The sequence below is a fragment of the Bufo bufo genome, chromosome 6 (assembly GCF_905171765.1).
Source record: "Bufo bufo chromosome 6, aBufBuf1.1, whole genome shotgun sequence".
In the NCBI taxonomy this organism is placed as follows: domain Eukaryota; kingdom Metazoa; phylum Chordata; class Amphibia; order Anura; family Bufonidae; genus Bufo; species Bufo bufo.
This window is the reverse complement of record NC_053394.1, coordinates 297,682,899-297,800,248: the sequence shown is the minus strand read 5'-3', so window position 1 is coordinate 297,800,248 and position 117,350 is coordinate 297,682,899. Positions and strand designations below refer to the sequence as shown.

Genomic DNA, 117,350 nt, shown 5'->3' with positions numbered 1-117,350 from the left:
TATGGCCTAAATGTGACAGTCCCTTATGCACGTTTAATCACAGATGTGCAATATATTAGAGGCTTTTTTCACCCTAGTGACCAAAAATCCGTATTTCTGGCCTAAATGTGACAGTCACTTATGCACGTGTAATTCCAGATGTGCAGTATATCAGAGGCTTTTTTACCCCAGTATGCCAAAGCCGTATTTGTGGCCTAAATGTGACAGTCACTTATGCATGTGTAATCCCAGATGTGCAATATATTAGAGGCTTTTTTCACCACAGTATGCCAAAGCAGTATTTCTGGCCTAAATGTGACAGTCACTTATGCTTGTCTAATCCCAGATGTGCAATATATTAGAGGGTTTTTTCACCCCAGTAACCAAAAAGCCGTATTTCTGGCCTAAATGTGACAGTCACTTATGCACATATAATCCCAGATGTGCAATATATTAGAGACTTTTTTCACCACAGTATGCCAAAGTCGTATTTCTGGCCTAAATGTGACAGTCACTTGTGCTTGTCTAATCACAGATGTGCAGTATATTAGAGGGTTTTTTCACCCCAGTAACCAAAAAGCCGTATTTCTGTCCTAAATGTGACAGTCACTTATGCTTGTCTAATCCTAGATGTGCAGTATATTAGAGGCTTTTTTCACCCCATTAACCAAAAAGCCGTATTTCTGGCCTAAATGTGACAGTCATTTATGCATGTGTAATCCCAGATGTGCAGTATATCAGAGGCTTTTTTCACCCCAGTAACCAAAAAAGCCGTATTTCTGGCCTAAATGTGACAGTCACTTATGCACCTGTAATCCCAGATGTGCAGTATATCAGAGGCTTTTTTCACCCTAGTAACTAAAAAGCCGTATTTCTGGCCTAAATGTGACAGTCACTTATGCACGTGTAATCCCAGATGTGCAGTATATCAGAGGCTTTTTTAACCCAGTATGCCAAAGTCGTATTTCTGGCCTAAATGTGACAGTCACTTGTGCTTGTCTAATCACAGATGTGCAGTATATTAGAGGGTTTTTTCACCCCAGTAACCAAAAAGCCGTATTTCTGTCCTAAATGTGACAGTCATTTATGCATGTGTAATCCCAGATGTGCAGTATATCAGAGGCTTTTTTCACCCCAGTAACCAAAAAAGCCGTATTTCTGGCCTAAATGTGACAGTCACTTATGCACTTGTAATCCCAGATGTGCAGTATATCAGAGGCTTTTTTCACCCCAGTAACCAAAAAGCCATATTTCTGGCCTAAATGTGACAGTCACTTATGCACGTGTAATCCCAGATGTGCAATATGTTAGAGGCTATTTTTCACCCCAGTAACCAAAAAGCCGTATTTCTGTCCTAAATGTGACAGTCACTTATGCTTGTCTAATCCCAGATGTGCAGTATATTAGAGGGTTTTTTCACTCCAGTAACCAAAAAGCTGTATTTCTGTCCTAAATGTGACAGTCACTTATGCACATGTAATTCCAGATGTGCAATATATTAGAGGCTTTTTTCACCACAGTATGCCAAAGTCGTATTTCTGGCCTAAATGTGACAGTCACATGTGCTTGTCTAATCACAGATGTGCAGTATATTAGAGGCTTTTTTCACCCTAGTAACCAAAAAGCCGTATTTCTGGCCTAAATGTGACAGTCACTTATGCACATGTAATCCCAGATGTGCAATATATTAGAGGCTTTTTTCACCACAGTATGCCAAAGTCGTATTTCTGGCCTAAATGTGACAGTCACTTGTGCTTGTCTAATCACAGATGTGCAGTATATTAGAGGGTTTTTTCACCCCAGTAACCAAAAAGCTGTATTTCGGTCCTAAATATGACAGTCACTTATGCTTGTCTAATCCTAGATGTGCAGTATATTAGAGGCTTTTTTCACCCCAGTAACCAAAAAGCCGTATTTCTGCCCTAAATGTGACAGTAATTTATGCACGTGAAATCCCAGATGTGCAGTATATTAGAGGGTTTTTTCACCCCAGTAACCAAAAAGCTGTATTTCTGTCCTAAATGTGACAGTCACTTATGCACATGTAATCCCAGATGTGCAATATATTAGAGGCTTTTTTCACCACAGTATGGCAAAGTCGTATTTCTGGCCTAAATGTGACAGTCACTTGTGCTTGTCTAATCACAGATGTGCAGTATATTAGAGGCTTTTTTCACCCCAGTAACCAAAAAGCCGTATTTCTGGCCTAAATGTGACAGTCACTTATGCACATGTAATCCCAGATGTGCAATATATTAGAGGCTTTTTTACCCCAGTATGCCAAATCCGTATTTATGGCCTAAATGTGACAGTCACTTATGCTTGTCTAATCCCAGATGTGCACTATATTAGAGGGTTTTTTCACCACAGTAACCAAAAAGCCGTATTTCTGTCCTAAATGTGACAGTCACTTATGCTTGTCTAATCCCAGATGTGCAGTATATTAGAGTGTTTTTTCACCCCAGTAACCAAAAAGCCGTATTTCTGGCCTAAATGGGACAGTCACTTATGCACATGTAATCCCAGATGTGCAATATATTAGAGGCTTTTTTCACCACAGTAACCAAAAAGCCGTATTTCTGGCCTAAATGTGACAGTCACTTATGCACCTGTAATCCCAGATGTGCAGTATATCAGAGGCTTTTTTCACCCCAGTAACCAAAAAGCCGTATTTCTGGCCTAAATGTGACAGTCACTTATGCACGTGTAATCCCAGATGTGCAGTATATCAGAGGCTTTTTTAACCCAGTATGCCAAAGTCGTATTTCTGGCCTAAATGTGACAGTCACTTATGCTTGTCTAATCACAGATGTGCAGTATATTAGAGGGTTTTTTCACCCCAGTAACCAAAAAGCCGTATTTCTGGCCTAAATGTGACAGTCATTTATGCATGTGTAATCCCAGATGTACAGTATATCAGAGGCTTTTTTCACCCCAGTAACCAAAAAAGCCGTATTTCTGGCCTAAATGTGACAGTCACTTATGCACCTGTAATCCCAGATGTGCAGTATATCAGAGGCTTTTTTCACTCCAGTAACCAAAAAGCCATATTTCTGGCCTAAATGTGACAGTCACTTATGCACGTGTAATCCCAGATGTGCAATATGTTAGGGGCTTTTTTCACCCCAGGAACCAAAAAGCCGTATTTCTGTCCTAAATGTGAAAGTCACTTATGCTTGTCTAATCCCAGATGTGCAGTATATTAGAGGGTTTTTTCACCCCAGTAACCAAAAAGCTATATTTCTGTCCTAAATGTGACAGTCACTTATGCACATGTAATCCCAGATGTGCAATATATTAGAGGCTTTTTTCACCACAGTATGCCAAAGTCGTATTTCTGGCCTAAATGTGACAGTCACTTGTGCTTGTCTAATCACAGATGTGCAGTATATTAGAGGCTTTTTTCACCCCAGTAACCAAAAAGCCGTATTTCTGGCCTAAATGTGACAGTCACTTATGCACATGTAATCCCAGATGTGCAATATATTAGAGGGTTTTTTCACCACAGTATGCCAAAGTCGTATTTCTGGCCTAAATGTGACAGTCACTTATGCACGTGTAATCCCAGATGTGCAATATATTAGAGGCTTTTTTCACCCCAGTAACCAAAAAGCTGTATTTCTGTCCTAAATGTGACAGTCATTTATGCATGTGTAATCCCAGATGTGCAGTATATCAGAGGCTTTTTTCACCCCAGTAACCAAAAAAGCCGTATTTCTGGCCTAAATGTGACAGTCACTTATGCACCTGTAATCCCAGATGTGCAGTATATCAGAGGCTTTTTTCACCCCAGTAACCAAAAAGCCATATTTCTGGCCTAAATGTGACAGTCACTTATGCACGTGTAATCCCAGATGTGCAATATGTTAGAGGCTTTTTTCACCCCAGTAACCAAAAAGCCGTATTTCTGTCCTAAATGTGACAGTCACTTATGCTTGTCTAATCCCAGATGTGCAGTATATTAGAGGGTTTTTTCACCCCAGTAACCAAAAAGCTGTATTTCTGTCCTAAATGTGACAGTCACTTATGCACATGTAATCCCAGATGTGCAATATATTAGAGGCTTTTTTCACCACAGTATGCCAAAGTCGTATTTCTGGCCTAAATGTGACAGTCACTTGTGCTTGTCTAATCACAGATGTGCAGTATATTAGAGGCTTTTTTCACCCCAGTAACCAAAAAGCCGTATTTCTGGCCTAAATGTGACAGTCACTTATGCACATGTAATCCCAGATGTGCAATATATTAGAGGCTTTTTTCACCACAGTATGCCAAAGTCGTATTTCTGGCCTAAATGTGACAGTCACTTGTGCTTGTCTAATCACAGATGTGCAGTATATTAGAGGGTTTTTTCACCCCAGTAACCAAAAAGCCGTATTTCTGTCCTAAATATGACAGTCACTTATGCTTGTCTAATCCTAGATGTGCAGTATATTAGAGGCTTTTTTCACCCCAGTAACCAAAAAGCCGTATTTCTGCCCTAAATGTGACAGTCATTTATGCACGTGTAATTCCAGATGTGCAGTATATCAGAGGCTTTTTTCACCCCAGTAACCAAAAAGCCGTATTTCTGGCCTAAATGTGACAGTCACTTATGCACGTGTAATCCCAGATGTGCAGTATATCAGAGGCTTTTTTAACCCAGTATGCCAAAGTCGTATTTCTGGCCTAAATGTGACAGTCACTTGTGCTTGTCTAATCACAGATGTGCAGTATATTAGAGGGTTTTTTCACCCCAGTAACCAAAAAGCTGTATTTCTGTCCTAAATGTGACAGTTATTTATGCATGTGTAATCCCAGATGTGCAATATATTAGAGGCTTTTTTCACCACAGTAACCAAAAAAGCCGTATTTCTGGCCTAAATGTGACAGTCACTTATGCACCTGTAATCCCAGATGTGCAGTATATCAGAGGCTTTTTTCACCCCAGTAACCAAAAAGCCGTATTTCTGGCCTAAATGTGACAGTCACTTATGCACGTGTAATCCCAGATGTGCAGTATATCAGAGGCTTTTTTAACCCAGTATGCCAAAGTCGTATTTCTGACCTAAATGTGACAGTCACTTGTGCTTGTCTAATCACAGATGTGCAGTATATTAGAGGGTTTTTTCACCCCAGTAACCAAAAAGCTGTATTTCTGTCCTAAATGTGACAGTTATTTATGCATGTGTAATCCCAGATGTGCAGTATATCAGAGGCTTTTTTCACCCCAGTAACCAAAAAAGCCGTATTTCTGGCCTAAATGTGACAGTCACTTATGCACCTGTAATCCCAAATGTGCAGTATATCAGAGGCTTTTTTCACCCCAGTAACCAAAAAGCCATATTTCTGGCCTAAATGTGACAGTCACTTATGCACGTGTAATCCCAGATGTGCAATATGTTAGGGGCTTTTTTCACCCCAGTAACCAAAAAGCCGTATTTCTGTCCTAAATGTGACAGTCACTTATGCTTGTCTAATCCCAGATGTGCAGTATATTAGAGGGTTTTTTCACCCCAGTAACCAAAAAGCTGTATTTCTGTCCTAAATGTGACAGTCACTTATGCACATGTAATCCCAGATGTGCAATATATTAGAGGCTTTTTTCACCACAGTATGCCAAAGTCGTATTTCTGGCCTAAATGTGACAGTCACTTGTGCTTGTCTAATCACAGATGTGCAGTATATTAGAGGCTTTTTTCACCCCAGTAACCAAAAAGCCGTATTTTTGGCCTAAATGTGACAGTCACTTATGCACATGTAATCCCAGATGTGCAATATATTAGAGGCTTTTTTACCCCAGTATGCCAAAGCCGTATTTATGGCCTAAATGTGACAGTCACTTATGCTTGTCTAATCCCAGATGTGCACTATATTAGAGGGTTTTTTCACCACAGTAACCAAAAAGACGTATTTCTGTCCTAAATGTGACAGTCACTTATGCTTGTCTAATCCCAGATGTGCAGTATATTAGAGGGTTTTTTCACCCCAGTAACAAAAAAGCCGTATTTCTGGCCTAAATGTGACAGTCACTTATGCACATGTAATCCCAGATGTGCAATATATTAGAGGCTTTTTTCACCACAGTAACCAAAAAAGCCGTATTTCTGGCCTAAATGTGACAGTCACTTATGCACCTGTAATCCCAGATGTGCAGTATATCAGAGGCTTTTTTCACCCCAGTAACCAAAAAGCCGTATTTCTGGCCTAAATGTGACAGTCACTTATGCACGTGTAATCCCAGATGTGCAGTATATCAGAGGCTTTTTTAACCCAGTATGCCAAAGTCGTATTTCTGGCCTAAATGTGACAGTCACTTGTGCTTGTCTAATCACAGATGTGCAGTATATTAGAGGGTTTTTTCACCCCAGTAACCAAAAAGCTGTATTTCTGTCCTAAATGTGACAGTTATTTATGCATGTGTAATCCCAGATGTGCAGTATATCAGAGGCTTTTTTCACCCCAGTAACCAAATAAGCCGTATTTCTGGCCTAAATGTGACAGTCACTTATGCACCTGTAATCCCAAATGTGCAGTATATCAGAGGATTTTTTCACCCCAGTAACCAAAAAGCCATATTTCTGGCCTAAATGTGACAGTCACTTATGCACGTGTAATCCCAGATGTGCAATATGTTAGGGGCTTTTTTCACCCCAGTAACCAAAAAGCCGTATTTCTGTCCTAAATGTGACAGTCACTTATGCTTGTCTAATCACAGATGTGCAGTATATTAGAGGCTTTTTTCACCCCAGTAACCAAAAAGCCGTATTTCTGGCCTAAATGTGACAGTCACTTATGCACATGTAATCCCAGATGTGCAATATATTAGAGCCTTTTTTCACCACAGTATGCCAAAGTCGTATTTCTGGCCTAAATGTGACAGTCACTTGTGCTTGTCTAATCACAGATGTGCAGTATATTAGAGGGTTTTTTCACCCCAGTAACCAAAAAGCCGTATTTCTGTCCTAAATATGACAGTCACTTATGCTTGTCTAATCCTAGATGTGCAGTATATTAGAGGCTTTTTTCACCCCAGTAACCAAAAAGCCGTATTTCTGCCCTAAATGTGACAGTCATTTATGCACGTGTAATTCCAGATGTGCAGTATATCAGAGGCTTTTTTCACCCCAGTAACCAAAAAGCCGTATTTCTGGCCTAAATGTGACAGTCACTTATGCACGTGTAATCCCAGATGTGCAGTATATCAGAGGCTTTTTTAACCCAGTATGCCAAAGTCGTATTTCTGGCCTAAATGTGACAGTCACTTGTGCTTGTCTAATCACAGATGTGCAGTATATTAGAGGGTTTTTTCACCCCAGTAACCAAAAAGCTGTATTTCTGTCCTAAATGTGACAGTTATTTATGCATGTGTAATCCCAGATGTGCAATATATTAGAGGCTTTTTTCACCACAGTAACCAAAAAAGCCGTATTTCTGGCCTAAATGTGACAGTCACTTATGCACCTGTAATCCCAGATGTGCAGTATATCAGAGGCTTTTTTCACCCCAGTAACCAAAAAGCCGTATTTCTGGCCTAAATGTGACAGTCACTTATGCACGTGTAATCCCAGATGTGCAGTATATCAGAGGCTTTTTTAACCCAGTATGCCAAAGTCGTATTTCTGGCCTAAATGTGACAGTCACTTGTGCTTGTCTAATCACAGATGTGCAGTATATTAGAGGGTTTTTTCACCCCAGTAACCAAAAAGCTGTATTTCTGTCCTAAATGTGACAGTTATTTATGCATGTGTAATCCCAGATGTGCAGTATATCAGAGGCTTTTTTCACCCCAGTAACCAAAAAAGCCGTATTTCTGGCCTAAATGTGACAGTCACTTATGCACCTGTAATCCCAAATGTGCAGTATATCAGAGGCTTTTTTCACCCCAGTAACCAAAAAGCCATATTTCTGGCCTAAATGTGACAGTCACTTATGCACGTGTAATCCCAGATGTGCAATATGTTAGGGGCTTTTTTCACCCCAGTAACCAAAAAGCCGTATTTCTGTCCTAAATGTGACAGTCACTTATGCTTGTCTAATCCCAGATGTGCAGTATATTAGAGGGTTTTTTCACCCCAGTAACCAAAAAGCTGTATTTCTGTCCTAAATGTGACAGTCACTTATGCACATGTAATCCCAGATGTGCAATATATTAGAGGCTTTTTTCACCACAGTATGCCAAAGTCGTATTTCTGGCCTAAATGTGACAGTCACTTGTGCTTGTCTAATCACAGATGTGTGGTATATTAGAGGCTTTTTTCACCCCAGTAACCAAAAAGCCGTATTTCTGGCCTAAATGTGACAGTCACTTATGCACATGTAATCCCAGATGTGCAATATATTAGAGGCTTTTTTACCCCAGTATGCCAAAGCCGTATTTATGGCCTAAATGTGACAGTCACTTATGCTTGTCTAATCCCAGATGTGCACTATATTAGAGGGTTTTTTCACCACAGTAACCAAAAAGACGTATTTCTGTCCTAAATGTGACAGTCACTTATGCTTGTCTAATCCCAGATGTGCAGTATATTAGAGGGTTTTTTCACCCCAGTAACAAAAAAGCCGTATTTCTGGCCTAAATGTGACAGTCACTTATGCACATGTAATCCCAGATGTGCAATATATTAGAGGCTTTTTTCACCACAGTAACCAAAAAAGCCGTATTTCTGGCCTAAATGTGACAGTCACTTATGCACCTGTAATCCCAGATGTGCAGTATATCAGAGGCTTTTTTCACCCCAGTAACCAAAAAGCCGTATTTCTGGCCTAAATGTGACAGTCACTTATGCACGTGTAATCCCAGATGTGCAGTATATCAGAGGCTTTTTTAACCCAGTATGCCAAAGTCGTATTTCTGGCCTAAATGTGACAGTCACTTGTGCTTGTCTAATCACAGATGTGCAGTATATTAGAGGGTTTTTTCACCCCAGTAACCAAAAAGCTGTAATTCTGTCCTAAATGTGACAGTTATTTATGCATGTGTAATCCCAGATGTGCAGTATATCAGAGGCTTTTTTCACCCCAGTAACCAAATAAGCCGTATTTCTGGCCTAAATGTGACAGTCACTTATGCACCTGTAATCCCAAATGTGCAGTATATCAGAGGCTTTTTTCACCCCAGTAACCAAAAAGCCATATTTCTGGCCTAAATGTGACAGTCACTTATGCACGTGTAATCCCAGATGTGCAATATGTTAGGGGCTTTTTTCACCCCAGTAACCAAAAAGCCGTATTTCTGTCCTAAATGTGACAGTCACTTATGCTTGTCTAATCCCAGATGTGCAGTATATTAGAGGTTTTTTTCACCCCAGTAACCAAAAAGCTGTATTTCTGTCCTAAATGTGACAGTCACTTATGCACATGTAATCCCAGATGTGCAATATATTAGAGGCTTTTTTCACCACAGTATGCCAAAGTCGTATTTCTGGCCTAAATGTGACAGTCACTTGTGCTTGTCTAATCACAGATGTGCAGTATATTAGAGGGTTTTTTCACCCCAGTAACCAAAAAGCCGTATTTCTGTCCTAAATATGACAGTCACTTATGCTTGTCTAATCCTAGATGTGCAGTATATTAGAGGCTTTTTTCACCCCAGTAACCAAAAAGCCGTATTTCTGCCCTAAATGTGACAGTCACTTATGCACGTGTAATCCCAGATGTGCAGTATATCAGAGGCTTTTTTCACCCCAGTATGCCAAAGCCGTATTTATGGCCTAAATGTGACAGTCACTTATGCTTGTCTAATTCTAGATGTGCAGTATATTAGAGGGTTTTTTCACCCCAGTAACCAAAATGCCGTATTTCTGGCCTAAATGTGACAGTCACTTATGCTTGTCTAATCCCAGATGTGCAGTATATCAGAGACTTTTTTCACCCCAGTAACCAAAATGCCGTATTTCTGGCCTAAATGTGACAGTCACTTATGCACGTGTAATCCCAGATGTGCAGTATATCAGAGGCTTTTTTCACCCCAGTAACTAAAAAGCCGTATTTCTGGCCTAAATGTGACAGTCACTTATGCACGTGTAATCCCAGATGTGCAGTATATCAGAGGCTTTTTTCACCCCAGTTACCAAAAAGCCGTATTGTTGGCCTAAATGTGACAGTCACTTATGCACGTGTAATCCCAGATGTGCAGTATATCAGAGGCTTTTTTACCCCAGTATGCCAAAGCCGTATTTATGGCTTAAATGTGACAGTCACTTATGCACGTGTAATCCCAGATGTGCAATTTATTAGAGGCTTTTTTCACCCCAGTATCCAAAAAGCTGTATTTCTGGCCTAAATGTGACAGTCACTTATGCTTGTCTAATCCTAGATGTGCAGTATATTAGAGGCTTTTTTCACCCCAGTAACCAAAAAGCCGTATTTCTGGCCTAAATGTGACAGTCATTTATGCACGTGTAATCCCAGATGTGCAGTATATCAGAGGCTTTTTTCACCCCAGTAACCAAAAAGCCATATTTCTGGCCTAAATGTGACAGTCACTTATGCACGTGTAATCCCAGATGTGCAGTATATCAGAGGCTTTTTTAACCCAGTATGCCAAAGTCGTATTTCTGGCCTAAATGTGACAGTCACTTATGCACGTGTAATCCCAGATGTGCAATGTGTTAGAGGCTTTTTTCACCCCAGTAACCAAAAAGCCGTATTTCTGTCCTAAATGTGACAGTCACTTATGCTTGTCTAATCCCAGATGTGCAGTATATTAGAGGGTTTTTTCACCCCAGTAACCAAAAAGCCGTATTTCTGTCCTAAATGTGACAGTCACTTATGCACGTGTAATCCCAGATGTGCAGTATATCAGAGGCTTTTTTCACCCCAGTATGCCAAAGCCGTATTTATAGCCTAAATGTGACAGTCACTTATGCTTGTCTAATTCTAGATGTGCAGTATATTAGAGGGTTTTTTCACCCCAGTAACCAAAATGCCGTATTTCTGGCCTAAATGTGACAGTCACTTATGCTTGTCTAATTTCAGATGTGCAGTATATTAGAGGGTTTTTTCACCCCAGTAACCAAAATGCCGTATTTCTGGCCTAAATGTGACAGTCACTTATGCACGTGTAATCCCAGATGTGCAATATATTAGAGGCTTTTTTCACCACAGTATGCCAAAGCAGTATTTCTGGCCTAAATGTGACAGTCACTTATGCACGTGTAATCCCAGATGTGCAGTATATCAGAGGCTTTTTTCACCCCAGTAACTAAAAAGCCGTATTTCTGGCCTAAATGTGACAGTCACTTATGCACGTGTAATCCCAGATGTGCAGTATATCAGAGGCTTTTTTCACCCCAGTAACCAAAAAGCCGTATTGTTGGCCTAAATGTGACAGTCACTTATGCACGTGTAATCCCAGATGTGCAGTATATCAGAGGCTTTTTTACCCCAGTATGCCAAAGCCGTATTTCTGGCCTAAATGTGACAGTCACTTATGCATGTGTAATCCCAGATGTGCAATATATTAGAGGCTTTTTTCACCCCAGTAACCAAAAAGCCGTATTTCTGGCCTAAATGTGACAGTCACTTATGCACGTGTAATTCCAGATGTGCAGTATATCAGAGGCTTTTTTACCCCAGTATGCCAAAGCCGTATTTATGGCCTAAATGTGACAGTCACTTATGCATGTGTAATCCCAGATGTGCAATATATTAGAGGCTTTTTTCACCACAGTATGCCAAAGCAGTATTTCTGGCCTAAATGTGACAGTCACTTATGCTTGTCTAATCACAGATGTGCAGTATATTAGAGGCTATTTTCACCCCAGTAACCAAAAAGCCGTATTTCTGGCCTAAATGTGACAGTCACTTATGCACGTGTAATCCCAGATGTGCAGTATATCAGAGGCTTTTTTAACCCAGTATGCCAAAGCCGTATTTATGGCCTAAATGTGACAGTCACTTATGCACGTGTAATCCCAGATGTGCAATATATTAGAGGCTTTTTTCACCCCTGTAACCAAAAAGCCGTATTTCTGGCCTAAATGTGACAGTCACTTATGCTTGTCTAATCCCAGATGTGCAGTATATTAGAGGGTTTTTTCACCCCAGTATGCCAAAGCCGTATTTATGGCCTAAATGTGACAGTCACTTATGCAAGTGTAATCCCAGATGTGCAGTATATCAGAGGCTTTTTTCACTCCAGTAACCAAAAAGCCGTATTTCTGGCCTAAATGTGACAGTCACTTATGCACGTGTAATCCCAGATGTGCAGTATATCAGAAGCTTTTTTTACCCCAGTATGCCAAAGCCGTATTTATGGCCTAAATGTGACAGTCACTTATGCTTGTTTAATCCCAGATGTCTAGTATATTAGAGTGTTTTTTCACCCCAGTAACTAAAAAGCCGTATTTCTGGCCTAAATGTGACAGTCATTTATGCACGTGTAATCCCAGATGTGCAATATATTAGAGGCTTTTTTCACCACAGTAACCAAAAAAGCCGTATTTCTGGCCTAAATGTGACAGTCACTTATGCACCTGTAATCCCAGATGTGCAGTATATCAGAGGCTTTTTTCACCCCAGTAACCAAAAAGCCGTATTTCTGGCCTAAATGTGACAGTCACTTATGCACGTGTAATCCCAGATGTGCAGTATATCAGAGGCTTTTTTCACCCCAGTAACTAAAAAGCCGTATTTCTGGCCTAAATGTGACAGTCACTTATGCACGTGTAATCCCAGATGTGCAGTATATCAGAGGCTTTTTTCACCCCAGTTACCAAAAAGCCGTATTGTTGGCCTAAATGTGACAGTCACTTATGCACGTGTAATCCCAGATGTGCAGTATATCAGAGGCTTTTTTACCCCAGTATGCCAAAGCCGTATTTATGGCTTAAATGTGACAGTCACTTATGCACGTGTAATCCCAGATGTGCAATTTATTAGAGGCTTTTTTCACCCCAGTATCCAAAAAGCTGTATTTCTGGCCTAAATGTGACAGTCACTTATGCTTGTCTAATCCTAGATGTGCAGTATATTAGAGGCTTTTTTCACCCCAGTAACCAAAAAGCCGTATTTCTGGCCTAAATGTGACAGTCATTTATGCACGTGTAATCCCAGATGTGCAGTATATCAGAGGCTTTTTTCACCCCAGTAACCAAAAAGCCATATTTCTGGCCTAAATGTGACAGTCACTTATGCACGTGTAATCCCAGATGTGCAGTATATCAGAGGCTTTTTTAACCCAGTATGCCAAAGTCGTATTTCTGGCCTAAATGTGACAGTCACTTATGCACGTGTAATCCCAGATGTGCAATGTGTTAGAGGCTTTTTTCACCCCAGTAACCAAAAAGCCGTATTTCTGTCCTAAATGTGACAGTCACTTATGCTTGTCTAATCCCAGATGTGCAGTATATTAGAGGGTTTTTTCACCCCAGTAACCAAAAAGCCGTATTTCTGTCCTAAATGTGACAGTCACTTATGCACGTGTAATCCCAGATGTGCAGTATATCAGAGGCTTTTTTCACCCCAGTATGCCAAAGCCGTATTTATAGCCTAAATGTGACAGTCACTTATGCTTGTCTAATTCTAGATGTGCAGTATATTAGAGGGTTTTTTCACCCCAGTAACCAAAATGCCGTATTTCTGGCCTAAATGTGACAGTCACTTATGCTTGTCTAATTTCAGATGTGCAGTATATTAGAGGGTTTTTTCACCCCAGTAACCAAAATGCCGTATTTCTGGCCTAAATGTGACAGTCACTTATGCACGTGTAATCCCAGATGTGCAATATATTAGAGGCTTTTTTCACCACAGTATGCCAAAGCAGTATTTCTGGCCTAAATGTGACAGTCACTTATGCACGTGTAATCCCAGATGTGCAGTATATCAGAGGCTTTTTTCACCCCAGTAACTAAAAAGCCGTATTTCTGGCCTAAATGTGACAGTCACTTATGCACGTGTAATCCCAGATGTGCAGTATATCAGAGGCTTTTTTCACCCCAGTAACCAAAAAGCCGTATTGTTGGCCTAAATGTGACAGTCACTTATGCACGTGTAATCCCAGATGTGCAGTATATCAGAGGCTTTTTTACCCCAGTATGCCAAAGCCGTATTTCTGGCCTAAATGTGACAGTCACTTATGCATGTGTAATCCCAGATGTGCAATATATTAGAGGCTTTTTTCACCCCAGTAACCAAAAAGCCGTATTTCTGGCCTAAATGTGACAGTCACTTATGCACGTGTAATTCCAGATGTGCAGTATATCAGAGGCTTTTTTACCCCAGTATGCCAAAGCCGTATTTATGGCCTAAATGTGACAGTCACTTATGCATGTGTAATCCCAGATGTGCAATATATTAGAGGCTTTTTTCACCACAGTATGCCAAAGCAGTATTTCTGGCCTAAATGTGACAGTCACTTATGCTTGTCTAATCACAGATGTGCAGTATATTAGAGGCTATTTTCACCCCAGTAACCAAAAAGCCGTATTTCTGGCCTAAATGTGACAGTCACTTATGCACGTGTAATCCCAGATGTGCAGTATATCAGAGGCTTTTTTAACCCAGTATGCCAAAGCCGTATTTATGGCCTAAATGTGACAGTCACTTATGCACGTGTAATCCCAGATGTGCAATATATTAGAGGCTTTTTTCACCCCTGTAACCAAAAAGCCGTATTTCTGGCCTAAATGTGACAGTCACTTATGCTTGTCTAATCCCAGATGTGCAGTATATTAGAGGGTTTTTTCACCCCAGTATGCCAAAGCCGTATTTATGGCCTAAATGTGACAGTCACTTATGCAAGTGTAATCCCAGATGTGCAGTATATCAGAGGCTTTTTTCACTCCAGTAACCAAAAAGCCGTATTTCTGGCCTAAATGTGACAGTCACTTATGCACGTGTAATCCCAGATGTGCAGTATATCAGAAGCTTTTTTTACCCCAGTATGCCAAAGCCGTATTTATGGCCTAAATGTGACAGTCACTTATGCTTGTTTAATCCCAGATGTCTAGTATATTAGAGTGTTTTTTCACCCCAGTAACTAAAAAGCCGTATTTCTGGCCTAAATGTGACAGTCATTTATGCACGTGTAATCCCAGATGTGCAATATATTAGAGGCTTTTTTCACCACAGTAACCAAAAAAGCCGTATTTCTGGCCTAAATGTGACAGTCACTTATGCACCTGTAATCCCAGATGTGCAGTATATCAGAGGCTTTTTTCACCCCAGTAACCAAAAAGCCGTATTTCTGGCCTAAATGTGACAGTCACTTATGCACGTGTAATCCCAGATGTGCAGTATATCAGAGGCTTTTTTAACCCAGTATGCCAAAGTCGTATTTCTGGCCTAAATGTGACAGTCACTTGTGCTTGTCTAATCACAGATGTGCAGTATATTAGAGGGTTTTTTCACCCCAGTAACCAAAAAGCTGTATTTCTGTCCTAAATGTGACAGTTATTTATGCATGTGTAATCCCAGATGTGCAGTATATCAGAGGCTTTTTTCACCCCAGTAACCAAAAAAGCCGTATTTCTGGCCTAAATGTGACAGTCACTTATGCACCTGTAATCCCAAATGTGCAGTATATCAGAGGCTTTTTTCACCCCAGTAACCAAAAAGCCATATTTCTGGCCTAAATGTGACAGTCACTTATGCACGTGTAATCCCAGATGTGCAATATGTTAGGGGCTTTTTTCACCCCAGTAACCAAAAAGCCGTATTTCTGTCCTAAATGTGACAGTCACTTATGCTTGTCTAATCCCAGATGTGCAGTATATTAGAGGGTTTTTTCACCCCAGTAACCAAAAAGCTGTATTTCTGTCCTAAATGTGACAGTCACTTATGCACATGTAATCCCAGATGTGCAATATATTAGAGGCTTTTTTTACCACAGTATGCCAAAGTCGTATTTCTGGCCTAAATGTGACAGTCACTTGTACTTGTCTAATCACAGATGTGCAGTATATTAGAGGCTTTTTTCACCCCAGTAACCAAAAAGCCGTATTTCTGGCCTAAATGTGACAGTCACTTATGCACATGTAATCCCAGATGTGCAATATATTAGAGGCTTTTTTACCCCAGTATGCCAAAGCCGTATTTCTGGCCTAAATGTGACAGTCACTTATGCATGTGTAATCCCAGATGTGCAATATATTAGAGGCTTTTTTCACCCCAGTAACCAAAAAGCCGTATTTCTGGCCTAAATGTGACAGTCACTTATGCACGTGTAATTCCAGATGTGCAGTATATCAGAGGCTTTTTTACCCCAGTATGCCAAAGCCGTATTTATGGCCTAAATGTGACAGTCACTTATGCATGTGTAATCCCAGATGTGCAATATATTAGAGGCTTTTTTCACCACAGTATGCCAAAGCAGTATTTCTGGCCTAAATGTGACAGTCACTTATGCTTGTCTAATCACAGATGTGCAGTATATTAGAGGCTATTTTCACCCCAGTAACCAAAAAGCCGTATTTCTGGCCTAAATGTGACAGTCACTTATGCACGTGTAATCCCAGATGTGCAGTATATCAGAGGCTTTTTTAACCCAGTATGCCAAAGCCGTATTTATGGCCTAAATGTGACAGTCACTTATGCACGTGTAATCCCAGATGTGCAATATATTAGAGGCTTTTTTCACCCCTGTAACCAAAAAGCCGTATTTCTGGCCTAAATGTGACAGTCACTTATGCTTGTCTAATCCCAGATGTGCAGTATATTAGAGGGTTTTTTCACCCCAGTATGCCAAAGCCGTATTTATGGCCTAAATGTGACAGTCACTTATGCTTGTTTAATCCCAGATGTCTAGTATATTAGAGTGTTTTTTCACCCCAGTAACTAAAAAGCCGTATTTCTGGCCTAAATGTGACAGTCATTTATGCACGTGTAATCCCAGATGTGCAATATATTAGAGGCTTTTTTCACCACAGTAACCAAAAAAGCCGTATTTATGGCCTAAATGTGACAGTCACTTATGCACCTGTAATCCCAGATGTGCAGTATATCAGAGGCTTTTTTCACCCCAGTAACCAAAAAGCCGTATTTCTGGCCTAAATGTGACAGTCACTTATGCACGTGTAATCCCAGATGTGCAGTATATCAGAGGCTTTTTTAACCCAGTATGCCAAAGTCGTATTTCTGGCCTAAATGTGACAGTCACTTGTGCTTGTCTAATCACAGATGTGCAGTATATTAGAGGGTTTTTTCACCCCAGTAACCAAAAAGCTGTATTTCTGTCCTAAATGTGACAGTTATTTATGCATGTGTAATCCCAGATGTGCAGTATATCAGAGGCTTTTTTCACCCCAGTAACCAAAAAAGCCGTATTTCTGGCCTAAATGTGACAGTCACTTATGCACCTGTAATCCCAAATGTGCAGTATATCAGAGGCTTTTTTCACCCCAGTAACCAAAAAGCCATATTTCTGGCCTAAATGTGACAGTCACTTATGCACGTGTAATCCCAGATGTGCAATATGTTAGGGGCTTTTTTCACCCCAGTAACCAAAAAGCCGTATTTCTGTCCTAAATGTGACAGTCACTTATGCTTGTCTAATCCCAGATGTGCAGTATATTAGAGGGTTTTTTCACCCCAGTAACCAAAAAGCTGTATTTCTGTCCTAAATGTGACAGTCACTTATGCACATGTAATCCCAGATGTGCAATATATTAGAGGCTTTTTTCACCACAGTATGCCAAAGTCGTATTTCTGGCCTAAATGTGACAGTCACTTGTACTTGTCTAATCACAGATGTGCAGTATATTAGAGGCTTTTTTCACCCCAGTAACCAAAAAGCCGTATTTCTGGCCTAAATGTGACAGTCACTTATGCACATGTAATCCCAGATGTGCAATATATTAGAGGCTTTTTTACCCCAGTATGCCAAAGCCGTATTTATGGCCTAAATGTGACAGTCACTTATGCTTGTCTAATCCCAGATGTGCACTATATTAGAGGGTTTTTTCACCACAGTAACCAAAAAGCCGTATTTCTGTCCTAAATGTGACAGTCACTTATGCTTGTCTAATCCCAGATGTGCAGTATATTAGAGGGTTTTTTCACCCCAGTAACAAAAAAGCCGTATTTCTGGCCTAAATGTGACAGTCACTTATGCACATGTAATCCCAGATGTGCAATATATTAGAGGCTTTTTTCACCACAGTAACCAAAAAAGCCGTATTTCTGGCCTAAATGTGACAGTCACTTATGCACCTGTAATCCCAGATGTGCAGTATATCAGAGGCTTTTTTCACCCCAGTAACCAAAAAGCCGTATTTCTGGCCTAAATGTGACAGTCACTTATGCACGTGTAATCCCAGATGTGCAGTATATCAGAGGCTTTTTTAACCCAGTATGCCAAAGTCGTATTTCTGGCCTAAATGTGACAGTCACTTGTGCTTGTCTAATCACAGATGTGCAGTATATTAGAGGGTTTTTTCACCCCAGTAACCAAAAAGCTGTATTTCTGTCCTAAATGTGACAGTTATTTATGCATGTGTAATCCCAGATGTGCAGTATATCAAAGGCTTTTTTCACCCCAGTAACCAAAAAAGCCGTATTTCTGGCCTAAATGTGACAGTCACTTATGCACCTGTAATCCCAAATGTGCAGTATATCAGAGGCTTTTTTTACCCCAGTAACCAAAAAGCCATATTTCTGGCCTAAATGTGACAGTCACTTATGCACGTGTAATCCCAGATGTGCAATATGTTAGGGGCTTTTTTCACCCCAGTAACCAAAAAGCCGTATTTCTGTCCTAAATGTGACAGTCACTTATGCTTGTCTAATCCCAGATGTGCAGTATATTAGAGGTTTTTTTCACCCCAGTAACCAAAAAGCTGTATTTCTGTCCTAAATGTGACAGTCACTTATGCACATGTAATCCCAGATGTGCAATATATTAGAGGCTTTTTTCACCACAGTATGCCAAAGTCGTATTTCTGGCCTAAATGTGACAGTCACTTGTGCTTGTCTAATCACAGATGTGCAGTATATTAGAGGGTTTTTTCACCCCAGTAACCAAAAAGCCGTATTTCTGTCCTAAATATGACAGTCACTAATGCTTGTCTAATCCTAGATGTGCAGTATATTAGAGGCTTTTTTCACCCCAGTAACCAAAAAGCTGTATTTCTGCCCTAAATGTGACAGTCACTTATGCACGTGTAATCCCAGATGTGCAGTATATCAGAGGCTTTTTTCACCCCAGTATGCCAAAGCCGTATTTATGGCCTAAATGTGACAGTCACTTATGCTTGTCTAATTCTAGATGTGCAGTATATTAGAGGGTTTTTTCACCCCAGTAACCAAAATGCCGTATTTCTGGCCTAAATGTGACAGTCACTTATGCTTGTCTAATCCCAGATGTGCAGTATATCAGAGACTTTTTTCACCCCAGTAACCAAAATGCCGTATTTCTGGCCTAAATGTGACAGTCACTTATGCACGTGTAATCCCAGATGTGCAGTATATCAGAGGCTTTTTTCACCCCAGTAACTAAAAAGCCGTATTTCTGGCCTAAATGTGACAGTCACTTATGCACGTGTAATCCCAGATGTGCAGTATATCAGAGGCTTTTTTCACCCCAGTTACCAAAAAGCCGTATTGTTGGCCTAAATGTGACAGTCACTTATGCACGTGTAATCCCAGATGTGCAGTATATCAGAGGCTTTTTTACCCCAGTATGCCAAAGCCGTATTTATGGCTTAAATGTGACAGTCACTTATGCACGTGTAATCCCAGATGTGCAATTTATTAGAGGCTTTTTTCACCCCAGTATCCAAAAAGCTGTATTTCTGGCCTAAATGTGACAGTCACTTATGCTTGTCTAATCCTAGATGTGCAGTATATTAGAGGCTTTTTTCACCCCAGTAACCAAAAAGCCGTATTTCTGGCCTGAATGTGACAGTCATTTATGCACGTGTAATCCCAGATGTGCAGTATATCAGAGGCTTTTTTCACCCCAGTAACCAAAAAGCCATATTTCTGGCCTAAATGTGACAGTCACTTATGCACGTGTAATCCCAGATGTGCAGTATATCAGAGGCTTTTTTAACCCAGTATGCCAAAGTCGTATTTCTGGCCTAAATGTGACAGTCACTTGTGCTTGTCTAATCACAGATGTGCAGTATATTAGAGGGTTTTTTCACCCCAGTAACCAAAAAGCCGTATTTCTGTCCTAAATGTGACAGTCATTTATGCATGTGTAATCCCAGATGTGCAGTATATCAGAGGCTTTTTTCACCCCAGTAACCAAAAAAGCCGTATTTCTGGCCTAAATGTGACAGTCACTTATGCACCTGTAATCCCAGATGTGCAGTATATCAGAGGCTTTTTTCACCCCAGTAACCAAAAAGCCATATTTCTGGCCTAAATGTGACAGTCACTTATGCACGTGTAATCCCAGATGTGCAATGTGTTAGAGGCTTTTTTCACCCCAGTAACCAAAAAGCCGTATTTCTGTCCTAAATGTGACAGTCACTTATGCACGTGTAATCCCAGATGTGCAGTATATCAGAGGCTTTTTTCACCCCAGTATGCCAAAGCCGTATTTATAGCCTAAATGTGACAGTCACTTATGCTTGTCTAATTCTAGATGTGCAGTATATTAGAGGGTTTTTTCACCCCAGTAACCAAAATGCCGTATTTCTGGCCTAAATGTGACAGTCACTTATGCTTGTCTAATTTCAGATGTGCAGTATATCAGAGGCTTTTTTCACCCCAGTAACCAAAATGCCGTATTTCTGGCCTAAATGTGACAGTCACTTATGCACGTGTAATCCCAGATGTGCAATATATTAGAGGCTTTTTTCACCACAGTATGCCAAAGCAGTATTTATGGCCTAAATGTGACAGTCACTTATGCACGTGTAATCCCAGATGTGCAGTATATCAGAGGCTTTTTTCACCCCAGTAACTAAAAAGCCGTATTTCTGGCCTAAATGTGACAGTCACTTATGCACGTGTAATCCCAGATGTGCAGTATATCAGAGGCTTTTTTCACCCCAGTAACCAAAAAGCCGTATTGTTGGCCTAAATGTGACAGTCACTTATGCACGTGTATTCCCAGATGTGCAGTATATCAGAGGCTTTTTTACCCCAGTATGCCAAAGCCGTATTTCTGGCCTAAATGTGACAGTCACTTATGCATGTGTAATCCCAGATGTGCAATATATTAGAGGCTTTTTTCACCCCAGTAACCAAAAAGCCGTATTTCTGGCCTAAATGTGACAGTCACTTATGCACGTGTAATTCCAGATGTGCAGTATATCAGAGGCTTTTTTACCCCAGTATGCCAAAGCCGTATTTATGGCCTAAATGTGACAGTCACTTATGCATGTGTAATCCCAGATGTGCAATATATTAGAGGCTTTTTTCACCACAGTATGCCAAAGCAGTATTTCTGGCCTAAATGTGACAGTCACTTATGCTTGTCTAATCACAGATGTGCAGTATATTAGAGGCTATTTTCACCCCAGTAACCAAAAAGCCGTATTTCTGGCCTTAATGTGACAGTCACTTATGCACGTGTAATCCCAGATGTGCAGTATATCAGAGGCTTTTTTAACCCAGTATGCCAAAGCCGTATTTATGGCCTAAATGTGACAGTCACTTATGCACGTGTAATCCCAGATGTGCAATATATTAGAGGCTTTTTTCACCCCTGTAACCAAAAAGCCGTATTTCTGGCCTAAATGTGACAGTCACTTATGCTTGTCTAATCCCAGATGTGCAGTATATTAGAGGGTTTTTTCACCCCAGTATGCCAAAGCCGTATTTATGGCCTAAATGTGACAGTCACTTATGCAAGTGTAATCCCAGATGTGCAGTATATCAGAGGCTTTTTTCACTCCAGTAACCAAAAAGCCGTATTTTTGGCCTAAATGTGACAGTCACTTATGCACGTGTAATCCCAGATGTGCAGTATATCAGAAGCTTTTTTTACCCCAGTATGCCAAAGCCGTATTTATGGCCTAAATGTGACAGTCACTTATGCTTGTTTAATCCCAGATGTCTAGTATATTAGAGTGTTTTTTCACCCCAGTAACTAAAAAGCCGTATTTCTGGCCTAAATGTGACAGTCATTTATGCACGTGTAATCCCAGATGTGCAGTATATCAGAGGCTTTTTTCACCCCAGTAACCAAAATGCCGTATTTCTGGCCTAAATGTGACAGTTTCTTATCCTTGTCTAATCCCAGATGTGCTGTATATAAGAGGGTTTTTTTACCCCAGGAACCAAAAAGCTGTATTTCTGTCCTAAATGTGACAATCACTTATGCACGTGTAATCCCAGATGTGCACTATATTTAACAGATGTATTTTTTTAACCCCAGTAAGCAAAAAGCTGTATTTCTGGACTTGCAGACATGCAGATAGATAGTGCTAGTGCACTATCATTGCATAAAATGGCTGGCGATTTATATATTGATATTGACTAACTGAAGAAAAACAAATTTTTTTTTAGCAGTAGTTGGCTCAGGGCAGGCTTAAAAAAAATTGTGCACTGCACCCACAAAACACATTTGCTGTAGATCGCTGAGTACAAAATACAGTTCTTGATAGGATTTCTCCCTGATCTCTCCCTCACAGCAGCTGCAGCCTCTCCCTACACTAATCCGAGCAGAGTGACGGGCGGCGCTATGTGACTCCAGCTTAAATAGATCCAAGGAAGATACAGGCGGCACTCCGCTGTCAGCGATGCGGTGCACGTGTCCAGGGAAGATCCACAGATACTGGTATAGAGAGGACCGGCACTCGCTTTAGTTATAACTAAAGCGAGTGCCGGTCCTCTCTATTCCAGCTTAAATAGAGGCTGGGTCCAATGCTGCAGTTGGCCAATCACAGCCATGCCAATAGTAGGCATGGCTGTGATGGCCTTTTGCGGCAAGTAGTATGACGCTTGTTGATTGGCTGCTGTGCAGTCTTTCAAAAAGCGCCAAGAAAGCGCCAGACACCGAACCCGAATTTTTACGTAAATGTTCGGGTCCGGGTGCCGAAAAACCTAAAGTTCGGTACGAAACCGAACTCTACAATTCGGGTTCGCTCAACTCTAATCCTAACCTATTCTATTTTGCCTACCATGCTCCTTGTTGTATTGCCTCCTTATATTGTTCCGGTGGTGTCCCTTAATATTGCACGACCTATGTCAATATGCATTGTGCCTGCTGCCTTGTACTGTATCCCCAATTACAGTGCCTGCCTTGCCTTAATATATTGTGTCTGCTGTGCAATAAATGAGTCAAGAGACCGTGGGCAGCCAATACTAGGTCCCCCTTACCACAGGACTCTTCGTGCGTGGCCTACTCCTAACCATGAGGAACTGTACCTCACCTGACCTCTCACAACCTGTCACAACCTTATCTATGACAAATGGCCATGCATTGGACAAAGGGGTTTTCCCACTAATAGAACTTGTTCCTAAACTTCTGGTGAAATTCTGTAATACTAGCTGACATGGTTTCATTTGTTGGAATTCCAGATTTTTTGTTATTCTGCTCTCCTGTTCTGTTACATAGGTGGCATGGGTGCCCAAATAATGTTATTCTGTCAAAGCATACTGTACCCACAGTTCCCCTGCTTACTGTGCTGAATTTTTTAAAGTTTTTATCAGGTTTGATCAGATCCTTTGTACAAGCCAACTGTACACATTATCTCTTATCTGCTGTAAAGGCACTGGAAAGCTTTGTGTGACCAACAGGACCAGTTCTGTCAGATGACTGACAATGTGGGGCAGGGCCAAAGATGCAGAGTCAGCATTCCTGTGCTGGAGCACAAGCACCAATGGGCCATGAATGCAGCAGGGGACAAGACACAAGAAATCCTTTCTGCCCATGCATGATCACATAAAACCTATACCCGTTGGTAATTGGCCTTGGCAATAATCACAAAATACAAACTGGCACATGGGCAAAGTGTACTGTGATAACTCGTGACAGAAGCGATGCAGAAAATGATAGTGCACTGCAGATTTACAGATTTGTGCAGCCTGTACTTGAATTCAAAAGGAAGAGCCACCTGCATTTATATTTAGCTAATGGACATAAGGGAGGGTAAGTGGTGAAGGCTTCAGTGCATGTTTCAATGTGCCGCAAACCCTGGAGGAACGGAGCAGAGGATGGGAGTGTTAGTGGCTCTGCCTACAACAATTATATACAGCAGCAATCCGCACACTGATGGTCCCCATGGTCAGGCAGAGACAGGAAGGTGCACCCTGATGTTGGGGCTTCAGGCTTGATGGTAGTTGGGGTGTCCTTGTTGGTATTATGAGTATTGTATAAGTGCAAGGCAGCAGATGTAGGTGCTGTGGCTGTTGCTGGAGTTAGTAACCAGGCCAGTTGTAGAAAATAAGTACGTTACTCTTTACTTAAGTGTAGAGTGCGAGTTGTAGTACATCCAATGGTATTACAGTTCCAAACAATTCACAGTGCAAATCTTCCCAGATAGCAATACATGGATATAAGCACGGATTGGAGTTGTGCTACTCCTTCTCTCTCTTCAAAGTCTCTGTGTGTGTGTGCAGAATCTAGGCTGAAAATATTATTCTTGCAATGGTGGCTGTAATTCCAAGCTGAGGGATACAGGATTAAGATACAGGTGGCAAGGGCCATGTCAAAGTATTTCCTAAGTCAACTTTTTTAAGGACCAGTTCAGTTCTGAAGTCACTTTGTGGGGCTTACATAATAGAAATGACACCCCTCAAACTATTCAAAACTGGTTTTATAATGTTGTTAAGCCTTTAGGCATTCCACGGGAATTAAAGCAAAATAGAGGTGAAATTTCAAAATGTCACTTTTTTTTGCAGATTTTTCATTTTAATCATTATTTTCCTGGAACACATCAAGGGTTAACAACAAAGCAAATCTCAATATTTATTACCTTGATTCTGCAGTTTGCAGAAACACCCCATATGTGGTCTTATACCGCTGTTTGGGCACACGACAGGGCACAGAAGGGAAGGAGCGCCGTATGGTTTTTGGAGGGCAGATTTTGCTGGAATGGTCTTTGGGCACCATGTTGCATTTGAAGAGGCCCTGAGGTAACCCCACAGTGAAAACCCCCAAAAAGTGACCACATTTTTTAAACTACACTACCCAAGGAATTTTTAAGGGGTGTAGCGAGCACTTCACTCAACAGCTGTTTCATAGAATTTTTAATACTTGGGTGTGAAAATGAAAAATATAATTTTTTTTCACAAGAAAATTGTGCTTTTGGCCCAAACTCTTTTTCACAAAGAATAACAGGAGAATATCCCCCCACAATTTACTACCCACTTTCTCCTGAATAAAGTAACACCCCAATTGTGGTCGTAAATTGTTATTTGGGGATACGCCAGGATTCCGAAGGAAGGAGCGATATCTGGATTATCTAAAATGGAATTTACTGTCATGGTTTTTAAGAGCATTAAGGGCTATTTCACACGAGCGGATGCAGTGTGGGTAATCCGCTGCGTGAAAGAGTACCAGGCCACGCTCTGGACAGCAGAGTCACGGAGCATTAACATGATTGATAATGCTCTGCGCCTGTCTGTGATCTTTCTACTACAAAATCACGGTGACAACTTCATCTCACTGTGATTTTGTAGTAAAAAGGTCACAGAGAGGCACGGAGCATTATCAATCATGTTAATGCTCCGTGTCTCTGCTGCCCAGAGCGCGGCTTGGCTCTCTTTCACGCAGCGGATTACCCGCACGGCATCCGCTCGTGTGAAAGAACCCTAACTTTTTTTGTTTTTTGTTGTTGAATGAGCTGTATGAGGGCTTATTTTGTGCAAGACAAGCTGTAGTTTTTATTGGCAAGATTTTGGGGTACATTTGGCTTTCTGGTTGTTTTTTTATCTCATTTTTGTGAGGTGAAGTCATTTTTCTATTTTTTTTTTACACTGTTCACTTGATGGAGTAGACCATGTGATATTTTTATAGATCCGGTCATTACAGACGCAACGATACCAAATATGTCTATTTTTTTTTATTTTTATGTTTTACACAATAAAAACATTTTTCGAAAAAAAAATCATGTTTTTGTGTTGCCATTTTCTTAGAGACACATATTTTTTTCATTTTTATGGCTATAGTCTTGTTTTTGCGGGGCGAGGTGACGTTTTTATTGCTACCATTTTGGGGTACATACAACTTTTTGATTGATTGATATTATATTTTTTGTGAGGTGAGGTGACAAAAAAAACCTGCTTTGGCATAATTTTTATTTATTAAATCTTTTTTACACCGTTCACTCGATCATGTGATATTTTTGTAGAGCCAATTGTTACGGATGCGGCAATACAAAATATGTCTATTTTAAAAAAAATTGTGTTGCAGTTTTTATAGAGCCATATTTTTTTATTTTTCTGGCTATGGTCTTGTGTGGGGGCTCATTTTTGTGGGATGAGGTGACGTTTTTTATTGCTACCATTTTGGGGTACATACGACTTTTTGATTGATTAACATTATGTTTTTTGGGAGGTAAGCTCACCAAAAAAATCAGTTTTGGCGCAAATGTTTAGTTGTTTTTTTTTACGGCGTTCACGTTGCGGATGCCAAATATGTCTATTTTATTTTTTTCTTAAATTTTTTAAATAATGGATTTGGGGGGCAGTTTTTATAAAACGTGAAACTTTTTTTATTTTTAAAAACACTTTATTGTTTTTTATTTTTACATTTTTTATTTTACACTTTGTGTCCCCCATAAGGTCAAACAAGACCTCTAGGGGACATTTTTTTTTTTTTTTACAATTGATTTCTCCTGTAACTGGGGTTGACATAGTAGCCCCAGGTACAGGGGAAATACACCCCACAGAGAGACTGTACAGCATAATACAGCCTCAGTGCAGGACTGATCATGGTCTATGGAAGACCCGACAGGTCCTGCACTCACCTGGCCCCGGCGATCACATTATCACCAGGCCGGGACAGGAAGCGGCACATCGCTTCTTCAGCTGTATACACAGCGTTCGTTGAGTGCTGTGTATACAGCAATCTAGAAGGCAGGGACACCCAGGAACGGTCTGTGCCTTCTCTCTGAGGTGCTCTGCTGTCACTGACAGCGGGGCCCCCTGCTCGGCAGCTGCATAATTAGCGTGCAGCTGCCATCTCTGAAAGGACGTTCCAGAACGTCCATTCAGAGATAAACCCGACCTCCCAGGACGTTTATAGTCAATGGGCGGTCGGGAAGTGGTTAATCATCCATTAACGTTCATTTATTTCTCCACACGGTTGAATTTTTTTTTTGGGGGGGGACTTCTTCAACACAATACACAGGCCAGCACACAAAAGTATTTGTGAGGGATAGCAAATGTAGGCCTAAATCCGTTTCCCTTTATTTCTCTGTTCACAAACACGTTTCCAATCAATATTTTTTGGGGGGTTGTTGATTATATTCAAAATAGCTTTAGAGCGAACTAATTAGTGTTTGAGATTTCTCCCTGGGGTGATAGCGAGCACTCTTGCATACTCGAAACATATTACCCTCAGAGGACACAGGGCATATGTATCCAGCAGTAATAGTAGCGCTGTCTATGCGCTTGATAGGAGCTGACTGTGAGTTCATTTAGCTAGACTAGATTTGTGTGATTTGGAACCAGTGTAGTTGTCTTGATAAAGGTGGGATAAACCACTGTTATTTATTCCCAATAGATGTACACCACTGGGGGCCATTACAGTGCTAGTTTGACACTGTATATGTGCCATTATGAGGCACACGGAATCAAACTGCACTTGATATGACGACACATAAGGGTCCTAAAGATATTCTATTATCCAGTATCGGGTCTGATTTGGACGCTTAACTACTGCCTCCATAGATTCTGACCTGGTATATTTTTGCTCCCCCTGTCTATGTGTGGGGTGTGTTTTGTTGCTCATTTATATATGAGATATCTTATTAGGATCCCTACTACACCCTCTCACAAGAGTGACCTCCTTATGTCTAGAAAGATCACAATGTACAGGTGTTCATGAATGGGAGGATTATTTATTTCTTAAAGGGAACCTGTCACCGGGATTTTGTGTATAGAGCTGAGGACATGGGTTGCTAGATGGCCGCTAGCACATCCGCAATACCCAGTCCCCATAGCTCTGTGTGCTTTTATTGTGTAAAAAAACCGATTTGATAGATATGCAAATTAACCTGATATGAGTCCTGTCCCTGAATAAGCATGAGATATGTGCCAGCGCAGTGTGTTTTTAAATACGCTTTATGTTAACACCGTCAAATGTGTATTTACCTATGGCTATGGATGTCAAAGTCACTCGGACATCATTTACTATTTCTGTCATTGCGTTCCAGGGCTTGGGGAGGGAGGATGGAAAAAATTAATTAAAGATAAACGAAAAGAGACAGGTTTTCCTTAAGTCCTAGGAGGCTAGAGGGTATTATATACCAACTTTTAAGGCAATTGTAGCAACTTTGGTTCTGCTCAAACCGATTCAAGTCCGAACCGAACTTGTTCAAAAATTTGACGAACCGGACCCGAAATGAATCTAAAGTGGTTTGCTTATCTCTACAGCCATACCAACTGCTCTCTACTGAATATATACTATCCTAGCTCTGTACCTCTGTTTTTGTACCTTAGCTGTTTTTGTAGCTTTACCGTCTGTGTACTGATCATCGCTAGTTTCTGGAATGTCTTGTCTGCTGAATTGGCTTCTTCTGCTTCCTGTGGTATTCTGATCGTGGCTAGTTTCTGGATTAACCCTTCATCTGCTGTTTGGGCTCTATCTGTCTCTTCAACTTCTGACCCTACTACTCTTTGCATCCCAGTCATTCTGGTAGGTCTGCTTCTGGCAAACTCACACCAGTTTTCTACCGCTTTAGGCTACACAAGTAATCTGGGTCCCTAGCAGACAAGGCCATTTGGCCTTGTGGCAGGCTCTGTGAAGAACCTAGGGTTGGCTTTAGCTTCCTACAAACTGTAGTGGTGATTGGTAGCATTTTCTGGGTTTGCAGGTTGTGCTTCCAAAACTGTCAAATATATGAAGCTTCTCAATTTTTTTTTGCATTTGTGCTAGAACATAGGTGTCCTTTCATGATGTTCTCATCAAGATTTGCATTGTATACTTGTCTATTATTTTCTTCCATGTTCATTGTGACCTTGCTAGCCCAAATAGCCATTCAAGATTATAGTAAAATAAACTTACAAAATTGTAAAAAATGTCCATGTTGGGTCACACACAAAGTCAGTTGCTTCAGGAATTTATTTAAGTTTAGGCATAAAGAAACATGTAGACATGTTAAAAACAAAAGGAAAAAAAGCTGAGAACCCATATCAGCGATAGAGGAGGATAACTGTATGACTGCGGCTTCCCATATTCTGCTCTTTGTGTCACATCTCATTTAACTGGCTCTTCAATTTCTTCAGTTTTTGAGTCCACAATGTTGCCATCAATGTAGGTTTCAGTTTTCACTATTGTCCTCCTAGTTTTTGCTATGGAGTGCAATGGAGAGGAATTAGAAATCTGATGACTACTACCTACCACTACTACAATTACGAACACTGCATGTATCACCAGTACTCCTATTACCCTGAGCCAACCTTAGTGGTATGCAACCTATATGTATAAGCTTACCCCCAATCCTATGCTTACTACCCAAATATATGAAGAAACTGCACAGGATGCAGCTACATTCCCTTGTTTACTGATTGGGTGGTCCTATTTAAGCTCTGTATGGCAATATTATTTGAGCACTATATGGTGTTTCCCTCCTTACCTTTCCTTGGCTCAAGATATACTGACGTGAGTGGTGTGAGATTGCAAGCTTTGAAAAAAAAAGTTTGCTTTTACTTTATTGGGATTTGTGAGCAATGCAAAAGTTACATTTACAAAGCTGGTTATTTCACATCTCTCAACTAAGGAGAGGTAAGGATGTTCACTTTTGTATGGTTATTTGTTCTCCCTAGCATTGTTTTATTTAAAGAGGACCTTTCACCGATTCTTACCCTATGAACTAACTATACAGATAGGTAGAGCGGCACCCGGGGATCTCCCTGCACTTACTATTATCCCCGGGCGCCGCTCCGTTCTACTGCTATGCCCTCCGGTATCTCCGCTCACTAAGTTATAGTAGGCGGAGATACCAGTCCCTAAGTTATGGTAGGCGGAGTCTGCCCTAGCGCTGGCCAATCGCAGCGCAGAGCTCACAGCCTGGGAGGTTATTTTCTCCCAGGCTGTGAGCTCTGCAGTGCGATTGGCCAGCGCTAGGGCAGACTCCGCCTACCATAACTTAGGGAACGGAGATACCGGAGGGCATAGCAGGAGAACGGAGCGGCGCCCGGGGATAATAGTAAGTGCAGGGAGATCCCCGGGTGCCGCTCTACCTATCTGTATAGTTAGTTCATAGGGTAAGAATCGGTGAAAGGTCCTCTTTAAACATCATGTGGTACGCCCGAAGGGGGAAACATGTGAATAGAAGGTACTATGCAAGGAACCAACCAAAGATCTCCCTGCTACTTTCACAACAAATGCTGCCGTTATTACTGCTAGTACTACCACTACAACTACTACCATGAATGCTACTACAAATACTGCTACTTCCACTGCTACTACTACTAATATTACAGCTAAACAAAATGGGGCAATGAATTTACAGTAATACACCATTAATGATCACCACCAGTATATGTGCCAAAGTTTTCTTTCTGTACGTATGTAACTCTAATACTTGGATCAGACCACAGTTACTGGGACTGCAAGCTAATGGTTTTAGTGTTGATGATACTGTGAAATCAATCAAAAGCACCCAGTGTTATGCTGGGTTTACACGGAAGATTATAGGGGACGAATGTTCCTGCGAACCCTCATTCTTAACAATCTGCCCGTCTAAAAGTGCTGATCACCCGATGAATGAGCAAAACTCTTGTTCATTAGATGAAACTGTCGTTCCTGTAGGCCAGTAAATTATAATTTCTGGGCAGCATATTATGCTGTCTAAGCAGCACTCTGCTGCTTAGAAAGAATGAAGCTGGATGAGGATCAGCGATCGCTCCTTCCCATACTGTGGAGATGATCGCTGCATGTAAATGCAGAGCTTAACCTCCACGTAACGAGCATTCAGTTGTCAGGAAGGAACACTTCCTTCCAGATAATTGGCTGCTCCTTGTCCTGTCTAAACCCACTATTACTCTCAAGTACACGATTAGAGTTCAAAATAAGGTAAAAAGACATTAACAGCATTATGTCTTAATATAGATCCTATTTACCATCTGAGCTTTGATTTCCAGATCCAACAGAGGATGATGAACCTCCCGATCTTGCACCTGCAGTACCAGAAGTGGCTGATGCACTAGAGCTTTGACCACCAGAACCTGCACTTCCAGAGCCAGACTGACCTTTAGTTGCAGAAGATGTTGTAATACTAGAGGTCTGAATAGAGGAACGTAAGCCACTAGAAAGTCTACTTCCAGAAGTAGCTGAAGCACCAAGGCCTCCACTTCCAGAAACTACACTTCCTGCTCCTGAAGTTTGAGAAGTTGAAGTTGCAGACCTTGAACTTTGAGTTGTAGAAGCTCTGGAAGACTGGACTGATGTGCCTCCAGCTCGGGAAGCTTGACTAGTAGTTGTAGTCCTGCTCCCTTGTTGTGTTGTAACTTGTCCAACCTCAGAATCTCTGTAAGACAAGCAACCAGTATAGCAATGCACTACGAATACATTTCTTCTGAAAATTATGAAATTAGTGTCAGCAGTCAATTTTTTTTTTACCCTTCATCCAAAAGTTTCTGATAGGTGGCAATCTCCTGTTCCAGACGGACTTTGATGTCCAAAAGTGTTTCATACTCAGACTTCTGGCATGCAGTATCATTTTTTATTTGTTCCAACTGATCTTCCACACTGCTGATTATCATTTGGATTTGTGATATTTGCAAGCAGTAGCTACCTTCTTGTTCTGCCAATGATTCCTCCAAGGATTGTTTCTGTTTTAAAATAAGAAGGTTTAATAACGGTTAATATCCACACTAAGTTTGACTGTAACCATGGAACCCCATATAGCTATTCTACTTTCCATACGGCTCTAAACAGTGAGGCCACGGCTACTCAATGTGCCATGATATGGTGTCTCCATATTGCACTATATTACATAAGTACTCTCTCCTGGAAGCAATGCTGCAATTTGGGAATACACTCATTTATGCAGCATTCGATGGAACTTTTTTCAGTTGGAAATTTCTTACATATGCCTCCATAGGAAATTGGAATCAGAGGTGCTTAAAGGGTTTCTATCACTTGGTATCACATATTTAGGTGTCAGACACTAGCGATCCGCTAGTGTCTGCTCTAACAAACCATCCTAATATGATAGGTTTTGGGGCAGCCGTTTTGCTAAAATAACAACTTATATCTATATGCTAATGAGCCTCTAGGTGCTATGGGGGCGTCATTAGCACCTAGAGGCTCCTTCTACCTTCCTAAACTGCCGCCGCCCAGTGCGTCCCTCCAGCCCGCCCATCTCCTGCTGAATGCGATCCTCTCCGTGCGCGTCTCTGTTTTGCGCATGCGCAGTGAATGTCTGACCGCTTCCCTGCTCAGACATCTCCACTGCGCCTGTTCCTCGGAGCACTATGATGTCATCGGCGCAGGCGCAGTGGAGATGTCTTAGCAGGGAAGCGGTCAGACATTCACTGCGCATGCGCAGAACAGAGACGCGCACGGAGAGGATCGCATTCAGCAGGAGATGGGCGGGCTGGAGGGGCGCGCTGGGCGGCGGCAGTTTAGGAAGGTAGACGGAGCCTCTAGGTGCTAATGACGCCCCCATAGCACCTAGAGGCTCATTAGCATATAGATATAAGTTGTTATTTTAGCAAAACGGTTGCCCCAAAACCTATCATATTAGGATGGTTTGTTAGAGCAGACACTAGCGGATCGCTAGTCTGACACCTAAATATGTGATACCAAGTGATAGAAACCCTTTAAAGGTAGAGTATGGCCCAAAGACGTCTATGGACAGTGTTTTACTTACAATGGAGGCAGACCACTCCACTGCTGTGGAGATCCTGGTAAGGGAGTGCCCCTTCTTTTAATTCCCAACATAAAACCATGGGATTTTCATGTAACTGTCACTAGGGGGAGTACAGAGCATATATATTTTACAACTTCCATTGAGATCAATGTTAATGGTATGAATTCCAATAAGCTCCCCCTAGTGTTGGTTGCAGGCTTACAGTTTTATGATATACTATATGAGGGAAAACAGGAGGGTTACAGCTGTATGGGGGAGATTTATCAATATATTTTTTTTCAGTTGGTTAGTGTAAATATATTGATAAATGTAATGTCCAGAATGTGCAGATTACATAAAAGCACTTGTTCCCCTTTTTACAACATAGAACTTGGTTAAAGTAAGAGGGTAGAGGGTTAACTTTTTTAAATTAAAATATATCTCCAGGTAAAAAAATAAAATAAATTGGGCAGAAATCTGATAGAGATGAAGGTCCATACTATGTTTTGATAATGGGGCCCTATCTATTTCTGCGCCTGTCTATATGTGTAGGTGTGGTATTTGTCCAGCACATACCTAGCATTTATGCAGGAAATTGGCCAAATCCCTGGCGGGTCCCATTATAGTCAATAGGGATCAAGTAATGCCAGTGGGCTATCATCAGCCTGCTATAAATATTCACTTTTCACCCTCTGAATCCAGAGGAAAAAAATCTGTCTGGTTTGAGAGCTGCACTTATACAAGCAGACAAACAACACGAGTTTGTGAGCGTTCGCGTGTTTGATTTCAAGTGTGTGTTTGTATTAAGTATGTAACTTTAGATTATGTAAGGGAGTATTTGTGAGAGCTAAATATTTGTGTGCATTGCTCAGTGGCTGTTCCTGACTTTATTGTACTCTATACCAAGTCAGAGCAGTGTAGTCTAGTTTATACACTGTGATTCGCTTTTGCTGCCAGGTTTATTTCATAGCAGCTGAGAGTATACTGTGATTACATTTTTACATTTTTTTTCTCTTCCTTCTCCAGGGTGTTGCACAGGTGAGTAATTAGGGTGTGGCTATCTAATTAGGAGAAGTTAAATAGCCAGTCTTAAGGGCAGCTCAATCCTTTGAATCCAGAGGGGAAAAAAGCTGTCTGGTTTGAGAGCTGCACTTGTACAAGCAGGCAAACAATGCGAGTTTGTGAGAGTTTGTGTGTTTGAGTTCAAGTGTATGTTTGTATTAAGTGTGTGACTTTAGATTACGTTACTTCAGATTCAGGGATGTTAGGAGGGGACTACAGCAAGTTAGATTCTTATCATTGCACTATATTGTATTTTTTCTCTTTTCTTGCTTAATCCCCATTTAGCATGTGTTCCATTATTGGCAGCGCAGTCCAGTGCACATCTTGTCTAATGTATGCAGTCCAGGAACAGCCGTTTGAGGGTGCATATCTTTGTTCAAAATGTGAGCAAATTGCCCGTTTGGAATCCCACATTGTGTATCTAACCGGGAGAGTTTCATCACTAGCAAGCAAGCACTCTATGGGGTAAATGTGGGGGAGGGTGGTAGCGAGTAGGCATAGGAAAGTGAGGTAGCTAGCTGGATAACAGTTAGAAAGTGGAGTAGAGGGAAGAGTGCCTGGGAGGCTAGCTCTGATCTGACACAGCCCAACAAGTTTGCAAGGTTGGCAGATGAGGGGGATGTCAGTTCAGGGAGAGCACTGCTGCAGCCGGACCCTTCCTCTGCCAGTCAGGGCAATTTCAGCTCCAGTAAGCAGGGGACCAGGAGAGCAGGGCAGGACAGACAGGTGCTGGTAGTGGGAGACTCAATTATTAGGAGTACAGATAGGGCGATCTGTCACAAAGACCGGGATCATCGAACGGTGTGTTGTCTTCCTAGCACTCGAGTTTGACACATCGTGGATCGGGTTGACAGTACTGGGAGGGGCTGGAGAAGATCCAGGAGTCATGGTCAATATCGGAACCAATGACAAAGTTTGAGGTAGGTGGAGCGTCCTTAAAAATGAATTTAGGGATTTAGGTCACAAGCTTAGGGCAAGGACCTCAAAGGTAGTGTTTTCCAAAATACTACCTGTACCATGAGCCACACAAGAAAGGCAGCGGGAGATTAGGGAGGTTAAAAAGTGGCTCAAGAACTGGTGTAGGAAGGAGGGGTTTGGGTTCCTGGAGAACTGGGCCGACTTCTCTGTCGACTACAGGCTTCATCGTAGGGATGGGATGCACCTCAATGGGGAAGGGGCAACTGTGTTGGGGAGAAGATGGCTAGAAGGTTGGAGGAGTGTTTAAACTAGGGACTGGGGGAGGGTAATTACGTTATAGGATGGGGGGCAAGGTAATGGGACTGAGGGAGGAATGTAAGGAGGTACTAGAACAGTTCAGAAGGAATAGTTGTAGGGTAAAAAATATACATAAACCTCTTAATTAATGTATACTAATGCCAGAAGCCTGACTAATAAAACTGGCGAACTAGAATTAGTGATGTGTGAGGAGGACTATGACATAGTGGGAATAACTGAGATATGGCTGGATGATAGCTATGACTGGGCAGTTAATGTATAGGGTTACAGTCTTTTTAGAAAGGATCGCCAAAACCGGAGAGGGGGAGGAGTCTGCCTTTATGCAAAGTCCTGTCTAAAGCCGAGAAGATATAAGTTAGGGACATGAACATGTGGTGTCACTGTGGGTAGAAATACATGGAGGCATGGAGTTTTTTATAAACCACATATATACCAGAGTCCACAGAAAATCTGCTACTAAACGAGATAGATGAGGCAGCAGATCAGTCGTTATTATGGGGGACTTTAACTACCCAGATATAGACTGGGAAACTGCAACCTGTATATCTCATAAAGGAAACAGGTTATTTTCAATAACCAAAGACAATTACCTTTCTCAACTGGTTCAGGACTAGAGGGACAGCCATACTGGACTTAGGATTAACTAATAGACCTGACAAAACAACAGATGTGCAGGTTGGGGGACACCTGGGAAATAGTGAACATAAAGTAATAACCTTCCAATTGTCATTGAAAAGAGTGTTTCTTCGGGGAGGAACAAAAATACCAAACTTCAAAAAAGCTAAATTTAGCCAACTAAGAGAGGCCATAGGCCTAACTAACTGGGACAAAGTTCTCAAAAATAAAAATACAGCCACAAAATGGGATATTTTTAAAAGCATCCTATAATCTAATTGTGAGAGGTACATACCTTATTGGAATAAAAGGTTAAGGAACAAGAAAAAAGAAATGTGGATAAATGAAACGGTAAAGAAAGCAATAAATTACAAAAAGAAAGCATTTAAATCACTAAAACAGGAGGGTAGCGAGGAAGCACTCAAAAACTATAAGGAAAAAAATTGAATATGTAAAAAACTAATAAAAGCAGTCAAACTAGAGACCAAGAGATTAATTGCCAAAGAGAGCAAAACTAACCCTAAAATGTTCTTCAATTATATAAATGGTGAAAAGTATAACTCTGAAGGTGTCGGGCCCCTACAGAGTAATGAGGGGGGAGTTACAGAGAGCGATGAGGAGAAATCAAAGCTATAAAATATTTTTTTCCTTCACTGTATTCACTGAGGAAAATAAACTGTCAGATGAAATGCAGAATGTAAAAGTAAATTCCCCAATAAAAGTGCCCTGTCTGACCCAAGAAAAAGTACAGCAGAGTCTTCAAAAGATTAATATAGACAAATCACCAGGACCAGATGGCATACATCCACGTATCCTAAGAGAATTAAGTAATGTCATAGTCAGACCCTTATTTTTGATATTTAAGGACTCTATACTGACAGGGAGTGTTCCACAGGATTGCCGCATAGCAAATGTGGTGCCAATATTCAAAAAGGGTCCAAAAACAGAGCCCAGAAACTATAGGCCGGTAAGTTTAACATCTGTCGTGGCTAAACTGTTTGAAGGTTTTCTAAGAGATAAATGTAAATAAGCAAATAACGCCATGTCGGCATGGTTTCATGAGGGATTGGTCATGTCAAACTAATTTAATTAGTTTCTATGAGGAGGTAAGTTCTACATTCGACAGCGGCGAATCAATGGATGTCGTATATCTGGACTTCTCCAAAGCATTTTACACTGTACCACATGAAAGGTTAGTATATAAAATGAGAATGCTTGAACTGGGAGAAAATATCTGTATGTGGGTAAGTAACTGGCTCAGTGATAGAAAACAGAGGGTGGTTATTAATGGTACACACTAAGAATGGGTCACTGTCACTGACATGGAAAAGGACCTAGGAATTTTAGTGAACAGCAAACTAAGCTGTAAAAAACAGTGTCAGGCAGCTACTGCCAAGGCCAATAAGATAATAGGTTGCATCAAAAGGGGCATAGATGCCCGTGATGAGAACATAGTCCTACTACTTTACAAATCACTGGTCAGACCACACATGTAGTACAGTGTAAAGTTCTGGGCTCCTGTGAACAAGACAGATATAGCAGAGCTGGAGAGGGTTCAGAGGAGGGCAACTAATGTAATAACTGGAATGGGGGGACTACAGTACCCTGAAAGATTATCAAAATTAGGGCTATTCACTATAGAAAAAAGACGACTGAGGGGAGATCTAATAACTATGTATAAATATATCAGGGGTCAGTACAGAGATCTCTCCCATCATCTATTTATCCCCAGGACTGTGACTGTGACGAGGGGACACCCTCTGCGTCTGGAGGAAAGAAGGTTTCTACACAAACATAGAAGAGGATTCTTTATGGTAAGAGCAGTGAGACTATGGAACTCTCTGCCTGAGGAGGTGGTGACGGTGAGTTCACTAAAAGAGTTCAAGAGGGTCCTGGATGTATTTCTGGAGTGTAATAATATTACAACCATTGAAAATTCAAGGCAGCAAGGCCCTTAACTGAAAAAACACCTCTCTAGTCTGTCTAGTCTGCTGCCTCTTGCCTGCACACTGTTCTGCCACAGTGCCATTGTGACTGTCTGCACCACTCCTAACTGCCACACACCACAGTGCCATTGTGACTGTCTGCACCACTTCTGCCACACACCACAGTGCCACTGTGACTGTCTGCACCACTCCTAACTGCCACACACCGCAGTGCCACTGTGACTGTCTGCACCACTCCTGCCACACACCACAGTGCCACTGTGACTGTCTGCACCACTCCTGCCACACACCACAGTGCCACTGTGACTGTCTGCAACACTCCTAACTGCCACACACCGCAGTGCCACTGTGACTGTCTGCAACACTCCTAACTGCCACACACCGCAGTGCCACTGTGACTGTCTGCACAACTCCTAACTGCCACACACCACAATGCTTTTTGCAGGCTCAGCTCGCCGGCAGTGTATCTGCAGACACACACTGTGACACACACAACACTGGTGAGGTGGTCACTTCACTAGAAGGCACAGGCCGCACAGCACAGCCATTTTTTTGATCAGGAGCACTGGAGCAAGCGGCTACAAGGAAGATAGGAGGTTTTCCCATCTGGAAGCTGAGCAGCGGCTGGCGGAGAGCATATAAGTGAGATAGGCGTGAGCGCACTCCCTGGCTTTTCAGAGCGCGCACCAGGGGCGGATTAAGTATATCATAGGTCGGGGGCTGTTTACCCATCTTGAGCCTCCTCTGTCCATTTGCCCCAACCATCCTCTCTTTCGCATTGTGCCCCATGTTTATTTTTTTCTAGCAAATATAAAAAAAAAACTATGCCACGTATATAGTGTCGTTGCCTATTACCCCTGAGGATGCAGGGATCTGGCAAACATTTTGGGGGCAATGTATGAAGCGATTTTAGAGGACGGCTATTGTCAGTGCTGACCCTAAACCATATAATCAATGCGATTAATCAATGAAAAGGAAGCAGTAGAGGGATGAGTGGTGACAGAACCACATCCCTGGTGCAGGAGTGAACACAGATACGATAGCTCGCCAGTGTTTAGTGGTCGGAGGACTTATAGAGTGGAATTATTATTACAGATTATAGGATGCATGTAAATTGGGGGTTAGGGGGGCCAGTTTTTATTTAGGGGAACCTAATACCCTTCACTTATCTAGATCAGATTTATTGAATTGACATCTATTCACCCCCAGCTCTCATAGTGTATACTTGGGTTGTTTCGATACCAAAATTTTGATCTGGTTTCGATAACATAAAAAAGTATTGCGATACTCGATACCATTTGATACCACGCAAAAAAATAAAACGGCAACAAAAGCTGCGTGCATTCCGCATTTTTTGGAACATCCAGCAGTCCTATCCTATTTTTTTGGGAGACAAGGTGACTTAAAAAAAATGGCGAATCGCGCAGTTTTTCTTTTATGCCGTTCACCACATAGGAGATATTTTTTAATATTTTAATAGTTTGGACTTTTCGGACGTGGTGATATTTAATATTTTATTTATTTACTGTTTATATATTTTTTTACAGTTTATTTTAATAACTATTTAGGGGGTAGAACCTGGGATCTTTTCATCCCTTGTCCTATTCACCCTGATAGAGCTCTATTAGGGTGAATAGGATCTCACACTGTTCCTGCTGCCCTGTGCTTTGTGTTCACGGCAGCAGGGAGCTTACCATGGCAGCCAGGACTTCAGTAGCGTCCTAGCTGCCATGATAACTGATCAGAGCCCCAGTATTATAATGCTGGGGCTCCGATCAGAAGCTGCCACTGCCACCAATGAGGAGGAGAGGAGAGGGGACCCTGTTGCCACTGCCACCAATGATTTTAATACTGGGGCGGGGGGGGGGGTGCACTGAGCCACCAATGTTTTTATTCTGGGGAGGAAGGGGCAGGGCGCCACAATGATAATTAACGTTTAATATACAAATACAGCCGGCGGCAGAAACACATTGCCGGCACCCAGCATTTGTAATGTATTAAATGTTAGTTATCATTGGTGGCACAGTGGTCACAGCCCCTCCCCTCTCTCCTCTCATTGGTGGCAGCTGCAGCAGCACAGGAGGGAGAGACTGCTTCCTGTGCTGCTGAGTGAACATGGCGCACAGCCTACTATCGATAAAAGACAAATCCCGGTATTGTTTCGATACCGGGTTAAAAGTATCAATTGGGTATCGAAAGTTTGATGCCCGAAACAGCCCTAGTGTATAGCGTACAACACTCCGCAGTATACAGTGTAATACCCCACAGTATACAGTATATAACACCGCCAAGTATACAGTACCCGATAGTATGCAATACACAGTATACAGCACCCCACACTATGCAGTATAGCACCCTACAGTATACAGCACCCCACAGTATGCAATATATAGTATAGCACCCCACACTATACAGTACCCCACAGTATGCAATGTATAGTATAGCACCCCACAGTATATAGTGCCCCACAGTATGCAGTATAGCACCCTATAGTATACAGCACCCCACAGTATGCAATATATAGTATATCACCCCACAGTATGCAGTATAGCACCCTATAGTATACAGTACCCCACAGTATGCAGTATAGCACCCTATAGTATACAGTACCCCACAGTATGCAGTATAGCACCCTATAGTATACAGCACCCCACAGTATGCAATATATAGTATAGCACCCCACAGTATGCAGTATAGCACCCTATAGTATACAGTACCCCACAGTATGCAGTAAAGCACCCTATAGTATACAGTACCCACAGTATGCAATATATAGTATAGCATCCCACAGTATGCAGTATAGCACCCTATAGATTACAGTACCCCACAGTATGCAATAAAGCACCCTATAGTATACAGCACCCCACAGTATGCAATATATAGTATAGTACCCCACACTATACAGCACCCCACAGTATACAATGCCCCACAGTATATAGTACCCCACAGTATGCAATACATACTATAACACCCCACAGTATGCAATATATAGTATAGCACCCCACAGTATACAGCACCCCACAGTATATAGTACCCCAAAGTATGTAATACATAGTATAACACCCCACAGTATGAAGTATAGCAGTATGGCACCCCACAGTTTACAGCACCCTACAGTATACAGTACCCTACAGTATACAGTATACAGTACCTCACAGTTTACAGCACCCTACAGTATACAGTACCATATAGTATACAGTACCTCACAGTATATAGCACCCCACAGTATACAGCACCCAACAGTATACAATATACAGCACCTCAAAGTATACAGTACCCCACAGTATACAGCAGAGCAGTACAGCACCCCACACTATACAGCACCCCACAGTATACAGTACTCCACAGTATACAGCACCCAGCACACCACAGTATACAGTAGAGCAGTATAGCACTCCACAATATACAGCACCCCACAGTATACCATAGAGCAGTACAGCACCCACACTATACAGCACCCCACAGTATACAGTAGCTTACAGTATAATAGCATACCAGCCCCCATCACCTTTTCCTGCAGTAATCCTAACAATAAAGCTCTACATTTATGGCAAACTTCTCCTGAAGCAACACTCCTGATAGAGATAAAGGACCTTTGATTACCTCATTACTGGTCACATGGTGATGATGTCATCAAAGGTCCTTTCTCCTAAGAGAATCACAGCTCTCCTTCCTTGCAGAGACATTGGGCCCCCCTGTATAGCTGACAGTCTGACACCCGGGGGTGGATCCCCCCCCCCTTAGGCACGCCACTGTTACAGGCTATAGCTACTAGAGATGGGTCGTTGATCCAGGGAGTTATTCTGATTGTCTGATTGGAGTCGGGAAGGAAGTCTTTCATCTAAAATCACCATTATAAAACACTAACATCAGGATCTCCATTAGATTCCCCATATTAGAATCTTACCTTCCATAATCAGAAGAACCTAGGGCGGGCTAGAGGTTTTTTTTTTTTGCCTTCCTCTGGATCAACTTGCAGGATAACAGGCCGAACTGGATGGACAGATGTCTTTTTTCAGCCTTATGTACTATGTTACTATGACATGTGAACTCAAACGTAATCGTATTTAACTGTCCAAAAGCTGTGTTTATGAGAAACTCTCAGCTTTATTTAACTGTTCACCTGATACTTGGACACCACCAATTAGTTTAGCATTCTTAAATTCATGAATGATGACATCTTACCATGGCATACTGGGCTTGTAGCTCCATTTCCAGCGATTGAAGAGTACGCCTCAGTTCAGTAATCTCAGTTTTGTTTGACTGCTGTTGTTGGACTCCTACATTGATTTGTTGTGTTATTTGACTACTCTGGAAAGTAAAAGTGAACAGTTAGATTTCTTAAAAGTCCCTCCAGTATGGGCACAGTATGGATATTTACCTGTTGATTAAACAAGTCCTCGGCATCCTTGCGGTTCTTCTCTGCAAGAGCTTCATATTGGCTTCTCATGTCATTGAGTATCTTTGTCAGATCTTTTCCTGGGGCTGCATCCATTTCGACATTGACTTGGCCAACAGTGGTTCCCTGGTTAGACTGTACTTCCTATAGAAGAAGGAGAAACTCAGTTTTTTATATGCAATACAATACGTGTAGAGCTATATTAGTGTGACCACACAAATAAAATATTCTGTAGTAGACATTTTAGCTTGATTTATATGCCCTATTATATCGGTATACTTTGTTTTAGGGCTCGTGAACATGAACATATTTTCTTTCCGCCTCCGTTCCGTTTTTGTGCAGACCATATGCGGAAGCATTCACTTCAATGGGTCCGCAAAAACAACCAAAGCTACTCCGTGTGCATTCCGTTTCCATATTTCCGTTCCGCAAAAAAGTAGTGCATATCCTATTATTGTCCGCAAATCACGGTCCGAGGCCCCATTCAAGTCAAAGGGTCCGCAAAAAATACGGAACGCACATAGAACACATCTGTATGTCATCAGTATTTTGCGGATCAATGCTGTAGAAATGCTATGCCCAGCCCATATTGCTCATGTGTTTGGTGATTAATAAGTTACTGTTTCCGTTTCCGATCTGCAAAAACTGATCGCATACGGAAACCATACAGATATGTTTTGTGGAAGAACGGATCTGTGAAAAACGGACCGCAAAACAACAGTCGTGTGCATGAGCCCTTACTCTTGCATGTGTTTCATCAGTTAGGCCTCTTGCACACGAACATTTTATTTTTTCAGTTTCTGTTCCATTTTTGCGGATTCCGTTTGTGGTCCGTATGCGGAACCATTTATTTCAATGGTTCCGCAAAAAAAACTGAATGTACTCCGTATGCATTCTGCTTCCATATTTCCATTCCGCTGAAAGATAGAACTTGTCCTATTATTGCCCGCAAATAACGATCCGTGGCTTTATTCAAGTCAATGAATCCGCAAAAAAATGGAATGCATCCGTATGTCTTCCATATCCATTCTGTTTTTGTGGAACCATCTATTCAAAATTTTATGCCCAGCCCAATTTTATGCCCTGGCAAAACAAAACAGAAGTGGAACGGAAACGGAAACACTACTGAAACAAAAAGACGGAAAAACGGATCTATTTAAAACGGACCGCAAAACCATACAGTCCTATGCAAGAGGCCTTAGGTATGGTATTGCGGTCCATTTTAAACGTATCCGTTTTTTTGTTTCAGTAGTGTTCCCGTTCCGATTCTGATCTGTTTTGCAAGTCCGTTTTTTCTGTTTGGTTTCCGTTTGTGATCCGCTTTTTGCGGAAGCATACAATAATGTTTAATCAGTAAGTACATAAAAAAATTGGGCTGGGCATAACATTTTCAATAGATGGTTCAGCAAAAACAGAACGGATATGGAAGACAAGCGGATGCATTCCATTTTTTTTGAGGAACCATTGACTTGAATGGAGCCACGGATCGTTATTTGCAGGCAATATTAGAAGATCTTCTATCTTCATTCAGCAGGACCTGCGCTGACGTCACTGCGATCACCACGTGGTAAGCGCGATTACGTCTTTAAAGGTCCATTTGCAGGTCCTGAAAGAAGAAGAAAGAAGACGACGCCGGCTGCGCGAACAAGTGGATGAGGTGAGTACATTTTTTTTTTTTTAACCCCTCAAGGCACATTTTACTAAACATTCTGTATTTAGAATGCTATTATTTTCCCTTATAACCATGTTATAAGGGAAAATAATACAGTGATTAGACTTTAATGTGGTTGCTCATCCCTATCATCTCCTAGCAACCATGCGTGAAAATCGCACCGCATCCGCACTTGCTTGCGATTTTCACGCAGACCTATTCATTTCTATGGGGCCTGCGTTGCGTGAAAAACGCAGAATATAGAACATGCTGCGATTTTCACGCAACGCACAAGTGAAAATCACCCCTCATCTGCACAGCCCCATTGAAGTGAATGGGTCCGGATTCAGTGCGGGTGCAATGCGTTCACCTCACGCATTGCACCCGCATGGAAAACTCGCCCGTGTGAAAGGGGCCTTAGATGTATAAACCCTCATGAAACTTTTATCAGGCAAGCACATTTTTATTGTAGTTGCTACACAATTTGGATTCTAGGAAAAGTTTGTAAAATATTAATTGAAATCAGAAGTGTAACTTGATGTTCAGGGGCCATGATGCGCCACGACCCCTAACCATCATATTCCATTTATAGCATTGATACTCTCATTTGTAGTATTCTGCCATTCAGACACTAGGGCCAGACACTGCAACTTAGTATGAAAGCCATAATTTGGTCTAAAGAAGACTAAATATCCCACTAGCAGTAAGTGGCAAAGGACATGTACAGTATGCAGAAATGTTAATATGGTACTGATAGTTTTATGTTTGTGTTGATAATCTATGTTTTTTTCCTGAAAAATATTGCCATTCATTTACAAAGTTTCACACTAGCGTTATTCTTTTCCGGCACTGAGTTCCGTCACAGGGGCTCTATACCGGAAAAGAACTGATCAGTTTTATCCTAATGCATTCTGAATGGAGAGCAATCCGTTCAGTATGCATCAGGATGTCTTCAGTTCAGTTTTTTTGACTGTTCAGGACAGAGATAATACCGCAGCATGCTGCGGTTTTATCTCTGGCCAAAAAAACTGAACACTTGCCGAAATGACGGATCCAGTATTTTTTTTTACATAGGAATGTATTAGTGCCGGATTCGGCATTCAAAATACCACAATGCGCAGACCGAAAAAAAATGTGAAAAAAGTTAATGCCGGATCCGTTTTTCCGGATGACACCGGAAAGATGGATCCGGCATTTCAATGCATTTGTAAGATGGATCAGGATCCTGATCAGTCTTACTAATGCCATCAGTTGGCATACGTTTTGACGGATCCGGCAGGCAGTTCCGGCGATGGAACTGCCTGCCGGAATCCTCTGCCGCAAGTGTGAAAGGACCCTTAAAGGATAACTGTCACATTTAGACCATAATTTCAATTTTCACATATGCAGTTACTAATAACATGATATTCCAGAATCAGTTACTATTAGACTGACTTACCCCATATTTAATAAGATTCAGCCCTTAGCAACCAGTCTGCATAAAACTGCAATTTCACTATTCAGTTAAGATGGCCGCCACTGCCCTCACCTTGAGGCTAATCCCGCCTGCCCTCACTAGCCAGTAACAATAGCCCCCCAAACGTGTCAGTAACCAGAGCCCTCCCCCCTAAAGGGTTAATCTCCTGCAGCACAAAGGGGTCCTCTTACAGCATGTTGCTTTCATTTATACACTGAGCAGATGGCAGATCTCCTTTTCCCTGTTGTGCGCTGCTCCAACTCTGCCTTCTCCAGCTCTGCTGAGTGAGGGAGCGTCTGCCAAGCGCAGGGACAGGGAGAAGTGCACACAGCCCAGGCACTGTTATCAGGTGCTGGGGAGGACCTGGCTTTAATCATTTACTTACAGTCCCTGGCTGTCAGTAATGTGAGCCTGCACGCAGCGTGCTTCTGCGTCCTCCGTCCTTCAACAGATAGACGGACCATGCCTAGCAACCCTATTTTAAGCACAGGTAAAAGTGGGCAGTACAGGGAACAAAAATGTGGAATTAAGGGGTAATTGAATACACAGTGAAAAGTTGTTATAGGGCCACCAAGGTGATATTAATCACCACAATCCAATACTCCCCCAAAAAAAAATATATACGACAGTTATCCTTTAATGAAAACTTGAGAAGAAAGTATTAAAATGTGTATGCTTACATCTTCATGATTCTTGTTGAGAAAGGAAATCTCCTCTGTGAGGCTTTCAGCTTGCATCTCAAAGTCAGACTGGCTAAGGGTTAGATCATCCAAGACCTTTCGAAGGCCATTTATATCTGCCTCAACACTCTGGCGCAGATGAAATTCACTCTCATACCTGGTAGTAAAGAATATCAGTAGGTTACTAAAAACCTAATCAAGATTTTCTAGATCTTTGTATCTATTAATATTGCATTTACAAATGTTCTGTGTTGGTTTCATTAAGTGGTGGGAATATGAGACAACTATCAAAAAGAATTCATATATGCTGTATAAAAAACTAAAAGCAATCTTAATGACTAAAATGCCTAATTTTATAAAATAAAATGCTCTTAAACTTCAAGACCAAGTTCATACTTCAGTTATTTGGCCAGTTATTTCTGTCAGTTATTGTGAGCCAAAACCAGGTGTGGGTCAAAGACACAGAACAGGTAGAAATCTTCCCATTACACCTTATACCTGAGTAAGCTTCACTACTGGTTTTGGCTCACAATAACTGATGGAAATAACTGATCAAATAACTTAAGGCCTCCTGCACACGACCGTTGTGTGCATCCGTGGCCGTTGTGCCGTTTTCAGTTTTTTTTTCGCGGACCCATTGACTTTCAATGGGTCCGTGGAAAAATCGGAAAATGCACCGTTTTGCAGCCGAGACCGTGATCCGTGTATCCTGTCCGTCAAAAAAATAGGACCCTGTCCTATTTTTTTGACGGACAACGGTTCACACCAGATTGGCATCCGTGTCCGTGATCCGTGGCCGTAGGTTACTTTTATACAGACGGATCCGAAGATCCGTCTGCATAAAAGCTTTTTCAGAGCTGAGTTTTCACTTCGTGAATACTCAGAACCGACAGTATATTCTAACACAGAGGCGTTCCCATGGTGATGGGGACGCTTCAGGTTAGAATATACTAAAAGAACTGTGTACATGACTGCCCCCTGCTGCCTGGCAGGTGCTGCCAGGCAGCAGGGGGCAGTCCCTTCCCCCCTGTAGTTAACACATTGGTGGCCAGTGTGGCCGCCCCCCCCTCCCTCCCCTGTGGTTAACTCATTGGTGGCCAGTGCGGCCGGCCCCCCTCCCTCCCCTGTAGTTAACTCATTGGTGGCCAGTGGGCCTTCTCCCCTCCCTCCCCCTCCTAATTAAATTCTCCCCCCTATCATTGATGGCAGCTGAGTGTACCGACCGGAGTCCCAGTTTAATCGCTGGGGCTCCGATCGGTAACCATGGCAACCAGGACGCTACTGCAGTCACGGTTGCCATGGTTACTTAGCAATTTGTAGAACCATTATACTTACCTGCGAGCTGCGATGTCTGCGTCCGGTCGGGAGCTCCTCCTACTGGTAAGTGACAGGTCCGGCCGGGAGCTCCTCCTACTGGTAAGTGACATGACCTGTCACTTACCAGTAGGAGGAGCTCCCGACCGGACGCAGACATCGCAGCTCGCAGGTAAGTATAATGGTTCTACAAATTGCTAAGTAACCATGGCAACCGGGACTGCAGTGTAGCGTCCTGGTTGCCATGGTTACCGATCGGAGCCCCAGCGATTAAACTGGGACTCCGATCGGTACTCTCCGCTGCCACCAATGATAGGGGGGAGATTTTAATTAGGAGGGGGAGGGAGGGGAGAAGGCCCACTGGCCACCAACGAGTTAACTACAGGGGAGGGAGGGGGGGCCACTGGCCACCATCGAGTTAACTACAGGGGAGGGGGGGGGGCCCACTGGCCACCAACGAGTTAACTACAGGGGAGGGAGGGGGGCCGGCCGCACTGGCCACCAATGAGTTAACTACAGGGGAGGGGGGGCCCACTGACCACCAATGAGTTAACTACAGGGGAGGGGGGGCCGGCCGCACTGGCCACCAATGAGTTAACTACAGGGGAGGGAGGGGGGGTCCGGCCACACTGGCCACCAATGAGTTAACTACAGGGGAGGGGGGGCCCACTGGCCACCAATGAGTTAACTACAGGGGAGGGGAGGGGCCGGCCGCACTGGCCACCAATGAGTTAACTACAGGGGAGGGAGGGGGGGGCCGGCCACACTGGCCACCAATGTGTTAACTACAGGGGTGGGGGCTGCCCCCTGCTGCCTGGCAGCACCTGCCAGGCAGCAGGGGGCAGTCATGTACACAGTTCTTTTAGTATATTCTAACCTGAAGCGTCCCCATCACCATGGGAACGCCTCTGTGTTAGAATATACTGTCGGATTTGAGTTTCACGATGTAACTCAAATCCGACGGTATATTCTAACATAGAGGCGTTCCCATGGTGATGGGGACGCTTCAAGTTAAAATATACCATCGGATTGGAGAAAACTCCGATCCGATGGTCTATTAACCCCTGACTTTACATTGAAAGTCAATGGGGGACGGATCCGTTTGAAATTGCACCATATTGTGTCAATGTCAAACGGATCCGTCCCCATTGACGTGCATTGTAATTCAGGACGGATCCGTTTGGCTCCGCACGGCCAGGCGGACACCAAAACGACTTTTTTTTCATGTCCGTGGATCCTCCAAAAATCAAGGAAGACCACGGACGAAAAAACGGTCACGGATCACGGAAAAACGGAACCCCGTTTTGCGGACCGCAAAAAAATACGGTCATGTGCATGAGGCCTAAGTGTGAACTTTGCCTAAGCTGCACTCTAAGTGACCAAAGCTATGGGACTTATTTATTCACAGGCCCTTCATGCTAAATTACAATATCTGTATATGAAATCACATAGATATCACACAGGCCATAAAAGACACAATAAACACAAAAAATTAGAAAAGGTGTGGACAAACAAAATAATAATGACAATAATAATAATGGAAAATGTCAGTTCAGTTCAATAAATATACAATACATAAATACAATATAATCAACACATATTAAAGAAATATAAGATTATATCTATATCATGCAAAACTAATAATCATTTATGTCCAATCCCAATATTCTTTCTTTAAAAAATGTACTGAAAAATGAAGCAGCATGAGAACAGAAACAGTTGTGACTACGAGTATAAAAAAGTTAGGCATAATTTATGATAATTTTTATAGATGAACAAATTTCTAAAAAATTTGATTCGGTCAGTTCTCAGAATTTTCCGAAAAGATTCAATTCGATCCGAATTTATTTGTGGCGAATCGAGATAAAAAAAATCTGCTATTTCCTGGCTTCAGAGAGCCTGTATAGTGGTGTAGAACACTGTGCCTTGCAGTAACATGCATAGGGAGTCTGCTGTGGTAGTAAAACAATACTGTGAGTCAGTATGACAGGCAGATGACAGGCGTCGCTCTTAGAATCACTGCACACTTCACTTATTTGGGCAAAACTGACCAAATAACTCAAGTGTGAACTCAGCCTTACAGGTCAATGTTAGCGTCAAGAAGAAGCACAGCTGATTCCACATAGATGTCTACAGAACCTGTTCTATTAAACAGGCCTTACAGCTGCTACATAGACAGGATCCATTGTGCGTCTCATTTTTCCTTCCTTCTGACAGATCAGAAGAAGGGTCAAATAAATGATGATGTCAAAAAGGCAAAATAGTGGCCCAGTAATGGAGTAAGGAGGGTAGTAACAGCATGAGAAGTCCACAGAGTGGCCCAATGACGGAGCGTTGAGGTGGCAACAGCATGAGGAGAACACAGAGTGGCCTAGTGACAGAGTGGGGAGGTGGCAGAAGCATGAGGAGACCACAGAGTGGCCCAGTGACATAGTGGTGAGGTGGCAGCAGCATGAGGAGACCACAGAGTGGTGAGATGGCAGCGGCATGAGAAGACCACAGAGTGGCCCAGTGACATAGTGGTGAGGCGGCAGCAGCATGAGGAGACCACAGAGTGCTGATATGGCAGCAGCAAGAGGAGACCAAAGAGTGGTGAGGTGGCAGCAGCATGAGTAGACCAGAGTGGCACAGTGACATAGTGGTGAGGTGACAGCAGCATGAGGAGACCACAGAGTGGCCCAGTGACATAGTAAGGAGGTGGCAGCAGCATGGGGAGACCACAGAGTGGCCCAGTGACATAGTGGTGAGGTGGTGGCAGCAGCATGAGGAGAACAGAGTGGCCCAGTGACAAAGTGGTGAGGTGGCAGTAGCATGAGGAGACCACAGAGTGGCCCAGTGATATAGTGGTGAGGTGGCAGAAGCATGAGGAGACCACAGAGTGGTGAGGTGGCAGCAGCATGAGGAGGCCACAGAGTGGTAAAGTGGAAGCAGCATGAGGAGACCATAGAGTGGTGAAGTGGCAGCAGCATGAGTAGACCACAGAGGGGTTAAATGGCTGCAGCAGGCAGGTGGCAGCATCAGAATAGTAGCTGAAGCAAGTAGCCAGAAGAAACAGGTCTTTTTTGTCAAAGTGTTGGTGTGGCACCATGGATGATCTAGTCTGATGCATCAGGCATTGGGGTTTGAAAATCCTGGCTGATCCACGCCTGATTAATTTTCACAAAAGGTCAGTTTCTCTACATTTTGGGTGGACAGGCGAGTTCTCCTTGGGGTAACTATGTCCCCCGCCGCACTAAACGCCCGCTCTTATGCCACACTGCTGGCCGGGCAGGAAAGCTTGCCCAGGGCAAACTCGGCTAGTTGCGGCTACAAATCTAGTTTGGCTGACCAGTAGTCCAGGGGATCTTCAATGTGGGGTGGCAGGGTGCACTCCAAGTATGCCACAACCTGCTGGTTCAGGTTCTGCTCTATGTCTATGTAAGAGATGTCAAAAATAGGCACCCCATAAGAATAAACTAATATCTATATAATTTCTATCTTCAACAATCCACAAGTATGACTGTATTATATTAAATTCATGACATTGCTATTAACCACCAGTAGATGGCAGCAGAGCGAAAGCTTGAATAGCACAGGTACAAACAGCAAAGGGGAATGAATAACGCAGATCTTGGTTTATGGGAGGACAGGATTTACTGCTACATTTCCTGTATCCCCATACTGAAGGTCATGTGTTTGTTCATTCCAGGTAAGGGAACACAAATTCAGAGCCATAAATAGGCTAAAATGATGTAAAACACATATAATCAGCTAAGGATGCTGGTGATGCAGTGTGAGTATATCAAATATGCACAAGTGCTAGTGAAGTACAATGAGGTTTCACATGGTACTAATATGTAGTGACTATGATTACTATAGAAGCTGATGTCACTCTATGATATTATGCTGCACTATTGGTTTACTATGATGCAGATTAAAGAATCCGAGAGCAACTCTCATGTTAATGGTTTAAAGAGGACCTTTCATCAGAATCAAGTATGTAAACTGAATATACATACATGGAGAGCGGCGCCCAGGGACCCCCCTGCACTTACTATTATCCCCGGGCGCCGCTCCGTTCTCCGGTGATAGCCTCCGGTAAAGTCATAGTTAGGCTCCACCCATTTGAGCCTGCCGGCGTCTCTTTCTCCTATGCTGTAGCGCTGGCCAATCGCAGCACTCAGCTCATAGCATGGCTAAGAGCTGAGCGCTGCGATTGGCCAGCGCTACAGCATAGGAGAAGGAGACGCCGGCAGGCTCAAATGGGTGGAGCCTAACTATGACTTTACCGGAGGCTATCACCGGAGAACGGAGCGGCGCCCGGGGATAATAGTAAGTGCAGGGGGGTCCCTGGGCGCCGCTCTCCATGTATGTATATTCAGTTTACATACTTGATTCTGATGCAAGGTCCTCTTTAATATCTCTTATAGGAAAGTTATACCTGTTATTGAGAATGTATTATTGAATATAGAGATGTGTATTAATATAGGAGGACAGGATTTACTGCTACATTTCCTGTATCCCCATACTGAAGGTCATGTGTTTGTTCATTCCAGAACATGTTCAATAAAATCACTTCTGTCTTCACCCAGCCCGCTCCCTTCGCACATTGGAATTATTGACCATACTTTCAGCATATGTGCAACAAAATTGGTGGCCCGTACGGGGAGCGGGTGAAGAAGATGCGGTCCCAGAAGTGAAAAAAAAACGGTTACACGAAGCATAGAGGAGAAATTAACCCTTGCCGCATCATCAGCGAACACAAATGGATCTAGAAAGCCTGCAGGATGAAATCAGTGGTCACCTAATCCACTTGCCAGTGGGTGATCTCATTGAGATTTGCCAATTCATCAAAGCCCCTGAAGCCAGCATGGCGAAAGGAAAAACCCGGCGCCATTTTATGCGGATCATTAATGAGGTAATAGATGAACTGGTCGAGGCTGAAAGTGAGGAGGCGGTGACACAATTTCTGCAAGCCACAAATGGATTCATTAGCGAACTAGAGAAGAAGAGGGACAATGCGGACGTCCCAAGCTTCAGGGAGAAAGACCTTCAATCAGAACAACAATTGGCTGACTTAAAGCGACAGTATCACACTATGCAGGAGAGGTTCCAGGAAACGTCCAGAATAATGGAGGAACAGATTAGAGAGCTGAGTACCAGAAGTAAAGACTCAAGTAACAGTCAGCCAAAACCAGTGCCAGTCCCGATTACTCAGAGACTACACCATGTTAGCTTGCCAGAGGTGACAATCAGAAAAGACTTCAAGATCACAGGCCAGATTGGAGAATAAGAGCAGAAGGATAAGCTGTCCTATACCAACTTAATGCACCAAATCGACCTGGGACTACAGAAAGGATATCCTGAGATTATTGAAGCAGTGGTCAAAGCTATTAGCCCTGGCATAAGCCTTAGAGGTATGCTCGAGATGAAAAATGGACTGACTCTAGTGCAACTTAGACGAATCTTGAAAAGTCACTACAAGGAGGAGAATGCTTCAGAACTGTACCAACAACTCCTTAATATTTCCCAGAAAAGCGACGAGACTCCACAGAATTTCCTGTTCAGAGCTATTGAATTGAAAGATCGGCTGCTATTCGTCTCCCAAGGTGAAGGCTCGAAAGAACATTTTGGGACTGAGCTGATTAGGAAGAAATTTCTAAGATCAGTGGGTACTGGACTAAGAAATGACCACATCAAATTCCAATTAAAGCAGTATTTAGATGACCCTTCCATTCCAGATGAGGTGCTCGTAGAGAAAACAAATGAAGCCGCTAATATGGAGATTGAAAGGGAACAGAAGCAAAACAAAGCTCAACATAGCAGTTCAACCAAAGGCAAAGAATGTCAGTCTAACACCTTACAGTGTCCTCAGGAACCAAGTGTCCTGACAACAACTGCCAACACCACACCTTGGTCTCCACCACAGGCAAGTAGCCCAACGATTCAACAGCTATCGAAGAGCAACTCTGACCTGGAAAAGCTGATTCTGCAGATGCAAAAAGAGATGATAGAGATGAAGACACACCTCCAAGATTTAAGGACCCAACGAGACCATGAATTCCGAGGGCCTCAGGCAACAGTGGGTACGAGTAATGGATGTTGTCAATCCTGTAAAAGGACTGGTTGGACAAGTACCTGCGACCATTGCTTCAACTGTGGATGATCTGGACATAGAGCAAGATATTGCCAAACACCCAGACCAAACCATTGAAATGGGAGAGGGTTGCTGTCAAGGGACCGACAGTAACCTGCACTAGAACCAACCCTGTGTCCCAAAGTGCATCCCCTGTAGGTAGCAAGCCAGCAATCTTCAAAACAACAGCTGGTAGGGGAAATCCAGACTCCGTTTAAAGAGTGCCCAACTGCTATAACCAAAGATGCCTTCAGATGGCTGAGCAAGTACCAACTCACGTGGATGGCGTGACCAGGAGACAGAACCAAAAGCTACTGAGTCTCATTGGGAAAAGGTACCTTGTGAACTGTGAAATAGACAATACTCCTGTCCAAGCCCTATGGGACACTGGCTCCCAGATGAGCATCATCAATGAGAACTGGAGACAGCGGGTTCTGCCACATACAGTGCTCCGATCTTTGGAAGAATTGCTGGGGCCAGAAGTCCTCTGTGGGAAGGCTGCCAATGAGACTGAAATTCCTTTCTCCGGCTGGATTGAGGTAGTTTTTCAACTAACAGCGGGATGCAATAACACCAAGCAGCTAGTAGTGCCACTTGTGGTATTATCAGACGAGAAAGTCGCAGAGATGCCAATCATCGGATATAATGTCATAGAAGAACTCTACAGCTGCCAAAGGAAGGAGAACCATTACAGGGTTCGTGGACCTACTAGGAGCCGCCTTGGAGTTGCCGACCCCCAAAGCAGAAGTCCTGGTGAGTCAACTACAAGCCAGCCTGAGAGAAACTGGTGGTACCATACTAAAGACTGGTACAAAGAACCAAAGGATTCCGGCAAACACTGTGACGTGTGTCAGATGTAGGGCTCACGCCAAATCAGCCTTGCAAGAGCAGACGGTCTTGTTTATACCTGATGAGATTCAGGATGTGTCAGAAGGAATGTATATCGGGGAAACATTAGTGTCACTTAATAAGGAACAGTTTTCCAAACTATCCATCCCGGTTTGGAACACCACCCAGCGAGACATTATCCTGCCAAGTCAGACCAGGATTGGGCGCCTCAAACCCATCAAGACAACATACCCAGCTCAGGTGAAACTAAAAGAATCAGTGCGTGTTGCCACTCACCCGGTGACTCATAGTCTACAGTCATCCAGATCAGAGCCAGAAGGTCGAATTGACAATTTAAACACAAGTCAGTCACTGGTAAGTTATGCTCATCAAGAACACTGGGATCCACCAGTACCTATAGGACACCTTTCCGAGGAAGATCAACAGATAGTCAAGGCAATGCTAAGGGAAGAATGCCACGCCTTTGCTAAAGATGATTATGACATTGGATGCATCCCTTCCCTACAATTACAACTGCGCCTTAAAGACAATACACCAGTTAGAAGAACTTACATGTCAGTGCCAAGGCCACTACACCAGGAGGTGAAAGAATATCTGCAGGATCTTCTGAACCGTGGATGGATCGCAGAGTCAAAATCATCATACTCTTCACCCATTGTGTGCATGAGAAAGAAGGATGGTAGTTTAAGACTGTGTTGCGATTACAGGAAATTGAACCAGAAGTCCATCCCTGACCGCCATCCAATCCCTAGGATCCAAGACATGCTGGACAGCCTAGGAGGAAGTTCATGGTTTTCTGTGCTAGATCAAGGAAAAGCCTACCATCAAGGATTTGTGGCAGAATCTAGTCGACCACTGACTGCCTTCATCACACCTTGGGGTCTGTATGAGCGGATCAGAATACCCTTTGGCCTTAGTTCTGCGCCAGCAGAATTCCAACGCAGCATGGAAACTTGTCTAATGGGACTGAGAGATGAGGTCTGTCTGCCATACCTAGATGACAACCTGGTTCACAGCAGATCATTGAAAGAACATGTAGAACATGTCCGGTTGGTACTGCAACGGTATCGGAAACATGGAGTAAAGTTAAAAGCGAGGAAATGTGAACTTTTCAGAAACAAAGTGAGATTCTTAGGTAAAATCGTGTCCAAAGATGGCCATTCCATGGATCCAGCAGACATTGCACCTGTGCTGGCCTTGAGGAACAACCAGCCAAAGACTGTTGGAGAACTCAGGAAGTTATTAGGATTCATTTCCTACTATCGTCCTTACATCCAAAACTTTTCCAGGATTGCAAAGCCCCTGTATGACTTACTATCAGCGGATAAAACACCCACCATAATGTCAGTGCCAGCTCAACAATCTAAGAAGAGGAAGAAGCCATCACCAAAACTATCACATGCATTCAGGAAATCTAGAATTCCTTGCGATGAAATGGGCCATATGTGAAAGGTTCCGAGGATACCTATACTACTGTCCATCCTTTGTAGTGTATACTGACAACAATCCACTAACCTATGTCCTAACTACTGCCAAACTTAATGCAACAGGCCATCGATGGTTTGCAGAACTCGCTGACTTCAATTTCACTATGAAGTATCGTCCAGGAAAGAGAAATGCAGATGCAGATGTACTCTCTCGTATGCCACTAAGTCCCGAACAATACATGCAGCAGTGTTCACAAGAAGTCGACCCCAAAGTCATCAATTGCATAACCCAAGCACTTCAAGTGCAACAGAAAGAAGAAACGCCTTGGCTGTGTGTCAATAACCATCGCGGGTACAACGTCAACAATAGATGGTACCCAGAAGGTAGCTCAAATACTTAAAGAGACCATAAGGAAGACCCAGTGATCGGTCCAGTGTGGAAGTACAAAAACCAAAACAGGTTCCCATCAAAACAAGAACGACAAGGTGAGCAGCTTGATCTCTTTATACTAATGAAACAGTGGACCAAATTGTACCTCGACGCGGATGGAATCTTGAGACGGAAAACACCCTCAGGTTCTCAACTAGTGTTACCCAAGCTGTATCATTCACTGGTGCTGAAAGAATTGCATGAAGAAATGGGTCATTTAGGAGTGGAAAGAACTGTAAACTTGATCAGAGAAAGGTTCTTTTGGCCAAATATGCAGAGAGACGCTGAACAATACATTAACCATCAGTGCACCTGCCTGAAAGATAGACGCCCTAATAAGCCTACCAGAGCCCCATTGAACAATATTGTCACCACTTATCCCTTTGAGATGGTCTCCATCGATTTCCTCCATCTGGAAACATGCAAAGGAGGTTATGAGTACATACTAGTAGTAATAGACCACTTCACCAGGCTTGCTCAGGCCTATGCAACCAAAAATAAGTCAGCAAAGACTGTTGCCGATAAGATATTCAATGATTTTGTCTTGAAATTCGGATTTCCTACCAGAATTCACCATGACATGGAAAAAGAATTAGAAAATCTGTTATTCTTGGCATTAGGGAAACATTGCCACATTCAGAACTCTCATACAACTCTGTATCATCCGGAAGAAAACGGCCAATGCGAAAGATTCAACCGAACTCTGTTGTCTATGCTTCGGACCCTGTCACCAGATTCCAAGAAAGACTGGAAGAACTCACTTGCCCAGGTAATACATGCATACAACTGCACCAAAAGTGAAGCGACGGGGTACTCTCCATTTTTCCTACTGTTCGAGAGATCTCCAAGACTACCAATAGACAGTATGTTTGACAGCCCAGGAACAGAAAAATATAAGAATCACTCTGGGTATGTAAAAACATGGACAGAGAGGATGACTGAAGCCAATCAGGTTCCTTCAAAGGTAGCAACCCAAGCTGCACAAAGAGGGAAAGAGCACTATGACAGAAAAAGTAATGGAGTAGAACTTTCACTTGGCAGTAGAGTCCTTGTAAGAAACCTTTCTGAAAGAGGAGGACCAGGAAAACTGAGATCGTTCTGGGAAGACACTGTACATGTTGTCCTGAGGAAAAAGTCTGAACGTAGCCCAGTGTATGAAGTCAAGCCAGAAACTGGAAAGGGCCGAACAAGAATCCTGCACCGTAATTTGTTATTGCCTTGTGATTACTTATCCGTTGACCAAGGTCAGAAGATACCTAACAGACCAAGCACTAAAAGACGAGACCAAGTTTCAAAGACTTATCAACTAGCGACACAGATATCTGAAGAAATATCAGAAGAGGAATCAGATCTTGAACAAGAGCAATGGAGATCATTCATCCCTGTAACTCAGAGAAATCACACAAGGGAAGATATAGAACTGAATCCTGAAGCAGCAGAGTTCCATCCTTGCCAGTTGGAAACAAATGAGGGAAGTACAGAGGAAGCTACAATGGAAACTGCAGAGAATGAGCCTGTGATGCCGCCTGAACACATTACATGTCCAGTAGGAGACACAGAAGAAGAAAATGCTTCACCAGAAAATCCAACAGAGACAGTTCATAGCGATGAAGGTGAGTTCGAGGATGCTTCAGATGCCTTACCACTACGCCGGATACAATCCTTGCACTATTACTGCAGACACTCCAAGTAGAATAAACTTCAAACAATGAAAATAGGTAAAGAGAAAATAAAAATAAATAAAAGAAAGGACAAAAGTAATAAGGTGTCCCCTAGTTTTATATAAATTCTTATCTTCACAATAACATGCACAAATCTGTACTAGTTTGTACTAGTGAGCTAAAGGCAACAATATTCCCCCAGGCTTCATAGCGCTGTGGGCCGGGTGGGAAACTGTGACATAACCGGGAGTAGATGTCGCAAGGAGGACAGTTCCTAAAGTAAATCTGTTACTATTTAACCTTGGCTCCCCATGATTGTAGAAGATGAGCAAGAGAATTATGATTCTCATACTAAAGTCTGCGTATATCGAGGACGACATAAAATTTTGTGGGGGAGAGTGTAAGCGATGTCAAAAATAGGCACCCCATAAGAATAAACTAATATCTATATAATTTCTAGCTTCAACTATCCGCAAGTATGACTGTATTACATTAAATTCATGACATTGCTATTAACCACCAGTAGATGGCAGCAGAGCGAAAGCTTGAATAGCAGAGCTACAAACAACAAAGGGGAACTGAATAATGCAGATCTTGGTTTATGGGAGGACAGGATTTACTGCTACATTTCCTGTATCCCCATACTGAAGGTCATGTGTTTGTTCATTCCAGGTAAGGGAACACAAATTCAGAGCCATAAATAGGCTAAAATGATGTAAAACACATTCCTATAATCAGCTAGTGCTAGTGAAGTACAATGAGGTTTCACATGGTACTAATATGTAGTGACTATGATTACTATAGAAGCTGATGTCACTCTATGATATTATACTGCACTATTGGTTTACTATGATGCAGATTAAAGAATCCGAGAGCAACTCTCATGTTAATGGTTTAATATCTCTTATAGGAAAGTTATACCTGTTATTGAGAATGTATTATTGAATATAGAGATGTGTATTAATATGGGAGGACAGGATTTACTGCTACATTTCCTGTATCCCCATTCTGAAGGTCATGTGTTTGTTCATTCCAGAACATGTTCAATAAAATCACTTCTGTCTTCACCCAGCCCGCTCCCTTCACACATTGGAATTATTGACCATACTTTCAGCATATGTGCAACATCTATCTGCTGCTGGTGGTGAGTAGTTTCTTCAGTAGGTGGGTTAAGAAAACTGCTCATCAGCGACTCTAGACTTAAGTTGCTGCTGATGGTGCTGGTACTGCTCCTGCATCCCCCACCCCCCCAGCAGCCATGTCAGTGGAACGTGAGCGCAGAGGGCCCCCCGGTCAGACCTGTGTAAGGCTGGGAAATGGCGCACATAGTCAGCGGCCAACTGACTACCTACAGGTGAAACTCTAAAAATTTGAATATCGTGCAAAGTTCATTTATTTCAGTAATGCAACTTAAAAGGTGAAACTAATACATGAGATAGACTCATTACATGCAAAGCGAGATATTGCAAGCCTTTCTTTGTTATAATTTAGATAATTATGGCTTACAGTTTATAAAAATCCCAAAGTCACAATCTCAGGTACCCTTTTCTCAGGGGGTATAGATTAATTAGCTGACACTATGAGCCTAGAATATTGAACCTTTTCACAATATTCTAATTTTAAGTTGCATTAATGCAACTCCTTTTAAGTTGCATTACTGAAATAAATGAACTTTTGCACGATATTCTAATTTTTCGAGTTTCACCTGTGGCGAATGGTGACAATTCGGCTGTCGCAAGCAAGTGAGCATGCATTAGACCATTTGCGCAAGTGACTCGGAGGGACCCCCTTCCTTCATCTCTACTGCATACTGCCACGGTGTGTCTGGGTCCTCTGCCTCGTCTTCCTCATCGCCCTGTAGCTCCTCTGCCTGCTCCAGCTCCTCCTGCTCCTCCTCTCCTGTCACCTGTGTAGAAAAACCACCCATTTGTCTACACATTGCTTGTGTTCGGATGTCCTCCTCCTCCCACTCCTCTAATTCAGCCCCCACAGGGCTCATGTGGCCATGAGATGTATTCACCACGTCTCCTGTCCCCTGGCCAGCAAGATTTAGCAGCATCTGTTCCAGGACATGAATCAGTGGAATGACGTTGTTCATCCTGTAGTCCTGGTGACTGACAAATAAAGTGGCCTTCTCAAAGGGCCAGAGCAAACAGCAGGTGTCACGCATGAGCTGCCACTGACTAACATCGAAGTTACACAGGGGAGTAACTGTCCACCTGTATGATCAAGAAATAATTTATGGCCTTTCTCTGTTCATATAGTCGGTCCAACATATGGAGGGTGGAATTCCAACGGGTGGAAACGTTGCAAATCAGCCTATGTTGGGGGATGGTGTTCTGCGTCTGCAGCTCAAGGAGGGTGTGCTTTGCGGTGTACGAGTGGCTGAAGTGCATGCAAAGTTTTCCAGTCATTTTCAGGATGTCTTGCAGATGGGGTGAAGACTTCAGAAACCGCTTTACAACCAGATTGAATGCGTGCGCCATGCAGGGAGCATGGCTCAGCCCTCCTCGATGCCACGCCGACACCATCTTCTTTCGTCGGTCACCATGGTTCCAATTTTGAGTTGTCGAGGAGAAAGCCAGGATTCGATTTCTTGATGAAGGACGCGGAGCAGTTCCTCCCCTGTGTGACTCCGTTTGCCCAGGCAAACTAGATGCAGAACAGCGTGACACCGCCGTGCCCTGCACATGTGGTATGCTGGTGGGGCACTGTGAATTGTCCCTGCAGTGGAGGCTGAGTACACAGTGGAGGATGAGAAGGCAGAGGCGGACATTGTCGTAGGACCAACGGCGTGAGAACGTGGAGGCTTTAAATTTAGAGATGGCCTTGCGGTTCACCCGGCGGTCGATTCGCGGTGAACTTTGCTCATTTGCAATTCGCTGAACTTGATTTTCGCACGAGCCATATTTTTTTGCATAGCGTCGAACTTTGACCCATGACACATCCACCAGGTGGGAGAGGACAACCAATTGAGACGTTTCAGCACATGGACACACCCCCAACCCTATAACAGAACCCGATCTGGCAGCCATTTTCCATTATGTGTTTTGCCAGTGTAGGGAGAGGTTGCATTTTGTAGCAGGGACCGTTAGGGACGCAAGCTAATAGGGCCACAAAAGTCCTTTTAAGGACTAGAATAGATGTGCTATCGATAGGTGTGATATAGAGGGGTGTGATATACTTATAAAATACTTTTTAACATAGAAATTATATTATAGTGTATTTGTATTGGGCAGCAGTTGTGTGCGGTTCTGCTGCGATACCGCAGCTACTGTAGATAGAGGGACATAAAAAACTGCTTGAGGGCCGCGATATACCTTCTTCCACAAAATCCTGATTGAGGGGTGCTATATACCTGTTTCTGCCAAATACTGATTAAAGGGTGCTATATACTTTCTTCCACAAAATACTGATTGAGGGGTGCTATTGCTATATACCTTCTTCCACCAAATACTGATTTAGGGCTGCGATACACCTGCTTCCACAAAATATTGATTGAGGGGTGCCATATAGCTGTTTCCGCCAAATACTGATTGAGGGGTGCCATATACCTACTTCAACAAAATACTGATTGAAGGGTGCTATTGCTGTATACCTTTATCCACCAAATACTGATTGAGGGCTGCAATACACCTGCTTCCACAAAATACTGATTGAGGGCTGCGATATACCTGCTTCCACAAAATAATGATTGAGGTGTGTCATATACCTGTTTCCTCTAAATACTGATTTAGGGGTGCTATATACCTGTTTCTGCCAAATACTGATAAGGGGTGCCATATACCTTCTTCCACCAAACACTGAATGAGGGCTGCGATACACCTGCTTCCACAAAAAACTGATTGAGGGGTGCAATATACTTGTTTCCGCCAAATACTGATTAAAGGGTGCTATATACCTGTTTCTGCCAAAAGCTGATTGAGGGGTGCCATATACCTTCTTCCACAAGATACTAATTGAGGGGTGCAATTGCTATATACCTTCTTCCACCAAATACTGATTGAGGGCTGCGATACACCTGCTTCCACAAAAAACTGATTGAGGAGTGCCATATACCTGTTTTCTCCAAATACTGATTGAGGGGTGCTATATACCTTCTTCCACAAAATCCTGATTGAGGGGTGCTAGATACCTGTTTTCGCCAGATACTGATTGAGGGGTGCTATATACCTGTTTCCGCCAAATACTGATTGAGGGGTGCTATTGCTATATACCTTTTTCCACCAAATACTGATTGAGGGCTGCGATATACCTTCCTCCACAAATACTGCTCCTCTCTACGGACTTAGGCACAGGGTCATTTAGAAAATGACAGGCAGAGGAAGAGGCAGACCGTTTCGCAGGGATGGTAGGGGTCTGGATCCTAAGTGGGAAGTTGGAGAAGGCGCGTGCGATAACTTCAAAGGGCGCACCAGAGTTGGTTGAGTGGCTCACTCAGCCTTCCGCTTCTGCACCCTCCTCATCCTCTGTATCTGCACCCTCCTCACTCTCTGCTGTGTGCACCCCCAAAGACACCACCACCACCATCATAGCCCCTCCACTCGAGTCAGAGAATTTTTTTTTCCATCCATTCCCAGACATTAACTATGCGCAGCCATTCATGGCATCGGATGAGAAACAGGAGGTAGCAACCCAGCGGTCTGACGACAGTACCAAGATCCACCCAAGGAGGGTGGTCCCCGCTGTTGCTGCCTACTCCGAGATCTCTAATGTCAGTGGTGGTGAAGGTGACGATGATGACGTGTCGATGGACGTCACGTGGGTGCCCACAAGAGAGGAAGAGGAGGGTAGTTCAGAGGGAGAGACGGAGCAGCAGATAGGGAGGAGAATGAGGAGAAGCTGGCAGAATTTGCAGTGCACAGGAGGCAAAAGCAGACTGCAAATGTATCTGGAGCGAGCCATCCACCATGCACTGTCACATCTTGCACTCCCAGGACGCCGGCACATGGCTCCGCAGTGTGGGCTTTTTTTTATTGTGTCAGCTGCTGATAATAGTATTGCCATCTGCAGCTTGTGCTGTCAACGCATAAGTCGTGGTAAGCCCAACACTCACCTAGGGACGACCGCCTTAAGAAGGCACCTGGCCTCCCATCACCGAGCCCAGTGGGAGCAACGCCGTCAGAACCCACAAAGCCACACTCCCGGCGCTCCACGTCCTGCCTCTTCTCCTTCTCCTCTCTCCTCCCATTTGTCCTCCACTCCACCTTCCACCGTGCCGTCGTCGCGTTCATCTGGCAAAAGGCAGGCTTCCGTGGCCCAAATGTTTGAACGTAAAAAAATTATGACGCTGGACTTTTTTTTGCCACTAATACACGCCAAAAAGGGCTGTAATTTTCTCACTTCACCACACAACGGCTAATAAGCCCTCCCCCCGCACACCTAAAACACGACAAAAAAAGGCTTTAGAACGCTCAGTCAGTCATGCTCCTCCCACTTCATTAATAAAGCTGGCGGATCAGGAGCATGACTGACTGAGTGACGTGACGCTGCCGGCCTGCCTGCTAGCTTGATAGTGAGTACTACTACAGTTGATTACAGTACTTTAACAAAGCAGAGCCACTTGTTGAGGGTTATATGACTAATCTTTACATATGAAGACAGCTGTGAGCGGGGCCCTTGTAATGGGGGTCACAGGGACATGAGAAGACACAGAGGGGACCAGCATAAGATGCTATATACCCTCTGTGTCATACACATATCCCCCATAAGTGTCATACACAGATCCCCCATAACAGTATCATCCACAGATTTCCCCATAGCAGTATCATCCACAGATCCCCATAGCAGAATTATCCACAGATCCCCATAGCAGTCACCCACAGTTCCCCCATAACAGTGTCATCCACAGATGCCCCCATAACAGTGCGTCATCCACAGATGCCCCCATAACAGTGCCTCATCCACAGATCCCCTCCATAACAGTGTCATCCACAGTTCCCCCATACTGTAATAGTGTCATCCACAGGCCACCATTAGTTTAAAACCCACCAAAAGCACACCTTTTGGTTCAAAAATTATTTTTTCTTATTTTCCTCCTCAAAAACCAAGGTGCGTCTTATCATCAAGTGCGTCTTATAATGGGAAAAATACGGTATTTTTTCCCCCTATTAAAACACTCCCCCAAAAAAGTAAAACAATGTAAAATCAACGCAGAGTGGCTAATAGGACATATGTATCTATCCTATTAATACACCCCGTAAATGGTTGTAGCACAATGTAACTTCACCTCTGAAAGGCAACTATGAAATTTTTTTTTCTTTTTTTTTCTATTAATACACCCCCCCAAAAAAAGTTAAACAATGGAAAAAATCAACGCAGGACGGCTAATAGGACGTATGTATCTTTCCTATTAATACACCCCGTAAATGGTTGTAGTCCAATGTAACGTCACCGCTGAACGGCAATTATCACATATATTTTTTTCCTTTCTTTTTTTCTATTAATACACTCCCTCAAAAAAAGTTAAACAATGTAAAATCAACGCAGGATGGCTAATAGGATGTACGTATCATTCCTATTAGTAAATGGCTGTAGTGCTATTTAACTTCACCGCTAAACAGCAATTGTGACATATATTTTTCTCTTTTTTCCCCCCTAATAATAACCCCCCCCCCCCCAAAAAAAGTAAAACAATGTAAAATCAACGCAGAAAGGCTAATAGGATGTACATTTCTTTCCTATTAATACACCCCGTAAATGGCTGTATCACAGAACTTGCACCCCAATCACAAGCAAGGTTTGCTGGAATTAGTGATCTATCATATAGTGCAAACATCCTAAAAGCAATTTAGATCCCCAATAAGTGCAGCAAGGTGTAATAGAATCGTTGCTATTGCACCCTGTTCTCCTTTTATAGCAGGCATCCTTAAACTGCGGCCCTCCAGCTGTTGTAAAACTACAACTCCCACAATGCCCTGCTGTAGGCTGATACCTGTAGGCTGTTCGGGTATGCTGGGAGTTGTAGTTTTGCAACAGCTGGAGGGCCGCAGTTTGAGGATGCCTGTTTTATAGTGTGGATGGTGCCTCACTATCCTTTCCCTACACCTTGACTAATCTTTCCCTGAACTTTTAAATCGTTTTTTCAGCACAATGAAGTCTATGCTAGCACTGTCCCTAGCGTCTGCTGACATCTCCCCATGCACTAAGTACACTGGAAAAAGGCAGAATCCAATCAATATTTTCCTGAAATTCGTATCGAATTCCACTTCGTGAACTTCGATTCGCTCATCTCTAATCATTTTCAAGGGTTAGGTTTAGACATTCAAACAGAAACTTCTTTACTTACTTCATCCTGAAATCATCTACTGCCAGTCGAGAATTGTCAATTGCCAAAATGATGCTTGCATTGTCGTTAACTGTATTTTGTATCTGCACATAGAATAAGAAGAGTTAATCCAAACATATTGAGTTTTAGAATGATACCTTAAGTATTTTTTGCACATTTAATACATAAATATCTGCTGGGAATGGGTTCCACCATTGGAACTTTCAGCTATTGGGAGAATGGGAGGAGAATGGGGGATTTGCTGCTGCACTCTCCATTTACTTCAATAGAGAGGTGACTGTACCTGAACACAAAACCTTTCAGTGAAGTATATCAGTGTAAGGCCTCGTGCACACGGCCATTGTTTTGGTCCGCATCTGAGCCGCAGTTTTGGCCGCAATGGGGGCGCAAAAGATCCGTTGCTCCATTCCGAGGTCCACAAAAAAAAATATAACCTGTCCTATTCTTGTCCGCGCTTTGCGGACAAGAATAGGCAGTTATATTAACCTCTTGGGGAAACAGGGCATACAGGTACTAAGGACAGAGGGTGTACCTGTACGTCCTGTGTATTTCCGATCACCGCTGCGTGGCGAGCGGTGATCGGAACAGAGTGCCTGCTGAAATCATTCAGCAGGCACTCTGTGACAATGCCGAGGGGGGTCCTGTGACCCCCCCGTATTGGTGATCGCTGCAAACTGCAGGTCAATTCAGACCTGCGGTTTGCAGCGCTTTATGGCAGTTTCTGATCCCCGTGGAAATGACAGATCTTTTCATTTTTAACTCCCCCCCTGCAGCCCTCATTGTTATGTGCTAGCGGGCTGTGCGGGGAGGGGGGCAGGCGGTGTGCGCGGTGCGGGCGGGTGGGCGCGCGATCATCCGCCCGCCCCCTCTCTCAGAATGGCCAAGTGGTTAGCAGAGTATCAGCACATTGCTGACACTCTGCTTGAAACGGCTGACATCTGTGCTGGCACAGATGTCAGCCGTTCAAACCCTTCTATGCCGCGGTCTTTAGGGACCGCTGTATGGAAGGGGTTAACAGGGAGGGAGCTCCCTCCCTCTCCCATCGGGGGCTGCTGTGCCGTTTCAGCCCCTTATTATTTACGTGATCACAGAGGGAGGGGGCCCCCCTCCCTCCCCATCACCCGCTGCTCTGTTGTGGCAGCGGGTGATGGTTAACATGGTAACTGGACGCCTTCACAGGCTTCCTGCTTGCCATGGTAAGGCTAAGTCTGATCAGACTTCTGCTAAAGGCAGAAGTCTGATCAGACTAGGTGTAAAGTGAAAATACAGTACAGTACACGATATAGCGTACTGTATTGTATTATACAGACATCATACCCACTGGATCTTCAAGAACCAAGTGGGTCTGGGTAAAAAAAAATATATAAAATAAAACAAAAAACATTTATCACTGATTAAAAAAATAAATAAAAATGCATTACACATGTTTGATATCACCGCATCCGTAATGACCTGATCTATGAAACGTTCATGTTACTTTCCCTGCAAGGTGAACGCCATAAAAAAATAATAATAAAAATGATGATGAAATTTACATTTTGCCCACCTTACTTCCCAAAAAGTATAATAAAAGTGATCAAAAAAGTCGTATGTACGTGTCACGGAAGGTGTACAGCAAACAAGAAGACACAAAAGGAAGATCCGACTGACTGGATCCAAAACTAAGGAACAAAAGGGGGAGCCCTGCAACAGACCTGACTCTCTCCCTAACTGCTCAGCCTATGCAAAATTCTCAATGGTAGAAGATCGCATATCCTCGTACCTCGACTGTATAACACCTGAACACCCTATAATAGTGAGGGGACATGACCACCGGCTCCCTACACTTGATACGGAGGGAGTCAGGGTCACCTGAGATCCAGCAAACAGGAAAATACAAATGAATGAACAAAACTTATCTGTAGAAGCATCCAGCATGCATACACTCCAGGAAGTTGTATAAACCGCAAAGTGAAGCAGTATGGGAAGGGATTTAAAGGGATGCAATCAGTGCAACTACATGACAGCTGAGAGAGGCTAACGAGATGAGAAAATGAAAGCAAAACAAAAGGAACCTCAAGGAGGAGGTTCTGAAGGACGTCTGTCAGAGCTTCTCAGATGTCTGGTGGTGACAGTACCCCTCCTTCTACGAGTGGACTCCGGACACTCAGAGCCCACCTTCTCAGGATGGGACCTATGGAAAGCCCTGATGAGACGAGTGGCCTTAATGTCCGTCACTGGGACCCACATCCTCTCCTCAGGACCATAACCCTCCCAATGAATGAGGTACTGGAGAGAACCGCAGACAACACGAGAATCCACAATCCTAGAGACCTGAAATTCAAGATTACCATCAACCACAATTGGAGGAGGAGGCAAAGACGAGGGTACAATGGGTTGGACATAAGGTTTTAATAAGGACTTATGAAAAACATTATGGATCTTCCAAGTCTGAGGAAGATCAAGACGGTAGGCAACAGGATTGATGACGGACAAGATCTTGTAAGGCCCAATAAACTTAGGACCCAACTTCCAGGAGGGAACCTTCAATTTGATATTCTTAGTAGACAACCACACCAGATCACCAACATTCAGGTCCGGACCAGGCACACGTCTCTTATCCGCCACACGCTTATATCTCTCACTCATGCTCTTTAGATTATCCTGAATCTTTTGCCAAATCGATGACAAAGATGAGGAGAATCTGTCCTCATCAGACAAACCAGAAGACCCCTCTCCAGAGAATGTCCCAAACTGCGGATGAAACCCATATGCACCAAAAAATGGTGACTTATCAGAGGACTCCTGACGACGGTTATTTAAAGCAAACTCTGCAAGGGACAAAAAAGAACACCAATCCTCCTGATTCTCCGCCACAAAACAGCGCAGATATGTCTCCAGATTCTGATTGACGCGCTCTGACCATTTGACTGCGGGTGGAAAGCAGAAGAGAATGACAACCGAACCACCAAGTGAGAACAGAAAGCCTGCCAGAATCTGGAAACAAACTGTGTGCCCCTATCAGAGACTATGTCTGAAGCAATACCATGCAATTTGACAATGTGATCAATAAATGCCTGCGCCAGCATCTTAGCATTGGGCAAGCCAGGAAAAGGAATGAAATGCACCATTTTGCTAAAACGGTCCACCACCACCAGAATCACAGTCTTCCCCGAGGAACGAGGCAGGTCCGTAATGAAGTTCATGGACAGATGTGTCCAAGGACGGGAAGGAATGGGTAACGGAAGGAGAGGACCTGATGGCCGTGAATGAGGGACTTTGGCACGAGCGCAGGTCTCGCAGGCTGCCACAAAGCCCTCAACCGACTTACGAAGCGCCGGCCACCAGAATCTCCGAGCGATGAGATCCACTGTGGCTCTTGCCCCCGGGTGCCCAGCAAGGACAGTATCGTGGTACTCCTTAAAAATCTTGTGTCTTAAAGCGAGAGGCACAAACAACCTCCCAGGAGGACAAAGATCAGGAGCCTCTGACTGGGCTACCTGAACCTCTGCCTCCAATTCAGGATAAAGAGCAGAGACCACCACACCTTCAGCCAAAATGGGACCCGGGTATTCAAAATTCCCACCTCCCGGAAAACAACGTGACAGGGCATCCGCCTTCACATTCTTAACCCCAGGGTGGAAGGTGACCACAAAATTAAACCTTGAAAAGAACAAAGACCATCTGGCCTGTCTCGGGTTCAGACGCTTGGCTGACTCCAAGTAGGCCAGATTCTTATGGTCAGTAAACACGGTAATAGGGTGTCTGGCTCCCTCTAGCCAATGGCGCCATTCCTCAAAAGCTAACTTGATGGCCAACAACTCCCTATCTCCCACATCGTAATTTCTCTCTGCGGAGGAGAGTTTCTTCGAGAAAAAGGCACACGGTCGCCATTTGGCAGGAGAGGGACCCTGAGACAAGACCGCACCCACACCCACCTCAGAAGCATCAACCTCAACTATGAAGGGTAGAGAAATATCAGGTTGTACCAAGATGGGAGCGCAAGCAAAACTCTCCTTGATATTAGAAAAGGCCTTACGCGCCTCTACCGACCAGGAGGAAAAATCTACCCCCTTTCTACTCATATCAGTGAGTGGTTTAACAACAGAGGAATAATTCAAAATAAACTTCCTGTAATAATTGGCAAAACCCAGAAAACGCATCAGCGCCTTCTGATTCTCAGGAAGCTCCCACTCAAGCACAGCGCGGACCTTCTCGGGGTCCATGCGAAAACCAGAAGCGGAGAGAAGAAACCCCAGAAATTGAATTTCTGGAACCGCAAACACACATTTTTCCAGTTTAGCGTACAATTTATTCTCCCGCAGGATGAGCAAGACCTGACGTAAATGTTCCTTATGAGTTTTGAAATCAGGAGAAAAAATCTAAATGTCATCCAGATACACTAATACAAATTTCCCCATTAAATGATAAAAAATGCTGTTCACAAAATGCTGAAAGACGGCTGGAGCATTCATCAAACCAAAAGGCATAACCAAATTCTCAAAATGGCCCTCAGGGGTATTGAAGGCCGTCTTCCATTCGTCTCCTTCTCTGACCCTGACCAGGTTGTATGCCCCTTTTAGATCCAATTTGGAAAAAACTTTAGCCCCAACAATCTGGTTAAACAGGTCCGGGATCAGAGGAAGCGGATAAGGGTCACGAATTGTGATACTGTTCAGCTCCCTGAAATCCAGACATGGTCTTAGAGAACCATCTTTTTTCTTAACAAAGAAAAAAACAGCTGCAACAGGTGACTTCGAGGGTCGTATGTGTCCCTTTCTCAGACTCTCAGAGATACAGTTGCAAGAAAAAGTATGTGAACCCTTTGGAATGATATGGATTTCTGCACAAATTGGTCATAAAATGTGATCTGATCTTCATCTAAGTCAGAACAATAGACAATCACAGTCTGCTTAAACTAATAACACACAAATAATTAAATGTTACCATATTTTTATTAAACACACCATGTAAACATTCACAGTGCAGGTGGAAAAAGTATGTGAATCCCTAGACTAATGACATCTCCAAAAGCTAATTGGAGTGAGGTGTCAGCCATCTGGAGTCCAATCAATGAGATGAGATTGGAGGTGTTGGTTAGAGCTGCGCTGCCCTATAAAAAACACACACCAGTTCTGGGTTTGCTTTTCACAAGAAGCATTGCCTGATGTGAATGATGCCTCGCACAAAAGAGCTCTCAGAAGACCTACGATTAAGAATTGTTGACTTGCATAAAGCTGGAAAGGGTTATAAAAGTATCTCCAAAAGCCTTGCTGTTCATCAGTCCACGGTAAGACAAATTGTCTATAAATGGAGAAAGTTCAGCACTGCTGCTACTCTCCCTAGGAGTGGCCGTCCTGTAAAGATGACTGCAAGAGCACAGCGCAGACTGCTCAATGAGGTGAAGAAGAATCCTAGAGTGTCAGCTAAAGACTTACAAAAGTCTCTGGCATATGCTAACATCCCTGTTAGCGAATCTACGATACGTAAAACACTAAACAATAATGGATTTCATGGGAAGGTACCACAGAGGAAGCCACTGCTGTCCAAAAAAAACATTGCTGCACGTTTACAGTTTGCACAAGAGCACCTGGATGTTCCACAGCAGTACTGGCAAAATATTCTGTGGACAGATGAAACCAAAGTTGAGTTGTTTGGAAAAAACACACAACATTATGTGTGGAGAAAAAGAGGCACAGCACACCAACATCAAAACCTCATCCCAACTGTGAAGTATGGTGGTGGGGGCATCATGGTTTGGGGCTGCTTTGCTGTGTCAGGGCCTGGACGGATTGCTCTCATCGAAGGAAAAATGAATTCCCAGTTTATCAAGACATTTTGCAGGAGAACTTAAGGCCATCTGTCCACCAACTGAAGCTCAACAGAAGATGAGTGTTGCAACAGGACAACGACCCAAAGCATAGAAGTAAATCAACAACAGAATTGCCTAAAAAGAAGAAAATACGCCTTCTTGAGTGGGCCAGTCAGAGTCCTGACCTCAACCCGATTGAGATGCTGTGGCATGACCTCAAGAAAGCAATTCACATCAGACATCCCAAGAATATTGCTGAACTGAAACAGTTCTGTAAAGAGGAATGGTCAAGAATTACTCCTGACCGTTGTGCACGTCTGATCTGCAACTACAAGAAACGTTTGGTTGAAGTTATTGCTGCCAAAGGAGGTTCAACCAGTTATTAAATCCAAGGGTTCACATACTTTTTCCACCTGCACTGTGAATGTTTACATGGTGTGTTCAAAAAAAACATGGTAACATTTAATTCTTTGTGTGTTATTAGTTTAAGCAGACTGTGATTGTCTATTGTTGTCACTTAGATGAAGATCAGATCACATTTTATGACCAATTTGTGCAGAAATCCATATCATTCCAAAGGGTTCACATACTTTTTCTTGCAACTGTATAAGCACGCATAGCGACCCTTTCAGGTTGGGAGTGATTGTATAAACGAGATTTAGGCAGCTTGGCGCCTGGGGTGAGATGAATAGGGCAATCGTACTCCCTGTGAGGGGGCAATTCCTGAACACCACTCTCAGAAAACACATCCGAAAATTCAGAGAGAAAAGATGGTACAGTCTTAGTAGAAACCTCTGAAACAGATGTCGTGAGGCAATTCTCTCTGCAAAAGTCACTCCAACCATTTATTTGCCTCGCTTGCCAATCAATTGTGGGGTTATGTTTAGTGAGCCAGGGTAGCCCCAACACTAGAGGAGTAGGCAACCCGTTTAGGATGAAACATGACACATCCTCAACATGAGTATCACTCACAATCAAACGGATATTGTGAACTATGCCCTTTAACGATTTCTGAGAAAGTGGAACGGAATCAATAGAAAAAACAGGTATATCCTTTCCCAAAGTGCATACCTGGAAACCATGAGTTATAGCAAATTGATTATCAATAAGATTGACAGCTGCTCCACTATCTACAATAATCTCACAAAAAAATATTCTTGCTCTCTAGCGCCACCCTGGCAGGTAGGACAAAACGGGAACTACAAGCAAACGGAAAACCTTCAATTTCAGCATCAACCTTGCCAATAGTAACAGATGGAACGTTTTTAGAGGACTTTTTTCTTTTTGTTTCTTTATTACTCTCAAAAAACTGCCTGAATCTCCTAGAGGGACAAACATTTGCCAAATGATTTATACCTCCACAACAGAAACAAACCTTCCCATGAGAGCTGAATCCTCTATTGTCAGAGGCAAGCAAACCCAGCTGCATGGGCCCCTGCTCAGAAGGGATTGAGAGCGACTGAGACCCCTGTGCACAGAATGAGACCGCCGCACTGTCCTTGGACTGAGTATGACAGGAAGGAGTGATCTCTCCTCTCTCTCTAAGACGCCTGTCAATACGAACGGCCCGAGACATGGCAGAGTCCAAGGAGGTAGGTCTCTCATGAAAGGTAAATGCATCTTTCAATCCCTCTGAAAGACCATGGCAAAATTGACTTTGGAGTGCAGCATCGTTCCAACCAGTATCAGCTGCCCATCTCCGAATTGTTTACTCTGGCATAAAAGACGTAGTCTAGACTCAGCCAGAGCAATATGATCCGGATCATCATATATCTGACCCAGGGCTAAAAAAAATTCATACACTGAACGGAGGGGCCGTGCCCCCACCGGCAGCGAAAAAGCCCAAGACTGAGCGTTATCCCTGAGCAGCGAGATGATGATCCCCACCCTCCGCTCCTCATCACCAGAGGAATGGGGAAGTAAGCGAAAATGGAGTTTGCAAGCCTCTCTAAAACAAACAAAATTCTCACTACCCCCGGAGAACGTATCCGGAAGCGAGATCTTAGGCTCAGAACAAACTCCATGAACGCAAGCAGAAACGGTCACCTCAAACTGAGAGACAGTTTTCCGGAGATCTTCTACCTCCAGTGAAAGACCCTGCATGCGGTCAATCAAGGTTGAAACCGGATTCATGCTTAAGACGGTTTTGGCGGTTTATAATGTCACGGAAGGTGTACAGCAAACAAGAAGACACAAAAGGAAGATCCGACTGACTGGATCCAAAACTAAGGAACAAAAGGGGGAGCCCTGCAACAGACCTGACTCTCTCCCTAACTGCTCAGCCTATGCAAAATTCTCAATGGTAGAAGATCGCATATCCTCGTACCTCGACTGTATAACACCTGAACACCCTATAATAGTGAGGGGACACGACCACCGGCTCCCTACACTTGATACGGAGGGAGTCAGGGTCACCTGAGATCCAGCAAACAGGAAAATACAAATGAATGAACAAAACTTATCTGTAGAAGCATCCAGCATGCATACACTCCAGGAAGTTGTATAAACCGCAAAGTGAAGCAGTATGGGAAGGGATTTAAAGGGATGCAATCAGTGCAACTACATGACAGCTGAGAGAGGCTAACGAGATGAGAAAATGAAAGCAAAACAAAAGGAACCTCAAGGAGGAGGTTCTGAAGGACGTCTGTCAGAGCTTCTCAGATGTCTGGTGGTGACAGTACGCCGAAATGGTACCTATCAAATCCGCACCTCATCCCGCAAAAAAATTAGCCCCTACACGAGACAATTGCCCAAAAAGTTAAAAAAAATATGGCTCTCATACTATGGAGACACTAAAACATGATTTTTTTTTTCTAAAATGCTGTTATTGTGTTAAAGTACAAAAAAAAAAAAATATATACATATTAGGTATCGTCGCGTCCGTAAGAACCTGCTCTATAAAAATATCACATGACCTAACCCCTCAGGTAAATACCGTAAAAAAATTAAAATAAAAACATTGTCAAAAAAGCCATTTTTGTCGCCTCACATCACAAAAAGTGTAATAGCAAGCAATCAAAAAGTTTTATGCCCCTAAAATTGTACCAATCAAACCATCATCTCATCCCGCAAAAAATGAGCCCCTACATAGGACAATCGCCCCAAAAAATAAAAAATATGGCTCTCAGACTATGGAGACATTAAAACATGATTTCTTTTTTGTTTAAAAAATTATATTATTGTGTAAACTTAAATAAATAAAAAAAGTATACATATTAAGTATCGCCGCGTCCGTAAAAACCTGCTCTATAAATATCACACATGACCTAACCCCTTCAGGTGATCACAGCAAAAATTTTATATAAATACAGTGTCAAAAGCCATTTTTGTCACCTTACATCACAAAAAGTGTAATAGCAAGCGACCAAATGTCATATGCACCCCAAGATAGTGCTGATAAAACCGACATTTCATCCCACAAAAAATGAACCGCTACATAAGACAGTCGCCCCAACAAAAAAATATATATGGCTTTCAGAATGTGGAGACACTAAAAAATATATTTTTTCAAAAATGATTTATTATGTAAAACTGAAACAAAACCCCGCAAAAAGTAGTCAGATTTGGTATTGTCACGTCCGAACAACCTGCTCTATAGAAATAGCACACGATCTAACCTTTCAGATCAATTATGTAAATAACAAAAAATAAAAACGGTCCCAAAACAGCTATTTTTTGTGTGCAAATTTTAAGCCATTTTTTGAGTAACAAAGCAAGGGTTAACAGCCAAACAAAACTTAATATTTATTGCCCTGATTCTGTAGTTTACAGAAACACCCCATATGTGGTCGTAAACTGCTGTATGGCCAAACGGCAGGACACAGAAGGAAGTGAATGCCATATGGTTTTTGGAAGGCAGATTTTGCTGGACTGTTTTTTTGACACCATGTCCCATTTGAAGCCCCCCTGATGTACCCCTAGAGTAGAAACTCCAAAAAAGTGACTCCATCTAAGAAACTACACCCCTCAAGGTATTCAAAACTGATTTTACAAACTTTGTTAACCCTTTAGGTCATTTGGGTGGTTTATATTATGTAAGCCTCACAAAGTGACTTCAGACCTGAACTTGTCCTTAAAATGTGAGTTTTGGAAAATTTCAGAAAAATTTCAAGATTTGCTTCTAAACTTCTAAGCCTTGTAATGTCCCCCAAAAATAAAATGGCATTCCCAAAATAATTCAAACAAGAAGTAGACATATGGGGAATGTAAATTAATCACTTTTGGGATGTATTACTATGTATTAAAGAAGTAGAGAAATTGAAACTTGGAAATTTGCAAATTTTTCAAAATTTTTGGTACATTTGGTATTTTTTATAAATAAAAATGATTTTTTTTTTACTCCATTTTACCAGTGTCATGAAGTACAATATGTGAGGAAAAACTATCTCAGAAAGGCCTGGATAAGTAAAAGCGTTTTAAAGTTATTCACACATAAAGTGACACTGGCCAGATTTGCAAAAAATTGCCCTAGTCCTTAAAGTGAAAATGAGCCCGGTCCTTAAGGGGTTAAAGGCTGTCCGTGCCGTTCTGCAAATTACGGAACGCACACGGACGCCATCCGTGTTTTGCGGACCGCAAAACGCACAATGGTTGTGTGCATGTATCCTTACAGAAACAGTTCAACAAGTAGCTGTGCTGAGACCCTATAAATGCATAATACCTCTTTAAGTCCCTAAATATTACAATAACATGGCAGTACCTTGGGTGCATGTGCCATAGAGGTTACCCATGCAAATGCTATTGGGTCCCTGGTGTTAGAGGCCTATTCAAAGTTGGGTCCAACCTTGTTTTAATGGTTGGTGGGAAAAAGCAAAGGTCTGTGGTTTCCACAAGTGCTACAATGTTAGAAAACGAAGAAAGTGAAAACATAGTAGAGTAATGATAACAGGAAAGGGGCACCAGACTCTCCAGTCCTAGGTGGCTAGGGGACTGTTGGCATCTAACAGCTACTGAAAGGGGCCTGTTTTATCTCTGTAATCAGGCCCCTGGTCCTCTGTGACTATGACAGATCAGAATGCAAGGAACCAAAACACGTCACCTTCTAATTTTTGGGAGAAAATGACAAAATATATTAATTTCTGAAATTATAGAACTGATTTCCATCTATGCAAAATAATGTTACTGTCAAGATTATTCTTTCTCACCTGAGTTTGGAGGTCTTCAATTGTTTGTAAATATTGGCTGTAGTCTTTTCCTCCTGTTGTGGTAGAACTACTGCTATTCTGGTCATACCAGTTCTTGATTTTAGCCTCAAGGTCTGCATTTGCCTCTTCTAAAGCATGGACTTTATCTAAATATGTGGCCAGGCGGTCATTTAGGTTTTGCATTGTTTGCTTTTCATTTCCAGAGAGTAATCCGTCATTTCCACCAAATCCACCAGTGCCAACACCTCCCCCAAAGCTGCCACCACCATAGCCAAAAACTCCAACTGAGCCACTACTAAAGGCACCTCCTGAGCCACCACCAAAGCCAAATCCAGAGCCACTGCCAAATGCACCTCCTGAGTTACCACCAAATACGACACCTGTGCCCCCACCAAAACTACCTCCTGACACAGCACCACCAAAGTTTCCTCCTGAGCCACTACCATACCCATCAGGATGACATGTTATACACTGGACACCACCAAAGCCTAAACCACCACCTCCACCACTACCACATTGTCTAAAAGATGAACTGCTGGCATTAAAACTATAATTAGAAGAACTAGACCCGTAACTAACTCCTCCATTCCTTTTATATTGATTTGCCATGGTTTTCAGAAGCACAGTTATAACCTACACAGTCTACAGAAGTGATGGAACTGGATGGAACATAATATTGTGGAGGGTTGTCATTTTATATAGCAGTGATGTGGGTGTGCCATATTGATATATTGGGTTCTAACAGCAAAATACTGTCCAAGCCTATTTTCTTCCTGCATCTGATAAAATGACTACTTATTATTAGGGTGGGAGAGATCAACAATGACTGAACCCTTTAATTAAAATGTTTAGTCATCTAAAATATACTATGAAGCAACCTCTTCATTCTCCGTCAGTTCTCATTGGTGATTTATAGGTTGAGTAGTATCAGTGAATTGCAATCTGGGACAGTCAGACTGGTATTTTTCTGCAAACACTAGTAGGACTCAATATATGAAATATACTCATATTTACATGTATTGTAGTAAGAATTTCACAAGAACATTGGTGAGCTCTGTGTCTTTCTGAATTTTTTTTAAAACTTTTTTTTCTTTTTAACCAGCATGTGTATTAGATGTGTTTAGAGATAGTATAACTTTGGCCTGGATGCTAATGGTAGCAATGGTGCCATGACCTCAGTAACAGCCAGGCAACAGCCATGTTGTATAGTCTATGGTTAGTTAGAGTAAAAAAAAAAAAAATATGATATTTGTCATCATAGGATATGCCAGGAATTCCAAAAAGTGGGGTCCCACCTATAGGAACTGTACATTTTTGGTTAATGGGTCTTATGACCTCAGTAAACAACAGCCAGCACCATCACAAAGGACAACAGACCAAAAAATGTAATTTCTCAACTATTCCCTTGAAAGAGTTCTCAACCTATCTGTGGTATCCTATAAAAGTCTAGAATGTATAAAATTCTGGAATGTCCTCCTAATTCTAGAGACCTTCTTGGCCCTATGGCGATTACTAGATCCATATGGAGAGTCTATAGCAGTAAATTCCCCTGAGCTTCCAAACAGTCTTCCATGACATCCTTTCTCTACCATCCATTGCTACAGCATACTCTCACCACTTTAACCACCACGTTTTGGTTCCAAAGAGGTATATTCCACCTGGTGGATGTGGTTGATCTGTTCTCAAGGGAGTTGCTGTCTTTCCCGGCGCTTCAAATCAAACATAATCTCGCCATCTCTGCTAACTATTTTTATACTCAAATCAGGCATTTTGCCCAGTCTACTCTGTCCGGGCTGACAGTTTCTCTGCCAACTGCATTTGAACACTTGCAGATGATTAGACATTCATACATGGTCCTCTGGGTGAATTCTTGGGCGTACATTGCCTGACAGTGTCTAGCATCTCATATGGAGGAGAGCGGTGAAGTCTTGATCTGTCTTGTTTAAAGAGAATCAATATCAGATACTCATGTATTTGTATCATACTCCCGGTCTCCTCCATAGAATAATTCAGCGGTTCCAGGAGTGTGTTGGAAATGTGGGACTTCTCCAGGTACCCTCCCTCATATCTTCTGGGATTGTCCACTCATTCATCCATTTTGAGGGAGTGTGATAACTCTTCTATGTGACCTTTTAGCCTGCAATATCTTCCTCGACCCCCTAACATATTTGTTGAACATAACGTCTGCTTCACTTAGGAAGAATTCTCTTAAACTGTTATTGCAGGTACTGACGGCAGCCCGCTGCCCTATAGCCCAGTTCTGGAAATGTACTGACTCACCGGTGATTTCAGATTTCTACACCAGGGTGGTAGAGGTCCGAACTATGGAACATATGACTGCATTATCACAATAAGACAGACCACTTCCACTCTATATGGCATGTGTGGGTCTCTTATTGGACTTCCTGGCAGGTGTGACCTCAATATTTGGAGAATTGATCCCCCACTACAGTTCCTTCCCCTCCCCTAATGTGTCAGTCGTGTCTGTAATTTTGCTAACTCATTTTGTTTGTTTCTTCTTTTTTTTGCCTCAATAGGAAGCCTCTGATTGTGGACTTCTTATTTATTTATTATTATTTATTATTAAAGTATTACCTTCTTTAGTGGTGCTCAAAAGTTACTACATTTATAAGTAGAGATGAGTGAACTTCTTGAAAATTCGATTCGGCTGATTCGACAAATTTCACAAAAAAATTTGCTTCGTGACGAATTACTTCACCACGAAGCACATTTTTTGTAAGTAGCGGGTGCAAAGACAGGGAGCTGCGATAGTGCCACCCCCATCATTGTACCCCTCAGATGCCGCGTTCATACATGATTGAGGCATCTGAGTGTACAAACAGTGTTAAATTAACATAATTTTTTTTTTTAAATCAAACTTAATGCGTCCATTTGCGCATGACGGGCCGGCCGCAGTCATCTTGCTTGAAGATCTCGGCTGAAATCTCGCGCCGCGCAAGATTTCAGTCGAGATCTTCAAGCAAGATGGAGGCTGGCAGCCCTTCACGCACAAATGGAGGCGGTAAGTTTGAATTTCAGGATTAATCGATTCGCTAACACGAAGCATGAGGAAATTCTGCTTCTAGGCGAATCAAATAATTCCTGAAATTTTTATCGAATTTCATTTCGTATACTGACAGTAAGAAGCGGTTAGACAAATTGGTTTCATTTTGTTTTTATTAGCATTTCACTGATAGTGTTCACTTATGGACATTGATGCTTCTTATGTGCTACTGTTCTCAAGATGCCTGATCTGTACACTTTTGAACATGACTGTCTGTATTTTAAATTATGAAAAAAAAATCTGGAATGTGGGGTTTTTACCTCTCTGTTTCTGACCTCTTCGGGGAACAGGGGTTGCATAACCATTGAAGCCAGACAGTTGCCCTCATAAAGGAATAATGAAGCAGAGAAGAGTGTCCACAGTTATCTCCGGTATAGTCTATGGGAGTTACAGTTAGTAGTTTATGGAAGTTACAGTTAGTGTTAGTTCCTCATCCATTTGCTAGCGTAGAGGCTGTCCCGGCCACCTTGATTGCAGAAATGACACGAAATGTGACGCGGGTGTCGTATGCAGTCCCCACGCTGGCATGCTGATGTCATCATTGATGGTGTGCTTGGCCAGCATGATGATGTTATTATGTCAGCACGTCACCGCACAAGATTTTGTGCAGTGTCTTCAATCAAGATTGTGAGTATTTTTTTATATTTTTTTACCCTTATTAACCCCTTAAAGACCTAAATTGTAGCCTCAGATGCCGCGATCAGCAATAAACGCGGCATCTGAGGGGTTCAATGACAGGGGGGGGGGGCAATCACAGTTTCCCATAATTTTTCCTGCTACATACAAAGAAATGCGCTTTGTGACTAAGTAATTCGTCATGAATCAAATTTATTTGTGAAATTCGGCAAAGCAGACAAATCAAATTTTTCATAACTTTGCTAATCTCTAGTAATCAAATAGGTTAATATCCAAAGAATTCCTTTAACCTGTAGGATACCAGCGCTGTACAAGTACGGCACTGGACCGAAATCCCAGCGCCGTACATGTAGCGAAATCGCTCGGTGACTGGGGTACAATGGCTGCTCTGCACAGCAGGCAGCCATCTTTCCTATGGGCACAAGGAGGTTTTTCCGCCCCCCTGCAGCCCCGATCGCTGCGATTGGCCGGTTTCTGCAGACCAGCCTATCGCACCTCTGGATCATTCTTGGAGCTGCAGGGGGATGGTACAGGGCTCGTGCAGGGGTGACTGGTGCCGAACTAGCCAGCACCAGTCCACCCCGAGGTCAGGCAGGGGACACCAGTGTTTGGCATCCCCTGCCAGCGCTGCGATTGGCTGAAACAACGCTCCAGCCAATGGCAGCGCTACAGCAGCACAGGAAGGGGCTGAACCTATCTGCAGGCAGCCATTCTAGCTGGTGACTGTGTGCAGAGAGGTTCTGTCCTTTTCGGTGCTGCTGTTGGCTTGCTGGGACTTGTGGTGCACCACCACTGCTATTTAACCATTTCCTGCTGAAAGAAGAAGAAAAGAAGAACATCTGGAATTGCTGCTGACTTTTTTTCATTTGCAGCAGTTCCAGATCCCTAAACCACCCTCTGTACCTGTCCCTTTTTTCCCACAAATGTGTGCTTTGAAATCCTTTAACAAGTGTTTCTGCCTTCTGTGAGACACCTGTATGCTGAAAAGTACCCTTTCTACCACCTAAAATGTTCGTACGGGGCTCTTTCCAAAATGGGGTCACTTCTTGGGGTTGTTAATTTCTGGGGACCTCAGGAATTTTTAAATTTGCGACATGGCACCTAAAATCAATGTCTGTTTTAGTGATGAGTGGCAGGGGCTATATTAGAATTTGCGATGTTTCACAAATATTTTGTAGAATATTCATCGTATATTCGTGAATTCGAAAATTCCGGATTATTTTATTGAATGCGAAAAATCGGCAATGGAAAAATCGCGTAATGTGAATTCATAGCGCGAAATACAGGTGTGGGTCACTTTGGCTACATTTTTCAAGCTGCTAGAAGTTTCATGAGTTTCTCCTGAGACTGGAGAAAATGGTTGGCACGGCAGAACATTAGAATAGCTTTATATGCAGATAGAGTCAAGTGCTCCAATATATTTGCGTTTGCGCTAATCGGCAGTGATTAGAATATTTTTCCGCACTACGTGCAACTTCACATTTTAGCAGGTCTGACTACAGACAGGGCCGGATTAAGAGCATCATGGGCCTGGTGCTGAGGATTTTGCTGGGCCTTTTTATGGAACTGCACTCAGTGTCTTAATTACATATATATTTTATCGATACCATTAAAGTATTTTGTTCCTGCAACTACCCCTTCATTTGGCGTCTATCTTGGCAACATGGAGGGGGACCACGGGAGGGGGACCCTGAGGTTGGGGGCACCCTCAGGGCACTATAGTGTCATGAAAACCTCTTTGTTTTCCTGACACTATAGTGATCATTTAACATTACTATGAAGATTACTGTTTTCTAGCTGCTGTGGACTGTGGACAACAGCAGCTAGAAACAGTAATTTTCATAGAGCTGTGTTATGATTTATGGACACAGCACTCAGCATGCTTAGCCAGTCAGATAGAAGTCTGGCTAAGCATGCTGAGAGCTGTGTCTAAATAACATAACACATTAAAGGGATTCTGTCACCAGGTTTCACCCCTGTCAGCTAAAAATATGCTGATGTTCAGGGCGTCTTCACGATTCCTAATGTGGGCTTCTAAATGTCATCTGTGGGCTTATTTAGCTAAAAAACAGCTATTACTAACCTGTCAGTCAAACAAATAAGGTGCCCAAGGGGATGTTAATGGATGCAAGGTGCCGGCCGCACCCGCCGCCGTTCGTGCCCAGCGCCGCCTTTCCAGACTTCTGCGCCGCCTCCTAATCCTCTGTGGCCTCTCGCTCTCCCTCCCTCCCCCCTCCTCCTGCTGTAAGATCTCGCGCATACAGGGGTTGAGCGAAGTGGCGGCGCATGCGCACTTCGCTGTAAGAAGCCAAATGGAGAAGTCTGCACGGGCGCATCAGGCAGAGCCCTGTGCGCAAGCGCGAGATCTTACAGCAGAAGGAGGGGGGAGGGAGAGCGAGAGGCGGCACAGAGGATTAGGAGGCGGCGCAGAAGTCCGGAAAGGCGGCGCTGGGCACGAACGGCGGCGGGTGCGGCCGGCACCTTGCATCCATTAACATCCCCTTGGGCACCTTATTTGTTTGACTGACAGGTTAGTAATAGCTGTTTTTTAGCTAAATAAGCCCACAGATGACATTTAGAAGCCCACATTAGGAATCGTGAAGACGCCCTGAACATCAGCATATTTTTAGCTGACAGGGGTGAAACCTGGTGACAGAATCCCTTTAAAGAAATTACTGTTTCTAGCTGCTGTGGACTAACAGCTAGAAACAGTAATTTCTTTAATGTGTTATGTTATTTAGACTGAGCTCTCAGCATGTTTAGCCAGTCAGTAATTTTCATAGTGCTGTTATGATTTATGGACACAGCTCTCAGCATGCTTAGCCAGCCTTCTATCTGGCTGTGCTTCTTGAGAGTCACAGTCCACAGGCTCAGAAACAGCCTGTGGACTGTGACTCTCAAGATGCAAAGCCAGATAGAAGGCTGGCTAAGCATGCTGAGAGCTGTGTCCATAAATCATAACAGCACTATGATTGCCCTCCCTTCCAACTGGATGAGTTTATCTGATACCTGCCCTGCTCCAGAAGCTCCTGCTGTCTCGCGGGCTGGTGTGGCTGAGCACTGTGGGCCGTGTGCTGGTCAAAACTGCTGAGCAGGTTGTACACAGCGCAGCGTGCAGGAGGGATAACCGCGGGCGCACTGAGGTCATATCCGGCGGGCCGGCATTACAGGAACCGCACCAGCTGCTCTGACGTCCTGCCGCCGGATATCCTGTGACGTATATCCGGCGGCAGGACGTCAGAGCGGCTGGTGCTGTTCCTGTAATGCCGGCCCGCCGGATATGACCTCAGTAGTGATGGGAAGTTCGGATCTTTCAGGTGAATCGGTTCATTTGAATCAGCTCATTTAAATGAACCGATTCATTAATCGGATCTTCCGCTCACTTGCTGAGTCACTGACTGCTGATCTGACTCGCAAGTGAACCGAAGACTCTAGGTGCCGGTGCGCATGCGCAGATGCTATCCATCCGATTCACTTGCTGCTGATGACTCAGTCGGCTCTTCAGCTCTCTAATGAGTGAGTCAGGATCAGGAAGAGTGATTGATTATAGTGATAGTGAAGGGAAGCTGAGGCTGACGCCGGACAGGAGGACTCAGGACAGGAGTCAGGAGCTGTCACTGTGGTGTGCATTGTTGTCTGTTGTGCATTGTTACCCACAGTGACAACAGTCTGACACTGACAGTAGTACAAGGAACCAAGTGAAGTGAAATGTGAATGCACGCACAGGGAAAACTATGTGCTGAATTACAGTCACTGGCTGATAATAAAATAGTCCCCACAGTCCCCACTTAACGGAATCCATAAAGGAGATGCGAACCCACCCTTAGTTATATAGCTACTGAACGAGATGCCTTTAACATATATATCTCCTGAGAAGCCAATTTGATCCCAAAGGGTTAATTCAACCTGTGATCTAAACTCTGTGTCATCTGTCACTTCTCTCATATCTCTGCTCCTGTCCCTTAATCTTATCACTGCTGACAGCCTCAGTGTAACCTGTTCTAGACTCTGACTCACGGCTCTTTTAACTCAAAGAATCGAATGAGTCTCTAACTAATCGGATCTTTAGATTCTTTTAACCTGAGACTCATTCGATTCATTTCTATTCTTAGACTCCCTGCACTACTCAGACGACTCAGAGCTGCTAGTGCTTGCCTTGCCTCAGCTCTGATTGGTTGGTGGGCGGGGAGGGGAGGGGCTGGCAGAAGCAGCTTCCACTCTAGGATCATATTACGCTCCTCCCCAGTCCCTCCCTCAGGCTCCCTGCTGCCAGCGTGAGGTGAGCGTCTCTGCATTGTCTGTGCTCTATGTGACGCTGCGCTGTGTACAACAGAGGACTTTTAGAGCGGGCCGCTCCCGACGGCCTTTTGGCTGGCGGATGGGCCTATTTTATGGTAGGGGCCTGGAGCTGCAGCTCCATCAGCCCCTACGTTAATCCGGCTCTGACTACAGATTACTGATTGGTGCACTAAGTATTGTTGTGAACTTGACATTGCTTCCTTCTCATAGGCCCACAAGCAAGAAGCAGAGAGGAATCATATGTTCAGATGGAAAAAAAATGACGAAATATTCGATATAACGAATACATAGCACTATATTCTAAATATTTGCGAATTCTCGAAGTGGCGATATTCGCGATAAAAATTCACTATTCGAATATTCACGCTCAGCACTAGTCTGTTTATTCGAGCCTGCAAAAAAACATATTTTGCACTTTGCCTTTGGAGCCCTGCTGTGCGCCCATACAGCAGGCTACAAGCACAAATGGGGTGTTTCCTGAATGGGGAGAAAATGGGGAATACATACTGGGGTGCATTTTCTCCTTTAACCCCTTGTGGAAAAAATTAGGGTCTGCTAGTAATTTTTTTGGTCACAAATGTATGCTTTGAAATCAAGTGCTTCTGCCTTCTTTGAAACATCTGTTTGCTGAAAAGTACCCTTTCTACCACTTAAAATGTTCGGTGGTGCTCTTTCCAAATTGGGGTCACTTATTGGGGTTTTTAATTTCTGGGGACCTCAGGAATTTTTTTTATTCGACATGGCACCTAAAATCCATGTCTGTTTATTTGAGCCTGCAAAAACCATATTTTGCACTTTACCTCTAGAACCCTGCTGTGCGCCCATACAGCAGGCTACAAGCACATATGGGATGTTGCCGTATTCGGGGGAAATGGGGAACAAAATGTGTAGTACATTTCTCAGGAAAAAATTGTAATTTTTCATTTTCACAGCCAATTGTTTCCTAATTCTGTGAAACGCCTGATCGGTCAAAGTGCTCACTACACACCTTGAAATACTCCTTGAGGGGTCTAGTTTCCAGTATGGGGTCACTTTTTGGGGGTTTCCATTGTAGGGCCCCCTCAGGGTGTCTTCATATGCGACATAGCTCCCAAAAGCCAATCCTGCAAAATCTGTCCACCAAAAGCCCTATGGTTCTCCTTCCTTTTTTAACCCTGCCATGCGCTCTTGCATCCGTTTTTGAGCACATGTGGGGTGTTGCCATATTTAGGGGGAATGGGTAACAAAATGTGGGGTGTATTTTGTTCTGTTACCCCTTGCGAAAGTAAAAAATGTGGGTGTAAAGCAACTTTTTCTGGAAAAAATTTAAATTTTTCATTTTCACAGCCAAGTGTTTCCAAATTTTGTGAAATGCCTGATGGGTTAAACTGCTCTCTACACACCTTAAAAACTCCTTGAGGTGTCTAGTTTCCACTGGAACTGGGGTACCCTCTTGATGGACCCAGATCTGGCCGACGCGGTCAGCCTCCACCCGTCAGTGACCTTTAGGAGAGGGACCAATTTACGAGACCGATTTGTTCACAGCCACTATAATCCCCCTAAGCAAAGTATGTGGCTGCATAGTCCAGTCCGTGGATGCTTCAAGTGTGGCCGCTGCACTTTTTGTAAATTCATCACACAGTGCAAGTCCCTACCAGCGGATCCCATGGGCTTTACCCATCATATCCGCGATTTCATCAACTGTCGCACCACTGGGGTTATTTACCTTTTAACCTGTGAGTGCGGCATGAGATATGTGGGTAAGACCCGTAGGGAATTACGGGTACGCATAGGCGAACACATGGGGGACATCCGTAACAACAGGGATACCCCAGTGGCAAGACATGTCCACTCTGTCCACGACGGACGTCCGTCGTAACATTCATAGGCCTAGAGAGCATCAGGAAGCCACCACGAGGGGGAGACTGGGACAAAAAGATCCTCCAGAGAGAGTGCTGGTGGATTTTTAAATTAAAGACCACCCAACCCCTCGGCCTGAATGACCAATTACAATATGGCTGCTTCTTGTGACCTCCCCTATAGGTCAGCTCATTAAATACATTTTCAGTGTACAGCTCCTTTAAGAGCAGTTATCTCCTGTGTGGACCATGTATATTATATCATATTATATTATATTGTTTGTATCTCTCTCTTCCCTCCTATTGTGACTTATCTGTGGGCCACTCTGCGTCACATCACTAGATCTGCAGGTGTACAACACACCTAGGCTATGCCCCCTGTTTGATTATTTAACTTTTACCTGTAGCGGCTATTTGCCGACAGTTCCCTACCTTTGTGTACAGTGGAACGTTTGTGTAGCTTACATTGCTATTTTTCCTATCTATACCCGCGACCGGACTGTCAAATAAGTCCCCCGTTTTGGTCCCATGCTGGAGAGGATGGTTACTTTCTTCCCCCCAGCATCGGTACGTGTGTTGTTGTAGGGGCTGGACTATCACACATAGCAGCCCCTCCCATACCTACCGCTGGACAGCTTCTGCAGCGATCCGCCACGGTCACGCCCCATCACATGACTGGTATGAGTCGGTGTGACGTGGTGAGTCTGCGCTGCGATGCGGCTTCCAGTTCTATCACCTGCGCATGCGCATTCAAGGACGCGCTCGTCCGCGTCACGTGATACCTACTTTGGCACGTGTGCGGCGGCTGCGCCCACCGCGCATGCGCATAGCATCTCTCCACCTTACATTTAAATCCCTCAGAGCGCCTTTATGCGCTGTCAGACGCCGGCAGATGGTCGGCACCTGTATCTGTAGTGCCGCATCTCATGAGGAGAAGTCACATGACCCTCACGTCAAACAGTGAGTAACTTCATCTAACATGCCATTGTATTGAGTGCCATTCTATGCAATTGTATTTAGTTAGTGTGCGCCCCAGACTGACCGTACTACTTTGTATGTTTTTTTACTTTGTAGGAGTCTGGGTCATCTAGGACTACCTAGTCCCGCTAAGTCTGCGCCACCTTGGTACCTTTGTTTCCCCCCCCCTATTTCTGTTCTGACCACACAGATAGGTTGCGAGTGGTGAGGCATTCTGTACCCTCTACCCCTGTCCCCTGACGAGTTATGGGGTCTGCCATAGGCAATCACCTATAGTTCCTTTATTATAGGATACATATAGCATCATTATACTCTCTAACGAAACGCGTAGGGACATAGAGTATCCATCTATACTAGTGTATGGGATATTTTACATCCATTCACACTAGCGTCTAATCCCCCTCCCTCTTTTTCATTGGCTGACCTAGGCCATTGGAGCCCCACAGGGCCCTCTCCCCTGTCCTCACAGGGTCATCTAGGGTCATTGTTTTTAGGGCTAGGTTCCTGACGGGGCCACCCCTAGCGGGGATCGGACCCCGTATTAGTAGGCACTTTAGGGCAGTTCTAGGCCAAGTAGGGCAACACCAGGGACAGTTTCTTCCCTGTGGCCCTCCTGCACAAAGTGACCACCACTGGGGGACGCATCCACACGCGAGAACACCTCCCTTAGGGCATTGGACTGGTTGGTCCTCTTGCCCACCACCGGTAAGACCTACCCTTATTTTCGCCTCCCTGGCATGTTTATAGACCACGGCACATGCCACGGTCTTCATTATTATTGTTATTTTGTTTACGCCTACTGGTCATATAGCTCGCGTCCCGTTCCACCCTGGGACGTGTACGTCAATTTGACCATCGGGTGACCTGCTATACCAGGTCCCCTGTTTTTCTGTGTCTGTGTTTTGTTTGTCAGGTAGTGGTCCATTTCCCAGTTGGGATTTATAACTATCCTATTAAAAGTTAGGTTTTAATACGTCACTACCCCTTTTTTCGCATCTGGTGTCTAGTTTCCAGAAAGGTGTCACTTTTTGGGGGTTTCCACTGTAGGGCCACCTAAGGGTGTCTTCATATGCGACATAGCTCCCAAAAGCCAATTCTGCAAAATCTGTCCTCTGAAAGCCCTATGGTGCTCCTTCCCTTTTGAACCCTGCCATGCTCTCATGCATCCATTTTTGAGCACATGTGGGGTGTTGCCGTATTTAGGGGGAAATAGGTAGAAAAATGTGGGGTGCATTTTGTCCTGTTACCCCTTGTGAAAGTAAAAAATGTGGGTATAAAGCAACTTTTTCTGGAAAAAATTGTAATTTTTCATTTTCACAGCCAAGGGAAAGGGTGAATCCCTAGACCGAGCCCTGACTATATTCATACGCCGGAACCTAGATCCCTATATGACCCTAAAGGACCCTGGAAATAGTTTCAGGACAAAAGATGACCTGTTCCTTCCCAGCTGAAGGAACAGGAGACTTCCTCAGGCCTAATACCAAAAATTAGGGGAATACAACAAACTAGAAAATAGGAAAAGACACTTAACTCCGAAGTATATGCACAAGCAGGAACTCAGTGGAGAACCAAACACCAGCACTTCCATAACCAGAAAAGAGCTATCAACCGCACAGCATGATGGGTGAGACCAGACTAAAAAGAGGCGTTGGAATGATCACTTAAGCTACACCTGAGACAAGAGGTGTGGTCATAACCAGTAACAACATAGAAACAAGTGAAACCAAAGAGGCTGTCAGATCACATCACGTGCAGCCAGTCTCTTAGATCTTCTGACCCCTGTCATGAGAGAGACCGTGACAGCCATGCGCTCATACAACCGTTTTTTAGCATATTTTTGGGGGGTTTGTAAACTGAAGAATCAGGGTAATAAATAATGAGGTTTAATTTTCTTTTAACCCTTGCTATGTTACAGCAAAAATTGAAGAAAATGGAAAATCTGAAAAAAAATAAAAAAATTTAAATTTTACCTTAATTTCCCCGTTAATTCTTGTGGAACACCTCAAGGGTTAACAAAGTTTGTAACATCCGTTTTGAATAATTTGAGGGGTGTAGTTTCTAAAATCGGGTCATTTATGGGTGGTTTCTATTATGTAAGCCCCTCAAAATCACTGTGTAATTGAATTGGTGCTTAAAAAAATGATTTTAGAAATTTTGTTGAAAATTTTTAAAATAGCTTCTAAACTTCTAAGCCTTCTAACATCCTAAAAAAATAAAATGACATTTACAAAATGTTGCCAAAATAAAGCAGACATTTGGGAAATTTTGATTGATAACCATTTTATGAGGTATTACTATCTGTCTTAAAAGTAGAGAAATTTAAATTGTGAATTTTTCCAACTTTTTGGTCAATTTTGGATTATTTTATAAATTACGGTGAAATATATTGACTCAAATTTACCACTCTCATGAAGTACAATGTGTCACGAGAAAACAATCTCAGAACGGCTTGGATAAGTAAATGCGCTGCAAAGTTATTACCACATAAAGTGACACATGTCAGATTGGTTTCCGTTTGTGATTCGTTTTTTGCAGATCGCAAACAGAAACGGAAGGATACAATAATGTTTAAACAGTAAGTACATAATAATAGGACATGTTCTATGTTTGAACAGAGCGAAAATACGGAAACGGAAGGCATACGGAGTACCTCAGTTTTTTTTTGCGGATCCATTGAAATGAATGGTTCCGTATACGATCCGCATGCGTAATGCAAAAAACGGAACGGAAACGGAAAAAAAAAAACTAGACCCGAACTTCTTCAATGAAGTTTGGGATTGGGTTTGGTGTTGTGTAGATTTTATTATTTTCCCTTATAACATTGTTATAAGGGAAAATAATAGCATTCTTAAAGAGGACTTTTCATCTGGCAAAACATTGTGAACTAAGTGTTATGATCTGTACAGCGGCGCTCAGGGATCTCACTGCACTTACTATTATCCCTGGGCGCCGCTCTGTTCTCCTGCTATGCCCTCCGGTATGTTCGGGGACTAGGTTATAGTAGGAGGAGACTGCCATTGTTCTCCTGGGGGTCTCATTCTCCTAGGCTGTAGCACTGGCCAATCGCAGCGCAGAGCTCACAGCCTGGGAGGTTTTGTTTTCTCCCAGGCTGTGAGCTCTGCGCTGCGATTGGCCAGCGCTACAGCCTGGGAGAAGGAGACGCCCAGGAGAACAATGGCAGTCTCCTCCTACTATAACCAAGTGACCGAACATACCGGAGGGCATAGCAGGAGAACAGAGCGGCGCCCAGGGATAATAGTAAGTGCAGTGAGATCCCTGGGCGGCGCTGTACAAATCATGACACTTATTTCACAATGTTTTGCCAGATTAAAGGTCCTCTTTAATACAGAATGCTTAGTAAAATGTGCCTTGAGGGGTTAAAAAGTAAAAAAAAAATTAGCTCACCTCATCCACTTGATCGCGCAGCCGGCAAAATCTTCTTTCTTCTTCTTTCAGGACCTGCAAAAGGACCTTTGATGATGTAATCACGCTCACAGTGAATAGACTTTAACGGGGGAAGGGGTCCGGGGTTGCTCATCCCTATCATCTCCTAGCAACCATGTGTGAAAATCACACCGCATCCGCACTTGCTTGCAGATTCTTGCGATTTTCACGCAGCCCCATTCATTTCTTTGGGGCCTGCGTTGCGTGACACATGTCAGATTGGTTTCCGTTTGCGCAGAATATAGAACATGCTGCGATTTTCACGCAACGCACAAGTGGTGCGTGAAAATCACCCCTCATCTGCACAGCCCCATTGAAGTGAATGGGTCTGGATTCAGTGCGGGTGCAATGCGTTCACCTCACGCATTGCACCCGCGCGGAATTCTCACCCATGTGAAAGGGGCCATAAGGTGAAAAGTGGTTCGGTACTGAAGGGGTTAAAAAAGTATTCCAACTAGAAACAATTTTTGTATTTGTAGAGGATATAAAAATGAAGTCCTGTAGGCGCGATCCCACTTTTGGAAAGCTGTCTACTAGCAAAAGCTTTTCAGTGACCACCACATAAGGAGTTCTCCCCTTCCCCCAATGTGAATCAGGTAAGTGGCCATGTAACTAAACACATTTCCAGTAATACATCTGTTCCCTTCTTACGACCACCTAACTTATGGATCAGATTGTAAGCGTACAATTGAGGTGGAGTAAGACCTATAATTACTTTGCATCATGTGTGGCCAGTTACATAACTGCATTAAAGCTAAATTACATGAAATTATACATCAGTGTAAAATAATTAACTGTTTCAGTAATATTTCGCTTAATTATTGTCTATTAGTGGAACTGTATGTTGCCAAGTAGGAGTTTATTGCGGTGTAGCTGACTACTCGTTCTGCAATTATTATCCATAAAGATTTTATTACTTGTGTGTACATCTTAATCTAGAATGCATCACTATCAGGAGAAATTTGCTATTAAAGGGAACCTGTCATCACCTTTATGCTGCACACACTAACGGCAGAATACAGTAGAGAGGTGAGTTGATTTCAGCGGTCTGTCATTTAGAAGTTAAAAGTAAGTGGTTGCCGAGAACCAACATCACAATCCTTGCAGACTGGGCCTGGAAAAGTCATGGCCACCTGAGAAGAGTCACGGTTATTCATGAATTCCTGCTCTCCCTGCCCACCTGCTGATGGCTGACAGTCTTCTACCTAGTTTTCTCCCTTTCTCTCTAGGAGACAACTACCAGTCATCAGCAGATGATGGGCGAGGAGAGCAGGAGATTATGGATAACCAGGACTCTTCTCAGGTAGATGTGACTCTTTTCAAGGCCTGGGCTGCAATGATTATGATGCTGGTTCTCGGCAACCACCGCTGAAATCAGCATTTCTGTCACTATTTTATGCTGCCCAGAGTGCGGTCAGCATAAAGTTGATGACAGGTTCCCTTTAAGTCATTCTGCCACTTTATACGCATATGGGTTGCTTCTAAGGGTACTTTCACACTAGCGTTGTTAGAATCCGGAAGTAGTTCTGTTGCCGGAACTGCCTGCCAGATCTGTAAATCTGTATGCAAACGGATATCTTTTTTTTCTGGATCTGGATCCGTTAGACTTATTCATTGAAATACCAGATCCGTCTTTCCGGTATCATCCGGAATAACGGATCCGGTATTTAATTTGTTCAAAGCTAGAAAGAACTGCGCATGCGCAGACCGGAAAACCGGATCCGGCGATGCTGCAATTTCCGGAACACTTGGCATTAATACATTTCAATGGTAATTAATGTCGAATCCGTCAAGTGCGGTAGTGTTCCCGGATTTTGGCATGCTGCGGTATTTTGTCCGGTCAAAAACCGTACAAGGGACGGAACGGAAGACATTCTGATGCATACTGAACGGATTGCTTTCCATTCAGAATGCATTAGGACAAAACTGTTTTTTTTTTTTTGGTATTGAGACCCTTTAACGGATTTCAATACCGGAAAAGAATAACGCTAGTGTGAAAGTACCCTTGGTATATCCTATTAAACCTCCTGCAGAGTACAGACACAATGCAGAACTTAGTATGTACCATAGGTTGTAAAGTATATCTCCACTAAATGCTGGTAAATGTTTCTCTTCACAAAGTAGCAGTTTGTACTCCAGAGTGGCAGTTCCTACTGTCACTAGACAGAAGTTGAAATCATGATGAGCCATTGAGAACGCATTGGAGATCTATCTTTTGTCATCTAGTCACAGAATCAATATACAAGCATTTAAAGCAAATATGTCACCTTTTTTACCATTTTTTTTACCAATTAAAACCAGATAATGACTTTTTTCTAATCAGTTTATTTCTTTATTTCCTGACTGTAATTTTTTAAATTCTTCTTTCTATGCAAGATAATGGGGACAGCCATCTTGCCTGAGCTGCCAATTATAGCATTTAGCGATATGCTTTAGAACAGCCACATGAGCTATCGCCACTATAGACTGGAGAGGACCTCATTGACTTCTATCTGAGAGTTTTCTAGACATGCTATTGTGCAGGGAGGGGGAATAGATAAGCTGTGACCTCCCGATTGTGAAGGGTGGACCCTGTGTTATCTATATGATGGTAATGGGATGACTGCTGAAAAGTGATCTCCACTGAACAGGAATTGTCAGACTATCAATAGGTTTAGTGGCCAGTGCAAAAACTGTAATACACATAATCAGGGACGGATTGGCCATAGACCTTACAGGGAAATTTTCAGGTGGGCCGATGCCCTAGGGGACGCCTGGGCCCTCCTCACGGCCGGCCAATGGAAGTTTGTGGGGGATGTATTTTGTGCTGCTGGCAATATTTTATGATGGAATCTGGTATTTGGCTCTGTTGGGGTGGTATAATGTGCCACAATATGGTACTGCTGGCCCTGACTTACATCATCCTGGACCCAACTACAAAACGGGGCCACTTTTAGTATTTTCTCCAGAGCCACTTTAAGTTCCCAGTCCGCCCCTGCACATAATAATGGTGACATGGAAAATTAAAAATAAATTCACCAAAAATTCTTAAAGATATTTAAAACTTGACTTAAACAATAGGTCAACACCTGATGACACATTCCCTTTAAACACATCCTTTTTTTTAATTTTTATTTAACATCTTTATTACTATACAAAACAAGTACACAAGAAAAAAAATTCAACCTTATTATAAGTTATCACAATTTTCCCCCGTAACCCAATTCCCCCCCAACCCTGCGATGCGTACACCCCCTCCTCCCCCCCAGCCCCCTCTTCGAAAAGAAATAGGGAGAAGGGAAGAGAGAAGAGAAAAAGGAGGAGAGAGAGAAGAATTTTTTTTTATTAGAACTTCCAGCCGTCCCATATATTAATCCATTTCTCTAATCCACCTCTCTGCTTATAAAGAATCCGTTCATAATTTTTAACCCTATTAACCAGGTTTATCCAATTGTTTACCTCTGGGGCATGGCGTGCGAACCAGCTCCGACTGATCAGAAGTCTGGCCAATGGTAGTATTCTACCTAATAAGATCCTTTGAAATTTATGGCTACTCAATATCGAAAGATCGTTCAGTAGAAACAATTGTGGCTCAAGAGGGATCCGTATTTTTAATTCGTGGGTGAGGAGATTATTAATACCATTCCAGTATGCTCCAAGTTCTGGGCATGCCCAGATCATATGCAGATAATCCGCACCGACGGTATCACATCGAGGACACTTGGAGGTATCTCTTATTCCACACTTGTTTAACCAGATGAGGGTGACATATAATCTGTGATAAATATTAAACTGTATTAGAACGTGATTAAAATTATGAGAAAGTACATCTGGGTTAGTAAGAATACTCCCCCACCCTACCATTTGTATATTTGGGCAATCCATCTCCCAGGCCCTTTGTCCTAGTGATCGTGTCTCAGAAAATCATGACTCATTAGTAATTTATATATATTTGAAATCTTTATTCTTATTAATATCTTCCCAAAACTCTCATTTAGCGGAGAAGAATTATCTATTTCTAACAGTGATTTATCATCCAAACTAAAAAGTGCCGACCGAAGCGGAAAGTACCTGAACCAAGATAAATTCTCTACGCTGTGTGATAATTCCAAGAGCGACTTAATTTCTCTATTCTTTTGCCAGAATTGATCCATTGCTATACCATCTAAAGTCTGTAAGTGAATATTGTGCCAAAGAGGCGTGAATATAAGTGATCCCTTTACCCCCAACCATCCTCTAGTAATAGCCCACATTTTCGATAGTAATTTTGTAGTCCCTTTATAACCCCGATCCCTGTTAGTCAATAGCCCAGATTCCAGAAGCGTAAATATATTATTATGCGTAGAGCTTCTTACTAGGCTACTTAGAAGTGTACTATTTGGCCATTCATTACACATCCATAGCTGAGCAGCGATAAAGTAGCCTTTAAAGCATGGGAGATTTAAACCCCATGCTCCAAGGGTTTATATAGATATTCCAGTTTAAGTCTCACTCGTTTTCTTCCCCAAACTAAGTCATTATTCTTTCCATAAGTTTGAAATATTTATCCTCTATCCAAATAGGTATATTCCTAAGAACATAGAGGAATTGGGGTAGAATTACCATCTTAACCAGTGAAACTCGGTCAGCTCTAGATAAAGGAAGTCTCAGCCAAATCCCTATTTTTGCCCTAGTTTTGGTTATCAATGGGATCAGGTTAAGATGTACAGAATTTTCAACCTTGGGAGATATCGTCATACCCAAGTATTGAAAAGTATCAACAACATCTAGCTGGGTTATCAGGGACTCCTTTTGGGACACCGGGTCTATTGGCATCAAAATTGTCTTTGACCAGTTTATATCTAGGCCTGATACCTCACCAAATAGTTTAACCATACGGATAATTCTTGGGACAGTTATTTCTGTATTATCTGCAAAAAAAAGGACATCGTCCGCGTATAGAGAAATGCGATCTTCCACTGCTAATATTCCAAATCCTTTAATTTGAGCATCCTGCCTAATAGCCAAAGCCAGGGGCTCAATATAAATATCAAATAGGAGTGGGGATAGTGGACAGCCCTGGCGAGTACCTCTATTTAGATGAAAGCTGGCAGTAAGGCTCCCGTTAAGACTCAGCTTAACTGTAGTGGATCTATACAGTGTTTTAATCATATTTATAAATCTCTCCCCAAAGCCCATCCTTGCCAAAACCCTCCATAGGAATCGCCACTCCACTCTGTCAAAGGCCTTGGAGGCATCTAAAGACAGGATGGATGAGCAGACCCCCCAGGAGCCTATATGTTGGCAAAGAGCCGATGAAGATTATGATGAGTACCTTTGTTTGGAATGAAGCCGTTCTGATCCGGATGGACAATGGAGGAGATGACCCCAGAAAGTCTTGTGGCCAAGATCCTTGCCAGAAGCTTCACATCCGCGTTCAGCAGTGAGATCGGTCTATAGGATCCCAAATCTATGGGGTCCTTACCTTTTTTTGGAATTAGTATTATTACAGCTTCCATCATTGAACCCGGCAGGTTCCCCTCCTCCACCGATTCAGCAAGGACCTCCAGCAGTCTAGAAAAAACAACCTCCTTATATTTACCATAAAATTCATATGGGAGTCCGTCTGAACCGGGGGTGTAGTTGCCCGAGCATAGTTTAATTGCCCCCTCAAGCTCCTGAATAGAGAGATCGGCCTCAAGTACCTTCTTTTGAGGCGGAGTAATAGTAGGAAAGACAATACCATCAAGATAAGAGTCCATCATTTCATCCGTGATCCTGCAATCGGCTCTATAAAGATCTGAGAAGTAATCAAGGACGACCTTCTCTACGGAGTTTTGTCCCCTAGCCATCCTCCCATTAGCCAATCGTATATTATCTATATATTTTTTAGATTCCTGGCTGGAGATCACTCTAGATAGGAGTTTCCCCGGTTGCCCCGATTCAGTAAAATATTTTTGACCCTTCAAAAATAAACTCTGTTGTGCCTTCTCCAGCAAAAAGTTGGAGTATGCCTGTGTAGTCTTCTGCATAGTTTCCCTATTTTTCTCTGTCCTATTTATATAGAAAAATTGTGTGGCTGAGGAGGCTTGTTCTTTTAAGTTTTTCTCATTTTTCCCATACTCCTTTCTCAGGTTTGCAATGTGGCTGACCATTATTCCCCTCATATAGGCCTTAAAACTATCCCATACTATTTGGATTTTAGTTGACCTATAATTATTATCCCAGAATTGGTTAATTTCCTTTTGTATTATTTCATGGTTCTTTATTAGTGATAGCCAATAAGGATTTAATCTAAAAAGAGGCCTCCCTATTTGTTTATCCTGGGTCAGGCAAAGTTCAAGGAGTAACGGTAGATGGTCCGAGAATGACCTAGTCTCGTACTTCATTCGTTTTACATATCGCACATATTTTTTATTGATCAGAGCATGGTCTATTCTGGACATGGATCTACCTAATTTACTAATACATGACTTCTCCCCTGACCCAGACTTCCCCAAACATCCTCAAACCCAGCCTTAGAGCAAAAACGTGCCAGGGGGGACCCCTGAACAGAGGCGTCTCCCTCGACACCCATAGAGACCCTATCTACTGCCGGGTTAATAACACAATTAAAGTCACCAATAATCAATGTGGGGCATTCCGGCCATTTGTCCATAAATGTTAACAGAGAGTTAAATACTGAGAAAGAAAATGGAGGTGGGATATAAACAAAGGCCAGAATGCACATCTTCCCCGCCAGCTTACAATATAGGAAGACGAATCTCCCCTGGTGGTCGACAGAGGATGCCTCGCACAAAAATTTGATAGTTCTATGAATGAAAAGAGTCACTCCCCTAGAATGGCTAGAGAAGGTCGAGTGGTACGTGTGCGCAGCCCATCCCCTGGTGACCATCCTGGAGGTCTCCCCGGTAAGGTGTGTTGCTATCAAACATACAATTGCTGGGAGGTGTATACGCATCAAATCAAAAACCGCTTGTCTCTTTCTTCTATCCCCCAGACCTCTAACATTCCAGGTAAGAATTCTGACAGACATTATGAACCGCAATTAGAGAGAAAAAATAAAATTAAAAAATAAAATAAATACCATCTCCTCCCCACGCTGGACACATCGCAGCCCACTCCCACCCCCCAATCCAAATAATCCACCGCATAGTGCAGCAGATCTCTCACCTATGACCCTCCCTCCCCCACACTCCCCCACTCGACTTCCCCGCTAAGTTTATAAAGAAAGAGAAAAGTATGGATCATCATCTGCCAACTGTTATTCCCACTGATCTAACTGCATTAAACAGTTAGATCACATATCATTTTGTTCCAGCCAGTCCGCGGCCTTATCCGGCGTATCAAAAAAATGAGTTGTATCCTTGTAAATAATCCGTAATTTGGCCGGAAAAACAAGTGAGTATTTAATATCCCTTTCTCTTAAAGGGTTTCTACCACTTCGTTTTCACATAATTAGCTTTCAGACACTAGCGATCCGCTAGTGTCTGCTCTCCCAAACAATCCTAATATAACTGTTTATTGTCCTGCCGTTTCGCAAAAAATCGAACTTATATAGATATGCTAATGAGCCTCTAGGTGCTAATGACGCCCCCATAGCACCTAGAGGCTCATTAGCATATCTATATAAGTTCGATATTTAGCGAAACGGCAGGACAATAAACAGTTATATTAGGATTGTTTGGGAGAGCAGACACTAGCGGATCGCTAGTGTCTGAAAGCTAATTATGTGAAAATGAAGGGGTAGAAACCCTTTAACCTATTTTTTACAGTAATGAACGAGTGTCTCTTTTCTTGGACAACTTTTGAAAAGTCTGGGAGAAAGGCCAGTCTATTTTCATCAGATAAAACGGAGGAACATTCCCTCGCCCTTCTTAGTACTGTATCTCTGTCCCTTGAAACCAGCATTTTAGCGATGGGTGTCCGTGGTTGTCTCCCAGGAATTGATTTACCGCCCGGGACCCAGTGGGCTCTTTCTACTAGAAACAAGGGTGAGAAGTATTCCCTCCCAAAGTTTTCAAGGATCATCGTCTGTATAAATTGGGCAGGTCCTTATCTTCCGTGCCCTCTGGGATCCCCAGTATCCTTACATTGTATCTTCGAGATCTATCTTCCAGATCCACCACCTTTCTTTTAAGAAGATTAAGATCTGTCTTCAAAGTGACCATCTCTATAGTTACTTTTTTAGAATCATTCTGTATAATAGCCATAGAGCTCTCAACTTTATCAACTCTTTCTCGGATTTTGGACAGATCATCCCTAATCAAACCCACATCAGCTTGAATTGCCCCGAGCTGGGTTGTAATACCATGTATTAGGTCCCTGTTTTGTTTTACCGCCAGTAATATTTCTTTTAGGGGGGAGGGATTGGTACCGGTCCCATCTTCTCCCTCTGTTCCCTCTTCCCCTTGGGGGTAGACAGAATCTTTTAGTGGTTCAGGTTCCATCACTTCATAGTTATCAGTTCTTTTATTACTAGTATCCTTCTGCCCGCCTCTCGTATTGACCCTTGGGGTCCTCAAAAATGTATCTATTTTTGCTCCTTCAAAGAATTTAGTGGCGGATTTCTGACCAGAAAGGTCCACAGACCGTCTACTAGTCTTTGGAGCGATTCCTTTTTATTTTTCCTTAATTTTCGCCTTTTTCTTTTCATTTTTCGTTCCGTTTTTGTCTCCTTTCCTTTTTTTTTTTTTTCATCTTCTCCTTTTTCCCCTTTTTCTTTATCTCTCCTCCTCTCCCCCTTTTTCTTTTCTTCTTTCCCTCCTTTTTTTTATTTTTTATAATGTACTGTGTCCCATATAAAATATAGGCCGATAATACACTGGTGTTGTTTAGTTGGTTAATTTGATAGTTAAATAGTTATTCAGTTAGTCAACAAAAAAACAATAATAGAACAATCTCACCAATGCTTGTTTTCAGCCCGTCAACCAGTCCATCCGGGAGGCACAAGAAGCGCAATCAGGAAAACCAGCAGGCCACAGGGAGCCACAGGGAACCGGAGGACCGGACAGGAGGCCGCAAGGGGAACACCAGGAGAGACGATCACCCAGGGCCGGACGCCACCACGGAACACACAGGACACGGCACCAGGAACCCTCCAGAGGGGAGAGAACAGCACCCCAAGCCACCTATACAGGCACCGACAGCCCCAGGGAAACCCAGGAGGCGCCGGGAGGCAGGTCCCAAAAGGACGAAGGGACAGAGGACCCAGCCAGAGCCCCCAACCCAGAGACCCAGACCCCCAGCAACCAAGGATATGAAATCAGGAAGCCAGGGATGTCGGCCAGCCAGCAAGCGGTTCCGGTCCGGACGAGGAGGCAGAAGGGGGGAACGAAGCCGCCAAGCGGCCAAGCCAGGTAAACGGGCCCAGTGATCCCAGATGAAGACAGTCTGCAGTCCAGCCAGAGAAGCAAGGCGGAGGAAACGAGGGAAGAGGGAGGTGCAGTCTTGGTCCGCACCAGGAAGGCAGGTTGGAGGAGAAGGAGACGGGAGCGTCAGGCGGTCGAACCAAACGAATCAATCCGCAATCCAAGCGAGGAAGCCAGAGAGGAGAACAGAGACGCCACGATCAAAAGTCGGCGGTCAGCGAGGGAGCCGTACAGCGGGAGGAGGGGAGAGCACGACATCCTACGTCATCACGTCATCACCGCATGGTCTTTTGTTATTGACTTTTTATTTTTAATTGTGACATGGAAAATTAAAAATAAATTCACCAAAAATTCTTAAAGATATTTAAAACTTGACTTAAACAATAGGTCAACACCTGATGACACATTCCCTTTAAACACATCCTTAACCACCAACTCTCCATGTGTAACTTAAAGAATGTTCCTACAATAGAAAGTGATGGAATATATCAGAACCCTCAACATTCTCAGAAGGAAGAGGCTTGTAAGGGGGTCAGACCTTACATAGTTTCATAGTTTGTACAGTTCAAAAAAGACATAAATCCATCACGTTCAACCGCGGATGGGCGGGGATGGGACTTAAGGGAATGGAAGTGAGAACCAGACTTCTACACATTTATTTAAGTAAAATTTAGGCTGCGTCCCAGTAGCGTCCCGTTCCTCCTACCTAGGAGGAACGGGACGCTACTGGGACGCAGCCTAAATTTTTCTGGGTAAAGTACTGGCCCTTATCTTGTTGGGCCCTTTAGCCTCCTGATTGCCTAGGACACGAAGTGGGACATATCAATTGGTCCCTTGGCCCTATGCACATTACCGTCTGCGTCTCTGATCCTGTTTCCTCCACTATATCATAAGTATATCTTATATATCTGTATTGGATGACGGTTGTACCCTTGACCGTGAATGCCCCCTGATGAACCTAGTAATAGGGGAAACGCGTAGGGGTTACATGAACCAGCCTGGGAATGCATAGCTTTGATGCCTCAGTGCGGGGTTATATGAACTAGCCTGGGTATACACAGCTTTTGATGCCCTAGTGTCTGGTTCCTCATTTCTATAGGCAATACATATAATTGTTCACCTATTTATAAATACCATTTGGTCTTGTTCTATCCATGGTGTCCATGTTGGTAATTGTTTACCTAGGACACAGAGTATCACCCGTCAGCTTCTGGGGAGCTGTGTTAAATATTTTTTATTATCTATATTTTTTGAGAGGAGGGTAAACGCAGGGCAGTCAGCCCAGGCACGAGGACAGGGAGTCTCCACCATCAGGGGACGTCCCTGGGCTGAGGAAATAGACAGGGTGAGCGAAAGGGACAGGTCAGATTCACCTACTGCTCCCCTTAGCTGCCCTGTGTTCACTCACCACTTGATATATCTAAGGAAGGCTCCCAGAAGCATCTATTATTGGTTGTTATTGTCGTTTGTCTCACTAATCTTCACTGGTGAACCACTACGGTGGTATTATTTTATATAAGATGAATAAGTAAAAGTTATGTTTTAAAGGGATCAATACTGCTGGACACTTTTTGACTTTATGATCCTTCTGTACCATATTGATATTGATTTAGCTGGACATATATTTCTTTGCTCACAAGAGCTTACAATCTGTGAGGAAGTAGGGGTGACACAAAAGTAAAAAATTGCTTGTCTACTAAAATACAGTAGTTCAGATAAAGCTGCATAAGGCCGCATGCACACGGCTGTTGTGCGGCCGTTCCGTGCATTGATGACCGCAATTGCGGTCCCCAATGCACGGGCAACATCCGTGCAGCGGGCCGGACCCATTCAACTTGAATGGGTCTGTGGTCTGTCCGCACCGCAAAAAAAATGACATGTCATATTTATTTGCGGTGCGGAACAACTGAAAGAAACACCACGGAAGCACTCCGTAGTGCTTCCGGTGTTCCGTTCCGTGATTCCGTTCCGCATCTCCGGAATTGCGGACCCATTCAAGTGCAATATGGCCACGCCCACCCAACGGCCGTGTGCATGAGGCCTAAGTCAGTGCATTGAGTGTGGGGATTACTGTTGGATAACATATATGGCACATGGTTCTGAAGAACGAGGTGTGTGTGTGTGTGTGTGTGTGTGTCGAGGAGCAAGGTAAAAAGAAAATTGTCAGATTCGGGAATATGATAAGCCTTCCAAAAAAGCTACATTTAAACTAAGAAAGCTGGGAATTAACTTTGGAGTATTATGCATTTCAGAGAGCTGGTGCAGCTCATTAAAGGTCTTGAATAGTGTTAGGCGAGCATGCTCGGCCAAACACTAATGTTACGCGAGCATCGCGATGCTCTGCACATCACGGTGTTCGGCCGAACACCGCGTGTGCTCGAGCGCTATGCTCGAGTCTCCTCCCCGCACGTTTGTTGGCTGCTACGCAGCCAATAAACGTGCAGGTAAGTACTGCCATTCACTGTAATGCCTTAGGCATGTTGGCTACTGGCGTTACAGTGATTGGCTGGCGTCATCGGGTGCTATATATTTGCTATATGTTCGGCTCAGTCTTAGTCACGGAGAGCTGTGCTGAAGAAGGGAGATAGTGTAGGGAGTGAAATACTAATATTTTTATTGAAAAAAACTTGTTAGAGGCCCAAAAGTTCTTTTAATGACTATTGTTGTATCTGGTAGCAATATAATTATAAGCGCAACCTGCGCTAAATTGCGTGGAATTGTTAGAGACCCAAAAATCCTTTTAAGGACTATAGTTGTATCTGGCAGCAATATATATTTTTAGCGCAACCTGCGCTAAATAGCTTGCAATTGTTTGCCCGCTCCAGACTGCGACATTATCTGCGCTACATCTTCTGTCTAACGTGTGCAGACTTAAAATATCTGTGACATCTAGTGTACTTTTTCCGTAGACTGTGTCCGCTGCGGACAGTTACATTACTTGCGCTACATCTCCTGTATAACATTTGGGTATCCGAAATATCAGTGACATTAATTCAGTCAAATTTTTTTGCTGCTGGTGGCAGCGACATTACCTGTGCTACATCTCCTGTATAACGTTTTCCAATCCTAAATATCAGTGACATTAATTCAGTGTAATTTTTTTATTAGCCGCTGGTGACAGCGACATTACTTGCGCTATAGCTCCTGTATAAGGTTTGTGTGTCCTAAATATCAGTGACATTAATTCAGTGTAATTTTTTATTTGGCGGTGGTGACAGCGATATTACTTGCACTATACCTCCTGTATAACGTTTGTGCAACCTAAATATCAATGACATTCATTCAGTGTCATTTTTTTATTAGGCGGTGGTGACAGCGACATTGCTTGTGCTATACTGTATAATGTTTGTGCAACCTAAATTTTTTTTAATAACCATATTCTGACTCCTATAACTTTTTTGTAGTTATGTGTACGGGGCTGTGTGAGGGCTCATTTTTTGCGGGGCGATCTGTTCTTTTCAGTGATACCAATTTGAAGTGTGTGACTTTTTGATCACTTTTTAGAAAAAAATTATTGGGTAGTTGAAGTGAAAAAAATGGGCAAATTGACTGTTATTTTTTTGAATTTTTTTTATATTTGCAAAAACTTTTTTTTAACTTTTTTTTTAAGTCACCTTGGGTGACAATAACTGCCAATCATTAGATTGCCTATTGTGTTCATTGATGTCTATATAGACACCATTGAACACTTCATTTGCACTATACCAATACAATGCTGCCACCTAGTGGCCTGTATTGGTATAGTCATTTAATAGGCGCCGAAGCCTGCTTGAGGCTTCAGCCTATTAGATCAATGTAACAGGTTCCCTGATCTCAGCCGGGGAACGCTGTTACCGGAGCGGAAGTGGTAGTCACATTTGATCGCATATATGTGCCACGGGTCTCTGCTATTTAAAATAGTTTGGGGACCAGACTTCGTACATGTAGGTCCTTAAGGGTTAAGGATTAAAGGGGTTAAGTTATATATGCAAAGCCTATTCAGTTATAATATTAATGCATTATATTGGAGATATTCCAATGGACATGTCCAGACCTGTTCGGACGCACTCAGGCTGATGTCAGCAGTAAGTATATAAGGCAAGCTGGACAGATTTTGATAAAGTGATCTGTTATAGTGCTATCAATTTTGAAACTTAAGATGGATAAGCGCAAATGTGTTAACGATCCAGACAATTTCTGCTACATATGTGGCAAATACACTACTTATGATCAGCGCAAGAATCTGACAAAGTGAGTGCGTCTTGCAGCTTGGGATGCATTTGTGCTAGTAGTGCAGAACTTCCTTGGGAACAGACGAGCTGCAAACTATGCTGAATTAGTAGACAACATGCTTACAGCATATGAACAACTTGGCTGCCGAATGTCATTGAAAGTGCATTTCTTAAATTCCCATCTTGACTTTTTCCCACCCAATTTGGGACACATAAGTGACAAATATGGAGAGCGGTTCCATAAGATATTTCTACAATGGAGAACAGGTATCAAGGCCGCTGGAATCCGAACATGATGGGGGACTACTGCTGGTTTTTGCAATGGGAAAATATGTCTGTTCACAAACGCAAAAGCAGATACCTGAAGCACTTATAACAGTACTGGGCCTTGCTCAAGTAAGAATTTTAAATTGAAAAACGAGACTTTTTGAAATTTTGTAATTTCATTACATTTTCATACACTGTTTACTACGCAAACTTTGATATAGGCAAATCAGGTCAGGTAATTGTTGGAGTAAAACTCGTTCTGTTCAAAATTATTGAATGCTTTCCAAGTGCTTAATTCATTTAGGCATACTTATGCATAGCAAAATTTAATGATGTGTTACAACAATTCTGACTTCGGATTTGTAATCCGCACACTCGATTTAGTATAGGACAAATGGTTTTTGCCCAATAGAAACATAGAAACATAGAATGTGTCGGCAGATAAGAACCATTTGGCCCATCTAGTCTGCCCAATATACTAAATACTATGGATAGCCCCTGGCCCTATCTTATCTGAAGGATGGCCTTATGCCTATCCCATGCATGCTTAAACTCCTCCACTGTATTTGCAGCTACCACTTCTGCAGGAAGGCTATTCCATGCATCCACTACTCTCTCAGTAAAGTAATACTTCCTTATATTACTTTTAAACCTTTGCCCCTCTAATTTAAAACAATGTCCTCTTGTAGCAGTTTTTCTTCTTTTAAATATTCTCTCCTCTTTTACCTTGTTGATTCCCTTTATGTATTTAAAAGTTTCTATCATATCCCCTCTGTCTCGTCTTTCTTCCAAGCTATACATGTTAAGGTCCTTTAATCTTTCCTGGTAAGTTATATCCTGCAATCCATGTACTAGTTTAGTAGCTCTTCTCTGAACTCTCTCCAAAGTATCAATATCCTTCTGGAGATATGGTCTCCAGTACTGAGCACAATACTACAAATGAGGCCTCACTAGTGCTCTGTAGAGCGGCATGAACACCTCCCTCTTTCTACTAGTAATGCCTCTCCCTATACACCCAAGCATTCTGCTAGCATTTCCTGCTGCTCTATGACATTGTCTGCCTACCTTTAAGTCGTCTGAAATAATGACCCCTAAATCCCTTTCCTCAGATACTGAGGTTAGGACTGTATCACTGATTTTGTATTCTGCTCTTGGGTTTTTACGTCCCAGGTGCATTATCTTGCACTTATCAACATTAAATTTTAGTTGCCAGATTTTTGACCATTCCTCTAGTTTTCCTAAGTCCTCTAGTTTTCCATTTGGTGTATTCCTCCAGGAACATCAACCCTGTTACAAATCTTTGTGTCATCAGCAAAAAGACACACCTTACCATTGAGGCCTTCTGCAATTTCGCTGATAAAGATATTAAACAATATGGGTCCCAGAACAGATCCCTGAGGTACCCCACTGGTAACAAGACCTTGGTCTGAATATACTCCATTGACTACAACCCTCTGTTGCCTGTCCCTCAGCCACTGCCTAATCCATTCAACAATATGGGGGTCCAAGCACAAAGACTGCACTTTATTGATAAGCCTTCTATGTGGGACAGTATCAAAAGCCTTACTAAAGTCTAGATAAGCGATATCTACTGCACCTCCTCCATCTATTATTTTAGTCACTGTAAAGGGGGAATATTAATCACCAATATTTATGCAAATATCGATAATTAACATTCATAAATGGGAGGAGCCATCTAGTGATAACTCCGCCCATTTATGCCTTTATATAATAATAACACAATACCTTTGCTATACTTTACACTAGTCACTTATGCTAACTGCATGCGCCTTACTAAACTATCGCCAATAACTACACGCCACACAGATAGTTATAAACCAAACACAGTATTTATTACTAACAATACACTATGCACGCAATACTAACAATACAGCACTAAATATACAGTCCTAAACTACACTACACGTTCCCAATTCCACCCATGAACTAACTACACAGTTCACACATACAAGTATATTAACAATCCACCCCACCTGACTATACACTGTCCCTACGGGTTATGACGAAGGGTTATAAGGATTTGTTTGCAGAGCAGAAGCATGCTCTACAGAGGAACCAAGGCAGGGCCACCAGGGTTCAGGGGTCTATGGGGGGTGTACCAGGGGAGAGCAGGCACACAGGGAACCAGGGGTTAATACGGGCTAACCAGGGGTGGGGGGTTCCAGGGGTCAATAGGGGATCAGGGGATAGATACCAGGGGTATTAGGGTTCCAGGGGTAATATCAAGGGATGTATCAGGGGGTTAACCAGGATGCAGGGGTTGCAGGCATGGGGTTAACCAGGGGTACAACCAGGGGACAGGGTATCACAGTGGGGTGTAGAAAGGCAAGGGGTTACCAGGGGTGTTGGTGGAAATAAGGGGTGATACTTAATGTTTATGCGCGCTCTCTTCTCATGGTGGCTTTAAGGGCTGCAGGGGTCGGGTCCGGTCCGGTGGAGCGCAGGATGCGCTGCCCTTGGGGATCCGGTCGGTCCTTGAGCCGGAGGGGGGGGGGGTCCCGATCCTCACTGCGGCCTCTCCTAAGGGGGGGGGGGGTCCGGTCAGCTGCCACGTGGGAGGCCGATTCCCGGAGCGCAGGACGCGCTCCTCTTCCAGGTGGGGGCCCAGATCAAGACTCCTGACTGCCAGGGCCGCCGGATATTTATCCCCCTCATCCACGTGGGCCGGCGCAGTGATATGACGTCACTGCGCCGGCCAGCACATCGGGGACGCGCTGCAGACAGGCGGGAGAAGCCTTTGATCTCCCGCCTGCTGCACCTAGCATTCCGGACAGTGCGATAGTAATCGCACTGTCGGAATGCACATAATAGAAGGAGGAGAGGCTTCTCCCCTTCTATCATGTGTAATTATCTCCAGAGGCGCTGGGGATAATTACAACAAAGGGCTCAGATTCTGTTGAATCTGAGCTCTTTGTATCCCTCAGGATGACCGGACCCTTGTCCGGTCATTCTGATGCAATTAGCCAGATTGCATCGGTGTGAATGCTTGGGGCACATTCACACCGATGCACCTGGTTTCAGTTGTAGGAGGGGGGGGGGATATATATAATATACATGTGTATTGATGCTTGGGGCACATCCATACACATGTATACATTAATTCTAAGGGGGATTATAACTCACATAAGGGGCCACATTCATGTATATAAGGGGGCACAGATAAGGGGGCACCAGCCCCTACATTATCAGGGGGCACCAGCCCCTACATTATATCAGGGGGCACAAGCCCCTACATTATCAGGGGGCACATATTTCCCACAGGGGCCAGCATGAGCCCCTGGGGATCACCATGGGCAGACGTGCGCAGATGCTGGGCACATCTGCACACATCGTCCCATGATGCTATGTCTAATGTATGCACATATATACCATACATGCCCGCACGTGTTTGCAGGCATGCATGGATATATATGCATACATCTCAACCGTTCCTCAACAATCCCCCTGTTGTCGGAATATAATACGACAATATAATAGGGGAACGGGTTGAGATATATTTGCCCCCTCAACCCCCCTCTTGGTAACAGTTCAGGAAGGACTGAAGTAATATGACCCTTAGGTACCTAGTCATCACCCATAGCGCACTAACACCTCCGACCTGCCCTTCAACGTAACCAGGCGTCTCCATCCACAGAATACACCGTCTTCTTCTTGACATCTTTAGGATACCACACACCCACAGTCTCTTTAACAGTCTTTTAGTGTCGGCCACCCCCACTTTGGAGTGACCACACCCCCACAGTCTCTCGGTTATTCTGCCGATCTTCAGGTATCTTCGCCCCCCCCCCCCCCCCCAATTCTGGAGCGGGTTCACCCTTACAGTCTTTACCTTTCTATAACAGTCTCTTGGTGTTGGCCACCCCCACTTTGGAGTGGCCACACCCCCACAGTCTCTCGGTAATTCTGCCGATCTTCAGGTATCTTCGCCCCCCCCCCCCCAATTCTGGAGCGGGTTCACCCTTACAGTCTTTGTCCCAACTTTCTTCTATCCAACGTCTGTTTCCATCTTGATGGGTGCGGTTCTCCCGTGGACAGATTAATAGGTCTTTACAAGGCAGGTCAGACTCTTAAGCGGTGATGTCATAGTACCTAAATTCTACTGCGGAGAACACCTCCGCCACACTACACCTCCAGCCCTTCCCTTAAGAACCTCACCGTTCCAGGGTTCAAGGTGGCAAATGAATGATGCCTGTCCCTATCGTGACCTAACCTTATCCCCATTCACACAAAACACATGTCACATCCCTCCCAACACCACCAAAATCATTATATGTATGTGTACCCATAGAGACTCATGCAACCTGGCATAACTCTACACCTCCAAAGACACAGGTAGGTCGCAGACCCCTGTGTCAATGGGAAACGACTATAGGATGCAAATGTGTACAGCCAAATAATAACTCACCACAGTGGGTTGGGCGAGTTTCCTTGGGTGTGGGCTGTCACACATTTGCACCTAGAGTGTCCATGGGTACACCATCAAACAACAAACACAATCAATAAATGTACAATACAATGTGCTATGGGGTTTCAGGGTAGTACAAGTTATACGTCCCGAACCCTCATAGGAAACAAAGTGTGTCTATACAATATTTGGCTACAGGAACCATGTTTGAGTTATGTCCTGAGCCTCCTCCTCCGGATAGTTCTGTAAAGTTCTGTCTGGTTCTGGTGTATTTGGTCAGTAAGTCCCTTGACCCTCCGATAACGATGACCAGAACCAGAAGAAGTTTCACTGGGTGAAACAATTGAATAAGTTCTTCCACCCGAACATCTCCCAAGTCTTCCTCCAGAGCCTTAAATAATGCTCCCGCTGGATTGTGGCACAGTCTTCATTGCTATAACACCTCTAGGTAGAGGTTGCTTCGTTGCCAAAATCCAGTGGGATCCTCTGGAGCTTCACAACAGTGTCAGGGGGAATAGCTGACCTCTTCCTTTACATCTCCTAGGTTTTTCTTCCGCTCCATATAAAATCACACCTATGGCAGAAGAAAACACCAGGCGCTCCCAGGGGAATTTCTCCCCTAACAGTGCAATTAAATGTGAAAATTCCCAGCCCCAATACCTTTGACCCATGGGTAGAGAAAGGTATTGGGCTGCCCTTTATCTCACAGGACCCCTCGTTATCCCAACACTGGTGTCTGAACACCCTACCTTCAGAGGATTGAGTCCTCTGCGGCACATCCCTCTGCACCAACAGATAAGGATGGCCACCCTACTAGGTTAGGATAACTGGAGTTCTGTGGACAAAGCACCATCTTGCTATTGATGGCACCACATCCCTGTCCACTCGTGTGTACCCGGGCTGATTTCCCCCTGTGATCCCGCCTTGTGGAGGCCCGCAGAACCAATGGCATAGTCATGCCCTGGCTCCCCAGGACCCCACAACACAAGAACACAGTCCACACTCTGCTGCCAAACACTCTGCGTCCAATCCTTATCAGAACTGTGCTGCCTGCTCGGACTAGAATCAAGTGCGCAGCACAACATTACACCAATGTTGTCTGTCCGCCCCAGTCCCCAGCGCAACACAGCCCTACCGAAAACCTTGAGCACAACAGTGTTATCTGTATCGATCTGAGACCCTGGTTGCTCAGAATAATATCACATCATCCTTTGTGTGCTGCATGGAGAAGGTCCTTATGCCTTCTCCCGACCAGCAGGATTTCCCGTGTGATATTATCTGCGAACCTATACGTTCTCGATCCACAGTATAACACTGTTCCACTCCAAGGGGACACAGAATGAGACACAAACAGCAGACGGGACTTACAACACTACATAAATCAGCATGGTAGAACACATCCGTAGACAAGGACTACCACCATCAACATCAAGAAAAACTTACAAACAGATAACAAAAACACACAACATGGACATACACAGGGAACAAACGGTGTAACAAATAGTACAGGGGTGTCAAATGTTGCCTAGCATAGCTTGGCCACTCTGACCCCTCAGCAGCTGGTGATGCTGCCGAGAGGTAACCCAGTTATGGCCAGGCTTACTAGACCCCACTGCACAATTTGTTACCTGGCTGATACTGTTGGACACATTGCAATTACTTGCACAAGGGCAATTCCTTGCAATGTGTCCTTTGCTCCCACACCCGAAACACGTGACTTGGTTTCCTGTCCTGTGTGTTTTGCAGTGTCTCGCTATGTGACCTAGGCCACCACATGCAAAACATCTGATGTTTGCTCTGCATGGCCCAGGTCCATCTACACTGCATCCGTGCTCCCTTCTCCTGAATTGTTCCATCCTCAGGGACGCACTCTTCAACACAGTTCTTTTTCCCAAAGTCAGGGAAAAATCTCTGTTAGTCTGGACCGGCTTGACCTGATGATTTGACCGGTCACAGACTACTCTCCCCCCTTGTGGCCCTGCACAGGGCAACATTTTGGGAGATTCCGACCCTGGCTTTACGGAAAAAGAAAGGGCCGGCACCAACTTGGTGATGACTTGTTGCATGCCAGACATTAGCTGGGACCTTACAGCAACCTGAGCCTTCAATTTGGCTACCGTCACGTCAGTAGAGGCAGTCCGCTCCTTGAAGGCCTTGACCTCAGTATAAGACTGAGTCAACTTAGCCTCAATTTCCTCCTTCTGCCTCTGCAGCTCTACTAACTGTGACTCTATCCTAGCCACCTGCGCATCTCGGTCAACAGTAGACTGCACATTCTCTGCCAGCTGCGTCTGCAATGCCGAAACCTGGTCCGAATTACTGGTACAGCACTGGCAGTGAATGGCCGGAGGAATTGTGTCTGTTGACTGAGACACCAGCGCCACTTCCTTTGGCTTACAGATGCTAGCCTCAAACGTATGAACGAGTTTGGCTAGCATCCGAAGCCGTTTGGTGGCCTTGTTCAACACCGTCCGTTTGCTAACACAAAGCTTGTCATAACTACAAGCCTGTGCCAACAAATCGGACCACAGCATTTCTGCTGACTTGTATGTAGTGGGGAGAATGGGGTTAAATGTGCTGTGTTTGCTCAAGTGTTGCAGTGTGGGGAAGTCCATACTCACCGTTTGATGAGTGTCCATCTTCTCCTTGGCGCCGTACCTCGCAGCTGCTTGGAAGAAGTCCATTTTCCCGGATCGCCTCTTCCCGACCAGCCTGACTTGTACGCCGCTCCCACAAAGATGGATCTCCTTGAGTGACGTGTCTTCTTCTCCCTTGCAATCACTTGAGCGATGCTTATTGGTGCTGTACTTTTCTTCCCCCCGCGACGGTGACGTGTAAAGCAAATACAAAAATATTAGTACACAGAACAATTATAGATTCTCTGCAAAAGATTTTGTTTTATTTCTGGTACTCTAAGGGAAGTATCGCTTCTCCTGTACGAATTATCGGGTCCTAGACGCTCAGACACTCCGCTGACCGCGTCTCTCCTGCCCGCTAATTCACAATACTAGCGACCCTCAGCCTTAAGACCAAAAATAAGCGCAAAATCCACGCAGTGGGCCTGGCTCGCCAATGTAAAATGGGGGAACGGGTTGAGATATATTTGCCCCCTCAACCCCCCCCTTGGTAACAGTTCAGGAAGGACTGAAGTAATATGACCCTTAGGTACCTAGTCATCACCCATCGCACTAACACCTCCGACCTGCCCTTCAACGTAACCAGGCGTCTCCATCCACAGAATACACCGTCTTCTTCTTGACATCTTTAGGATACCACACACCCACAGTCTCTTTAACAGTCTTTTAGTTTCGGCCACCCCCACTTTGGAGTGACCACACCCCCACAGTCTCTCGGTAATACTGCCGATCTTCAGGTATCTTCGCCCCCCCCAATTCTGGAGCGGGTTCACCCTCACAGTCTTTAACTGGCCTTTCTTTGACAGTCTCTTGGTGTCGACCACCCCCAACTTTGGAGTGACCACACCCCCACAGTCTCTCGGTAATTCTGCCGATCTTCAGGTATCTTCGCCCCCCCCAATTCTGGAGCGGGTTCACCCTTACAGTCTTTGTCCCAACTTTCTTCTATCCAATATCTGTTTCCATCTTGATGGGTGCGGTTCTCCCGTGGACAGATTAATAGGTCTTTACAAGGCAGGTCAGACTCTTAAGCGGTGATGTCATAGTACCTAAATTCTACTGCGGAGAACACCTGAAGATCGGCAGAATTACCGAGAGACTGTGGGGGTGTGGTCACTCCAAAGTTGGGGGTGGTCGACACCAAGAGACTGTCAAAGAAAGGCCAGTTAAAGACTGTGAGGGTGAACCCGCTCCAGAATTGGGGGGGGGGGGCGAAGATACCTGAAGATCGGCAGTATTACCGAGAGACTGTGGGGGTGTGGTCACTCCAAAGTGGGGGTGGCCGAAACTAAAAGACTGTTAAAGAGACTGTGGGTGTGTGGTATCCTAAAGATGTCAAGAAGAAGACGGTGTATTCTGTGGATGGAGACGCCTGGTTACGTTGAATGGCAGGTCGGAGGTGTTAGTGCGATGGGTGATGACTAGGTACCTAAGGGTCATATTACTTCAGTCCTTCCTGAACTGTTACCAAGAGGGGGGTTGAGGGGGCAAATATATCTCAACCCGTTCCCCCATTATATTGTCGTATTATATTCCGACAACAGGGGGATTGTTGAGGAACGGTTGAGACGTATGCATATATATCCATGCATGCCTGCAAACACGTGCAGGCATGTATGGTATATATGTGCATACATTAGACATAGCATCATGGGACGATGTGCGCAGATGTGCCCAGCATCTGCGCACGTCTGCCCATGGTGGCCCCTGTGGGAAATATGTGAGGTAGGGGCTGGTGCCCCCTTATGATGTAGGGGCTTGTGATGTAAAGGCTATTGTAGGGGCTTGTGCTCTCTGATATTCCCCAGGGGCTCATCCATGCCCCTGTGGGAATTCATATATGTATGTGCCCCCTTAATAGATATATCCTATAATGCCCCCTGTATCCTATAATGCCCCCTTATCTGTGCCCCCTTATATATCCCCTTATATAATCCCCCTTAGAATGTATTAATGTATACATGTGTATGGATGTGCCCCAAGCATCAATACACATGTATATTCTATATATTCCCCCCCCTCCTACACCTGAAACCAGATGCATCGGTGTGAATGGGCCCCAAGCATTCACGCCGATGCAATCTGGCTAATTGCATCAGAATGACCGGACAAGGGTCCGGTCATCCTGATGGATACAAAGAGCTCAGATTCAACAGAATCTGAGCCCTTTGATATAATTGTCGCCAGCGCCGCTGGAGACAATTATACATGATAGGAGAAGGGGAGAAGCCTCCCCTCCTTCTATCATGTATAATTGTCTCCAGCGGCGCTGGCGACAATTATATCAAAGGGCTCAGATTCTGTTGAATCTGAGCTCTTTGTATCCATCAGGATGACCGGACCCTTGTCCGGTCATTCTGATGCAATTAGCCAGATTGCATCGGCGTGAATGCTTGGGGCCTATTCACACCGATGCATCTGGTTTCAGGTGTAGGAGGGGGGGGAATATATAGAATATACATGTGTATTGATGCTTGGGGCACATCCATACACATGTATACATTAATACATTCTAAGGGGGATTATATAAGGGGATATATAAGGGGGCACAGATAAGGGGGCATTATAGGATACAGGGGGCATTATAGGATATATCTATTAAGGGGGCACATACATATATGAATTCCCACAGGGGCATGGATGAGCCCCTGGGGAATATCAGAGAGCACAAGCCCCTACAATAGCCTTTACATCACAAGCCCCTACATCATAAGGGGGCACCAGCCCCTACCTCACATATTTCCCACAGGGGCCACCATGGGCAGACGTGCGCAGATGCTGGGCACATCTGCGCACATCGTCCCATGATGCTATGTCTAATGTATGCACATATATACCATACATGCCCGCACGTGTTTGCAGGCATGCATGGATATATATGCATACGTCTCAACCGTTCCTCAACAGTCACCCAATCAAAAAAATCAATAAGATTAGTTTGACATGATCTCCCTGAAGTAAACCCATGCTGTTTTTCATCTTTCAATCCATGGGATTTTAGATGGTCCACAATCCTCTCCTTAAATATTGTTTCCATTAATTTCCCCACTATTGATATAGCAGACGAAAACTTTTTTGTTTTTGTTTCGTGGTGTTATCTGTGACATTCAGTGTACTTTTTTCATAGACGCTGCAGATAGCGACATTATCTGTGCTACATCTACTGTTTAACGTGTGCGCATCCTAAAAATATCTGAAATTCTGTGTACTTTATTAGCTCATACACTTACAAAACCTGCGCTACTATATGTGTGACATGCTTGCAAGCATATATACCATTTAACATGCGCAACGCGAGCAGTAAGGGACAGGGAAGTGGCCGTGCTACTGATGGTGCACGCAGAGGCCGTCGCCCTGGGCGCGATGAAACTGTGCCTGCTTCCAGAGCACAAGAAACACACTCATCCACGATACCTAGCTTCATGTCCCAGTTTGCAGGGCGGCGCAGGACACCACTCTCGAAGTCAGACCAGTGCAACCAGGTGGTCAGTTGGATTGCAGCAGATAATGCTTCCAGTCGGTTAAGCACCACCCTGTCTTCCACAAAGTCCAGTCTCAGTAGCCAAGAGTCTGGTCAACAGAATCCTCACCCTGATCCTCCTTTCTCCCACCATGGAGAGTCTTGGCAAACAAGTGATCCCACACTCGGATATTCCGAGGAGCTCTTTTCAGCGCCATTCCTTGATCTGGCCCTCTCACCAAGCCACTTGAAGAGGGACGTGAGGAGATCTTGTGCCCTGATTCCCAAACTCTTGAGCATCCACAGTCACAAGATGATGACAGTGGGGAACGGCAATTAGTGTTTCACGAGGTGGATGATGATAATGATGAGACATAGTTTCCAACAAGTCAACTGCAATTAGTGTCTCAAGAGGTTGATGATGAGGATGAGACACAGTTGTCAATAACTGAGGTTGTTCTTAGGTTAACAAGTCAGGAGGATAACCAGAGTGAGGAAGTGGAAGAGGAGGTGGTGGACGATGAAGTCACTGACCCTACCTGGGAAGGTGGCAAGCCGAGCGAGGACCGCAGTACAGAGGAGTAGGGATCTGCAGCACCGCAACAGGCTGGGCCACACCAAACAGGCCTGCAACTGTTCCCCAGAGCACCCCCTTGCAGCAATCTCCCTTGCCAAGGGGTAGGTGTTTCGCAGTCTGGCGCTATTTTGAGGAAAGTGCAGACGATAAAGGAATTGTCATTTGTAACCTGTGCCATACCAAAATGAGCAGGGGCGTGAACACTAGCAACCTCACCACCACCAGCATGATCCGCCACATGGCATAAAAGCACCCTAATAGGTGGGCCGAACACCTGGGTCCACAATCAGTGTCTGCGGGTCACACCACTGTCTCCTCTTCCCCTGTGTTACGTGCTGGCCAATCCCCTGTCCAAGACGCAGCCCCAGATGCCTACCGCCATGCATCTGGACCTTCGCAAGCACCATCAGCAAGCAAATCCACTTCTGTGTCCCAGCACAGCGTACAGATGTCTATACCCCATGCCTTTGAACGAAAGCGCAAATACCCAGCCACACACCCACAGGCCATAGCACTAAATGCGCACCTTTCCAAATTGCTGGCCCTGGAAATGTTGCCATTTAGGCTTGTGGACACTGAGCCTTTCTGCAGCCTGATGGCGGTGGCCGTCCCGCGTTACTCTGTCCCCAGATGCATGCAGCAATCTTCTCCAGCTCCTCCAGAGTACGGGGGGAAGCGATCGCTATTGCCAACGCTCTTCCCCATACTGTCTCGTTGTTTCCCAGCAGCAGATCATGTTTACACAGCACCATCTGCCACTGGGAAACGATAATCTTTTGTGCTGCACAAAAGATCCAATTACCCGATGAACGATCGTTTCGCCCACGCCACCCCCACTTTTTTAGACATGGCGTGAGCAGGGAAAAGTTGCAGATTGTCGCGCAAATAACCTTTGAGTTGCAATCTGCTCCAGAAATATGCCTATTATAGGTGTATTTCTGATAGTAAATGTGCAGTCGTCAGGTCGAGTGCGGCAAGGGGTCCCTTAAAGTAAATGATTTCATGACGCCAATTGCTACAAAGCAACAATGGGACAGAGTCCCTTAAAGAAATGGTGTTGGTGGTACCCAGGTGTAGGAATGCCAGAGTGGTTAAGGTGGCCTACAATGTCCCTTAATGTTTTGTGCATGTGTCACGGTGCTCCTACCTCGATATGCTGGACTCCAGGCATTGCCTTCCGAAAGCAGAAAAAGGGGAGTCATTAACTTGGGGATGAAGAATAAATTGAGTCTAGACCTTGTGATGAAGTTCAATAACAGCTTTACTTTCAATAAACGTTTCTCCAACTGTTTCAGGCTTTGTCTTGGTCCCCAGGCTTTAGCATTAACTCTGGCAGGCAAACTCCTTTCTGCTACATCGGTTACTCTCTGGCTCTGCTGTACTGACAAACTTTCTGTATAACTTTGCTTTTGTTGAAGAAAAAAGATTTGGTTGATCCAGCTTGTATTCGTGGTAATCCAAAGGCTTTATTCAATAAAATCCAGGTACAAGAATGCAGGTCTACATGTTTCGGGCACAATACAATCTTAGCCCTTACTCATGAGTAAGGGCTAAGATTGTATTGTGCCCGAAACATGTAGACCTGCATTCTTGTACCTGGATTTTATTGAATAAAGCCTTTGGATTACCACGAATACAAGCTGGATCAACCAAATCTTTTTTCTTCATATCCACATTTCTCCTATTTCGGGTGAAGGAGTCGGTCCGTGCTATACCAGTGGAATCCTCGGCAGGTGAGAGCTGCTCAAACCCCTGACTTTCAAACTTTGCTTTTGTTGTATGCCGCAACTTCTCTCTGTAGTCTGACTCTAGCTTAATCCAGGGAACTTTTCATCCTGGCTTCAGAGGCTCCAAGCTGTGGCCTCCACATCCAGCAGAGCTGAAGGTGCTCTGGCTGGCTTAGGCAGGACACATTCAGCAGGGACGTGCACCTGCTGCACACCCTCCTTGGCAGGGGGTAAACTGCAACTGACTCTAATTAACTAGTCTCCTTCCTTCCTTAGAGAGAGGGTTAGAATGTAAAGAAGGGTTCCATTCTCTTTAACTGTAGCCCTGCCATGCTTGCTGCCACATTCTGGTGAACCAGGTAAATTACACTTGAACATAACATTACAAAATAGGAAATGCACATTGTTTGGACATGAAATAAATTCACATGATGACATGAGGTTAACCAATAAAGACAGTAGTGGGGTGCAAAGGTGGTAATGCCACTCTGGGGTATTACAAATAGCTCCCTACATATTATTACTAGGTGACTAATGACAGCTGCAGAGAAGAAATGGAGAAGATGTGAGGG

At 43.6% G+C, this 117,350-nt stretch overlaps 1 protein-coding gene across 1 annotated transcript; it reads right to left on the bottom strand.

Annotated features, from left to right (window-relative positions):
• Window positions 1–29,221: 29,221 nt before the first annotated feature.
• Window positions 29,222–76,084, bottom strand: LOC121005685 (keratin, type I cytoskeletal 10-like). The gene is made up of 8 exons (XM_040438460.1): window positions 75,887–76,084; window positions 64,952–65,034; window positions 45,868–46,024; window positions 42,063–42,224; window positions 41,867–41,992; window positions 31,589–31,800; window positions 31,219–31,496; window positions 29,222–29,316 (listed from the first exon to the last, which is right to left on the bottom strand). Exons 1-8 carry the CDS (start codon window positions 76,067–76,069, stop codon window positions 29,222–29,224), a joined length of 1,296 nt encoding a protein of 431 aa, XP_040294394.1. The 5' UTR covers window positions 76,070–76,084.
• Between the last annotated feature and the right edge of the window lie 41,266 nt (window positions 76,085–117,350).

Bases quoted from the DNA above. Each gene is read 5' to 3' on its own strand.
- LOC121005685 (XM_040438460.1), bottom strand. From the start codon at position 76,069: ATGCAAAACCTAAATGACCGCCTGGCCACATATTTAGATAAAGTCCAT. The intron at 46,025-64,951 runs GTAAGTAAAGAA...CTTTACTACCAG, and splicing joins GTAGATGATTTCAGGATGAA to GTATGAGAGTGAATTTCATC. The intron at 41,993-42,062 runs GTAAATATCCAT...TTTACTTTCCAG, and splicing joins AGGACTTGTTTAATCAACAG to AGTAGTCAAATAACACAACA.